General features: G+C 33.3%; 15 protein-coding genes and 2 non-coding genes across 24 annotated transcripts; 6 read left to right on the top strand and 11 right to left on the bottom strand.

The window, feature by feature from the left end:
• Positions 1–12,359: 12,359 nt before the first annotated feature.
• LOC101212540 (EEF1A lysine methyltransferase 4) lies at positions 12,360–24,533 on the top strand. Of its 3 annotated transcripts, none has more exons than XM_031889014.1 (8): positions 12,362–12,540; positions 21,707–21,797; positions 21,873–21,969; positions 22,182–22,320; positions 22,853–22,935; positions 23,037–23,171; positions 23,255–23,359; positions 24,209–24,533. In XM_031889014.1, the coding sequence occupies exons 2-8, from the start codon at positions 21,712–21,714 to the stop codon at positions 24,218–24,220; spliced, it is 657 nt and encodes a 218-aa protein (XP_031744874.1). In that variant the 5' UTR covers positions 12,362–12,540; positions 21,707–21,711; the 3' UTR covers positions 24,221–24,533. The 3 variants fall into 3 exon arrangements, with proteins under 3 accessions (XP_031744873.1, XP_031744874.1, XP_031744871.1); XM_031889011.1 differs by having other exon boundaries at positions 12,367–12,540; positions 24,204–24,533; XM_031889013.1 differs by lacking the exon at positions 22,853–22,935 and having other exon boundaries at positions 12,360–12,540; positions 22,975–23,171; positions 24,204–24,533.
• Positions 13,960–17,013, top strand: LOC105435109. The gene is made up of 8 exons (XM_031889010.1): positions 13,960–14,026; positions 14,663–14,671; positions 14,759–14,905; positions 14,991–15,302; positions 15,376–15,519; positions 15,603–16,061; positions 16,172–16,267; positions 16,366–17,013. The coding sequence occupies exons 1-8, from the start codon at positions 13,961–13,963 to the stop codon at positions 16,909–16,911; spliced, it is 1,779 nt and encodes a 592-aa protein (XP_031744870.1). The 5' UTR covers position 13,960; the 3' UTR covers positions 16,912–17,013.
• Positions 17,945–21,523, bottom strand: LOC116405185. The gene is made up of 3 exons (XM_031889009.1): positions 21,243–21,523; positions 18,330–20,789; positions 17,945–18,240 (listed from the first exon to the last, which is right to left on the bottom strand). The coding sequence occupies exon 2, from the start codon at positions 20,759–20,761 to the stop codon at positions 18,341–18,343; it is 2,421 nt and encodes an 806-aa protein (XP_031744869.1). The 5' UTR covers positions 20,762–20,789; positions 21,243–21,523; the 3' UTR covers positions 17,945–18,240; positions 18,330–18,340.
• Positions 24,534–27,789: 3,256 nt separating the features above from the next.
• Positions 27,790–31,692, top strand: LOC116405111 (protein DA1-like). The gene is made up of 4 exons (XM_031888808.1): positions 27,790–27,945; positions 29,063–29,157; positions 29,786–29,844; positions 31,343–31,692. Exons 1-4 carry the CDS (start codon positions 27,790–27,792, stop codon positions 31,624–31,626), a joined length of 594 nt encoding a protein of 197 aa, XP_031744668.1. The 3' UTR covers positions 31,627–31,692.
• Positions 31,693–36,089: 4,397 nt separating this feature from the next.
• LOC101212295 (4-hydroxy-3-methylbut-2-enyl diphosphate reductase, chloroplastic) lies at positions 36,090–40,487 on the top strand. The gene is made up of 10 exons (XM_004136960.3): positions 36,090–36,470; positions 36,745–36,941; positions 38,289–38,468; positions 38,608–38,739; positions 38,847–38,921; positions 39,008–39,113; positions 39,193–39,287; positions 39,541–39,726; positions 39,871–39,957; positions 40,049–40,487. The coding sequence occupies exons 1-10, from the start codon at positions 36,188–36,190 to the stop codon at positions 40,112–40,114; spliced, it is 1,407 nt and encodes a 468-aa protein (XP_004137008.2). The 5' UTR covers positions 36,090–36,187; the 3' UTR covers positions 40,115–40,487.
• A 595-nt stretch (positions 40,488–41,082) lies between these two features.
• Positions 41,083–45,422, bottom strand: LOC101203863 (cytochrome c biogenesis protein CCS1, chloroplastic). The gene is made up of 8 exons (XM_011660628.2): positions 44,791–45,422; positions 43,883–44,102; positions 43,672–43,783; positions 42,995–43,267; positions 42,445–42,710; positions 42,016–42,172; positions 41,844–41,927; positions 41,083–41,508 (listed from the first exon to the last, which is right to left on the bottom strand). Exons 1-8 carry the CDS (start codon positions 45,206–45,208, stop codon positions 41,356–41,358), a joined length of 1,683 nt encoding a protein of 560 aa, XP_011658930.1. The 5' UTR covers positions 45,209–45,422; the 3' UTR covers positions 41,083–41,355.
• A 2,631-nt stretch (positions 45,423–48,053) lies between these two features.
• LOC101203623 (transcription termination factor MTEF1, chloroplastic) lies at positions 48,054–49,163 on the top strand. Its single transcript, XM_011660627.2, has one exon. It carries the CDS (start codon positions 48,253–48,255, stop codon positions 49,099–49,101), a length of 849 nt encoding a protein of 282 aa, XP_011658929.1. The 5' UTR covers positions 48,054–48,252; the 3' UTR covers positions 49,102–49,163.
• A 6-nt stretch (positions 49,164–49,169) lies between these two features.
• Positions 49,170–68,702, bottom strand: LOC101203376 (phospholipase A-2-activating protein). 2 transcript variants are annotated; one of them, XM_031888393.1, is made up of 22 exons: positions 68,542–68,702; positions 68,043–68,365; positions 67,035–67,138; positions 66,081–66,149; positions 65,200–65,260; positions 60,810–60,949; positions 59,650–59,839; positions 59,264–59,325; positions 58,658–58,746; positions 57,680–57,752; positions 56,955–57,014; positions 55,501–55,647; positions 55,358–55,396; positions 55,156–55,193; positions 53,675–53,761; positions 52,246–52,411; positions 52,044–52,118; positions 51,182–51,318; positions 50,833–50,909; positions 49,996–50,065; positions 49,793–49,858; positions 49,170–49,573 (listed from the first exon to the last, which is right to left on the bottom strand). In XM_031888393.1, exons 1-22 carry the CDS (start codon positions 68,599–68,601, stop codon positions 49,433–49,435), a joined length of 2,274 nt encoding a protein of 757 aa, XP_031744253.1. In that variant the 5' UTR covers positions 68,602–68,702; the 3' UTR covers positions 49,170–49,432. The 2 variants fall into 2 exon arrangements, with proteins under 2 accessions (XP_031744253.1, XP_031744254.1); XM_031888394.1 differs by having other exon boundaries at positions 49,996–50,037.
• A 621-nt stretch (positions 68,703–69,323) lies between these two features.
• On the bottom strand, positions 69,324–83,017 carry LOC101212052 (protein TIC 62, chloroplastic). Its single transcript, XM_004136959.3, has 15 exons — positions 82,881–83,017; positions 80,607–80,747; positions 80,273–80,473; positions 78,952–79,069; positions 78,788–78,860; positions 78,669–78,696; positions 78,334–78,510; positions 77,705–77,786; positions 77,488–77,560; positions 76,998–77,108; positions 72,300–72,452; positions 71,217–71,410; positions 70,678–70,878; positions 70,193–70,393; positions 69,324–69,751 (listed from the first exon to the last, which is right to left on the bottom strand). Exons 2-15 carry the CDS (start codon positions 80,686–80,688, stop codon positions 69,706–69,708), a joined length of 1,740 nt encoding a protein of 579 aa, XP_004137007.1. The 5' UTR covers positions 80,689–80,747; positions 82,881–83,017; the 3' UTR covers positions 69,324–69,705.
• On the bottom strand, positions 82,781–85,995 carry LOC101211812 (plastid division protein PDV2). Its single transcript, XM_004136958.3, has 2 exons — positions 85,499–85,995; positions 82,781–83,512 (listed from the first exon to the last, which is right to left on the bottom strand). Exons 1-2 carry the CDS (start codon positions 85,766–85,768, stop codon positions 82,877–82,879), a joined length of 906 nt encoding a protein of 301 aa, XP_004137006.1. The 5' UTR covers positions 85,769–85,995; the 3' UTR covers positions 82,781–82,876.
• A 539-nt stretch (positions 85,996–86,534) lies between these two features.
• Positions 86,535–91,062, bottom strand: LOC101203131. 2 transcript variants are annotated; one of them, XM_031888369.1, is made up of 10 exons: positions 90,584–91,062; positions 90,348–90,413; positions 89,286–89,402; positions 88,720–89,118; positions 88,250–88,632; positions 88,072–88,171; positions 87,921–87,980; positions 87,735–87,839; positions 87,531–87,659; positions 86,535–87,425 (listed from the first exon to the last, which is right to left on the bottom strand). In XM_031888369.1, exons 1-10 carry the CDS (start codon positions 90,584–90,586, stop codon positions 87,108–87,110), a joined length of 1,680 nt encoding a protein of 559 aa, XP_031744229.1. In that variant the 5' UTR covers positions 90,587–91,062; the 3' UTR covers positions 86,535–87,107. The 2 variants fall into 2 exon arrangements, with proteins under 2 accessions (XP_031744229.1, XP_011658927.1); XM_011660625.2 differs by having other exon boundaries at positions 87,753–87,839; positions 90,584–91,056.
• Positions 91,063–96,740: 5,678 nt separating this feature from the next.
• On the bottom strand, positions 96,741–96,813 carry TRNAR-UCU. The gene has a single exon. It is a non-coding gene; the product is annotated as a tRNA-Arg (tRNA).
• Positions 96,814–96,895: 82 nt separating this feature from the next.
• On the bottom strand, positions 96,896–96,969 carry TRNAI-AAU. The gene has a single exon. It is a non-coding gene; the product is annotated as a tRNA-Ile (tRNA).
• Positions 96,970–98,718: 1,749 nt separating this feature from the next.
• LOC101211574 (allene oxide synthase 3) lies at positions 98,719–100,508 on the bottom strand. Its single transcript, XM_004136957.3, has 2 exons — positions 99,634–100,508; positions 98,719–99,541 (listed from the first exon to the last, which is right to left on the bottom strand). Exons 1-2 carry the CDS (start codon positions 100,368–100,370, stop codon positions 98,842–98,844), a joined length of 1,437 nt encoding a protein of 478 aa, XP_004137005.1. The 5' UTR covers positions 100,371–100,508; the 3' UTR covers positions 98,719–98,841.
• Positions 100,509–104,745: 4,237 nt separating this feature from the next.
• On the bottom strand, positions 104,746–107,191 carry HPL (allene oxide synthase, chloroplastic-like). 3 transcript variants are annotated; one of them, XM_031888324.1, is made up of 3 exons: positions 106,357–107,191; positions 105,525–106,273; positions 104,746–104,955 (listed from the first exon to the last, which is right to left on the bottom strand). In XM_031888324.1, exons 1-2 carry the CDS (start codon positions 107,079–107,081, stop codon positions 105,562–105,564), a joined length of 1,437 nt encoding a protein of 478 aa, XP_031744184.1. In that variant the 5' UTR covers positions 107,082–107,191; the 3' UTR covers positions 104,746–104,955; positions 105,525–105,561. The 3 variants fall into 3 exon arrangements, with proteins under 3 accessions (XP_031744184.1, XP_011658536.1, NP_001274399.1); XM_011660234.2 differs by having other exon boundaries at positions 104,746–104,990; positions 106,357–107,180; NM_001287470.1 differs by lacking the exon at positions 104,746–104,955 and having other exon boundaries at positions 105,562–106,273; positions 106,357–107,081.
• Positions 107,192–109,981: 2,790 nt separating this feature from the next.
• Positions 109,982–116,168, bottom strand: LOC101211074 (proteasome assembly chaperone 2). Of its 2 annotated transcripts, none has more exons than XM_004136955.3 (7): positions 116,012–116,168; positions 113,133–113,298; positions 112,904–112,962; positions 112,344–112,462; positions 111,286–111,523; positions 111,087–111,198; positions 109,982–110,380 (listed from the first exon to the last, which is right to left on the bottom strand). In XM_004136955.3, the coding sequence occupies exons 1-7, from the start codon at positions 116,069–116,071 to the stop codon at positions 110,301–110,303; spliced, it is 834 nt and encodes a 277-aa protein (XP_004137003.1). In that variant the 5' UTR covers positions 116,072–116,168; the 3' UTR covers positions 109,982–110,300. The 2 variants fall into 2 exon arrangements, with proteins under 2 accessions (XP_004137003.1, XP_031745257.1); XM_031889397.1 differs by lacking the exon at positions 116,012–116,168 and adding an exon at positions 113,401–113,730.
• A 17,530-nt stretch (positions 116,169–133,698) lies between these two features.
• On the top strand, positions 133,699–135,793 carry LOC101202896 (protein JINGUBANG). The gene has a single exon (XM_004137081.3). It carries the CDS (start codon positions 133,806–133,808, stop codon positions 135,207–135,209), a length of 1,404 nt encoding a protein of 467 aa, XP_004137129.1. The 5' UTR covers positions 133,699–133,805; the 3' UTR covers positions 135,210–135,793.
• Positions 135,794–142,248: the final 6,455 nt, after the last annotated feature.

Genomic DNA, 142,248 nt, shown 5'->3' with positions numbered 1-142,248 from the left:
AGGCCAGCTGCCGCTTGATCTTCTCCAAACTGTCCCCGGCATCTTCCGCTCTCTCTCCACCAACAACAATCATAAATTAAAAACATGTCGAGCCAACAAAGATACACACCAGCAAACTTTTGAACATAGGACCCTCCTAAACCATCTACTCACTTTTGAACATTGAACCTCCTCAACTATCTACTCACTTTTGAACATACAACCTTGATAGAACACTGATGTACTGTTTCCTATTATATTGATATTTGAAACTCAAAGTTACAATAATAAGAAAATTACAGAGAAATTACAAACAACAAGCAAAGAAACCCTCCTAATCCAAAACACAAATAAACACAATTCAAAATACTACAATTAAAACCAGAACAAGATCGTGAGCCCTCTGCTTCCCCTATCTCTCATGGAGTATTGCAGGCCCTTCCTTTTACTAAAAACTGCCTGCCCTTTCCCACCTCCCTCTCATCCATTTAACTTCCAGTTTTAGATAACTGTCATCTTTTTTAAGTAACTGTTGTTGGTTCCTAACGTGCCTTATTTTTCTTTCTTCTATTATAGGTAAACAACAATGGTGGCCTAACAGCCTCCTAAACTATCCACTCTAGACCATGTTAAATCACCAATTCATCCAAAAACTTACGAGGTAAATGTAATATTATATCTTCAACTTAAATATGCTTTTGACCATAACCAGTGGGTTTGCTGAAATTGAATGATCAATCCATAAAATAAAAATGAAGTTGGAAGTAGAAGAAATGGGAGGAAGAAAAATACCCCAAAAGTTCTAAAAGCGATATGATCTCAACAAATTGTATCATGATGAACAGATCGAACAAGCCCCAAAACAGATTTTGCAGTGGGATTCCGACTCGGATAAACTGACTCCATGCTCACCAAAACATTCCTAATAAAGGATTCAGCTTGCTATCAACATGCATCACAACCCATAACGTTAAATTCTTCAAAACCAATGCAATTAAATCAAAGCAGAAAAAAACAGAACAAGAACTCAAACCAACGATAACAAAAGAATAAACCTTAACCGTTGATCCTTGCAGTCCATTGGGAGGTTCAGCACCGGGGACATGATCGACAACAATCGATTCCCAGCTGCAGGTTTCGGTATCGACAAAGAATTTCCAAGGAAATGAAAATTTTGGAAATGGGTAGTCAAGAAAAATAAGGTTGAGAGGATTTTGTGTGGAGAGTGGGAAAAACTCCGGCCAGTGGGGAGAAAAGGGAAGACATGGGGTTCGGTTTACAAGGATTTTTCTTAATGATTGTTGGAAGAACAAAGAGGTTGTGAGGAGATTTAAGGGCAACCAAAAGAATGGCTGAATGTTTGATCTGGCTTGCTTCTTTATGGAAATGTCGTAGAAACAGTAGAACGATGACATAGTTCCCTTTGTTTTTCTATTCACCAAAAAACCAATGACTTAAAAGAAAGACATTGCACCACATATGAGCAGTTAGAAAACAATATACATAAGAAAGAATAAAAAATATGCAGAAATTGAAAATGAAATTGGAAGTAGAAAAAAAAATGGAACGAAGAACAAATACCCCAAAATTTCCAAATGCATTATGATCATAAAAAATTTGTATCAACATGAACTGATCGAATAAGCTCCAAAATGGATATTGCAGTGGGATTCCGACTCAGATAGGCAGTGTACAGTCTTGCCAAAACGTTCCTAAGAAAGGATCATCAAAACCCATAACTTTAAATTCTTCAAAAATAATGGAATTAAGTCAAGGCAGTACAATACGAAACAAAAACTCTAACAAACGATAAGAAAGAAATAAACCTTCACCCGTGATCCTTGCAGTCCATTCGGGGAGTTCAGCACTGGACTTGATCGAGAACAATCAGTTCCAAGATGCAGGTTTCGGCATAGACGATGATTTTCCAAAAAGCGAAATGAATTTTTTGGAAATGGGTTGTAAAGAAAAATAAGGTTGGAAAGATTTTGTTTCGAGAGTGGGCAAAATTCTGGCCGGCGTGGAGAAAAGGAAAGACATGGGGCTCCGATTCTAGGGATCTTTCTCAATGATTGTTGGAAGAACAAAGAGTTTGTGAGGAGATTTAAGGGCAACGACAAGAATGGCACAATGTTAAATCCCAAAAGACTAAATGGCCAATTGAATGTTTAAGCAAATTGATATGCCTGTTAGGTGTTTTCTTGCTTCTTTAAAGAAATGGGGTAGAAAGAGTAGAACGATAACATAGTTCACTTTGTTCTTCTCTTTACAAAGTAGCCAACGACTTAAAAGAAAGACATTGCACAACAAGTGACCATTAAAAAAATAATATACATACGAAAGAATAAAAAATAAGCAGAAATTGGAAGTAGAAAAGAAATGGAAGAAAAAATACCCAAAACTTCAAAATGCAATATGATCATAACAAATTTGTATCATCATGGACAGATCGAACAAACTCCAAAACAGATTTTGCAGTGGGCTTCCGACTCAAATAAACAGCCTCCATGCTCCCCAAAACGTTCCTAAGAAGTGACACCATTTCATAACAAGTAGCCAATGACTTAAAAGAAAGATATTGCACAACAAGTGACCATTAGAAAATAATAAACAGAAGAAAGAATAAAAAGATAAGCGGAAATTGGAAGAAGAAAAGAAAGGGAAGAAAAATACCCCAAAACTTCAAAATGCAGTATGATCATAACAAATTTGTATCATCATGGACAGATCGAACAAACTCCAAAACAGATTTTGCAGCGGGCTTCCGACTCAAATAAACAGCCTCCATGCTCCCCAAAACGTTCCTAAGAAAGGATTCAGCTCCCTACCAACCAACATGCATCACATCCCATAACTTTCATTTCTTCATAAACAATGTAACTAACTCAAGGTAAAAAAAAAAAAAAATAGAACAAGAACACTAACCAACTTCTAAGGAATCAGCTCCCTGCCAACATGCATCACATCCCATAACTTTAATTTCTTGAAATACAAAGGATTTAACTCAAAGTAACAAAAAAAAAACAGAACACGAACTCTAACCAACAAAAATAGAAAAACCAACCTTAACCCTTGATCCTTGCAGTCCATCGAGAGGTTCAGCACTGGACATGATCGAGAACATTCGGTTCCCAGCCACAGGTTTGGCCATCGACAAAGATTTTCAGAGGGAAATGAAATTTTTGGAAATGGGTAGTGAACAAAAATAAGGCTGAAATGATTTTGTTTGGAGAGTGGGGAAAATTCTGGCGAGTGAGGAGAAAAGGGAATACATGGGGTTCGGTTTACAGGAATTTTTCTTAACGATTGTTGGAAGAACAAAGAGATGTGAGGAGATTTAAGGGTAACGACACAAATGCAGAATGTTAAATCCAAAATGGCGAAATGGCCAATTGAATATTTAAGGAAGTTTGATCTGCCTGCTAGCTGTTTTCTTGCTTCTTTATGGAAATGTTGCAGAAAGAGTAGAACGATGACATAGTGCATAATGTGTTTCTCTTTACAAAGTAACCAATGACTTACAAGAAAGACACCACACAACAAATGACCATTGGAAAACAATATACATATGAAAAACTAAAAAATTTGCAGAAATTGAAAATGAAATTGGAAGTAGAAAAGAAATGGAAGAAAAATACCCTAAAAGTTGCAAGTGCAATAGGATCATAACAGATTGGTATCATCACGAACAGATCGAACAAACTCCAAAACAGATTTTGCAGTGGGCGTCCAACTAAAATAAACAGCATCCATGCTCGCCAAAACGTTCCTAAGAAGTGACACCATTTCACAACAAGTAGCCAATGACTTAAAAGAAAGCTATTGCACAACAAGTGACCATTAGAAAATAATATACAGAAGAAAGAATAAAAAGATAAGCAGAAATTGGAAGAAGAAAAGAAATGGAAGAAAAATACCCCAAAACTTCAAAATGCAGTATGATCATAACAAATTTGTATCATCATGGACAGATCGAACAAACTCCAAAACAGGTTTCCACACCTATCTGCCGCCTATCATCTGTCTAAATAGGTTCCACAAGATCAAAGAAGCACAACTAAACCATTGGAAGAAAAGTATTGGGACGAAAATAAAAACTGAGTCTCGGCATCTCCGAGCGGTTTCTGTGGGCAAAAACTTTAATATTACTCAAAGTGAGGCCGCCTAGTAGTTGTCTGTGAATTTTCGGGACTTTTTTCACATGCTTAAAAATCGGCCGATTTTTGGTAGGCTAAAGCCTCGGCCAACTTTGGACCGTTTTTGGCGCAACCGTTGTGCACCACGAACGAGCCCCACCCGACCCCTAGGCCCTGGACTTTTTTTCTGTGTCATACAGGGTGCAATGTAGATGGGTTTCCACACCTATCCGCCGCCTATCATTGGTCTAAATAGGTTCCACAAGACCAAAGAAGCACAACTAAACCATTTTTAGAAAAGTATTGGGACGAAAATAAAAACTGAGTCTGGGGCATCTCCGAGCGGTTTCTGTGGGCAAAAAGTTTAATATTACTCAAAGTGAGGCCGCCTGGTAGTTGTATGTGAATTTTCGGGACTTTTTTCACATGGTTAAAAATCGGCCGATTTTTGGTAGGCTAAAGCCTTGGCCAACTTTGGATCGTTTTTGGCGCAACCGTTATGCACCACGAACAACCCCACCCGACCCCTAGGCCCTAGACTTTTTTTCTGTGTCATACAGGGTGCAATGTAGATGGGTTTCCACACCTATCCGCCGCCTATCATCGGTCTAAATAGGTTCCACAAGACCAAAGAAGCACAACTAAACCATTTTTAGAAAAGTATTGGGACGAAAATAAAAACTGAGTCTGGGGCATCTCCGAGCGGTTTCTGTGGGCAAAAACTTTAATATTACTCAAAGTGAGGCCGCCTAGTAGTTGTCTGTGAATTTTCGGGACTTTTTTCACATGGTTAAAAATCGGCCGATTTTTGGTAGGCTAAAGCCTTGGCCAACTTTGGACCGTTTTTGGTGCAACCGTTGTGCACCACGAACGAGCCCCACCCGACCCCTAGGCCCTGGACTTTTTTTCTGTGTCATACAGGGTGCAATGTAGATGGGTTTCCACACCTATCCGCCGCCTATCATCGGTCCAAATAGGTTCCACAAGATCAAAGAAGCACAACTAAACCATTGGAAGAGAAGTATTGGGACGAAAATAAAAACTGAGTCTGGGGCATCTCCGAGCGGTTTCTGTGGGCAAAAACTTTAATATTACTCAAAGTGAGGCCGCCTAGTAGTTATCTGTGAATTTTCGGGACTTTTTTCACATGGTTAAAAATCGGCCGATTTTTCGTAGGCTAAAGCCTTGGCCAACTTTGGACCGTTTTTGGCGCAACCGTTGTGCACCACGAACGAGCCCCACCCGACCCCTAGGCCCTGGACTTTTTTTCTGTGTCATACAGGGTGCAATGTAGATGGGTTTCCACACGTATTCGCCGCCTATCATCGATCTAAATAGGTTCCACAAGACCAAAGAAGCACAACTAAACCATTGGAAGAAAAGTATTGGGACGAAAATAAAAACTGAGTCTGGGGCATCTCCGAGCGGTTTCTGTGGACAAAAACTTTAATATGACTCAAAGTGAGGCCACCTAGTAGTTGTCTGTGAATTTTTGGGACTTTTTTCACATGGTTAAAAATCGGCCGATTTTTGGTAGGCTAAAGCCTTGGCCAACTTTGGACCGTTTTTGGCGCAACCGTTGTGCACCACGAACGAGCCCCACCCGACCCCTAGGCCCTAGACTTTTTTTCTGTGTCATACAGGGTGCAATGTAGATGGGTTTCCACACCTATCCGCCGTCTATCATCGGTCTAAATAGGTTCTACAAGACCAAAGAAGCACAACTAAACCATTTTTAGAAAAGTATTGGGACGAAAATAAAAACTGAGTCTGGGGCATCTCCGAGCGGTTTCTGTGGGCAAAAACTTTAATATGACTCAAAGTGAGGCCACCTAGTAGTTGTCTGTGAATTTTCGGGACTTTTTTCACATGGTTAAAAATCGGCCGATTTTTGGTAGGCTAAAGCCTTGGCCAATTTTGGACCGTTTTTGGCGCAACCGTTGTGCACCACGAACGAGCCCCACCCGACCCCTAGGCCCTGGGCTTTTTTTCTGTGTCATACAGGGTGCAATGTAGATGGGTTTCCACACCTATCCGCCGCCTATCATCGATCTAAATAGGTTCCACAAGACCAAAGAAGCACAACTAAACCATTGGAAGAAAAGTATTGGGACGAAAATAAAAACGGAGTCTGGGGCATCTCCGAGCGGTTTCTGTGGGCAAAAACTTTAATATTACTCAAAGTGAGGCCACCTAGTAGTTGTCTGTGAATTTTCGGGACTTTTTTCACACGGTTAAAAATCGGCCGATTTTTGGTAGGCTAACGCCTTGGCCAATTTTTGACCGTTTTTGGCGCAACCGTTGTGCACCACGAACGAGCCCCACCCGACCCCTAGGCCCTGAGCTTTTTTTCTGTGTCATACAGGGTGCAATGTAGGTGGATTTCCACACCTATCCGCCGCCTATCATCGGTCTAAATAGGTTCCACAAGATCAAAGAAGCACAACTAAACCATTGGAAGAAAAGTATTGGGAGAAAAATAAAAACTGAGTCTGGGCATCTCAGAACGGTTTCTGTGGGAAAAAGCTTTAATATTAATTAAAGTGAGGCCACCTAGTCATTTTCTGTGAATTTTCAGGGCTTTTTTCGCATGGTTAAAAATCGGTCGATTTTTCGTAGGCTAAAGCCTTGGCTATTTTTTGACCGTTTTTGGCGCTACCGTTGTGCACCACGAACGATCCCCACCCGACCCTTAGGCCCTAGAATTTTTTTCTGTGTCATACAGGGTGCAATATAGATCGGTTTCCTCACTTATCTGACGACTATCATCGGTCTAAACAGGTTCCACAAGATCAAAGAAACACAACTACACCATTGGAAGAAAAGTATTGGGACAAAAATAAAAACTGAGTATGGGGCATCTCCGAGCGGTTTCTGTGGGAAAAAACTTTAATATTACTCAAAGTGAGGTCAACTAGTAGTTTTCTGTGAATTTTTGGGACTCTTTTCGCATGGTTAAAAATCGGTCCATTTTTCGTAGTCTAAAGCCTTGGCCATTTTTGGACCGTTTTTGTCGCTACGGTTGTGCACAACGAACGAGCCCCACCCGACCCCTAGGCCCTGGACTTTTTTCCGTGTCATACACGGTGCAATATAGATGGGTTTCCACACTTATCCGCCGACTATCATCGGTCAATATAGGTTCCACAATATCAAAGAAACATATCTAAACCATTGGAAGAAAAGTATTGGGAGAAAAATAAAAACTGAGTCTGGGGCATCTCCGAGCGGTTTCTGTGGGAAAAAACTTTAATATTACTCAAAGTGAGGTCAACTAGTAGTTTTCTGTGAATTTTTTGGACTCTTTTCACATGGTTAAAAATCGGTCCATTTTTCGTAGTCTAAAGCCTTGGCCATTTTTGGACCGTTTTTGTCGTTACGGTTGTGCACAACGAACGAGCCCCACCCGACCCCTAGGCCTTGGGCTTTTTTACGTGTCGTACACGGTGCAATATAGATGGGTTTCCACACTTATCTGCCGACTATCATCGGTCTATATAGGTTCCACAATATCAAAGAAACACAACTAAACCATTGGAAGAAAAGTATTGGGAGAAAAATAAAAACTGAGTCTGGGGCATCTTGCGGTTTCTGTGGGAAAAAAATTTAATATTACTCAAAGTGAGGCAACATAGTAGTTTTCTGTGAATTTTTGAGACTTTTTTCGCATGGTTACTGTAGATACCGTATTTTGTCCTATATTTATTTATTATAAAGGAAAAAGAAAAAGAAAAAGAAATTAAATTTGAATTTGAATTTTAAATTTATATTTTAAAAACAAAAATAATAATAAAAAATAAAAAATAATAATAAAAGGGTTGTTTCCTTCCTATTTTTTCTCAACCATCCATTTTTTTTCGTCATCACTCTCCCACTTTCTCCCACTTTCTCCCACTTTCTCCCACTCTATCACTTTCTCCCTCTCTCCCACTTTCTCCCACTCTATCACTTTCTCCCTCTCTCCCACTTTCTTCCTATTTCTCTGTAGTCTGCACTCCATCTCATGATCTAAAAAAACAATGGACCTTGTCTTATAAAAAGGGAAGGGAAAAAAGAAAGGGAGAATTTTTTTTTTATTATTTGAGGATTTAGAAAGAGGTGAAGAGCGAAAGAAGATTAAAAGGAATAACCTTTGGCATTTAAGGGCAGACCTGCTGGTAAGTTTTTTTTTTTCTCTTTTTATTCTTGCTTGATGATACTGCTTTTAATTATGAACTTTCGTGTTCATCATTTTACAGTGATTTGAAATGTTAATTTAATTATTTGTATTTTTTTAATATTGAGCATTCTACCTTCCATTCTATATTAAATTTTTATTTTTTTATTTTTTAAATATTGAACATTCTGTTCTATGTTAATTTCTTTTTAATTGTTGGGTATCCACTGTGTTAATTTCCTTTTATTATTGGGCATCCATTCTATGTTAATTTCCTTTTATTATTGGGCATCCATTCTGTGTTAATTTCTTTTTAATTAATTAGCATCATGTATTTGTATTTGGATACTCATTCTTCATTGGCATCCATTTTACCGTTAATTACTTATATCCATATGACATGCTTTAATAATTATGCATAATTAATCAATTAGCATCCTGTATTTGGTAATACTCATTCGTCATTGGCATCCATTTTACCGTCTTTGTTAATTACTTTATCCATATATCCATATGGCATAATGCGTTAATAATTACTGCTATCCATATATTATCCATGTTAATAATTATCCATGATATAATTAATATTTGGCAACACCCATTTTTCAATTGGCCTATTAATTAATTAGAACTTGTATGTGACATTTTCACTCACTCATTCTAATTATTTGCATGATGTATTAATTAATCAGTATGCATCTGGCTATAATTATTTGATATTCATTTTGGTGTGATTATTTATTTGCAATATTATTTATTTGCATATTGGGTCAAACCTACTTTGACATTCAACCGTTAATTATTATTTGATATCCATTTGGTATCCTCGTTTAATTATGCATTAATCAATTATTTTGCATTCTGCATTAATCAATTATTTTGCATCCTGCATTAATCAATTATTTTGCATCATTTTGAATTAATTAATTATCTTGCATTTGTTGTATTAATTAATTATCTTGCATCCTACATTAATATCTTTTACATTTTGCATATATTATTAATGTATTTATTTTATCTCAGCATATTACACTTAAGTATTTTTCAAATTTCATAATGTTTTGTCATTGTTATTATTCATTTTTTAATTTAAATATAATAATGTAAATTAGAGAAAAAGTATTGTTTTTTTATGGATTTTATAATTTAAAATCCATGAATACATGAAATTTTTCCGTTTGAAATTTAATTAATAGATTGTTTTTAAATAAACACATTTCATATTTTAAATGAGACTGAGTAGTATTTTCTATGAATTTATTAATTTTAGATATATGAAATTTTTCATTAAACACCTATGATAGATATTAAAATATCAAGTTTTGGTATCTTAATATTCTTAAGGTGAATAAAAATATTTTAAAACAAAAATAAAGTTCATTTTTCTAATGGCTCCTGTGCCACCCATAATTATCAATTCATGCTTAGGTTTTACTTTCTTCGATATGAATTGATAAACATTGGACATTTAAACAAAACCTAAATAAAAACTTTGTTTTGTGAACCCCTATATTTAATTTAAAAGATAAAATTGGGTAACCATTTTGTGGGTGTTGTAGGGTGCTAACACCTTCCCTACACACAACTGACTCCCGAGCTTAAATCTCTGAATTTACGTAGACCCTTTTTTCTTTTTTTTTTCTTTTTTGGTGACCAATCACACCTTAATATGATTGGTGGTGACTCCAAAATTATTTATTAAAATAAAATAAACGGGAAGGTCGGCAGCTCCGCGTAGCGATCACGTCGCGACAGTTACAAATCGGTCGATTTTTCGTATGCTAAAGCCTTGGCCATTTTTGGACCGTTTTTGGCGCTACCGTTGTGCACCACGAACGAGCCCCACCCGACCCCTAGGCCCTGGGCTTTTTTTCTGTGTCATACAGGGTACAATATAGATGGGCTTCCACACTTATCCGCCAACTATCATCGGTCTAAATAGGTTCCACCAGATCAAAGAAACACAATCAAACCATTGGAAGAAAAGTATTGGGAGAAAAATAAAAATTGAGTCTGGGGCATCTCCGAGCGGTTTCTATGGGAAAAAACTTTAATATTACTCAAATTGAGGCCACCTAGTAGTTATCTGTGAATTTTTTGGACTATTTTCGCATGGTTAAAAATGGGCCGATTTTTCGTAGGCTAAACCTTTTGCCATTTTTGGACTGTTTTTGTCGCTGCGGTTGTGCACCACGAACGAGCCCCACCCGACCCCTAGGCCATGGGCTTTTTTTCTGTGTCATACAGTGTGCAATATAGATGGGTTTCCACACTTACCCGCCGACTATCATTGGTCTAAATAGGTTCCACAAAATCAAAGAAGATAACTAATCCATTCGAAGAAAAGTATTGAGAGAAAAATAAAAACTGAGTCTGGGGCATCTCCGAGCGGTTTTTGTGGGAAAAAAACTTTCATATTACTAAAAGTGAGGCCACCTAGTAGGTATATGTGAATTTTTGGGACTTTTTTCACATGGTTAAAAATCGGCAGATTTTTGGACCGTTTTTGGCGCTACTATTGGACACCATGAACGAGGCCCACCCGACCCCTAGGCCCTGGCCTTTTTTTTTTTTTTTTGTGTCATACAGTGTGAAAAGTAGATGGGATTGCACACTTATCCGCCGACTATCATCGGTCTAAATAGGTTCCACAAAATCAAAGAAAATAACTAAACCATTCGAAGAAAAGTATTGGGAGAAAAATAAAAACTGAGTCTAGGGCATCTCCGAGCGGTTTTTGTGGGAAAAAACTTTCATATTACTCAAAGTGAGACCACCTAATAGTTATACGTGAATTTTTGGGACTTTTTTCACATGGTTAAAAATCTGCCGATTTTTCGTAGGCTAAAGCATTGGCCATTTTTGGACCATTTTTGGCGCCACCGATGTGTACCACGAACGGGCCCCACCCGACCCGTAGGTCCTGGGCTTTTTTTTCTGTCATACAGGGTGCAATATAGATGGGTTTCCAGGACTCAATTTAGAACGATGTCGAGGGTCTCGAAAATTCACATTGAACTACTGCGTGTCCTCATTTTGAGTGGCATTAAAGTTTTTTGCCCATAAAGGCCGAGAGAAATATGCCCGGGAGTCGGTTTTTATTTTTGCCCCAAAACGTTGAAAAATTTGTCAATGCATTAGGCTACGAAGAGAGGACCCAATTTAGAACGATGTCGAGGGTCTCGAAAATTCACATCTAATTACTTGGTGACCTCATTTTGAGTGGCATTAAAGTTTTTAGCCATAAAGGCCGAAAAAAATATTCCCAGGAGTCGGTCTTTATTTTCACCCCAAAACGTTGAGAAAAGGGCCAATGCATTAGCCTACGAAGAGAGGACCCAATTTAGAGCGATGTCGAGAGTCTCGAAAATTCAGACCTAACTACTGGGTAGCCTCATTTTTAGTGGCATTAATGTTTTTTTCCCATAAAGGCCGAAGAAAATATGCCCGGGAGTCGGTTTTTATTTTGGCACGAAAACGTTGAAAAAAAGACCAATGCATTAGCCTACGAAGAGATGACCCAATTTAGAACCATTGGTTCACCAGTTCTACCAAAACTTCCAGCTATCATTGGTTCATCAGTCACCGGATTTTAGTGACTTTGTGATTGTTGGGGTTTTGTTGTACTTTTTCTTAATAGCCCCTTGAAGTTAATAAAATCTTTTGATTTGCATTGAATGTATGATAGCTTTGAAGGTTTTGAGGAGGACGAAGCTTGGAACTCCAATATTTTATGCAACTAATCGAAGACTTTGAAGATTTTGTGGAATCTAGAAAAGTGGAAGATAGTGAAGCTGGATTTTTTTCGACTTTGAATACATAAACGTACACAATTTCAACAATGATGTGTTATTTAATTATAGTGTATTTTGGTTTTAGGTGAACAACTGTATTTAGGATTGTTTTTTAATTGTTTTTTAATTTGCTCAAATATTTGAGATCATTCCATTTATTTATTTATTTTATTTTTTAATTTTTTCTATTCTAATGATTTAAAAATAAATTTTCTATTTTTAAAAAGAAGAAGTTCTTTATTTTTGTTGACACCCCTACATAAACCCCAAGTAAAATTGGTCAATCTCTCCCGAGACTGAAAGCCCATTAGACGTCACTGGGCACCCCTTTGAACTGGTCTGACATCCAACAACCCAAGGCCTAATTGAAGATCAGTGGTTTAGGGTTTCTCTATATCCAATTCCACTTTATTGCAATTTGCAAACGAAGAAGGGAGTGGATTGATCATCCGTCTTCAATATTCATTTGAGAAAGTTGGGGAATTGACAAAAATAGGCCAAAAATGGGGTAGAAATAGAGTTTTAGGATTGATTGTAGAAAAGTTGAGATTTAGGATAAATTGGAGGTGAAATGACGAAAATACCCTCTTTTATTTTCCTTCCTCTTTTCTTCTTTTTCCTTTTCTTCAACCGCGAAGACAGAAGGCCGTTCAAAAGAAAAACGTAAACTCGCATTTGAACTCTCCCGCGTCTGCAGTTACCCTCTTCAACTCTCTCCCGCCTCCGGTGAACGTTTTTCTCTTCCGTCCATTTCTTCTCCACTTCCATCCATTTCTTCTTCACGACTCTCCGCTATATTTTCCGATTTCAACTTGTTCACCGAACGTCTCCATTTCTTCTGCACGGGTCTCCATTTCGACTTCATCTCCGGCGGACGCTTCTCCACTTCCATCCATTTCGATTTCAGGTTTGTTTTCACCGGACCTCTCCATTTCTTATCCACTCCTCTACATTGGCAGTGCCGTATCCATCATCTTTGAAGTCAAGTGAGTAATAAAATCTCAGTTTTTTTTTTAGAGTTAGTCTGTTGTAGCTTATTTATTATTACAGTATTCCATCTTGTTTGTTTAAGTTGTCTGTTAAGATGTGAGTTTTTTGTTTTTGGCACATTTTGGAGAAGAAATGCATGTCATATGCACACAGACATAGAGAACCGTGGGAGCCATTCTGTTTTTAGGAAGAAAAACCATTTCCTTTGCAATGTACTGTAATAATAGAAAAACCATACCTTGGAGTTTAGAACTTGAATTCGAACATATATTTGGTATCCCATATAAACTCTGCAAAGTTACCAGTACAATAGATATGTGCTAAACATGCATTCTAAATATTGTATTCTAAAGACATTATCATAAGCTGCATTGTTGAAAGACCATTTCCTTTGCCTTGAAGTTTTCCATCATCTCTCACCTATCAGCACCTATCTCTCACCTTCCAAAATTTTGAGTAGAAGTCCCAATATAAGAGTGTTAACTTCCTAAACCGTTTAGAATGCATGTTTAGCTAGTCTACTAGGTGTTAAGGCTATAGGGTTAGCAATTGTATTAGACTTAGCAACTTTGCCTTGAAGTTTTCCATCATCTCTCACCTATCAGCACCTATCTCTCACCTTCCAAAATTTTGAGTAGAAGTCCCAATATAAGAGTGTAAACTTCCTAAACGGTTTAGAATGCATGTTTAGCTAGTCTACTAGGTGTTAAGGCTATAGGGTTAGCAATTCTATTAGACTTAGCAACTTTGCCTTGAAGTTTTTCATCATCTCTCACCTATCAGCACCTATCTCTCACCTTCCAAAATTTTGAGTAGAAGTCCCAAGATGCTAGTGCATCCATGTTAAGTAAGTCTCTTATGCAATTATATTTAATTAGTTTTTTTTTTTTATGCAGGTTCTCAGTATGGCTTCGACATCAACTAACGGTCCCATGTACAAGATTGACCCTGCTCATCATTTTCAGTCTATAGTAAGTAGTTTAGCACATTTAGAAAACAGTACACGTACAATAAAGGCTAAATTGAAACCGGATCAATTAACCTTATTTAGAAATACAAAGTTCGGCCACTTTTTGGATCTGAATATAATCTTTAATGGGCCGCTCATCCACTACTTATTGTTAAGAGAGGTGGAAGATGAAAGGGTTGATCACATAAGTTTCAAGATAGGAGAAGTCGTGTGCAGTTTTGGAAGGAGAGAATTTAATATGATGACGGGTCTATGGAGTTCTCAACCAGAGCCTATTGATTTGGTTGGGAATAGTAGGTTGTTGGAGAAGTTCTTCGAACAAAAAAAGTGTATTTATATAAGTGACTTAGAGGACACATTTGTGGAATACGAGGGGGATGACGATGACGATGACATAGTTAAATTAGCTCTAGTTTACTTTATAGAGATGTCATTGTTAGGAAAAGATAGGCGGACGAAAGTGGACCGAACTTTATTTAGGATTGCAGATGATTGGACCACATTTAACAATTACGATTGGGGAGGGTTGGTTTTTGGACGTACACTTTCTGCCTTAAAACGAGCCTTGGACATGCAACATGCGAAGGGAAAGAATAAATCAACTAAGACAAAATATACTGTCATGGGATTTCCGCAGGCGTTACAGGTATGTTACTTTACTTCCTATGCACATATTTATATATACATATATCTTGGGACACTTGCTAAACTTGTTTTGTTGAACATGGAATAGGTTTGGGCATATGAGTCTATACCAACCATCACTGAATGTGGTGTACATAAAGTAAGCAACGATGCAATACCACGAATGCTGAGGTGGGTGTGCGAACTATCGCCGAAGTCTCATGTCCTACAGAGGCAGGTGTTTGACTCACCAATGGTAAGTATCAACAAACAGTAACTTACCGAATGCATGACTTTGTTCCTTTATGTTTTGACTAACTAACTACATTTCCACTTTGTAGTTCTTAATTAACGTGGTAATTGAGATGATGCCTGAAGAGGAGGAGCATCTAAGAATGTCTTCAGGGGAACTTGTTGAGAAAACTCATCCATATAACACCGTTTCTGAGAAGAATGGTGATTCAAAACGACCAGGAGAAGCTAGTAATGATGACAATGACTGCAAAAAGAGTAAGAAAAAGAAGAAGTGGAAGTCTAAGATGAAAGAAGTTGTTCGAAAACTCAAATATCGAGTAGCGGTTCTCGAGAATGAACGTGAAAGCCTAAAATCAATGCTGTCGACTATATTGAAACACCTTGAAGTTCAAAAAAAGGTTAGGAATCAAAGTTTGTTTAACATTTTCAAAGTTTGTTTAACGTTACCAATACATTTTGACATTTCCAAAGGGTGAAGAAGGAGACTGCACGGGAGTTGAAGGTCATGATGCCCAGACCGAAGATGTTGACACACCCGGTACACCTTCTTGGTTGAGGATGCCCAAGGAGGATGACACAAGTGATGGGGTGAAACATGTTGAACGTCAAAAGCAGGTTAGGAATCAAAGTTCTGTAGTGGGGTGAAAATCATCCTTACTAATGCTTTATCCTTAGTAATGCATTTTGACCTTCCATAGGGTGTCGAAGCAAACCGCACGGAGGATGACACAATGGATGAGTTGGATAAGAAGGTTCATATTCATTCGGAGGAGCCAGTAGACGTCGTTGACGATTTGAACGAGGAAATTGGAGTAAAAAGTCTTACTTATTTTGATTCAGACGTCATGGAAATAGAACCATTATCCACTGAACGACCACATGTTCGGCCCGCACGTAGCAAGCGTGCAAGTGTATACTTGTCAACCCCCTTCACAGCTTTAGATAAACGGACTACAAAATCAATCACCACCACCTCTCAGTCTCAACCATCCGTCTATGATCCTATGCACAAAATACCTGACGCCCATTTAGATCGACTCAGAGCTTGGATCACAGACAAGCGTACGAAAGATGAGGTGCGTGAAACTTTTCACGGGAAAAAATCGAAGGAGTTTTTCAGAGACTTGTTCATGTGTCGTCGGTGGTTGGCGGATGAGGTTAGAACTTTTCTCATTATTTCTTATTTACAGTTTTAGAGCACTTAGTACCTTCAAGAAGTTGGTTTGATCGCATAACCGAATTAAATGCTTTATTTTGTTTCTATTAGCATTTGGATGCACTGTTTCTTCTCATTCGCTTCAACATTAAGACAGCCATGATACCTACTGCTCAAAACTTCACAACTGTAGACACACTATTCATGGTTTGTACTCGCAACCATACTTTATGTACTGAGTTTGCTTTTGATATTTGTCTTATTGTCTCATTGTATACATGCATGTGTGTTTTTTTTCCTTCCAGCGACTATTAGTTGCGAAGTGGCCTGAATACCAAGAATGTATTAAAGAGAATCGACCATTTCACTGGAAGGAGGAGTATCGGTTGGTTGACTATGTTGTCGGATCAAAACAAGACTGTCAAGATCCTTGGGTGAATGTTGATTACATTTACTCTCCATTCAATATCCATGGCAATCATTGGATTCTATTATGCTTGGACTTGGTACGTTGTCAAGTTAAGGTATGGGATTCGCTTCCGTCGCTGACGAGTGCCGAAGATATGAGAAGCATATTAGAGCCAATTCAAGAGATGGTGCCAAATTTGCTCGATGCTACTGGATTCTTTGTTAGGAGAGGCGGATCATCAACACACAAGGAACCTTGGCCACTTGTCATTGTCGACTCCATTCCACTTCAACGCAACAATAGTGATTGTGGTGTATTTACAATTAAGTATTTCGAATATGAAGCTTCTGGTTTAGATGTAGCTACATTATGTCAAGAAAACATGTCATATTTTAGAAAACAATTGGCATTTCAATTATGGACCAACAATCCCATGTATTGACTTTCAGTTTCAACTTTTGAAGGAATTGTATATGTTCCAAACTATGTACATAAATAGTTTTATATAATGGAATGAAGACCATTTTTGTTTTTTGGTATGCAATTTTTATTTCATTATCTTGGAAAATTGTAAAGTGTGCAGAACTTTTATATAATGTACAACAATGCAGGTGAAAAATTGTAAAGTGTGCAGAACTTTTATATAGACATTCTTGATGTGTTACCGGTGGTGGAGCAGAGGTTTATGGTGGCTGCGGAACTGATTTATATATAGCCTCACGTAGCAGGTTTTCATTATAAAAACATCTTATGTACGAACAATTGATCCTCATTACCAATAGCAGCATTTTGATCTGTGTCTTGTTCTGTACCTTTGCTGTTAACCAGCCGGCTTTATACATTACTTAAAATTAGCTCAGTCTTGCTACTACCTGAACTTTCAGAGTCAACTCATTACTACTGCATTGAGATTACTATGCTTGAGATTACTATGCTTGAAGAGGTGGTTCATATGCTTGAAGATTTGAATCATTACTACTGCAGTAGCAAAAGGAGAGCAGTTATTGAGTTCTAAAGCACACAATATTATTTACTTCTCATGGATTGTTCAAACATTATTCTTTGCAGCTTTGGAGTTGTTCTAATGGAAGTACCAACATAAAAGAAGCCCATTTTCTAAGACAACTGCCAGGAAAACAACAGGAAAGCAGAATGAGATATCTAAAAGGTAATCTGAAAGAGATGGTAGATCCCAGCATATCAAAGTGGAGAACGCAGTCAAAGTGGTAAGGATCGCACTTCGCTGCACGACTAAGATTCCATCTACAAGGCCCTTCATGCAAATGGTGGTTCATATGCTTGAAGAGGCTGAACCTTGTAAAAACTAAAAGTAGCAAAAGCTTTGCATTTATTACTACTGCACACTTTAAGTAATCAGCAAGAGGCTTCAAATGCAGCAAGGGCTGAACCTTTAAGTAATCAGCAAGGGCTGAACCTTGTAAAAACTAACAGAGGCTGAACCTTGAAGATGAATGTAAAAACTAAAAGTAATCAGCAAGATTTGCATCATTAATACTGCAGTAGCAAAAGGAGAGCATTTATTGAGTTCTAAAGCACACAATATTGTCATAATAGGATTTCAAGTCTTTCTCAAAAAGCTTGAAATGCCAAAGGAGTAAATATTCTATAAACAGTTCACTGTAGGATAAAAAAAAAAGAGAAGGAAAGTCTTGAAGTTGCAGAAGAAAAGTCTTCAACTTAGAATTGTCAGTGAGATGACTTTAGTGATCTTGCAAACAACACAGGACACAATTTTATAAGCATCTTCCACCTGCATTAAAAAAATGAACCTTTTTTACATCGTGATCATGCAAACAACGCAAGCACAAACCAAGCAAGTATAAAACTATTACTACGTACCAAGACGGGTACTAATCTTGTATGCTCGACTTCTGGATGTATGAAATTGGATTGGTACACGTTAATCTATTGTGGCCTGTTTCTTTACATCGACCACATTTATGCAATTTTGGTGCTTCACCGACACTTGGAATCCTCTTTTTCTTCGGTCGACCAACTCTTTTGACTACTTTCGGAGGTAAGACAGTCATATGTACATATTCTTCGGTTGTCTTCCATTCCGACTGATTCCCAACTGGGTAGACGGCCTCCGAATATGCTGCCAACAAACATTCATTAGTGTAATAGTTAGCACATAAGCTATAAACATTTATATTGCGATCCCGTGCAACAGCAATGGCATGTGCGCATGGTAGTTGCTCAGCTTGAAACTCCTTACAAGTGCACTCTTGAGTATGAAGATTTATGACCTCCTCTTTATCTAAATCTTTAACATGGAATTGGTAACAATCAATTGGGTTGACTTTCATTGTCAAAGCTCGTTCTTGTTTCTTTTGTAGAACTAACTCTGCCCATTTAGTCAATGTAGACGTCACTTTAATGCCTTCTTCTCGACGCTCCCAAAACCAACGTTGTAGCAAAGCTCGAACATGTTCAAGGAATGAAGCAATAGGCAAATCTCTAGGTTCTTTCAGTATAGAATTCATGGACTCTGCTATATTTGTTGTCATCATATTATATCGTCTTCCTGGACAGTGAAAACGAGACCAACGTGTTATTCCAACATCGTTTAAATATTTTCCTGAATCATTAGGAAATGCAAGAATACTTCTCCACGCTTCTGAGAACGTTGATTCACGGTATGTTCTAGATGCATTGTAAAACAAAGTAGCTATAGTGTCATTCTTGTATTTATCATTCAAATTTTGAGTCAAGTGTTGGACACAAAGTCCATGGAATGCGGAGGGAAAAACCGATGCAATACACTTAGAAAAACATGTTTTTCGATCTGTCACGAAGCCTAGATTAGGCACCTCTCCTATTGCACCTTTCAATTTCTCTAAGAACCACTGTATTGAAGCATCTGTTTCTCTGTCCACCACTCCAAAGGCAAGAGGATAAATTTGATTGTTACCATCCAAGCAAACAGCAACTATCAACTGACCCCGATATTTGTTCTTAAGGAATGTTCCATCCATGACTATAACCGGTCTAATGCAGTTTAAGAATCCTCGAACACATGGACCAACAGCCATAAAAAGATATTTGAAGAAACGATTATCTTCAAGTTCCATGTGAAATATTGTACCTACATTTGCAAGTTTGAGAGCTTCACCATATCTAAGCAATAGATTATATGACTCTTCAGGACACCCGCGCACTCGTTCATACGCATTTTCTCTAGCGCGCCATGCTTTTTCATAACTCATATTTATGCCATAGTCTTGCCTCATGTCTTCTATGATATCACGCGGTTTGTATAGACGACCGACTCCCTTGAACTTTGACTTTATTAATTCTCCAACAACCCAAGATTTTGCTTGCCTATGGTCACGATTCAAAACGTCAAGAGAACACGAATGAACTTTGACATACTTTTTAATCTTAAATATATTTGAATCCTTCAATCTCATCGCTCGCAGTCTCCAACCACACTTGTTGTCAATGCATCTAACAAAGAGAACCTCTTTTGTAGACTTTTTTACTACAAACTGAAAATTTTTTTTCATTGCCAAGACACTTAATCTCATTGACAAATCTTTTTTGGAAAAAAATATTTGTCCTACATCAAACTCCTCACTTGTAGAGCTTTCTTCGGACCAATCATTCATGTCTGTCTTCAACTTTTGGCTAGAAGAGCTGTAACGAACTTTAGATTTTCCTTTGCAATCTTTTGTAGGACCATCTCTATGTTGTGGGATGTCAAATGATTCACTATTCATCTCTACTGGCTCCCATGTAAAAGTCTCATCTTTCGAATCATATGACTCATATGATTCCCATATAGCCGAAGTGGTCCCTATCACGTTATCACACAAGCCAACTTCAACTTCACGAACATGGACTTCATTCTCATTTAATGTATCCATTACAATTGGAGGATGAGGGTTTAAGTTATGAGCTTGGTTGCTGCCAGATACTGAATTGTAATCTTTGCTTAACACTTTTTTGCTTTGATTACTTTTAGGCTCAAATGAGACGTATAAAGGGACCTTTAATGGATTTTCACTAAGAAGATAAAACTTCAAATCACGGTCATTGCTTAACTCAAATGTAGGAGCTTCGTGTTCCACTTTTATCTCATATATGCATCTTATCATTACGTCGAACTTTGAAGGGTCAACTTCTGCAAGGTCATATAATTCTGCCTGTAAATCTTTATGTGTTATTTCTTTACTGACAACGATGCCTTTTAACATGCCTCCTTCGTATTTTCTTCGCCTCTCATCCCACATACCACCGTAACGCACTAACATGGGAATATGTGACATCCTTAAACCACCTTATACTTTTCAATTGCTGCAAAAAATGATTTGAAGTTAGCATTTGACATATCACATAAACAAAGTTTATTAAAAAACAGTAGGTAAATACTAAATAAAACGTGCATAGTCACACCCTACATGTTTACGATCTTGACAGCTACAAAATGTTTAGGATATTGCGAGATACAAAAAACAATAGCTAAAAGTCACCCTAAATCAATTCATTTCAGATTAAACATTTCAATTTAAGAACCTGCAAGATGTCTGCGAGATGTTTGCGAGATGTCTACCAGATGTTTGCGAGATAAAATAATAATAATGATAAATTGCTAACATCATTTGAAACATCTATAAAGCAACCTTAAATCAACCCTAAATCAACTTGAAACAATAAAAAATAATATTTGATTTATACATTTAAGATGCAAAAATATATATACATATAACACAACACAATTCAGATTCGGATTTAAAAATTAAAACAAACCACAATGCGTGAGATGTTCGCCGGAGTAGATGATGAACGACACCGGAGTAAAGCGGAAAGTTGACAAACTTTTGAGAGAGGAGAAGAATCGCAAATGAGTTTTTCTTTTTTCTTTTTCCTTTACATAATCTATGAGAAGGAGGAGAAATGCTTCTTTTTTCTTTACGTAATCTATGAGACTGCAAGAGAAGGATTCTTCTTTTTTTTTCCCTTTACGTAATCTATGAGGAGAGGAGAAGAAGGCTGCGTTCGCAATTCTGTTTTTTTTCTTCACGTGAATGACATTGAAGAGAGAGAGAGAGGGGTTGGAAAAGAAGAGAAGAGCAAATGTGAATTAAAATTAAAAGAGGGTATTTTCGTCATTTCACCTCCAATTTATCCTAAATCTCAACTTTTCTACAATCAATCCTAAAACTCTATTTATACCCCATTTTTGGCCTATTTTTGTCAATTTCCCGAGAAAGTTCATATGGGTACGGACCAAAATCCCAAATCCGCACAGAATGAAAACGTTGCTCCTGCAACTGCTTTGGCTTACCTTGATCCTAAATACTGGTCATTGTTCTTCTCTTTCGTCTCTGCTTCTGATTTAATTTTCGCAAGTTTCTAATGATGATGTGTGTACTTCAGGGACGAGCGTTTTTCTAAGGAAGAGCATTATGAGTGGTTTAAGGATTATTCTCATTTTCGTCATCTTATACTTCCTCTTCTAAAACCTGATTCATCAGTACTCTCTCTTCCTTTCTCTCTCTGCTGCATAGTTTGATTAGATATTTTTACTAACCTGGCTGCCATTATCAGGTAGCTTGAAACGTCATCATCCATCGGTTTTCGAAACTTTTATGATTGTTTTGATTGCTTGAATGAACTTTCACTCTAATAATCTCGCTTTCTTGGTGATGGCATTGATTTTAAAAAAAAAAAAAAAAATCGTTTTAGGTATTGGAATTGGGTAGTGGAAATTCGAAACTTTCTGAGGAATTGTACAACGATGGAATCACTGATATAACATGCATTGATTTGTCTGCTGTTGCCGTCGAGAAAATGCAAAGACGTTTACGTTTGAAGGGTATGAAAGGTGAGCTCGTGGTCTTCATCAAAATATGCATTCGGTTCTGTCTTTCTTCTCATATTCTTTGTAGTGGGGGATGCTTTTTCTTGTGTTTGGCTTGATTGTCAGTCCCGGTGGGATGTGCACTTCTTTCTATCAATTCTCATTGGTTGAAATCAAATATGAACCGCAAGTCTAGACTAGAAGAACATTATTCTGCATTCATATATGTAAGTGTAACTAGATCTTATATAATGTAGTAGAATTACCTTGGACATGAACGGATGGTTGTGCCGTTGTGCAGATGAAACTACATTTTGCAAGCGCTTTAGCTTTGTAGCTATAGAACAATGTTTTTTAACGTTCAACAATATGTATGGTGGAAGATTTGATCGAAGATACATGTTTTTATGTCACTGGAGTTATGCTTAGGTTAACTAGCTATAGAACATTTGTGGTTTAGATGCAATGGTTGATCCTTGTTTCAACTTCTTTACATTAAAAACTGAGTGCTTTTTCTCACCTTATTCATTTTCTCTCTAATCACCTCTATTGTCAGAAATAAAGGTGCTAGAAGCTGACATGCTAGACATGCCTTTTGGCAATGAGTGTTTTGATGTCGTTGTCGAGAAAGGAACCATGGTAACTACTCAACTTGTTGCAGTTTTGTTTTACCTACAGATGTTGGAATTTGCATTTGCTGTATTAATTCATCATTTCTTCTGCTGTTCATAACTTGGAAGGATGTTCTGTTCGTGGATGGTGGTGACCCATGGAATCCTCAACCATCCACTCGGGCAAAGGTCACGGCAGTGCTGGAAGGTGTTCATAGGGTTTTGAAGAAAGATGGCATTTTTGTCTCAATTACATTTGGCCAGGTTTTAGAATGAAATTCTTGGAACTTATATTCCTTCTTGGCTTTTATATTACTCATATCTAATATGATCTGTATCCTCTCCAGCCGCATTTCAGGCGTCCCTTATTTAATGCTCCAGAATTTACATGGTCATTTGAGTGCAGTACTTTTGGCGATGGATTTCACTACTTCCTCTATACCTTGTGTAAGGTTAGAAACTTAGAACAGATGTTCTTGTTTTTGTGCAATAAATCAAATAGGTCATTTAGGGTTTATCCTAAGAACAATGGCCACGAAGCTGTTCGAGATCACTGAAACTTGTGCTAATGCGATCTAGGCCAAAATACATTATTAGTGGCCACCAAGCTCTTCGAGATCACTTGAACACACTTTCGTTACATTCTAGGCCAAAATACAACAATAATGGACATTGATACCTCTTCTAGTGCTCATGAACTCACTGACCTCACATTCTAGGCCAAAATAGAAAAGTACAGAACAAGAAATTTTGTATAGGACCAACACAAATGGCCAACATATGTTCCCTACACACTGATTTAACTAACAGCTAATTGCTGTTTGTAACCTTTTCTCCTCACAATGAAGAAATGCCGGAGGCCTAGCATTCTCATCAGTTTGGTGTTTGTGTTCCCAACACTCCGTATTTACCTTTTCAAGCAGTTTCAAAGTGTGACCCTATTACCTTATCAAGGATCTGGGAACCATCTGTTTGATAGACTTGTAAATTATGAACCGTACTTAGGTATCCCTTTTATAGAAGCCTAGCGCATAGTTTAGACAAGAAGGATTTGATTCCTCTTGTGAGCCATATATTGGATTTTCAACAACCTGAGTTTGGGTTTTTGTGTCGATCAAAAGTCTTTTCCAGAAAGAATTCATATGTAAACTCGTAGGGGAGACGGTTGTCTTTTTGAGTATGTTTGGTCATTCTTGACTTGATTATGTATGTTTCAGCAATTGGTAACAAAAGTTCATGTATATCGTTCGTTTCTGAAATGTTAAATGAAACCAATAATGAAATCAATGTTACCAGGGAAGGCGGTTGCCTAGTGATAAAGGTGAGGGTGAGAGGTTTGATGAGCCATCAGTCTGTTTACTTCAAGACGAGCTAGAGGGTGAAGATTACATGTTCAGAACCGACGTTGATGAGCTGAATTGCTAGAAAGTAGTATTATTGTATCCATTTTTGTTTGATGAATTGTACATTAAACTAACCATAGTTCCATTAAACTGTTCGTTCTCGTGACCATTAGTTTTTAACTCTGCGCATTAAATTGTTGCGGCTTTATACATTACAAGTCATATTTGATTATTTTTGCAGTTTTGTGTTTCAATGGTATCAATTTGACACAATTTACAGGAAGTTACTTTCATTGTTTTTTTTTTTTTTTTTTTCCTATTTTCGATTGTCGGTTACATGAAATTTAAATTTAAATCGTTCTAGTCATGCCTCCAAAAGATTTTTTTTTTTATATATAAAAAAAAATGAAGTAACCCTTAGGGTATTCAGTCTTAAACGTGTACGTATACCCTTTAAAACCAAATTAAATTTTGCACACATTCATTCCATTTGGGTTAAAGTACCGTTTTGGTTCAATGTAATTGAGACTTGTTCTATTTTAATCTATAAAATTCTAAATGTATTTCATATATTTTCACTAAAACATAAAATTAGTTTCTATTATTAGTTATTATATATATATATATAATTAAATTTAGCTTTGATTAGTATTTCAACTATAAATTTTTTAAACATTTTTTTTACGAAAATTATTATTAAGAGAATTATGAAAGATAGCAAATTTAACATTATTTATCAATTTTTTAAACATTTTTTTACGAAAATTATTATTAAGTGAATTATCGAAGATAGCAAATTTAACCGTATTTATCGTTTTGTTATACTTATCAATATTTTATAATTTCAATCTAACAATAGATACTAATTTAAAAGTTTATTTAAAGTACGGATTAAATTTGAATGTTAAAACAGAATTTGAAAAAAGTATATATATATTTTATGGTAGTTGAAAACAAGGAGTGAAATGTATTTCTTGTTTTCAAATATGTGTTTATTAACAAAATTCTTAAATTGGATTCTAATTTTAACCGTTGTTAACTAGGTGCAATTATCCAATAAATTATTATGAACTAATTTATGATCATGTTAATTGTTATGTAATATTATAGTATATAGTTTATAGGAACATTTAAAACATCTAAAATTGATTTATAAATAGTTGGCCTATTAGCTCAGTTGGTTAGAGCGTCGTGCTAATAATGCGACCAAGGCTGCAGCTTCGGAACCTTGATAGGCCAATTATTCACTTTTTTTCTAAAAGAGATATCTTTTCTTATCTTGAATAAGACATTTGTGTATCTACCTTTTTCAACCAAAAGATTGGTCTCATCTTCAAAGTAAATGCACTCCAATTGAGAGCATGCTGAAAATTCAAATTACTACCATACATAAATTTACTAAATGCTCCCTCCCTTTTTCTTTCTCTCTCTTTTTAATGATAATACTTAATTATCTTCCCAGCGTGCAAACAAGTTTTTAATTAATCAATTATATTAGGCCTTTCAATTTACCCACTTTTTTGCAATATAAAATACATATGATCATTATAAAGTCTCTTCTCTAAATATATTCCATCTATTTTTACAATTTCCCCAAATTTAGATAGTTTTTTTATATACTTAATTTTCACATTTGTGTGCTAAATCCATAAACACATGGTATGCTTTCTTTTTAGTTTTTGTGTATATATATTGATATTTTCTTTATATATATATATATATAAAAAAAAAAGTGAACGCAGGAAGAACATGTGGTTGAAGACGAAATTGATGATATAGCTTGTGCTGTAGAGCTCTCTCTTCTCCATCTCCACAAACAAAATTATCATTTTGTGGCCACAGGTTTTTTTTAATATTAATTTTTTTCCATTTTGGTATTCCCCTCTTTTATAAAGATTTTCTCTTACATATATTATGTATATAAGTTGATATTAAAGAGATGACAAATACTAAAACGTATATGCAATTATATGATTCAATAAAATTGGAAGTTTATGTTATAAACCACGTATGTTTAAAATAAAATTATATTTATTTTTCTCTACATAAGAGAGTAATTATTTTCTAATTCATCCAACTAATTACCATTTCTATTCCTCTTTTTTTAATTAATCCTAACAATTTAGATGAAGCTTCTTCTTCCTACCATTATTTAGAAGAAAACAATGACGAAGAGAGAGACATTATTAAAGCAATAAAAGAAAGTTTGAAACAATCAAACTTAACTTATGACAGGTCATTCCTTCTTTCATATAAATATCAAAATATTTAAATTGATCACTTTTGCTCCAACGTTATCCTGGATTAGAAAAAAAATACCACATTTAATCTTTTGTTTGGAAAGTTACACTTGAGCTAGTTTAGTTGAATGATATTGAGGCTGGTGATTCCTATCAAAACCAAATCAAGTCATATTTATTAATTTTGAACCTTTAATCTATTGGATTCGATAACAGAGGAATAAGTTTTTAATATAATGTAATCCATAGCTTATGTTAAATTGAACATTTTGAGTTATTTTATTTTCACAATTTTCAATCAAATCTTCAATTTTTCCATCTTTGTCGTGCTTTACAATTCCGTTTATGTTCAACAGTGGTCAGATTTTCATTCATATTGATTACATTCAAATCTGTAAAAGAAATGATTAAATGATTTTATGAAATAAGTTTTAATTAGTATATATTGAAGTCTGGAAGGTATTGTGTAGTTGCATGCAGGAGAGAGGTAAATTGATGGCCAAAGTTAAAAATAAAAGCAAACGAATGATGGAATATGTAATAAGAATATAAAAGTTTGTAAAGTTATTCATTATCTCTTTTAAAACTCGTTTATCTAAAAATGTAACTTTTGAAATCGAATTAAAAGCAGATTGTGGTCAAACAATTAAAAGATTTTTTATTTATGTTTTGTTAGGATGCGTATGGGAAATTACAGACAAATTTGTGATGCTTGTGAAGGACCAGTAAGCAAAATTACTTTACTTTTAAGTTATTTATGAAATATATATGACAAAGAATAAGATAGCAATAGGTAGAGATTGAATTTAATAAGATTTATAGCAAAATTGAATAAGCTTCAAAATGGGCAGATTGCCTAGTGATAAATTTTATTTTATATATTGATTTGTGTTTGTAATAGTTGAAAATTAAATGTTGATAATTGTGGGTGTGAAGTTGAGATCACGTAGGAAAGGAACGGAATTTTGGAATCAAAGCATTTGTGACTCTCATTGCTTCGACCGTACTCCTGTATGCTGCGGCTGTACACGTTTCAAGGTTTGAAAATTCAAATACTTATCTAATTAACCACATAAAATAGGTTAAATAATTTCTCCATCTTTCCACATTTGTCTAATAAATTTTTATAATTTTAATTTCCTATCAACTCAATCTGTTGTGAGATTGAGAATTGGACCATAATCCCAAAAATATATAGTTTTAATCAAATAAATTCTAATTTCTTTTGTTATGTAGACAAAAGAGATGGAATTCATAGAGCTTAATGACGGACGAAAGATATGCAGACAATGTTATTCAATGGCAATCTTAGAGGAGAAAAAATGTGGAGCGTTGATTAAACAATGTTATAAATTTTTCAAGAAGTTGGAGATGGATCTGAGACAAGACATTCACTTCTACTTGGTTGATAAACGAGTAATGGCCACCCTTACTTCTAATGGTACTTCTGCAGGGGTAAATATTTTTCTTTTCTTTCTATATATTTTCTTTTTTTGCATTTGAGATGTTCACTTTTAGTATCCAAAAATATCTTCTTCTTTTTTTAGAGGAGATGAGACGTTGATTTCAATTTATTTGTTAAGTAATCAACTCCACGCCGTCAGCATATAAATTGTTTAATTAGGAACGTCCTTTAAAATTGTTGTCTAAACGCAAAAATAACATTCCTTTCCAAAAACTCTAAACACTAAGTAGCCCTATAATTTTAAATTTTACATAAAAATTATATTTATTTTAATTCTTACTGCATATTTCAACTTTATATTTACAATTGGATTTAATAATTATCTTTATTTTTTTTATAAAAAATATTATATATATTAAACTTTTGGAAGTTTATAATGATTGGACAAAAATATTTTTCCAAACTAGATTAATAGTTAAAATGATAAAATATAGAGTGTTTGAGTCATGTTGTTAATAAATTAATTAAACTCAAACTTTCGATTGCTAATTATATCATTATTTTAAAATGATGTTGACATGTTTTATAATAAATGGAAAGTAACGTAAAATAGGAGAATTTCAACCTATATGCTAACTTGTCTGTATTGATATCAACCTAGCCCGTCCATCCAACTTCCACAATTTGGGGATTGACAAAAATGGATTCAAAACCTATTGAAGTTGTAAGTTTGTTTTTCATCCCATCTACTTTAATATTTTCATGTTTCATTATTACAAGTTTAGCATTTTAACTTTCACATTTATTTCAGATAGATCCTTAAAATTGAAAAAAAAAAAATGTATCAAATAATCTGTTCTCGAATTTCTAACTTGTGTCTAATAGGGTATCTAGCTAAACTTCAAAAAATGGCATATGTTAGGTTAACTAGGCCAATTTGTAATATATTTAACCCTTTTTAAAATTAACCAACAAAAATTGACATATTAACTTTGTGTTGAAATAAAAGAATATTTATCAGACAATATGTTTGTGAATTTCAATTTTTTTTTTTAAATGAATCAAATATCTATTCAAGTGAAATTTAAAGAGGGTGAAGATTAAATTAAGAACTTCCAATATTTTTTAAAGTTAGATAAGTGAGTTTGTGAAGTTTTGTGCTTATAGGAGGTAAGTGTTGGAAAAATAATGAAAGTGGAGCACTCAAAACACAAAGGACGTGGATGTGAAATCACAATTGCTGTTTTGTTTGGTTTGCCCATGTACCATAACATCTTTTTCTTGATTCCCTTTATAATAATTTCCCATTTTTGCATGAGAATGTTTTTCTTAGCACATTTTTTTACTCAACTTAATGTCCATTGTTTCCTTATAAATATTGATGTTGAAATTTTGTTTTAAATTTTAAATCTAATTTCAATTTGTTACTTTAAATTTCAAAGTTTTTAAGTTTTGAGTATAACTTTAATTTAGTTTTTCGATTTTAAAATACTTACAAATATTTTATCTTTTCAATCTCAATCTTGTCTCCGTGTTTGATCTTTAAATTTTAATTTAAAATAATCAAAAAATGATAATTAATTAATTAAGTTTTGCTACTTTTTATTACTATTAAAACTAAATTTAGAAGTTTACTCGATAATTAATTTAAATTAGCTAATAGACTTTTTCATCTTATAATGAGTATTTATTGTGAGAAAATTAGTAAACTTAAGAACAAAATTGAAGTAAAAAATAAAATTATAATATTTTAAAATTTTAAATAGAAACCAAAACCTAAAAGGATTTAAAGATTAAATAAATAATGTTTTGAAACTTAAAAAAACACACAAAACCTAACCCAAAACAGATCATGTTTTTCACTAAAATTTCTATTTCATTATTTTGAAGGGCTATGACGGGAGCAATTTTGGCTCATGAGATGATGCATGCATGGTTTCGACTACAAAGTATGTGATATACATTCTTCCTTTTGAACCTCCTCACCATTTATATTGATAATTTTATAACAGTTAGGATAATTGTAATCGACAATTATTCTAGAAATAATAGTTAAGTATATAACAACATTATTTTAAAAAAGAATTATAAATATAACAAACATTACAATAGAAATTGGGTTACTTGTTATTGATGCAATGTCAAATAATTGTATACTTGACGTTTAGTTCTCGACTGGTATACTCTAATCATTTGATACCAAAGCAATGTCAAGTTATATTTTGTGATATATTTTTCGTGTCAAGTAAGATAACCTACTTAATTTATTTTATATGGAAGTTTGTAGATTCTTGTCGTTGATTCTGTATCATATTTGGTTATTTTTGTCAAATATATGTTTACTTGACACCAAATAATGGACACGATTTAGTTTTATGTATGTCTTTTTTACCAAAATTTTCATTTCTCATTTTCTATGTTGCATACATTTCAATAAGACAAATTCATTAACAAAATAAAATTGCTGCAGGAGTTGCATACACATATGTACATTCATCAACCAAATAAACAACAAATATTTCTTCGACATTGACTATATATATATACACAAGGTTGTAAGTTATATATATAACTTACAACCTTGTGTAGGATTTCTAAAATAGAATGATACGGGACATCCCATGTGAACAAAAAATATTATATTGAACAATTCTAACATTACAATCAACTTAGTCAACACCACATATGAACAATTTCAAAAATATGTCTAACTATCAACCCCAATATAAACACATTTCCAAAACTAAAACCAATCCACACCCCACCTGAATAATTCCATAAATTGCATACCTATCAATCCCATGTGAACTAATCCTCTAGCAAAATCTTTTTCACTATGCTCCCATACCTTGAACTCGTCACTTTTAACACCTACATTGATTGAAATAAGATACACAAACACTGCAGCAAATTTCAAAACAACTTAAAAACTACTAAAGCTGTACATACCACAACCTACAAAGTCCTAAAAACACTAGAAAAAGGTAAATATGGCAGCCAACCTAAAAACTACTAAAGTTGCACCACAAACTACAAAAATCTTTAAAACACAAGGAAAAAGTAAAAGGCAGCATGATGGCCACACGTGAGATATTAACCAAAATCAGAATTCAAATTGACATAAAAAACAAACTCACTAAGTTATGTTTTAATTTTAGGTAAACCATAGGAGTTATGAAACTAATTCAACAATTAAATCAACTTACTTCCACTTCAAACATATATAACAGCATAAGCATATATATCTAGTATATTGAGTACTGACCAAGTAAACGAACGTACAATGATAAGTTGATAACAAATTTGTAGTTTTTTTTAGAAATAAAGCACTTTCTAAGACTTTATTATTATTATTATTATTTATTGAGTTTAGCAAGGGAGGATTCAAACATCATATATGTGTGTGTGTGATAGACTGCTAAACATTTATTTAATGATATTAAATAGACGTGGTAAATTTGGAGGCAAAGGTAGAGGAAGGTATTTGCCAAGTGATAGGTCGAAAATGGCTGGATTGGTACGAAGTCAAGAAAGGCAAGGATGACGATGGTGGCGAGGAAGCTCAGTTCGAAAAGAACCTTATGAAAGCTTTGAAGCATTTGGTTGAAATAGACTGTTCTGAAGCCTATGGAGAAGGATTTAGAGATGCTCAATGGGCTGTGGGTAGATATGGTCTTAAAAATACTATTAATCACATTATTACATATGATACTCTTCCTCAGAAGTCATAATATCTAATTATATTTATCATCATAAAACTTATTAAAGAAAGTTAATATATTTTATAATGATATACATGTTTGTACTGCTTATAAACCTTATTTAAAAATTGTTGAAGTTTACTCTATAACAATATATATTGCTTGATATTTATAATACACTTCATATACCTTATAACTATTAAACTTTCTTACAACTATTAAACTTTAATAATGTACTATTAATATACTTTACAATGATACACTCGTTTTATTCTTAATATATTATAGACATACTTTTAAATGATATATCCATTTATTGATCTATCTATCTCGTAGTTTGTTAAATTTTAGTTCAGGCATATTTAATTGTTTACTTCTGCTTCATAAATTTTAAATTTAATTATTGCTCCTTCTAGTTTATTATATCGTTAGTTCTTGAAAAATAATTTTGTTAATCTATTACTATAGATATGTATAACTCTCGGTAACCCAATTAATATATATATATATATATATATAACCACTTTTGGATATGTTAAAAAGAAAGAAAAAAAAGTATGGATCGCTCATTCATCCCACATGAAACACGTGTGAACATCTCATTTAAAATGTTGATTATTTTCAACCGGCATCTTATTGTTTAACGGTTATAAAGTGGTGGGCGACTAATCACAAATTAACGCATCATTATTTAAATTAATGATCGAAAAATATAAGAGTAAGTAACTTGTCCAATCTAAATATGCCACACCGAGTTGAAAGCTAAAGCTAAGTCATCTCATGTTGATTTAAACTAAATTAGATCAAACATAAATAAAAATTTATTTAAAGATAAATTAATTTAAGCTCAAACACACAAATTGGACCGTATGTCAACCAAGCTCAAACCCATAAGAGTCTTCCAAGAAAAATAGAGAAGGTTGCTCTTTCGTATGATTCATTAGACAATATCCAGAAACTAGAATACGGAGAATTCAACTTGTTGGACCCTAAGTCAACCAAGCTCAAGCTCATAAGAGCCTCCCAAAACGAATAGAGGATGTCACCATTCATTTGATTCATGTAGATAGTATCCAAAATTGAGAATTTAGATAATTCAACTTCTCTTCAACAAATCAAGCAATTCTTCTCCAACGAATAATTCTCATCTCGACAAATAATTTATCATATCATCATCATCTAGTTGAAGACTAATCTTCTCACACGTTCGAAGACTTCAAATATAACTTGATTGTAGCTTCTTAATCTTTGAAGATTGATTTTTTAAAAGATTTGAAGACTTCAACAAATTGAGTTTTTCAAAAATTTGAAAACTTCAACAAAATGATCGACTCTTTGTTGTCGACAAAATGAAGATTGATTTTCTTAAATATTTGGAAACAAGTTGGTCATTTCTTCATTAGCTACCCTAAAAAGAATAAACAAGCCCAAAGATTGATCCTCGACGAAAATCAATAAGTCCAAAGGTCGATCATCAATGAAAATCATCAAATCTAAAAGTCAATCATCCAAAAAAATCAAGCTTAGAGATTGAAATTTATGTATTCGAGAGAAAACATCATACGATAAAAATTAGAGAAGACAACACTACTTATATGATATATTAATAAAATCATTCATTTTTACCAACTAAACTTTTTTATCTAAATCTGATGTGAACAATAATACTCCAAATTGGATGAAATTGTGTTGTTATACTAGGCTCATACTAACCAAAATACTTTTTAAAATGTATTTACGATGAGTGAGCCTATTTGATAGGCAAATAATTGATATGAAACATCATAGTAAATAAACACAAAGCCGCGGTGGTAAATGTGAACCTCCTACTTTGTTACTAACACTTGTATACCAATTAAGTTATCTTGGTTCCATCAAATCTGGAAACAAATACAATGAAACGAAATAAACATGGATGGAAAATTCAAAATTGATTGGATGGATTTAGACTAGTAGGGTAATGTGCAAAGCAAAATAAACAAGAATTTAAAGGAAGTCGGGAAATTAACAAAAATAGGATAATTTTTAAGGGTTTAAAGAGTTTTAGGATGGATTTTAAAAAAGATGACATTTAGGACAAATTAACTAGGAAAAGTCTATATTACCCTTTAGTTATAAAAAAAACCTAAAAAACAATTTATGGAATTTCTTCTCTTCTTCTTCCTCCATTTTCTCACTTCCAAAAAGAATATTTCATTTTTCTCTCTTTCTATCCGTATTCCATTTTTCCTCATTTTCACAAAACCTTTGATTTCCTTTTTCTTCCTTTCTCATTTTTCATTCACAAAACTACAAAAACAATGGTAGTTCCGGTGATTTCATTGTGGAACATGACTTGGGACTCGTGATCTTGCTGCGAAAATTGGATTCCGACGAGGAGGGGTAACAATTTGATTTTGAAAATAATAGTAAAAGTTTTGAAATGTGCAAGATAGGTGCGAGATGTGTACGAGATAGGTGCGAGATGTGTACGAGATACGTGCAAGATGTGTACGAGATACGTGCATTCAACCATTCAATGAAAATGCACAACAACAAAAGCAATCCGATCAAAACAATCCCTAAACAAAAAGTGCGTGGTTATAAAAAAAAGACTGAGAAAGGAGAATCTTGCACGCCGCATCTTCGACGGAGAATCTTGCACGACCACGTACAAACTGACCACCAATGGATGCCTGAACGATTAACAACGGTAAATGAGATGCGACAGCGACTGAGAAAGGAGAAGAGTTGAAGTCGGGTTGCCCTTTGTCTTAGTAGAAGAGAAAGTGAGGGAGAAGAGAGAAAGCCGCAAGAAGAGAACGTGAGGGAGAAGGAAAAGGAGAAAATGACATAAAGTTAATTTTTAGGGTTTTTTTAAATTAAAGGGTAATATAGACTTTTCACACCTCATTTGTCCTAAAAGTCTTCTTTTTTAAAATCTCATCTCAAAACTCTCACTACCCATCCAAATAATCTCATTTTTGGCAATTTCCCAAGGAAGTCGTGGTCAAATTTTGTTATGCTATACGTGGAAAGGTCAAATATGCCCTTTCCATAAAAAAATGGCAAATGCCCATTCTGTCCTTCAAATCGTGCCATTAATTAAATTAGTAATTAACTTTTACTGAAATGGAATTAGTGTATAATCGCTGGAGATTTCCATATATTAAAAAGTGACAGATAATTCCTTAATTAGTCCATCAAGTTATTCATTGGAATTACTCCACATACCAAATACACACCAACATTTTGAACATGTGAAGTATCTTTTCCATAATATAAAGACACTAAGTTTGTTCTTCTATGTGTGTGTGTATATATATATTTTAATATAATATAATATAAATAATTACTAAGCTATGCTCACCTTGAAGTACATGTGTGGAAAAAGGCTATCTCAAATTACTATTCAAAATTTACTTCAATGGTTTTGTTATTTATTATATGTTTTAATTAATTTTGTTAGATAAAATATAAATATTAGATAACCATAAAGAAGAAATAAAATGTTACTTTTCAAAATACATAATTAAGAAATAAAATATTAATTTCTTTTTTTAGTTCAATTGGAGAAAACTCTTTTGATTTATTGAAAATTATTCCAACCTATTAGTCCTATCAAATTGTTGTAAATTCATAAATTTATATATATGTAAATTATAAATGGATTGAGCAATATTAAAATTGTGCAATAAGGATTAAGTTAAACTAAAGATTAGTCCTAAAACTTTCTAGTTGTAAGGAAGTGGAGCTTTTAGAAGCGATGGCGATGTAGAAAGTATTTCTTAATTTGGTATTTGTTAAAGTATGAATTTAAAATCTTAAGACAAAGCGAAACCTTTGATACACATGGATAAGAGAAGCGCGTGGAAAGCCCAAACCAAGAAGGCAAAAATGGTATGTGAGAAATGGCGTTACAAAGCCAACCACCAAAGAAAAAGAAAAAGAAAAACCATGTACTAAAATCGTAATTTTTAATATTATGGATTTTTTAAGAATTAGCCTTATAAATGATTTCATCTGTTTTTGAAGAGGGGCATCTCCAGCTTTGAAACTAAAATAAAATAGCTTTTCATAACTTGTTTCAATTTTTAGAATTTAAAATTTTCAAAATGATACGTGAAAAAAGGGTTAAAGAGACCAACCAAGTAAAATTTTAGAAAACTTGAAGTTCTTCAACAGGGATTAGAATGTGTGGCTTAAAATTTGTAAGGATGTAATCTCAATTATAAAAAAATACTAAAATTTTCATGAAGTTTTTTCTTTTAATATATAATTAGACATTAAAAGTGTTACCAATTTTACACGATTAAAATTTGAAAGTAAAGTTTGAAAAAGGTCTTACCAATTTAAATTGTACTCAGGCCATCTCTTTTAATGCAAAAGAAAAAAATACAACACAGATAATATTGTAATGATAATTTCTAATTCTAATGTAAATTTTAACAACTTAAGAAAAGAAAGGAAAAAAAATAAAAAAGGAAGAAGAAGACAAAAGGACATTGTTGAGTTTGTGATAAATGGAGCAAGAAGAAGAAGAAGAAGAAGAAAGGGGCCATTTTTGTCTGAGCTTGCGACTGGAAATTCAGCTCTCAAATTACTCTCTTCCATGGCGTTCTCTATGCAACTTTATCGTCTTCCCACTCGTACGGATGCAGCCATGCCTGAGAATTTCACCGCCGTTCGATCACTCCGCTACAGGAAGCCTATGTCTGTGAGATGCGATGGCGATTCTTCTTCTTCTTCTTCTTCTTCTTCTTCTTCCGCGGCTGTGGATTCCAATTTTGACGCCAAGGTGTTCCGGAGGAACTTGACGAAGAGTGACAACTACAACCGGAAAGGCTTTGGTTACAAGGACGAAACTCTGGCGCTCATGAATCGCGAGTATACAAGTAAGCCTCGATCGTCTTGAATCTTTTAGATTTCTGATTGAATTAGGAAAATGATTTATGAATTCTTTGTTTTCATTATTTTGCATGTCAGAGAATATTTTATCTCCTAAAGAATTTTAGTCTTTCGACTTGGCTTCTCAAGGCCTTAAACTAAATGAAAAAAAAAAAAAAAAAGGGGGGGTAGAGGCTTATCATTTGAATTTTCAACTTGTTTTTATAAAAATAAGTTTTTTTAAGGAAGCTTGTGTTTTCTAATTCTATGTTCGAATTTCAGGTGATATCATAAAGACTCTCAAAGAAAATGGATTTGAGTATACGTGGGGAGATGTTACTGTAAAACTGGCGGAAGCGTATGGATTTTGTTGGGGAGTCGAGCGAGCAGTTCAGATTGCTTATGAAGCGAGAAAACAATTTCCTGATGAGAAAATCTGGTTAACTAATGAGATTATTCACAATCCAACTGTTAACAAGGTCTTGATTTGTTTTTAGGGCTTGATTCTTCAGATTTTTTAAATCTACAAATGAATCTTACTCTGGTAAACTTGATGATGCTTATTGTGTTCTATTTGGTAGAGGGGAAAGAAAGTTAAAGCTTTGTGTAATATTTTATTGTCCAATGGCGAGTTGTTATGATCTGTTCTACTTTCAAACAGAGGTGTTTCTTTTATCCCTTTCTGGGATCTTCCCCTTTCTTTCTGACTGAACCTGTTAGGTATCAAGTTCCCTTAACACAGAAACTACCCAACAAGGACACTTACAGAGGCAATAAACTCTGTTTATGATACTCAGATAAAGGAAGCACCCAACAATTACAAGATAGTTAAAATATCCAAAAAGAAACAAGAACTCAGTGACAAGTAGAAGAACAAGGAAGAAATAAAACACAAGAAAAAGATATGACAGTATTCGAGAGCTGCCTCTTCTCCCAAAAGCTTCAAAAGCTTTCCAAATTCAGCACCCAAAATGATTCCCCAAACCCCTTCATAAACCTCTTGCCGATGGTTCCCACCTCATGTCACAATTCTTTCTGTGTCAACATTCTCTTTAATTCCCAACTTTCCTCTTCTACCCCTCCTCTGGTATGAGTGAATAATGGGAGGTCTAACAGAATCATGCATCTTATTTGTAGAGGAAGTTCAAATTTTCAATTACTGGTTTATTACTGACTAGTGTGTTTTGACATCTCTCTTTTATTCATCTAGTGATGACATGCTCCAGCCAGAAAAAGGCGATCTGTTTTTTATTTTGAATTTTCATTTCCATTCCCAACTATGCATTTTTTTATCAGTCTGAACTGTGATTTGAAAATTTGGCAAGATGGTATCTCAGTTGCTGTCCTGGTCCCGTGAGTGTGGTCTTCAGTCTGGTGAATTGACTATGAGGATTGAAGAGCTTTGACCTTCCAGTCTTTGGGAACAATGCAATTCTCACCCCTAATTTTTTGTGGAATTCTAAATTTTATCGTTTTGATCTTTTTATTTTCTAAATTCTAATCATGTTTCCATCTAGAATATGGAGTAGGATACACTTGTTGACCAACTTATTGTGTTTGGAAGCAGTAAAAGTCTTGCACCAATATCTGGATTTTTGTTAGATCTTTGAAAATTTAACTTTACTGCCATCCTTTTCCTAGAAACTTCGAAATATTCATTCTTTGGATTTTCTGCTGTCTTTTCCAACAAAAAAACATCTCGGTGTATGACTGGTGTTCAAAAGTTTATAAACTTGATTGTTTGTTACCATCCTTTCACATAACTCTTAGTTTTCTTGTTACACGAATGTAGAAATTTAATACATATTTTCGAATTCTACATGTAGCGTTTGGAGGAGATGGAAGTCCAAAACATTCCACTTGAGGACGGAAGGAAACAGTTTGAAGTGGTTGATAAGGGTGATGTGGTGATTTTGCCTGCATTTGGAGCAGCGGTGGATGAGATGTTGACATTGAGTGAAAAAAAGGTGCAAATCGTTGATACAACTTGCCCATGGGTTTCAAAGGTACTGTAGCAGTTTTTTCCCCTCTCCTTGCTGTACATTCTGATACTGACACTAACGCTGCACTGCAATCAATATTATGTTTGTTGCATCTGACAAAATTACTCTCTCGATCCATACATCGACTGCACAACATTTGAAGGTTTGGAATGTTGTTGACAAGCACAAAAAAGGCGATTATACTTCAATCATTCACGGTAAATATGCTCATGAAGAAACTGTAGCGACGGCATCATTTGCTGGGACATTTATAATTGTAAAGAACATGGCAGAGGTATATCCATTTCGTTTTTCTTTTTTATTGACCACAGCAATTCTGCAATTTGCTGGGCGAGGAATAATGTGAGTTTGTTGGGTAAGCTTTTGCCTTAATTTATTCAGGCAATTTACGTGTGTGACTATATTCTTGGAGGTGAACTTGATGGATCCAGTTCAACCAAAGAAGAGTTTATGAAGGTATTATTTACAATACTTTCTTAATCATTATATATTGGGATCATTCACATTTCAGAGCTTCATTGGTTACAATTCCTGGTCTGCAGAAATTCAAAAATGCAGTCTCAAAAGGTTTTGACCCAGATGTTGACCTGTTAAAGGTTGGGATAGCAAATCAAACCACAATGCTCAAGGGAGAAACAGAAGAGATTGGTAAATTATCTGCTGAAACACCATTCATTGCTGTTCCTAGAAATGTCAAGCATATATATTTAAATTTTACTTTTATCAGGTAAATTAGTTGAAAGAACTATGATGCGCAAGCATGGAGTTGAAAACGTCAATGAGCACTTCCTCAGTTTCAATACAATATGTGATGCTACTCAAGTAAGTCTAGTCGGATTTGCTGCGGTGTCTAGGATGTGGATTTTAGAGAGTAAAATGTGTTTAGTATTCTATGTTTTACTGCTTCAGTGCACCTGTCTCACTTGTGGTATTATCAACTAAACTCTTATCCTTTGTTACCATCTTTGTCCACTCCTGTCATGATTCTATTGACAAGTTTGCTAACCCGTGTATGTTTATCTCGTATACATTTAGTTGTCACTTATGTGTTCTCTAACCTGTCTTATTCTATCAGGAGCGTCAAGATGCAATGTACAAGCTAGTAGAGGGAAAACTGGATCTCATGTTAGTTGTTGGTGGATGGAATTCCAGTAACACTTCTCATCTTCAAGAGATAGCGGAGGAGCGAGGAATTCCATCTTACTGGATTGATAGTGAGCAGAGAATAGGTCCAGGAAACAGAATAGCTTACAAACTGAATGTAAGTTAACATACAGATTTCAGTTCTAATTCTCTTTAGTCTCAATTTCCAAACTCTTCGTTCACTTTTCAATTACAAAATAAACCCTACGTTTTCTTTCCTTGATTACTTACAATTTCACCATCCTTGAAAATTCATGTTTAGCATGGGGAGTTAGTTGAAAAGGAGAACTGGCTACCCAAGGGTCATATCACGATCGGTGTCACATCCGGGGCTTCAACCCCCGATAAGGTTAGTATCTCCAACTTGTATGCTTGTTAGTACAAACTCTTATCTGCAACAAATTTAAAGCCATACCATGTTTGTATGTGCTTTCAAACAGGTCGTAGAAGATGCTCTTATCAAAGTCTTCGACATTAAGCGCGAGGAAGCTTTGCAGTTTGCATAAATTTATAGGTTAGTTGTTCAAATTGACTTGTTAGAGGACAAGAGTTGTATGGTTGTAAATGTGTAACCGAATGGCGGTACCTTTCCTTTATCAATCATATAGTCTCTTGTATCTAAATAGTAATGTTGTGCAGCAGTAAAGATCCTAGTTCTCCACAGAAATGTATCACATTGTTCAAGTAGTTCAACGAGTAGGTCGGTCTTCAACGTGGTTGAATCGTATCTGTAATTTTATCGTCTGAACTCAGGAAGTACAGGTTGACACCCAAGTTACGTAGAAAATGTTCATTGAAACAGAGTTGGTCATGTGTTATTTAATGTGTGGCTTCAAGAATGAGATCCATATGGTTTGGGAAAAAGATGGTTTTGTGGAATCCTAGCGAAATTATTTTACGTTTATTTCGTGCAAAAGGAAATGGTGAAATGAACTGGTTTTTCGAATTATATTCCTTTACAAAATAATTTTCTACTTATTCTGATGCCTTTTCTTTAAAAGAAGTTCAACAGTTTAACCATGGAACGTACCTCCATACTTATGTTGTAAAAAGGTTTCGAGGATATTTGAAATATTTTTTTTCTCATAATTGAACTGGCTCATTAAAATTGTAAATTATGGGTGTAGTTTAATTAATTGATAAACCGGTTTCAGCATATGGAAGTTTCCAATTTTTCATTTCATATAATTTTAAAAAACTCATCACTGTATAGTTGAAAATTGTTTGGTGGCTCACATTACTACTCCACTAAACTTTCTATGATCTAAAGAGAGAGGGTCATGCCAAGTAACTTCTTAAAAGTTAAGGTACAAATTCAATTCCATAAATTTAGAATGAAATTGTGTGACATGTCAATGGTCAAGTAGGTTTTTAAACTTTCTATTCTGTGTTATTAGATATCTATTTTTTTAATTTTTTTTCATATATCTTAGTAACCTATTCAACATAATTTGAAAAAAAAAAATGATGTATATAAGATAAAAAATTGGATACAATTGTCTCATTAGACAGAAAGAAGAGTTCAAATTTATGTCACTGACCTTGTAATTTATCCTTGTGATGAAAGAATTAGTTGTTGGTAAAACCATCCTCTATTTATATACACACACATATAAATTGGAAGAAAATTAACAATGATTTTCTGAGGCCAAAATTTGAAGTACTAGGGGGCTCCATTCTGTGCTTTGTTGTTAAGTTGGACACTGATAGATTGTTGCTTTCTTAACCCATTTTTGAGTCTTAAGAACTAGGCATCATTGTTCTTCAACTTATTGTATGACGGTTCAATTATTTCTGGAACTTTATCAAGTAAACGGTCCATCTCCTCTGGAAATTCGACCTTCGCACGGTTTGTCTTTCCTCCTACGATCACTACCGTCCCATCTTGTATGGCCCATACCTTTTGGTAGAGAAAATAATATAGAGAAATGAGTGCTCATATCTCTTATGGATACTATTATCATTTATAAGATTGACTAGTACTATAAATCTTAGACGCCAATGTTCTAAAATCATCATAGTGGTAAAAGTAGTGATAGTTTAAATCATCACAACTCAAACTTTAATTTTATTTTAGAATAATGAAAACTAATACTATTTTTCTAATCATCACACGAGGCATAGGGACTTTAAAAATTAGGCATAAGCCTCTTATTTGTACCATAAGAGGTGACTTCGAGGCATAAGCTTCAATTACCCATCATCATAACAGTTCTAAGAGAGAAGCTCATTTACCTGTGAATGGGATAAATAACTGACACATGTTGTGAGCATTAGAGCACCAAATCCAGCATAAACAATGGGCACTCCTGGGTCAGTCTGGAAAAAAAGAAGAAGTAGAAGGTTTCGATCACTAAGAAATATGGAAATAATATCGTTGACAGATGGAACATTTGCAAGCTGTTACCTTTAGTTCCAGTCCAGTGCTGCCAATAGCATCAACTATTTCGATCTTTATACCGTTGATGTCAATCGGAAGCCTAGAGCTTGGACGTCGAACCCCGACAAACTTTCCTTCCTGATCATACAGGACAATGGATTGAAGATCACGAGCAAGCATTGATCTGAAAGAACATCAAGGAGAGAGGAAATGGGTGCAAGTAAATATGAAATATGAAAATACCATGCACGTTTGACAAGGATAGCCACTAAAAGATCTTCATGCCAAGTTGTACAAAGGAAACAAGAACCAAAATGTAACCGAACCACCCATGCCCTCCTAACGCATAAAAGACACTCAAAATTGGTACATTTGCTTCTAGTATTTTGCTTGGTTGATGATATAAGAAAGTAGAAACATTAAAAGACCAGAAGTGTACAAAAAGAAATGACATACATTCCCTTCACATCGGGTGAATTGACGTCGCCAACTGGTAAGAAAGTCCCGTAAAGCTTCTTGTCCCCATTGATCTTTAGAGGTGCCACAGCCAAGTTAAAAGGTCCTTCATCATTCTTAAGTATTTGCAGAGCTGAAAATCCCCAATCAGTTTGGTAGATTGTAAAACCTCCATACCGTAAAGGATTATTTACACTGATTGTCTTCCTCATAACCTCTTTCCCATTAAGATCAAATAAAGAAAGATCACTATAAAACTGTTTTATCTGCAAAATCAGATGTTGAAAACTCTGAACATTAATAGAGGTGACTGACTGCGAATCTGTGCGTGCAATAATTTTAAAAGCAAGACATTTTCTTTTTCTAGGAATTCAATCAATAAGGTTATAATATAAATAAGAGTTAACTAACATGTTCAGTATCAAAGCTGTCATTAACAAACAGCTAAATAAAGTCTTCATTTAGACCTCCTCCAGTTCATTTTCTTCAGAAATAGAACTTTATCTATATCACTTTTCTGAAAATTATTGATTTCGTCATCCAGACTTACCTCTCCACTGTCATAGTAGTTCATGTAGAACTTGTTGACGTGAACTTCAGTATTGAAAGCTTCAGTTGGCTTTGCGAGAAATCCGCTAGGGTTCAGAACATCTCCAACTACGAAATTTAATCCCTGTGGAACTGTAACCGAACCTCTGAAGCTCCCAGTTGCACTGAGAGTTGCACCGGCCATTATCAAAAGCATGGCCAAATGTACACCAATTGGTGCAAATCGTCCAGCTAATCCCTTGAAAGCATATAAAGTTGGTCCTTTAATAAACACCTGCGGAGTTGTTGAGTTATATCATTTTAGAGAAGTTCAATCTCAGTTTCTACCTTCTAGAACTATCGAATGAATTAAACTTTCAGCTACACACTTAGGGAGTTACAAACAGGAAGACAAGAAGCTTACTATAAGGAGTGGCATCTTGAGACCACATTTAGCTTCTATGGCATAAGGTATTTCTCATATAATAACACTCTGAATTATCATGAGCAAGATCTGAGTTTGATTCTAAGTGAGTTGTTTTCCATGATTTCAAGAAAAGTAAAAGCACCACAGTTCTTGCTGAGGCATTTCCTAGGGAAAAATTTTTAGTACTCTCAATCTCTGTTGTTCAAGCAAACGACTCTTATACTTCACTTGAACAATTCTATAAGAAACAAGAAAAAATATTGACGTATAACCTCATATCCTGCTCCCATTAAAACAACCCCCAAATCTTGGACTGATGCTCTGGGTAAAATATCAGAACACTCCAGCTTGCGAATGGTTTCACCAGATTGCAAAAAGTTCCATCTGCATACAAAAGTTGAATGTTCATAACAAAAAAAGCTAGGAATATGAACGTGTGTTTTAGAGACAGAAAAAGAAAAAAAAAAAAAAGTGTTTGGTAACCTTCTTGCAACCTTGACAAGAGGAATCTGGGTTGTGTAAGTACATGCCATGAGTGATATCCCAAGGAGAGCTAACATCCCTAGAAAAATGGTAGATGAGTACATGTGATCAAAACCAAGTGTAAGAATCCATCTCCAATTGAAGAATCCCCACAAAGGATTATCCTCAGGGTACTTTTGGAAGTAGAAATCAGGGGCTTCGCCTTGATCAATGACAGTACCTGCAAAACAGTGCCAAACATGATAAGTTCAGACTGATTTCATTAATATGGTATCATTTCAACATGTTTAACAGCTGATCAATGAAACATTTTAGTCTTACAATTACATTTGTTCCAATAAGTATTTAGTCCCTCAACTTTAGTATGTAACAATTTAGACCAAAAATTTCCTTACTTGCATATGTTGATCAATACATTGATTGGAGATCAAAATGTGTTTATGAGCTAAAAAGATTAATTTGTTACATAATAAATAAATGATTTTTCATGGTAGGATTACATTATTACAAATAAGTACATGAACTAATTACTGCATCTTATAGTTCAAGGACTAAATTGTTATAAGTTTGAAACTACAAAACTTACCTTTATAAACTGAAATTTTGAGACTACCGCAAATAGGTAGAAGCATTAGAATAACATTCGTTACCTATTATTGTTTTTCTTTTTCTATTTCTTTTTCGAAGAATCACATTCAATCCAGATACTAATCCAAATAGATAGAAGCATACAGAAACATTTGATCTAGCCAAAGGAAAGGGGTTTGGCGGTTTGCAAATGCTCTGGATAAACAAGAAAAACTAGTTCAATTCTCATGTTATCCAAAATTTCTGCAGAGGCATCATCCATTCACCAATCAAATAAGGAAGCACTTAAAAGAAAACAACAAAAAAGGGTGATACGATACCAAGAGCCATCAGGGCAGCGATGGTGAACATTTCTCCAATAGCCAAAGGCAAATTAGATAAAGCTCCCAAAATTCTTTTAGGCAATCTCTTCACCAGCTTCATCGACCTACTCCCATTTCCAGGCTTGACTTCAGCTTCAGCATTTCCACTCTTATCGCTCTCCTCCTCTGCAAGCGGCGGCGCTGCTTCCGAGAGCACAATCTTGTTGCTGGCGTTCTTCAGCTTCTTGTCCTGCGAGGCCTTATTCTTACAAGTGACACTGAAACTGCGAATTTGGGCGGTCCGGAGAGTGATTTGATGGCTGAAGACAGAGTGAAGAAAAGAGGTTTTGAGAAGAAAGGGTTTGGATAAAGATGGGTTTAGATTGTTAAGAATCAAACGCTCCATTGTTGAAGAAATTATGAAGTGGGTTTCCATTTTGTTGCCTCGTGAGCGTTAATAACGACCATAGCTGTTGGTTTATCCTCAGGAAGAGATCTTTTTTTGGTATATAGTCATTTCTCTATTTTTTTGTTCTGGCCTGTTCCTCCCTCTCTCATTTTCTCAATTCACTTTTTATAGTTCTCCTCACTCTTCTTGTTTCTCATTCTAAAAAAAAAATGGCATATTCAATCGAAGAAAAATCGATTCAAAAAGAAGAATTGATTGAAGAAAAATGTGCAAATTGAATAATTGATTTTAAGAAAAATGCAAAATGAAGGAAGAAGCATGTCCTTGGAGTTAAACTACTAAATTTATGTGGAGATTGCACACGTGACCCGTTTTGGAGGTCCATAACGAAACATTGACAACCTGACATATAATGGATGACTGAAGTTACAAAATTATCATCTCTTTTCTTCTTCTATGTGGGTTTGCTCAAAGTTTACTTTTTCTTTTTCTTTTTCCTCTTCTTCTTCAAGGAGTTTTTCCATTTTTTCTTCTTCTCTTCTTCTATGTGGGTTTGTGCAAAGTCACACTGATCTTGTACAACATTAAGACTCAACAATTCAAATATCTTTCATTTGAGCTCAAAGCCATATCCATGAAAGCTACAGTTTTTGTTAAGACCTTGTGTTGTCTATGAATGCAATCGAGGGCAACTTTTATTTGTCTCTGAAGTTTTTAGCTCGTCACTTAGCCTATATATATGTGTGTGTGTATGTAGATAGAAATGATGTAGCAGCAGCAAATGGGCTGGCAGACGTTTAAAGGCCATCATAAGCAACAGAAACAGAGCTATGGAGCTGATCATCAAACATTTTATGCTGTTAATTATTATAATTACTATTATTATATCACTTTTTTTAAGCATTGTACTGGGAACTGTAATGTGCATAAGAACGAGACAAAATTAGACAATTTTGAGTAGGGGTGATCATTCGTCCGTTAGAGTTATCAATCATAGTCGATTTTAGTAATTTTTAAACCGACCTTAACATTGACGAGTAAGGGTCGATCGGTTGGTTGGTCGGTCGAGTTTTGTTAGGATAGTATAACACTTAAGCATACTTTGGAAATTCTCAATTTGAAACCAACCCCGACCAACCCCTCATGTTTTCAGATCAACCAACTTCGGTTTGGTCAGTTCGCTCGGTTTTTCAGTCTATCATGCTTACCCCCTAATTTTTTAGGCGAATTGAGAATTCTATGATCAATTTTTTAGAAAGTAGTGTCTTGGGGTAAATGATTTATGAAATGTCAAAATTGTCCTCACTAACAACCCTAATTTTTATGAGTGTTGACCAATTTGTTAGATTGTGAACAGAAGAGTAACTTTTTCGAATTTGATGGATAGTGAACAAACATACCCTTTGCGTGCGACTACTTAGCGACAATGATGAAAAGTACTTCTATCGAATGACCGCAACATGATCGAACAACAAAGGTGTCTTAGACAGCAGTGGTACTAGTGCTTTTTAGACATTTGGGTTTTAATTTCTTACTCAAACTTGGATAGTGGCTACAACGGAAACCTTGATGGTAATTGGTAACGTTTTTTCTTAGAAATTAGAAATTTTTCTCAAACTACTCCAACCATTGTAATGAATCGTTCTTTGTTAGTCTTTTTTTTAAGAAAACTATTCTTTGATTTCTACTTTTTTTTTTTTAAGTTTCTGATCTTTTTAAATTAAATTTTCTGATATATAAATTGATTTTGGTTGCCAAATTTTGGTTTAAGAAAGAAAAGTTATATATCTTTTACAGTAAAATATTTATTGATTTTTGTTGTTTTCTTTTTCAAGATAGTGGACAAGTATGTTTGTTGCTTCTAATCTTGTTTTGAATTTTTAGGTGTTTTCGAGTGAGTAGTCATGTTTTAAATAGTCTTTTTAGATATATTTTATCTCATGATATCTCGCACCAAATTTCTAACTTTTATATATGAAGTGAAAAAAGAAACCACAATCGAACATGTTATTAAATCACCTAAAACAAGTAAAATTGATTTGGAATTGGATACTTCAAATTTGGGCGTTGCAAGATATTTGTAGGATGTGTGCAAAATGTTTAAGAGATTAAAAAATAGCTAAAGAAACATATCGAACATATTATAAAATCATCTTAACTCACATAAAACAAGTATATAATTGATTTGAGATTGAACATTTAAAATTTGGAAGTTACGAGATGTTTGCATGTTGTCTATAAGATATTTGCGATATACAAAAACAATAGCTAAAAACTTTATAAAACGTGTAGAATCTCCATAAATCACAAAAAACAAGTATATAATTGATTTGAGATTAAACATTTGAAGTGTAGAAGCAAGTAGAGATATAAAGTATTTTTGAAACATGTTTAAAACCATTCTAATTTTCCTATAAATCACCCTAAACACCTATAAAATTGATTTGGATTTGAAATTTAAATTCGGAAAGTAGCGAGATGCGTTCGTGATGAAAACAATTACCTATGAATAAAGCCTAAACCAATGTAAAACTACTCTAAACCACCTAAAACAATTATAAACTTGACTTGGAGTTGATTATGTTAAATTTTAAAGTTGCAAATATTTAGACATCTACAATATGTTTGCAAGATTAAAAACAGTAACTACCAAACTCCATAAAAATATGTATAAAATTGGTTTGATATTGGCTATTACAAGTTTGGAAATTATACGATGTTTGCTAAATACAAAAACAGAAGCTAAAAGCTTGAAAAAGCGTAAATTAAATTAGAATTTCAATTTTGAGAACTGCAAGATGAAAAATAAAATGACAGAAAACCGGCTAAAAGTAACCAAAAAAAATCTATCAAATTCACGTATAAAAACTTATAAAAAAATCATGAAAGTTCGTTTTCGACTTTTCATGTCTCTTTTGGTTCTAAAACTAACATTTTTTCAAATCCCAAATACCAATAACGGCCTATCTTTAATAATTCTCCTACTTTTTGTCACCTTTTTTCTTTTTTATCGGTGGCGATAAAAGCCGCACGGCAGCCATTGGCTCTGAAACCTTGAGAAAAACCCAGCCATGGCGGTCGGACCTCCGGTTCTCTCCCACTCATTCCTCGCCCTCTATTCTTTCTCTCACTTCACCACTCCCACTCCGACTACCAGATCTCGCCATCCTCATCTTCATCCTCCATCCATCAACTTCCGCACTTCACATCACCAAAACATCCGTTACCTCAAATCCCTGAACGTCATCGATCCCCAAACCAGGTTTCACTCTCCCGACGCCGTCCACCAAATCCTTACCACCGTCCATTTCCTCAAATCCAAGGGCTTCTCCGACTCCGATTTCCCCAGACTCGCCTTCCTCTGCCCTAACCTCTTCACTTCAAACTTCGATACCACCGACATTGCCCCCGTTTTCCAATTCCTCGCCACTGATATATCCGCTTCCCTTCAAGAATCGCGCGGATTGATCCTCCGATGCCCTAAGATTCTCTTCTCCGACGTCGAATTGTGTCTCAAGCCGACGCACAGGTTTTTGAAGCAGTTAGGGATCGAGAATCTGAAATCGCCGAGTAATTTGAATTCGCATCTTCTGAACACTCGGGTGGAGAAGCTAAGAAGCAAAATCAGATTCTTCCAGGAGATCGGATTCTCGCACGAGGAGGCGTCAAAGGTTTGTGGGAGAATGCCGGCGATGTTCGGGTACAGTGTGAAGGAGAATTTGAAGCCTAAGTACGAGTATTTCGTGAAGGAGATGGAGAGGGATTTGGAGGAATTGAAAGGGTTTCCTCAGTATTTCGGGTTTAGTTTGGAAGGAAGAATTATGCCTAGACATTTGCATTTGAAACAAAGGGGCCTTCATATTCCTCTCAATAGTATGTTGTTGTGGAGTCACAATAGGTTTTACTCTAAATGGAAATGAAATGTAACGTTATTTACAATGAAGATTTGTAATATAATGTGTATTTGTTAATTTACGTAGAATTCATCAGTCTCAAATGAACGAATAATTTACCATTTTAATAGCAAATGTCAAATACATAATGTGATAGTTATTTGATTGATTTAAAAGTATTAACATGCTTGCATCGTCTATGACTCATGAACAAAGGGGTGCCAGCACGCCTCTAAATGGGCATCGTTTTCTATCTAGTTCAGCTCCGACATTGGTATCTGTTGGACTCGATTGGTTTTAAACTACGGCAAAAAATGAAAAGCAGAACTAGTGATCTAATCAATTGAAGAGTACCAAGTCATCTTTCTTTTGTCAACAGTTCAATATCAGCTCCAACTTCAGCAATCTTGGCATCTTTCGAAATCTTTGCTTTTTGGGCAATGCTCTCTACGTCAAAGTCCAGTGCGGTTCTTTTGATATCATCGCCCCCTTCCACCATCTACGAAACAATATAGCAAAATTACATGGAATCCAACCACCAGTTCATAGGTGGCATCAGATAAATCAATCAGGCGATAGATTCAGGTGCAAAGTTTTCAGCAGATGCACGATTTCGAGTGAACAAATCAAAAGAAAAGTAATTGGATGCGATCCCTGGAAAAGGGTTTCCGAAAATATTGTAAAAGGAAATGTAAGTATCGTCGTAGTTAGAAAATACCAGAGATCCAATGGCAACCAAGGCCCTGAACTTTGAATCAGCTTCAAGATTTTCCTCTTCTGCAATCTGCCAAAAGAAATTATAGTATTCATAATGCAGGGAATCAGAAAGGTTCACAAAGAAACTCATTACACCAAAGTTATTTCAAATGGATCAAAATCTAAGAACTAAAGCAGAAAGAAATCAGAGACAGAAAAAAGTACCTCAAGTGCAGCTGAAAGAACTTGACCCTGACCATCAAGATCCTTTTCATCAATCAACAACACAGAGAAACTGAGAAGCTCACAAGAGAGAAGAAGAGTGAAGCACTCGATAGTAAGCAATCAACTTGTGCATTACTTAAGAGGAAAATATTACAGTATACTCAACCACGAAAACTGATAAATGAAGAAGATGAAGATGTAGATGAAAAACCTAGCTTTCATCACAAAAGTAAAAGAGAAGACAAAACATAGTGATTTAGAATCACTACACGCTAAGCCTCGTTTAATGATTAAAAATAAATAGTGATTTACCTAATTCTTCAAAAAAAAATATTAAGATTTGAGTTGAGACATTATGAACTAGGATTTCCTTTACAGTTGTGCTCTAAAGATATTGAAGACAATTTATAGAATAAATCAATCTTATTAACGATAATAATAGAATTAGTAATGAGGATATTAGATATCCTTGTAAAGCGAAAATTATGAGGTAAATCTTCGCGCTTTTATGTGTTATCATGTTTAATTGTCCTTTATCGTACCAATTTAGAATTTTAAAATGTTTTTAATTCACTATTTGAGGCTTACGTCTTGCCTCTTCAAGTCAAAATACCTCATGGCTGCCTTTGCTGAGTTATTTTCTATTGAATAATAGATTTTGTTTTCTTTTTTGGTCAAGAGACCAAAGTAGATTAGTTTCAATTAGAAACGAAAAGATGGATTTTGATTTCCCATGATAAACAATAAGAGTGGATCACCCAACAAGTCATAAACCTACTATTACTTAAGTTCCACTTCATCCAACATAACAAACAAAAATGAAAGGTTTAGACTTACTTGAGAATTAGTGTTGAAAAAGATAGTTGTACGGCCTTATTAGCAGATGAGTAACAACTTGAAAATGCATCAAGAATCTACAAAATTATTTAACATTAGTAGTTAAGATGCATAAAATAAGGAAACACCCCACGTCACTACAACGCATAATAAATCTATCACATAAGCACAAAGTATTTAACAAATCTATCACATAAGCACAAAGATAAATACTGAGAGTATTAGTCGAAACTTAACAAACACAAACAGAACAAACTATTATTTAACGTATTAGTTTAAATATATATCTAATCTAAAGTACACAAGTATTTCAAACAGGCAAAACTAAAATTAGGTTTAAAATTCAAACCTCACTACGATGTTTCTGCAACCAGTTGTAATACCCAGAATTCTTGAATAGATTAGCTATGAGTCGGATGCTTGTCAAAAGATTTGCAGCAATCACTGGAGCCATTGTAACCTTCTGAATCAGTTCCAGAAGAATACCTGCCAAAAATCAAGGCAAATATCAACATTAGGAAGGAATACTACAACAAAAAAAAAAACATGCATGGATCCTACTTGAAGTTTCTCATCAATTCTTCAAACTAAGGGTTTGTTTGGCAAACTAGTTTCTTGAAGTTGACCAAATAAGGGGAAAACACTTGAAAATTCTTTACAATCCAAAATGTATTTGTTTACAGGATCCTAAAATTGTTTTCAAAATGAGAAGTTCCAATAGTGTTTCTTTTTCTTTAACAAATCTAACCGTTTAGTTAAAGTTACTACTTTTAATCTTAAAATAATAATTTGTGTAGAACTTCTTATTCACGAAATGGGGTATACTCTTCATTAAAACTACAGTCCCTTGGCAATCGAAAAAGAAAAATAAGAAACATTAAGTAACAAGTGTTCGAAGTTATTGATTACTCTTCATTATCTTCATTATCTAATAATTGGTCCCCAAAATAGTTTCTACATTTTTTAAATTTAACAGAACCAAACACAATTCACGTACATAATTTTTTTTTCAGTTTTCACTCTTCCTGAATTAGTATCAAGCATTGGCCCAATTCATTCACTATTTTTTTAGTAAATAAGTTCAGAACAAGGATATGAATATTCATGACATAATTTTTATAATATAGTTCTATCTGAATCTGGATCTTGGCACTGGTACAAATTGTGAAAGGAAAGGAAAACGCAGAGCAGCCAAATCTGAATGTGATTACCATCAGAATCAATAAACTTCAAAAGCAGTATTGCTCCATCAGGGTGCAGAACAATCATCCGTAGCATGTCAATAACTGCAGAACAGCATAAGAAAAACAAGCATTTAAAATAAAAAGTTATGGGTTAAATATCAATCACTTTTTTAGCCACATGGACCAAGTTAAGGAAGGAGACATAGAAAGGGAAAAAAATTACAATTACCTGGAAACAAAGATTCACGAGGCCATGATCTGAGCAAATTCAACAACAATACAACATCAGCATCTGCAAATTTGGTAGAATGATAATGTGATGTATCCTTCAAAATTTTGACAATAGCACTAAGTCTCGAAACCTCAAGCTCTGGCAGGGCATAGTTCTTCTTTTCCTTCAAAAAGAAACAAATATAGTTAGAGAAGAAAGGTTCAATTAAATAAGTATGACAAATTTTTAAGTAACGAAATTCAAAGAAAGAATAGGTTTGCTTTCAAGTAATAAAATTGTGTTTGATCTGCCAGAATGTTGCAGAAAATGAGTGTAGAATGCTTGATACTTTTTTTTTTGGTAAAAGAAACATTCATTGATAAATGAAATCAAGGGAAAACCCAAACATCAAAAGGCAACTATGTCAGAGACTGTCAATTATTGACTAAAAAAGATAAGTTGTAATGAGCAAAAGGTGCTTTGTTTTGCACCAAGAAAATGTCATAGATAAAACTAATTTCATAAAACGATTAAAAATGGAAAACTAATTTCATAAAACGATTAAAAAAGGAAAAAAAATCACTAAGGAGCAGTATATTCCGCTCATCCCATAAACTCCAAAAGAAAAAGATAAGTTGTAATGAGCAAAAAGTACTTTGTTTTGCACCAAGAAATGTCATAGACAAAACTGTTTTCATAAAACAATTAAAAAAGGAAAACAAATCACCAGAGTGCTGTTCCATTCACCAATAAACTCCAAAAGAAAAAATATAAGTTGTAATGAGCGAAAGCTGCTTTGTTTTGCACCAAGAAAATGTTGTAGATAAAACAAATTTCATAAAACGATTAAAAGAGGAAAAAAAATCACTAAGGAGCAGTTTGTTCTGTTCACCCCATAAACTCCAAAAGAAAGTACCCATAATCAAAAGAAAGCATGCACAATACCCAACTAAACCATCTTCTTAGTTCCATCAAAAGGATAATCCAAGCCAAAGCATCCAACATAGAATTAGAGCAAATAAAAGACGAACCAAAAGAACGAAGAACAACGTTCCAAAAATTAGCAGCAAAAGGGCAATGCAGAAACAGATGAATAAGAGATTCAGATGTTGATGAGACATGCGACACCAAGAAGAAGAAGAAATATAAAGCATATGACGCTGCAAATGAATTTTTTTTTTAATCGTTTTAGGGTAAATATGAAGCTGCAAATGAAATGTTTTTTAATCTTTTGATGGTAAATATGACGCTGCAAATGAAATTTTTTTATCCTTTTAGGGTAACAATCTTTCCAAATGGCAGAATAAAGATCAGGAAAATAGTTATCCATTGCACCCACCAAATCATTCATAAGAGATTTAAGTTTAACAGTAAAGACCAGAGATGGATCAGACTGTTACACCATTGTTAAATGGAAGACAAGAAGGCCCATAGAAAAGGAACCTACCGAATCAGCAAGCAGTGCATTGTTGAACTCAACAATCTTTTTTAGTATCCCATCAAACTGAGCAACATCAAACACAAGGACCCCTTTCTGGAAAAGAATGATTTGCAGGGAAAAAAACACAGCAAAACAAATAAGTAAACCATACAAGAAAAATCGTTCAAACTACTTTAAAGATACAAGTATTAAACCAGCAACACGTTGTACAATTAACTTCAGAACTTTATAATTAATCAATATAAAGATAAATCACTATCTAAAAGATCTATTCCTTTTTTAAAAAAATGGGCGCCAATTAATAGTTAATCAAAGAGAAGATTTAAAAAAATAAGCAGATGTTACAAAAAGGGATCTCATTGCCATTGATTTGACTCAGATCGTAACTACAAGTTCGGCAAAATAGAACATCAAGAAGAAGCCAGCAATGTGTTTTGAACTGAGTTGAAATTTACAATCAAACAATGACTAGGAAATGTGAGAACAAATGATAGACCTAAAATAACCTCAATTAACTTGAATTAATAAACCAAAAAGAAAAATGTCAGCTAACAAGCCAGATGGATAAAAGCTAGGAAGCACAAATAGTGACATATGTGACATGCGAATTTAAAAAAAAAAGTAGCAAACAACATGTTGGGGACACGTTATTCTTTATTAAAAACATTAAATATATGTCGTACATATAAACATATTCTATTTTAAAACATCAAAATAACAAGTTAAACACCATAGAATTCTTGAATTTATGCATGAAGGTTTGGATGGGAATGTTTGGGTGTGAAGGTTTGGGTGTGGAGAAATGAGGGATGTCATGGCTATGGAAGGTCTATTTTTTAGGAAAAGTGTTAGAGTTAGTGGGCTTGTTGTATGTTGAAAACTCAAAGGTAGTTTTGTAATTTGTGTTACCCTACTTATTCTTTCCTTTTTCAATTGGGCTCTTGTTTCCTATTAAGTTTCCCCCGAAAACTCTCTCCCGTGGTTTTTCTCAATGTATTATGGTTTCCACGTAAATCTTGTGTTAGTTCTTTGTTGTTACTTTCAATAAAAAGAAAAGGACAGAGACAATAATAGTAACCCTAAAATGTGGGGTTGATGTTTTGTCTCCGGGCTGGGCATTTGTGTCTGGGCATGTCCGAAATTCAAAAAAAAAAATAATTGACATACCAGCGGCATGTCAGTGTCAGTGTCAGAAGTGTCTGTCAGTGCTTCTTAGGATAAAAGTGAAGGTGAAGAAAATAGACCGAGGGTTGCTACCATGGACCAACTAGCATGTAGTTCTACTAACTTATATCTGCTCTTTTAATCTCCGAGGCAAACTTTCTTAAACTAGGGTTTTGGGGGCATCCAAAGTCATACTAAAAGGGCACCCAATTGATGAAACCCTAATGGCAAAGACAGATGAGAAGGTTATCCAATCAAGTGAACATTTCTAGGAATGGTATACAAAGTAAACGATCATAATCCCCAATGACATTATACCATACCTTAGGAATGTGCTTGAAAATAGGTTTACGTGATTCAGCTGTTAAAGAAAAGGAGAATATGCAAAGATCAGAGGCTCAGAATTCATAAAGATTTACTACGAAAGACTGATTTAATGTAAACTTGAATTTGATTCTTCACACTATCCCTCCTCATCAAGAACAAAAAGAAAATGAAGCAATTGGCATCAGAAAAAGTGCATACCTGAAACATTTGAAGGCCCACCAGGCACATAAGCACTAGCTGGAAACCAAAGAAACAAAAAACAGAGAGAAAGAGATCAGTTTCAAATTCAAACAAAATAATGGTTCACATCCACACAAGTAATGTCATGGAAGGCTACTCACAGCCAGTATAAGGATCTCGAAATGATGGATCAGGGACAAAATTCTTTTTTCCAGAATTTTGAAGTATGAAGTCAACCACTTGTTGCCGATAGACAAGAGGAAGATCCTCTTTGAGAAGCCACTTGTCAGCAGCAGTATATGGATCCTCTGGAAAATTCTCACTGTTAGTTTTGTTCTAATAATCAAATATAACAGGTACATTTGCCTTCTTTTCTTAAGAAATACCATTCACTAATCACTATACTGCAACATATGAAATACTTAGATTTTCATGTGAGCGGGTGTCATGAAATCTCAAATGGAAGAAATAAATTCATCAAGGACTGGGCTGCCCCTACTGCTATTACAAAAATTCAGAGTTTCTTTGGGCCTGCAGATTTTTCTGGAAAATTCATTTGGAAGTTCAGTGGTGCTGCTCCAATTTCAGATTGCTCGACAAAGAGTAAATTAAAATGAGGCAACAGTTAACATTACAGCTTTGAAACTTGAAAAGAGAAACTGCACGCTCCCAGCTCTAGATCTACATCAGTTTTCTAAAGCATTATTGTTTAATTAAGTCATATATGCTTCCACAATTTGGATAGGAATTTAAGTCATTAGAAGGTGTCCTACAGAATTTCACAATTTGGACACGCATCTTAAACTTATCTCACAAGACAACCCGCTTGATCTAATAACATTTAGGTGCAAGAAAACTCGTAGGATATCAAATTCTAAGTAGATGACCACCATGGATTGAGGGACTGATGTAAGAAGGCTAAGGGTTAATTGGGTAATTAGGTAATATTCTAGGTTAATTCCCCTTTTACCCCAATTGTAATAGAAATCTACAAATAGGAGTCTTCTCCTCTTGTATGAAGGATATTATTCATTCTAGTAAAAAATCCATAATCTTGGCTCTTGGAGGATTTCTACTTGAGGTTACTTAGCTTACATCAGGGACTGAGCCTTTTATTAAACTCATAACCCTTATTCAATTTCAAAGCCTTCCAATTCCGTTATATAAGAATTCAACTTGAACAATATTAAGTATTGTGACAGCAGTCGGTTTGTTGGAAGCAGCTGATTTCTTCTTTTGGTTTGGGAATTTTGTAGACCCTTCTAAATTGGTTCTTCATAATTTCAAGTTCAATATTTGTGAGATGTCCTGCTGGAGGTGTTTCTTCTTTTATTTCGGGTCTGTTAGAGTTAAAGCCATTCAGAATGTGTGTTCATCTTGGGATATGTGTTAAATTGGAATGTTTTTTTTTCTTCAGAGTTTGTCTTTATGATGGAATTTGATTCTAGCCTTGTATTGGCGAGTTTGTAGTTTTTATTTTGTTTCCCCCCATGTACTTGGAGTCTCTTTCATTATATCAATGAATAGTCTTGTTTTCGTTTCAAAAAAGAAAAAAATATTGTGACAGAAGAATAAATTACTTCAAAATAAATGGAAAATGCAGTAAAAAAGTCACCTGCTAAATTGTAAGGCAGTTTGCGAATAGGCTCACCATCTCCAATGTCAACATCAAACACTGAGAAACAATTTGAAAGATCGGTTAAATGAGCATATCGAATAAGCAAATGTCATTGATGCATGACATTGAAGAAATAAAATGAAAAGGCAGGTTAAAGATGAATTCATCATTCTTTGGGCTTGACATCCTCATTTTGTTTTATATTTTTTTATTCACCAAGTCATTAAATTCAATAAAAATGCATTTAGCAATTTTTTAAAAAAAATTGTTTTAGATTTTGTAACAATAGTTTTATGTTTTTAGTATATCTACATTATTAATGTGAAGTTTTATAATGCAATATTGCATTAAAAAAGAAAACTTTCATTAATATAGTATTACATACTGAACTATGAACTAAATTCATTTTTGTTTAATTAAAATATGTATATTTGAATATATTATAATCTATATGATATTGTTAAATAATAATTATACAAAATTAAAAACATTAAGTTCGGTGACTATTTTTATGATTTTATAAATATACCATTAAACACATTTTGAACAACAGATTAAGTTGGCTCTAGTTACTAAATTTGCCAAAACACATCCGGCAACACTAAAAACATAAAATGTTTTTTTTTATTGAATCCCTTATTTTCAATTAATTTTTTCAGATCACTACCCAAACACACCCTTATAAAATGAAATTAATGTTACTAAATAAATAAAATGCTGACCATAATCATATTCAACTCCATCAAGAACAGGTTTCCTCCCACCATCGTCAGGTCCATCAACAACTTCACCAATCTACAAAAGAATATATATAAACCATGCTCCAATTTTTATAAAATAATTCAGTTGGTAGGAAAGCCCATATGCACCAAGTTCAAATATAGAACTTGCTTCTTACTGAAAAAATAATGATTATGGGATTTGCTAGAAGAGTATCCAACATTCGAAGTAAATGAATGATTACAAAATGATCGTTTCCTCAATTTGAAGAAAAACAACAAAAAAGAAAAGAAGGATAAAAGTAGAAAACAGAAGTAAATGAATAATTATAAAATGATCGTTTCTTACATTTGAAGAACAAAAAAGAAAAGGATAAAAATTAAAAAAAACAAACTTTCTTTTTGAAATTCTGAAAGAATCCAAAAAGAACTTTAAAATGTGCAGCCAAGAAAGGAGGACAAAGAAGGGCTCCCATAAAAAATTTTAAAAAAAAAGCATATTTTTTTTAAAATGAGGTTAAACTCAACACAGCCTCGAAGCAAAAGGAAAGGCGTTAAACATAACACAGGCCGGCAAATACTCCCGCTAACTCTCAAACCCTCTAAAAGTTCCCTCATTCCTCTCAACCATTGTGATATATTGAATAAAGAAAAAAGAAAACTGAAATCAAAAAGCAAAAGAATCAATGAATGGTCTTAATTGAGAACTTGGGTAAAGGGGGGTTTTATCGAATTTGAAAGTGGGAACTCCTTTATTTGATGCAACTACTTGAGCCGGATGAAAAGAAACTCTCATGTCCGATTTTGAAAGAGGAACATTGTATAGTATATAACATATATTCAATGAAAGAAAAGAACCTTGTCTATCATAAGACAACCAATCGAATATTTGCCAAAGACATGAAGAGGTGTGGACAACAAGTTTACAAAAGGAAACAGATGTACATTGCTCGTATAGAGACACTCCATAACCAAGTTTACCTTATCCCATTTGTAATCTTTTAAATTCCATGAATAAGCAACACCATTATCTCCCTCTCTGATAACTTTTGTCTGTCCATTGCTGGTTCCTGATGTCAGGATGAGTAGAATATGTTAATAATCCTATCAATGTCGCTGAACACAAAAACTACCCCAAATGGTTTAAGCTCAAGGGGAAAAGAATTTTTTCTATATTTTTTAACTACTATTAGCAAGACGTCCTAGTTTGTACAAACAATTCATTAGGCTATTGTATACTTTATGAAACAAAAAAATTATATAGCATTAAGAATCTACAATATATAATCCAAAATGCAATATTTGAACATTTCACTTGTGATGCAAAAGTAGAGTGAACTTCATGAATCCGACAGGTCATGGAGAGAGTAACTTAGCTATTATCCACATTTGCAATTATAAAATCGTCACCCATCCAACCATCATGGGTTGACCTAGTGGTAAAAAAGGAGACATGGTCTCAATAACCAACTATTGCCACCCGTCCACTTTGCAACAAAGATTCAAGAAATTAAGGGGTAAAAGGAAAAAGGTATAGAAGCGGACAGCATCTTGGCTTCTTATTAAAATGGAATAGTGTAACCAGACCTGGAATTTGTAAAGCATCCATCCCGGGTAATTCTTCCAATTTCAATCCTCCAACCCTCTTCCTAACACAAGTAAATTAGAGACAACTTATCAAATAGAAGACCAACAGTCAACATAGGAATAAAAGTGCACATTATCATGAGGTACAAACAAATAAATTAAAGATGCATATAAGTCGCTAAAATCATACTCAGAATCATATGGGAGGCAGACTTACAGAATATATTCTATACTGACATTATATTACATATGCTCAGAATCATGCTTCTGCCTCAAAAAGTCAAAATAAGCTAGAGAGAGAGAGAGAAAAGGAGAGATGAACAAAAGGATTTTGGAACTTCCTCTTTGTGTGTGTGTGTGTGTGTGTGGCAGCTGTTGAGGGGCACCTCTTCAACTTATACTGAGACAGTCTGGAAGCAAATGACTCCAATTCTTGGGGATCAGCAATTCTTTCCTGTTCTGCAGTCCAGACACGTACTACTCCATCTGAACAAGCTGTGACAATATCTCCATTTTCCAAAAACTTGGCATCCCAAACGCAACCAGGATGCTCAATGCTCTGGACACAAATTCCATCTGCAACAAAATAATCCAACTTCGTGATACTAAAATGCTATTAGGGTTTAAGGTTTATAAATAATTATAGTATAATAAACAGATTTCAAATTTAAAAATCAAGCTATAAAAAATAAACCCACTCTCTAAGCTTAAAGAAATTCAATTCAACACATAAAATTTAGCTAACTTCAACACCTTCAGGGCTTCACCATTCCTTCGCCTTTCCACTAAAAGTTAGTCATCTCTTCCCAACCAAATGCTCCATCGAACAGACTTCAAATATATAGAGAAACATTTCTTATCAATACATGAAAGGTTCAACTCACAAACTCGATTCGGCCACAGTGAAGGATCTTAAACGAAGCTCAGTATCTAAGGATTATGATAGAACACCACAGCAGTGTTCGTATATGTTGATATAATATGGAAACTTACACGAATGATTGAGACTCTTCGTGGATCAATAGAGTATTGATCATGATTACAGATTCAAAGCAAAAATTACTCAAACTAATAGCAACCAAATAAAAGACTCAAGAACAATTCAAAGATGAACCTGGACACTCTGCTTTCCCTCTCTCAAGGAGTAATGCAGATTTCCTTCCTCAAAAGTTCCATACCCCCGCCCTCCGTAACTTCCCTTCTTTTATCTCTTTCCTCTAACTAACTCCCGGCCCTACCAAAGTGGTCCCCCTCTCTATTATTTCCCACCTTCATCGTTACGTGGGTTATTAGTTTTACCTTCATCATCACGTGTGTTATTATTTTTATTTCTCCTACTATATTTAAATATCAGCGGGGGCCTAACGGATTATGAATTAGATTTTATTCTTTTAGATTGGAGTCCCGTTTTTGTAGCTTACTGCGATCCTTTTGGCGAAGTTCTTTAATCCTCTAGTAAATATTTAACTTTCTTTATTAAAAAAAAAAGGAAGAAGAAGAAAGGAATAACAAAAACTGACAAACTCCTATAGATAGAAGTATTAACCTTTCCATATCTTTGCTGAACAATCTTCACTCCCACTAACAATGAGTCCGGAAGCATGTGAATCCACTGAATACACAATGGAAGTGTGACCAACCATCTCCATCAATGTTTCACCACTTAGTGCCCATAACCTAATGGAACTGCCGGAATGGAAAAGAAAATCAAAGTCAACTTCCTAATTCATTCAATATTCTAATATAAAGAATATAACAAATAGTCCTCCCATGTGAAATGAAAAGAGGTTCTACAGATTCAGAGAAGGCAATAGAAATCACTCATTTTAATATCATTTAATATTTCATCAACAACCTATAGAGTTTATTACTTTATTTCTTTCCTACTAAAGAAGCTCTAATTTATTACTCTAGGAATGGTCCTTTCTAACTTATATACAGGTAACAGAAAATAAATTGAAGAAATACTCTGAGCTTTCCCATTTAGAAATCCGAATGAGCAAAGACTAAAGTCTTCCCGGGATTCTTAGGATGCCAAACTCCTCTCATTGGATAGACATCAATATATCTGTTGTATTCAGAAGCTACCTTGGATAACCTTGCTTCCTCAGTATATAAACATAAATATATTTGTTGTATTAAATCAAAAATAAAAGAATGAAACCAATTCCAAAAATTTCTTCAAAAATATGCTGGGAAGAGTTGTTGTTGTTTAAATACTTGGTCCTTTGAAGGTCGAAATTACAATGTAACTTTTCACATATTCATGAAAAGTTATGATTCTTATTCTGAAAGAATGAAACTTCAAACTAGTTCCTAAAGGCAGTATTTTTAGCTGATGTGGCAATTTGGGATTAGCCATGTACGGTTGCATTCCTCAATGTGAGTGATAATCAAAACCCAAACTCCCTCAAAGGAATTAGGAATTATTTTGTACAGTAACTCCATTTTTACCAACTTGCGACATAAAACTATCTAGGGGTTCATGGGTTGGGGTAAGTAAACTTTTGGACCCAACCCAACAAGTCTTTTTATCATTAAGTTTTCTTCATTTTTATGTCAATTGGTGTGTATTTTATAAGCTTTGAGAGAAGAAACTTAATATAAATGTATGCTTGGACAGAACCCCATCATTTAGCCTCAATTTTCACAATGTAGAGGTATAGAATTGAGAGAGGTTATTTTATTTCCTTAAAATTACTCCCCAATTGTTAATCTATGATTAACTTTTGCTATAAAAAATTAGTCCTTATATCTCTCCTCTAGAAATTTGATAAACATATTAATCAGGCGTCTTTTTCTGAAAAACAGTTGTTCATATTTTTTTTTTTTTGAATCAGAGACAACCCTCTTGATTAAAGATATAAGTAAATGAGGCTAATGCTCAAACTATAGGAGAATTATACTAAGAGTAAGAGCGAAAAGAATGACCAAAACAAAAGTACAGACAAATTGAACAAAACAATCAAAACCCTGAGCAAACAATAGAAAACTGAGAACAAAGCGAACTTAAAACCTTCCAACAAGAAGCCCAAAATCAGCTGGAAATTGCAGACAAAAAACTTCAGACTGGATGGAAGGAAACACCAAGGGAGAGCTAACAGCAATGCAGCTTTGTTGAAAAAATATCCCTCCCAAGTCGTCCTTCGATCTTGAGTGAGTGACTAGAACCAGAATATTTCATAAGAACTTTAGAGGGCCAAAACAATAAAAGCATCCGTCGAACCTCATGTGATCCACTAAGACAAACCTAAAAGATAATTGACTGAAAAACCAAGATCAAGTTATTCTGTACTCAAACCAAAATAGTTCCACATTTCTCAACAATTGACTTCAAGCGATCTGGAACTTCACATTGCTGAGCTTGTGAGGGAAATAAAGAGGCTTGTTTATCAGTAATTAAATCCTCCCTTGTCTGAAAGCGGTATTAAGAACAGATTCTAGAGGATCCTTAATCGACTGGTCATCCTTCTCCGTTGTTTTTGGCAAATGATCAGCTTCCTCGCTGCTCACGCTAAAAGGAGTCAAAATTTGATACTCTACTCTTCTTTTTTTATGAAGAGATTGGAGTTTGGGTAGGAGAACTTCTCACCGCCCTCCTTATATGGATCAAGAAATCATAATGGAATCAAATGAAGAAGTTGAAGAGATGCGATGCTTGAAAGTTGAAGAGTTATTTTGGCAATCCAAAAGTCATGATATTAAATGTTTAAGGAATAATGTATTTATGTGCTTTTCATTTATTATGGTAGTTGAAAAGGCATAGAATTAAATGTTGTGACATTCATTTCATATTTTAATTAGTATAAATAGGGTTGTAATATCCACATTTTAGATAATAGGAATTTGGATGAATGAAATCTGAAAATTCTAGAATGTAGAATTTTGGTCTTTGTGTGTTCTTGTGATAGAATGCACAAATATTTGGAGCATTCAAGTGAGGATTGATTTTCCTTGCTTGTGGAGTGCTTTGAAGATCAAGGGTTGATGGGAGTTTCAAAACTTTGTCTGATCCTTGGTTTCTTAGATCATCTAAGTAACTTGAATCTAGCCTTTCTTAGGGGTTGAAATCAAATCGGTTTCGGAGCTGTTGGGGTTGTGTTCTTCGAGTCTTGTTGTTTAACATGGTTCTCAAATAATTGCCTTTGACCACCTTCCTACATTGTACCCTACTAACACTGATTTTAGAAGTATTTGGGAAAACTGCTCTAACCATAAACCTTGTAAAGATTACCACATTGTTAATAATTTTCTCTTCAAGGTGATGTTTTGTGTGTTCCTCATACATCTTCAAGAGAAGCAATAATTAAAGAAGCACACTCCACTCTAGTGGATTAGTAGGACATTTTGGCCGAGACAAAACTTGGGCTGCGATCAGCTCTAAATTCTTTTGGCCACAACTCAATAGGGATTACTAACTTCATCAAAAGATGCTCTATTTGCCAAACAGCTAAAGGTAATTCTCAAAATACAGGTTTGTGCACTCCTTTACCTATTCCTTCTACTATTTGGGAGGACTTAGCTATGGATTTTGTTTTAGGCTTACCTAGAGCTCAAAGGGGTCATGATTCTGTCTTTGTAGTAGTAGATCGCTTAAGTAAAATGGTCCATTTCGTCCCTTGTAAAAAAACTTTTAATGCTTTGAATATATAGCTAACGTTTTTTCGAGAAATTGTTAGATTACATGGAATCCCTAAAACTATAATGTCAAATCGAGATGTAAAGTTCTTGAGTCATTTTTGGAGATCCCTATGGAAGAAATTCAACACCAACCTTCTCTTTAGTACCGCCAGCACTCACAAACTGACGGCCAAACAGAGGTGACCAACTGAACTCTTGGCAACCTCATCCGGTGTCTTAGTGGGATAAGCCTAATCAGTGGGACTTAGCTTTACCTCAAGCAGAATTCGCCTTCAACCACATGGCAAATCGCTCAACAGGGAAGTCCCCAGTTGAGGTTGTATATACTAGTCTCCCTCGGTTCACTTTTGATTTAGCTAATCTACCTTCTATTATTGATGTCAGTATGGAGGCTGAACGTATTTCCAAGCTACACCAAGAAGTCAAGAGTCATCTAGAGCTTGCTAATGACTCCTACAAAACAGCCGCCAACTCTCACAAACGCTTTAAGGAATATCAAGTAGGTGACCTAGTTATGGTTTACCTTCGAAAGTCAAGACTACCTGCTGGTCATCATTCCAAAATGACCAACAAGCGCATGGGTCCATTTCAAATATTGGAAAGACTCAGCCCCAATGCCGAGTAGATCCTCCAGCAAACATGAGAATCAGCCTTGTCGCCTTACTATGCACCAGATTCCTTCTCTTTAGCTCCCTAAACTTCACTCGAGGTCGAGTTTTATCCTAAGGGAGGGGTTTGATGTAGAACATCCTCCTTTCTTGATGTTTCTTAAAGTTCTGTAGCTAATCCTTGAGTATCTTGAATTACCATTCTTGTATTTTAGGATTAGTTATTCTTTAGTTAAAACTTGTGTATCTTGAATTACTAATCTTGTAACTTGAGTTAGTAACTAACTCAACTCCAAGTTAGTTCTACAATAACTAACTTTTAACAACTCTTGTAAACTTCTCCTCTCATTAATAAATCATCATCAAAGTATTATTCCTAAAAATTCCTAAGCTTTGCAATTACTGCATCATATCACCAACCAAATGAAATAAGTCCGACTGACGAACCAAAATGGATATTTAACTTAAATTCATTCATAACTTATGTGAATGAAAATACTATTTTGACAAAAGAAAAATAAGAGATATATTGTATCTTTGCAGTTATTTAGCATGTTTATTTGCATAATCTGATGGTTTTTGAATAATAATGGTATAATTCTTTTGAAGAATTATAACCTTCAAAGAAAAAGAATAAAAATCCAAAGAAGAATAAGAATATACACTGATAAATAGGTATAGGTTTACCCATCATGAGATGCAGACAGTACTCCCAGATCGGACATCACTGATAAACTTCGAACAGTATCTATAAAATGTAAACAAAACACATATGGTAATGTTGTTTGCATGATCAAGTTTTCTAGATAAAAGAAGTATGAATAAGATTGGTATAAATATATCAGTTGATGCAAATAAATCATGGGCCAAACAGGAAAACAAAATATACTCGATAGTCTTGTCTACTATCCTTTAAAACTCTTAAAATATTTTGAAAACTTCAGAGATCATAATGTGTAGTATATAACTTAAGAAAGGTAGGTTGTGACAGCTGGAATTCGTAGCCAGAAATTCCAGATTGAAATAGACACTTCTACAATTGATCTTTCAAGTTGAGTTCCATGTCCTAATACAAAAGCAGTGACTTAAAGATAGATTTACAAAATGCTGCTTCCATGAAATAAGAAGAAAGTTTATGTCAATTATAGGAGAAGGACGAATGAGTATAATTTATTAAAGTTATAACCGAAAGAGTGGTGGAGCTTTTAAAAATTTGATGTTAAAAAAATAGAAACGTTTAGAGCAAGCTTTGGTCATAAAAAACCTCAGAAATAAATATCAGATCAAATACCCATGGGCCATGGCAATCCTTATAACATTACTCCTGCAGTTAAACCTCAATCCAAAAGTCTGATGAGAAAGCATTCATCACAATTTATATGGAAAAAATCAAATTTCATCAATTTACTCGAGATAAGAACACCAAAAAATAATGCAGCATATGCAGAAAGACAAAACTGAAGGTACTATAGCTCCCAATGATATAAGATTAAAAAAAAATCCACCACTTGCAACTTAAAAGTCAAATACATACACATGCACTCATGAGGGGGATGGAAGAAGTAGACCTGTATGTCCTAAAAGTGTCTTCAAACATGTTTTCCCTCTCCAAAGCTTCAAACTTGCATCACTTGAACCTAGACACGAACAGACCCAATATCATATGTATTATGTCTGAGCCTAAGATGAAGTCAAATACTTTTGAAGCCATGCATAAGAATAACAAAGTAAATAACTTATACTAAAAGACTTTTCATGTGGACGAATGAAGAACAAATGACAAATGAAGAACTTCCCAATGGTTCTAATTTAAGTAAACATACGAAAGAGAGGTAAACAGACAAAAAGCCCTCTGGCATTAAAAAAATGTGTGTAACAGAACCAATGAAAAACATAGTTGAGGCAATGGGGAGTCTCCTCTTCTCTTCTCTTTTTGGTTAGAAAAAACTTGTCTTTCTAACCTTTGATTCACTTCAATATCCTCTTATAAACAAAAGAATAGAAGAAGATTTTCTCAGCTAATCTCAGAGTTCAAATACCCATCTACCAAGATCCTTACTGTTTAAGATGAAGTATTTGTCTCTATTCTTATCTTGGATGATCCCAGAAACAAAATGATCTAACACGAACCAATCAGATAGGAAAGGTGAGAATGGCCACCTCCTCGCTCCTCTATTGGATGGAGAATACTTACTCATTCCAATAATTCCATATTCAGATGTTCTCTCTTTAAAGGCCATAAAAATTGTCTTCATCGTGAATCTTTGTGACAAATTAAAATATCAAAATGGTTAAAAGAGACCAATTGTATACAAATAATAACTGCGATGAAAAGTGAAGAAAACGCGGTAGTCCAATAATATCAAATTGTAGATTGCACCAATATCATTTGGTGTGAAACATAACATAAATGTTGCTCAATCAACGCTCAATCATAATGAAAGCACTCACGAATTTGAAACAGCAGAGCTTATCTAAATTATAACTCAGACAAACTCCAGTCCCCCCATTTGAAGTAGTACCTGTGACCAGCACGCCTGATGGAAGCTTTATAACTGATTGAATTGCAGCATTGTGAGCACCCCAAAACTCCAACACTTGGCCATTTCTCCATCGCCTTAAAGTACTGGAGTAAAGAAGCAAATATCGCACGTTTATTCTTGTATAAAGTAAGTATAAGGCCAGAAGCACTAAGCAGAAAACCTAGTTCACCAAAAAGATGTGCACTAACGAAAAATCAGCTTCAGTTTTGGTCAAAATTAAAATTAGAACCTTCTTCATGCACAAATATTTTTTAAAAGAAAAAAAAGAAAACAAAAAATTCAGTGATAGATGAAAGTGCCATCAATCCCAAATGAAGTAAGATACAAAAATGCCTTCCAATGGGTAGAAGGGTACAAAGCATGGTACTGCTATAACTACAAAAGAATCTGTAAGGTCCTGCACAGAAATAAAAGTAACTTCTATTAAGTATGAATGAAAACACAAGAGAAACAGCCCAGCTGTAAAACGTAAATGGCCTGAGCAAGAGCTTGCAAAACAAAAACCAAAGTTGCAATGCAATCTTTTTTTCTCTTTTTTACAACTAACATTGTTTATTTTGAGCTAATGCTCAAGATTTCATCAAGCGTACTTATCTCGTATACGCTTGATTTGAAGGACTAAGCAGGAAAAGTAAAAGAAACCCAAACGAGGGTTGTCAAACAAGGTTAATAATCCTACAGCTTGCCAATGTTGAGAGTAAATTTGTGCATGGTCTAACATAATTACACGAATAGTCGGTGATGTCGCGAACTAGCTAATTGAGAGAGAACCCATATTAAAACCCCTTCGAAGTATAATAATAATAATAATAATAATAATTTTAACAAAAAAAATGGGTACTTACTATAGAACACCCTATCGTGCAAGAACATCGACATTTCAAACTGAGTATGTTGATATAAATCTTATAATGCATACATTTTGCAACACCTTGTAAATTCTACTCCTATACCCAGATGAAGATCACAACTAGGGAACTAAATTACCAGTCAACAGAGGATGACACGATATCACCATTATCCAACGTAATGCCAGTAACTTGCTGTTGATGGCCCTTAAGAGTCTGCACCTTCTCACCCGTCCTCAGGTCCCAAACAATGACGAGTGTATCCATTCCACCAGACACAATTCCCCCCTCCGGAAACTCCTCATCTGGCGAAATCCAAGCCAAAGGACCCACAAAACTCGTATGTCCCAGCAAGATTTTCGATTCTACATACTTCCGTCCATCCGAATTCCAAAACCGCACAGTTTTGTCCCTCGACGAAGTGGCAATTCCCTCATTTCCGCAAACGCAAATTCCACGAACCTAATCATACAAGTTCAGTAAGATTAAGGCCAGACTCAACATCCAACAAACGCCCAATTCAAATCAATTTGAAAATGTTAAGAGAAGATTGTGCAAACAAATGCTGGAGTTCGAAATTGTTGCAAACTACGAAAGCAACTAACAGGTTAGAGATAAATGAGTAATTCATCTCTTACGTCGTCCTCGTGGCCAGTGAGCTCGCACCGCAATTTGTAGCCACTGTGGCCCGTCTCCATAGCAGCCTGAGACGGACGCGGGAGGAATCAGAGTTGGCTTGATAGAGAAGAAGTCTCTTTTCCCCACTTATATAAATAGTTGAGGCTTTTTCGACCTACAAATAAGTTGTAGAGTTGGCGTATCATTCCTTTTCGGATGGTTTGATCTAAACAGAGTTTAATTTAGAGATAAATGTGATCAAGGGAAAAAAAATTGCATAACAAACTAAAAATAGCAAATTTATAGCAAACTATTAGACTTCTTTGACTTCTTTTTTTTTTTAACCGATTATACCTTCATATTTTTAACCATTTATACCTTGTATATTGAAAAATATTAAATAATAAAATTATCAATTTGAATTCTTTTATACCATTAGTATCTCTAACATAAATTCAATATTTTTTAATTTTTATATTTCAAAATATTTATAAAATTAAATTAAATTTAAATATATGCTTAATAACAATTTGAACACTTTTTATATTTTCAGTCTATTTTAAACTATAGGTACAGTTTTGTGGGTTAAAATGAATATAACCTAAAATGAAAATTTTGCTATTCTAATAATTTAAAAATAAATTTGCTATTTTTTCAAATGCTCGTTTTTTATGAATACGTGAATGGAGAAGACAAGAATTTGGACCTTCATCGTCATTGGATTATAACAGTAAAAACCCAAATCCAAAAGTTCATGAAAACCAACATAATTTCAACTGACTTTACATTCATCATTGGTCGATTTTCAAAAGAATTTCCCAATTGATTTCTTCCAATTTTTGTCGAACACCATTGATTGACTTCTCCTCAGAGAAAACATAGTTGTGTTTTGGAAAAACCCAGTATAGTTCAACGACCAGAATGAAGCTAATGCCATCAAAATTGTAACTTTGATAGAAATTACAGCCAAAACAATAAGCAACTTGGGGGTTGCAAAAGCACATTCAACGGTGTCATTATCTATGGAATCTGGACGGGAAAAATTAATAAATGTTCTTCAGACACGAAAGGTTGGTTTATTACATATAAAGATGTATATGCTCTGCAGTATCACCCCTCATCAATTGTTTGTCTCTGTCCAAATTGTAACTAGCAGAAAACTGAAAGCTCTTTCTTTAAGATTTTCAAAGAGATGGAGTCGGAGATGCTGGAGGCTTCAAATCCTCATACCTGGTTTGATCAAATATAAAATGAGAAAACATATTTGTTTACCTTTTACCCTTTCCAAATCAATAACATAGAATTCACTTAAATTTTTGGTGTTCAACCTCGATCTATACGCTAAACAAAAACTAACCCTATCAGCTGGTTGAAATTTTGTATAATATAGCATGCAACTTTTTCAGAGAAATCAACTAAGGCAGTGTTGTAAGGGCCTTTTGGGGTTTTCCTTAGTTTGAAGTATGCCTTCTAGCTGATGTTTTACTATTGCACATTTTGTCATTCAGCTGGTTTCTAATTATCCAGCTCTGTTCATTAGCTGGGCAGCATATATAAAAGGCTCCTCTTTTTTACTTCAGACTTGATGAGTTCATAATCATTTTTTCAAGAATTCTCCCAGACACCGACTCTCTTATATCAGGAACATAAAACAACTAGGAAGGAACTTACATGGTAAAAGGTGACAGTGGTTGTTTCTTCGGCTTGGGAAGATGTGCTTCACTCTTTGAGTCTTCTGCCTCTGGAATCGCCAATGTGCTGTTTATGGCATAGGTAGCAGGTTGAGGTGGACCGTTTGAGGTAGATGCTGAAGAAAATGATAGGGAAGGTACACTAGGAGATGGTGATGTAGGAGGCTTTAAATCTTCATATCTGGAAGAAATAATATGAAGTGCAAGATCAGAAAGATGATACAAAGTAATGAAATTGGAATGATAAAAAATATTGTCAACCAGTGAACAGATGTAAGAATATTGGAGAACAGATGTAAGAATATTGGACAGATGTAAGAATATTGGAAGTGGAACTCTATATCCCCTCAGGATTTTGCATGTGGTCGTTGATTTTAATGCAAGCAGTGGAAACGAACTGGCAATGATGTTCTTTCTTTGGACCATAGAGTTTCACTATAAAGTTAATTAATATAAGACACTTACGCTGTATAAGGGGAGAGAGGTTTCGATGTCACTGCTTTTTCAGGAGCAGGTGCAGGTGGGGGATTTGCCTCAGCAATCTCAGAAGACGCCTCTACTGAACTAGTTTGAGCACTAGATGCGACTCCTTCGACAACATTTGAATCTTTTTTCCCAACAGGTGCAGCTGGAGTAGGAGATGTTGGAGGTTTTAAATCCTCATACCTGGCAGAAGACACAATGAAAGGTAACTATTAACTGCCAAGGATAATATACCATTTTCACAGAACCTACGGTCGTGGAAAATTCATGGACAGAAATAACAATCTTTCTTCAGTGTTTATCATCTTTGGTGTGGAAAATCAGTCATAAGACGACAAGATAATCATATATATACTGGAGAAATAACCTACCAATTCAGACTTCATTTATCATTCTTACTATCTTATTAGCTGTTAACCTAGGCATTTGAGCATGATGACTTGAACATTTGCTCTGCATATGGAGAAAAAGAAAAGTTCAAGAAATATAGACCAGCCTCTTCCGCTTCCCTATTGTCTTACGCAATGTAGGGTGATGATGACTGTTTTGTAGCATTTGCTACTGCTGATTCTTTTTCCTTTGTGATGCTCAACTGTTCTGATATAACACTTTGAGATGGTGGCTGTTCTGTCACATTTTCTTCGGCTGACTCCTTTTCTTTGGCAATACTCGACTGTTTTGGAGATGAGTCGACAGTTTGTGCAGCACCATATTCCTAGCACAGATCCAGCAAGTATCTAATTTCATGAACTATTTGGAAGATCGTTTGTGAATAGAAACACATTTTAGATTTCCCATCTAGTTAATTATAAAATATACAAACAAATAAGGGTGGATCGATTGGAAAAAACTGACAAGAAGAGCAGTCAATTAGACTAGACTTAGTTAGTGTTGCTCTTTTTAAAGGAAAATAAATATTGGTTTTAGATTTTTAATCAGCAAGAAACTTGATTGGTTTTTTTTTTTTTTTCTCTCTTTTACTTAAAAAAAATCGTTTAGGTAAGGTTGTTGATTCAGGGTTTTGAATAATAAGTTTGATAAGAATGCTATTAGGATAAAATTACGGACATTATTAGGGGATTAAGGAGATGTTAGAAATTAGTTAGAAAATTTGTTAGGGAGATTTGTTAAACACAGTATGAGCGGGAAAGGATAGAAGTAGATAATTGTTTGGTGGCTTTAAGCTTAAATAAGAATACTCAAGAGAGGGAGAGTCAATACTAGTTTAGATCTCTTAGGTTTTCTCCTGGTTCTTGTAAATTTCATATTTCAATATTATTTCAGTTCTCTGATTCTGTCACAGTTTCCCAATCAGTCTGGTGATAAACTAAATGCAGCAGGACGAAAACATACACATAACCTCCAAGATATATGAAGTAATCAAAAGGCAACTTTTAATAACTTCGGTGCCGAGTTCAAATGCAAGCAAATCTAAATGATATACTTAAGTACATATGAAGCTGTTCTGACAAAATTATTCTCTGCAGGTTATCATGAATTGTTAAAACTAAGAACATAAAATGAGCCTATGTTTTAGAAAAATGAAACATTGTATGAACTCTTACGAGGATTTTTTTCCCCTTCTACATACAGAAACAACTGACCTTCTCTGGGAAAACATTTGCAACTTTAGATGGTATTTTTTTAAGAAGATCCTCCAGGGAAATCAATGGTGCAGTTGTCTCAGCAATTACTTCTAGCACTTTATAGTATGAAAGACCAGGATTTTTTGCAATGCATGCCAATAGCTCTGCAACCTGAAATGAAAATATAAAATTATATTTTCTTTCTCTTTATTATCATTTTTTTCATTTTTCCATTAAGAACAAGCACAAGGTTCTGAAACCTACAGTAGTTCCATAAAGAAAAGGCAAAGTACACGCACCAATGTGAGTGCCAAACCACATATAGCTATGTTGAGTGCTGACTTTATATATCGGTAAAAGTCATGTGACAGCACTCAAAGGGCCCATAGTAAATTAAAGATCCACAAAAATTGTTTTTCTTCATTGGTTAGTTTCTGAGTAGGTCGTAAGGTTGAGTTTTGAGAAAAAAATTATACATAAAGGTGTGCATCTGCTATACACTAACAGTAAAATTGTTTGATCCATCTTATAGAGATTTTCTTAACGATCCTCCCTACTACAATTGTTTTTCATGCTTAGTGCAGGACATGGTACCCTTCCTTAGTGCAATAGGCAGATCAAGAGACGGATCATACTTGCTGATATTTTCTTAACGATCCTCCCCGTTACTGCCCTTTCCATCAAAATTAACCTCAGTAACCCTGTTCACCTATATTTTCAAGAATAGTTGTCTCAGACCTATTCACTTTCACTCATTTTACTGTCAATATGTGAATCAACCTTGATCTCTTAAAGGTTCAGAATCTTGGACCGGAGTCAGCTGATTAGCAGGAAACCCAACTTCCTTTCTAAGACTCTGCAAGGTTACCAACCTCAAATATCAAATAAGACACCCTTACCAACCATAAATATCAAATAACAAACACCCAATGGCAAACAGAGACGGTACTCTGAAGTATTATTTATATATAAATGCCAAAATGTTCACAGATCACGATACAAAGCTAATAAAGATAGAGGAAAAACACAAAGAACATACGAACCTCCCTTTTACAGGAAAAAGAGACTCCTAGCGGCTACAGTAGCCTAGCCCCGTAACTTTCATAAAAGAAAACCTAGCTACCCCCTCCCTCTCTTTCACTATTTAAAGACTTTCCCAAAATTCTACTTCCGTTGGCCCTACTCTGTACGGATTTTTCACTTTTTTACTCTACCTCTTTTCCTTGCTCATTAATAATAATTGCATTCCCCTTTTTACCCTTTCTCACGTATGTATGAATGATGGGAGGCCTTACAGACTCCTCCTGTAGTGGTTTTCCAAGGATTTTGTTTCGTAGGTAGGACTGTGTTGTGAGGATCTAGGTTTTGTATGGTAACGAGAGTAGGACTGGTAGACTCTAAGGATATCATCTAGTTAGAATTAGACTCTTCACTCTCACTCTCCCCCTGAAGTAGGCTAACAAGAAGAAAGAACGATTCTCGAGAAAGGTAACATCCATGGAGACAAAGTACTTACGAGAAGACGGATGAAAGCATTTATAGTCTCATTGATGTAGAGAGTAACCAACAAAAACACATGCATGAGCCCGAGGGGTAAACTTAGATGGGTCAGGGTCATAGTTATGAACATAGGCAGTGCATCTGAATACCCAAAGAGGAACATCAGAAATGAGGCAAGTAGAGGGATATGAATCTTTAAGACACTCTAACGGGGTCTAGAGATGTAGGACACGAGAAGGCATTCGATTGATAGGATGGGTTGCAGTGAGAACAACATCGCCCCAGAGATAGGAAGGTAAGGAAGAAGACAACATAAGAGAACAAGCGACTTCCAAAACGTGACGATTTTTCCGCTCGGCTACCCCATTTTGTTGGGGGGTAGGCACAAGAACTTTTGTGGACAATGCCTTTGAAGGACAAAAACTCTTTGAGGGTGTTGTTTTGAAACTCACGATCATTGTCACTTTGCAGAATAGCAATCTTGGAACTGCATTTCTATGGTGTTATAGAAGTCCCTGAAGATAGAGGTGACCTCAGATTTGTTAGAGACGAGAAAGACCCAGGTAAGACGGGTATGGTCATCAAAATAAATGAACCACCGTTTCCTAGATGAGGTAGTTATCTTGAATGGTCCACAAACATTACTATGAACAAGTGTGAAAGGGTGGGTTGGTTTGTATGGTTGTGAAGGAAAAGAAACCTGATGTTGTTTAGTCCGAATACATACGTCACAAGATAAGGTAGACACATCAAGTTTAGAGAAAAGATGAGGAAATAAATGTTTCAAGTATTTGAAATTAGGGTAGCCTAAACGAAAATGTCACAGCATATAATCTTGTTCAGAAGTAGTAAAATAGGAAGATAAAAGACTAGTCCTAGAAATGCTACTTGAAGAGGTATCGTCATCAAGGAGGTAGAGTCCCCTACTATGCCAGGCAGTGCCAATCATCTTCCACAAGCTCAAGTCCTGAAAAGAGACAAAATCTGATAAGAATATTGCTTTGCAGTTTAACTCATGAGTAATCTTGCTTATAGATAGCAGATTATGAGCAATTTTAGGCACATGCAAAACTTTATGTAAGGAGAGCCCTACACTGGGAGAAATTTTTCCCTTCTCAGCAATGGGGACCAAGGAGTCATCTGCAATTCTAATTGTTTTGTTGTCAGCACATAGAATATAGAACACAAAGTGTTCAGAGGAACCAATAAAATGATTTGTGGCGCCAAAATCCAGAATCCAAAAGTTCTTCCCATCAACACTAATAAAACTAAAAGATACCTAATTGGACAATGGCACCTAAAGTAGCAGGAATGGGATCGGTCTAGTTCTCATGTGGATCAAGTCGCTAGTAGACTCACTAAGATACGCCCGCTCTGTGTTCTGTTTGTCATTGGAAGAGTGTTTCTTACCTACTGGGGGGCAACCATGTAACTTCCAACGTTGTTCCTTGGTATGTCATTGCTTTTGCAATGCTCATAGACAAGAATTGGTTTTCCATTGTGCTTGTCATTGCCACTAGCAGAGGACCACACACTAAAAGCAAGAAATCAATAGTAGGAGTTGTCGAAATGCTCTTAGCACTTGTGCAATTCTCCTCGAGGCGGATTTTATAACAAACTTCCATCAGGGAGGGAATTGGTCTCTAGCCTAGTATACGCCCTTGAACTACATCAAACTTAGGATTAAGACCACCAAAAAAGTCATAAATCCTGTCAATCTCTTCAAATCTAAAGTATTGCAACCATCACTGAGACTGCTAAGGTGAGAGGTATTATGATGTTTGTAATATAGTTTCTTGACTGAGTCCTAAATATCCTCAACAGTTGCAGCGTACAGTTAGGGTTTTGCCGATCTGTGGCACCATACTGTTGATCAATGTGGATCGAAGAAAAAAAGTCCTATCCCTTCTTCCTATGGGTCTCCAGGTGGAGGATGAGGTATTTCTCCTGTCAGAAAACTAAATTTATGGCGTCCTTCGAGAACCATTTTCACTGATTGAGATCATGAGAAATAGCTATTGTCGTTCAATTTTTCCCCTGAAAAATATCATGTACACTACACTGTGTCATTGTATTAGTCACATAAGAAGAGGATAAAGTGGGGAACGAAGTTATCAGATTCTGAGAATACATCGGTATAGGTGTATGAAGGCCATAACCCGAAGTGTTGGATGTCACCCCTAAGGTATCCTCCATTGCTGCAATATGTTGTCAAAGCCCTTCCAGTTGTTGGTGAGTTGTACCCGAAGAAGAAGCAGAAGCTTGCACGGAACGTGTCGAAGATTCACCAACCTCAAATGTTGGGATCCTAACATCGGGATGATAACTAAGTTCAGTGGGTGGAAGGGCATACGGATTTGACTATAGTAGTGGTGGCCGGTCGAAATTAGGTGACAGCACATGAATTGACACGTGGGGGACACTACAGGCCGCGAATGAAGACAAAGGTGGCATAGCTAGGTCAGCCGGCGGCGTCTGAATAGGATGGGTCGGGGTGTGTAACTCCAGTAGCAGCGCATGGGTGGTTTCTAGCAACACAGACAATGAAACAAGTTGCGGAATTAAGTTTCCCGACGTTGTCTAAAGACGGCGGAACCATTCATCCATGGCGGCACTAATTCGAGTATCGACGTCGGCGCTAATACCAGCGGGTGTCTCCTCTGTTTGGTTTCCATCATGGGTTGTGTTATCTAGGGTTTGATCACTATCTTATACCATATTGAAAAAAGGGACGAAAAGCAAACACAATTTTTACGTGGAAACCCAAGTTTAGGGAAAAACCACGGTGCAAAACTCTATTTTTATTATTTTCTGATAATAACAAACGATACAAGGGGGAAAATAAATAGGCTACAGTAAGGAATAAAAAAGAAAAAAATATTAGGTCAAATCTTCCCTTGGGCCAACCCACTAAATCTAACAAGTCTCAATAGTAAAGCAAAAACGGTTCAGAGATTGAGATTTGAGAGTTTACCAGATGCAGAAATTGTTTTAAAAATTCATTTGAGTTTTGTGAGAATACATATCTTTAGACAATTACCGGCGTGTATCCAAATCTAGCTAATAAAGAGAACAAAAACGCTTATAGTGGCATATAAAATTGGTCTTTCATAATTCCGCATCATTTGTAGCTTCACTGATGCTGATAACAATGTTATTAGAATTACAGCCATTCAGGATTGAGATCATCTGGCACATCAAAATTTATAAATATACCTGAAGGTTTGACACTAGACCACCAAATAAGGTATCTTCTGGCGAAAGAGTAGTATTATGAGTTTCCTTGAACGCATCTGTAGGTCTCTCCATGCCTCCAGGTCTCACTATCTGAAAAACATATTTTAAATAAATCAAACACTGAACGCTCATTTGATAACTATTTTGCTTTTGATGAAATCGACTTTTTAAGGTTATACCAATTGGCAACTACTTAGACCCATTATTTTCCTAGATCACTTTATAACTTTCTGAAAACACTTCTGGAATCTTATTAAAGTTCAAAAAAACAAAATTTTGTTAAAAACAAAGTTAGACTTTTGAAAACTTTTTTAAGTTTCTAAAATGGGTCTAGGAATTCAAAAACATTTTTTTTTAATATTAATAAATAAGCATGGTTTTCGAAAAAGGAAACAACATTCAAAAATACTATCAAACTGTCTCTAAGACACCACAAATATATACTGAACAGGTACTAGTATTTTCTTACTGTATAAGGAAGACCACTTGCAATCAATGCTTCTTCTGCCTTCCTTTTCCACAATAGGACTCCCCAAAACAAACTTTAGAAGCAAGTTACCAAAATTATTATTTAACATTAAAATTATGGAACGAAAAAAATTCATCATTTGTGAAAGCTGAACTACAATAAACAACAAAGTAAAAATTATCAATCATTAAAGAAAAACTAATCCATGGACACTTACTTAAGAATGGCAGCAGGAAATCCAATCTTGTTGGTTCCCAGGGACGTAAGCAGAACAAAGTGCTTCACTTTTACAACAGTTGCTACATGCAGAAATTTTGTCAATCTCATTTCCTCTTAACCTCAAGAACTTTAAGGAGGTTAAATATGAGAGCTTTACAGCTGATGCATTAAAAGCTAGTAAGCTCCACCAAAAGAACAATACATCTTTATTAAAAACGGTAGTATAATAGAATCAAATACTAGAATCATTTACACCAACATATGTGATTGACTGATTGGCGTTGAATAGCTAGAAATATTGTTGTTAGTCATGACAATAGTAGATATTTCAGACTACTGTCATCTTTGGATATTTGTCTACTATCTTTAAGATTGTAAACTTAAATATTTAACTGATTACTGAATTGCTGTGTTTCTCCTTTCAGTTTCCCAAATTCCACTCATATTCTCTTCTATCTTTCCCTTTCTTCATTTCTATAATTTTGTTTCTCCTCTCTTATCCATCTCTTATGTGATTAAAATATCTTGCATCTTGGAAGGTATGGTTCTAATGAAGAGAACCATAGTATTCCTATTTCACATATGTTTTAAAATTAAAAATAAAGCACCCAAAAAGCATCTTCTTACCTGCTTCAACCAAATTTTTGGTAGCCAGATAGTCAATTCGATAAGGTCCAGTAATATCAAAAATCTCCTTCTCACTTGCACCAATGCAGCAAATAACTATTGATGCATTCCCTATCGCAGCTCCAATCTGATTTGGTTTCTCCAAGTCACATACCACAGTTTCAAGCTTTTCTACAGCTGGGCTAAAGACCAAAAACTATCTGTTATTTTCTTGGAATTTTTTTTGTTCAAGAATATCCAGTATTCCCTTTACATTTTTGACAAGTAGATACAAGAGAAAATAGATGCTATGGGTATAAGGGTGGGGTTTGGGGGACTTTTCGAACTTGCATTACCTTCATCAAGATTAATCTTTTTGACACTCTGCATATAAATAAAGTTTTTTATCAAAAACAAGCTGTTACTAAAAAAATGGTAGTGAAATGTTTTTATCAATACTCAAATGTTTTTTTACCTCAATAAGAGTTTCTGCTTTCTGAGAACTCCTTACACCGGCTCTTACCCGAAATCCAAGTTTCAAAAGCTCCCTGGTTAGAATTCACAGCTCTTTAGCATATAGCATCCAGAGATCAACTGAAAGATGAATTGCTCCAATATGAAGAAGGAGATCGAACTTACCTCACCGTTCTTGAACCAACTTTTCCTGTAGCACCAGCAACAAATACAAGATCCTCGTTTTTTGAATCTTCCTTCTTTGAAATTGTGGGAGCTGCCCCTGAGCTAAAATTGCTTGTGCCTTGTCAAAATCAAGAAATGTGAGCTACAAACGGCAAGGAAGTAGTAAGAACCATCTGCTTGGATGATAATTGCGAAATACAACTTTTGTCATTTGCAGACCTGAACTTTGAGAAAAGCTAAAACACCTCCATGATAGGTGAAATCTACCAACCATAATTTTACATTAAAAGGTTGCAAAAATAGACTAAGTCATGTTTGTCAATTGCACTAAACTAACTATAAAATTTAAATTAAAAAGTACTACTTGCAATTTCCAAAAACCAGGAGGATGTTTAAAAACAATGTTTAAAACATGGATACGATTGTCATAAGATCACAAACCATACAAATATAATTTATCATTCTATTAGAAAAAAACAATTACAAAACTGTCATCTTGAAAATTAACAATGAAACACGGACCGAGTTTTCTTCTATCCTTTTCAATATTTATATCCATTTCTCCCAAAGTAAGACAAAAAATCATGCTTGAAAGGCTATTGGAGGTTACAAGAACATTTTGTAGATGGTGAATTATTCTGTTAATACCATATAGCAGTGAACAAAAAACAACCAGCAAGCTTATTAAAGATTTTATACACTCCAAATGCCTCCCAGAAGAATTCAGAACACGAGCAAATATGAGCAATTTGAAGAAACCTTTTAGGAGACTTTCGAACTGGAATGAGATATGGACAAATTGAAATATGCCTATGAAGAAATACGAGATAATCCAAGCTTAAGGCACTTTGAACCGCAGTCTTGAGTTTGCTAACTCAAGCCCTAGATCACTAAAAAATTCCTTGTCTTCACTCAATCACCCTCCTATTCATAACAATATTCAATATAAACTTTCTATTTAATCACCCCCCCTCCGGACTGAGACAGTACTAATAAATTCTTATCTAGGTACCTTACTTTATGCATAGTTCCATTATCCTTTCTCAGAAATGGGATACCCAAATCGTTTCTGTATCTCTCGTTTCTTTTCTAAATAGATAACATTCGTATCTTCACATATATAAAAACTACTCTACCTTGATCCAACTCAACCATTATCCAGAAAACATATTTGTACTCCTACTTCTACCTAAGAATTCCAGCAACAAACGCTCAAATCAAGCTTATAATGAGTTCAAAATAATCAAGAAATCAAATGTACCAGTCAACAAAAACACAGAAGAATCAATAAACCAAAACCAATAAGAACAATGATCCGTACTGGAAGAAGCTTGAGCTCTGGTGTGAAGAAATTTGAGCCTTCCAGGAAGTGGGAATGTCTTCTTATTCGATAACTTCAAGGGCTGAGCATTCAACACAGACTTCTCTAAGAACGCAGTTCTAACTAAAGAGGAAGGCACTGTGGTTAAAGCCGGTGACCCCAGAGAACTGCAGGTACACTCCATTGAAGAGAATTTAAGTCCTGTTTAGTGCACCCCCAGAAAATTTTGAAATGCTCAAATTATAAACTAATTTGAAGAAGCACAGATTTAGCAATTGAAAAAGGCACTAAACTAAAATTATAAATTGTTTGGTAAGAAAGGATGAGAAGTTACTAGTTCCTGAGCTTGGCACCAATGGCATCGTCCACAATCCACATACCATGTGGATAATGATGGGTCCCAAAGAAAGTTCCATTTTTGGTCCGTGAAGAACTGTAAGCACCCATTTGGATTTTCATCTATCCCCATACACCCCTACTCCATAAACCACAACCGGCAATTAATTATAATATCCAATAAATCTTTCAACTTTTTTCAGCTAATTCAAAGATTACCAACTTAACTTCACTTCACTTATATATTTCGCCTTAAACATAAATTACCAATTTCACCCTCTAAACTTTAAATAATAATATACAAGTTTTTCTCTATAACTTATTTACCCTATATTTCAAATTTCTCACTTTTACTTCTTATACCTTAACTTTGATTGCTTCAAAAGTGGAGGATCATTAATGTCAACCTTCATTCCTTTCTCTCTATCTTTTTCTTTTACTTTTACGTGATTGAGGTTTTATGTTAATAAGTTTATGACAATTCGCTTGAACTTGCATTGATTTGTGACTAAACATATCTTTTCATAATTAACTCAAAGAGGAGTCATAATTATTTAAGTTGTTACCGGATTAAATGCTTAAATAATGATGATTGCTTCTAAATTTATTCATTATCCAAAAATTAGTATAACGACTTCAATCAATTCAAACATAACTAAAGAGGATGAAAAGAGAAAAAAAAAAAAAAGTGATTAACGTAGATAAATTTTCTACTTTTCGAAAGTTCTCCATACTAGAGACGGGTGCACCAAGATCTTGACTCAATACTAGCATATCAATCTATCAAATTATACTTCAATAACCAAACAAATCGTGCACATGCTTGATCATTCGTAGTATCAAATAACATATTCAAGACATTTTAACTATGTTCGTTCACTTAGGAAAAGTAACATAAATTTTGAGTGTATCATGTATGATAAGTTTCAATTTGATAAATAGCCATTTTCATCTTTTCTATTAGCTCAATTTATAGTAATGTCAATTATATATCTTGATACATCAATGTCATTTCCAACCAATGGTGAAAATATAACCAAGATATCTGTGAAATCAAGAATCCGCTGAGTAGTAGATGTGATGTCGTATTTCTCAAAAACCCATGATTTATTATTGATATCATAGGTGATATATTGTTTTGTGGACATAATTCAACAGCTCAACAAAAGAGTGAATATACTTTCAAAATATTCCCAATGTGTCATATTATTTTGTCTCTATATGTAGCTCTTTTTTCAATATCAACCTTTTCATTTAAATAACTATCTTCAAAATGTTCCATATAGGATGATTTCATCTTTGGCATGCTTGATACTGGATGATTTTATCTTCTAACGTGTTTGAAATAAGATGTCTTGGAAACAAAATATCGTAATTTATATCCAAATTATTAAGATTATAAATTAGATGCTCGAAGAGATAATCTTCTTGGCATTACACATGTACATTATGTTACAAACTATTTGAACTAAAGTTTGAACACACGTGACTCTTAAACTATCAATTAACCCACGGATTTAAGTTGAAGAATGAAGATGAATTTAATTATATCACCTAATAACTACTCTATAAATAGTCGTGGGTGGATAAAGCATGATAAAATTAGATTGAAAATAGGCCACACTTGTGGTTGAATAAAATAGTAACAGAAAGAAAGTAGAGTGTAGGTTGATTGAGTCGAAACGCCTTCAAAATACTGGTGGGATGAACCAATGATAAACATAAAGTTTAACGTTCAAGTATGCTGATTAAAAATTTAGACAACAAATAAGCATCATCTTTAAATAATTAGACCAACATGAGCTCGCCCATGTCATTAGCTTTCAAATTACTAGAGTTGGGGAAAGATGAAAATCTAAATGGGTTCTCTCAGATTTTCACTGAACCAAATGGAACCTTAATTACAAGGACAGTATTTGAGAGTGATTTTAAAATTTTTCATTCTATTCAAAATTACTCCAAAACACACTTTTATTTAATTAACCGTATCAAAATCTCTCACTAATTGTTAGATGTTGTCAATTGTTCTTTCAGTTCCAACTACAGGTTAAGAAGCGGATTCTTTAGCTACTTTTGAAGAATGAAGAGTGAAGCTTTCGTATGATCTTTGAAATGTCAGTACTTTCTTCCAAAAGATGAATGCCAGATAATTAGAGCATCTATTATTGCATATAACCAGGTGAACCAAAACTTTTCTTTTTTATTATTGAAGAAAGTAAAAGTTAGCATAGTTGAAGAGAAAACACACAAGAGCATGGGATTGAACTGTTACCCGCTTCCATAGTTTACATCTGGTTTAGCCACGACTGAAGAAAATGGAACTTCAATTCTCTCTTTCACTACGCATCGAGCTTCCCCATCTTCCATCACAAGGAATTTACCAGGAGGACATTCATTGTGCAATCCGTTATTTTCACTTGCAGACCTTCGAAAAATGTCAAAAACCTTCAAAGCAGCAACTTTCTTTGCAAACTTGGGTCTAAAGCCAGTCAAGTGGAGTATGGATACTATGCCAACAATAGTAACAACTGATTTTGCAGCTACCCTAATGAAAGATCCCATTCCATTCTTCGACTTCCAGGAATCTGATTTCGGTTGTTTCCTTTCTGATTCATTAAGTTCATTTGTAGCTTTATTTGCCGTGGCGTCAATTAGCCCATTACTCACAGACTTGTGTCCAGAAGGGATGGGATATAAGTAGCCATTACCAAGATGGGTTGGATATGGAGGAAGCATGAGATCTTGGTTGTGCTGCACTGTCTCACCAACAAAAGCTGAAGTCTCATGTATCACTTCCAAGTCCCCTCCTTTGTATTTCTTCAGTTTATCTAGTAAAATCTTGCGGCTATGTTCGATTTCGGAAAGGGCTACTTCTTTCTCATACCTTTGCCGTTGTTGTAAATCCTGCAAATTAGAAGATAGAAAGAAGTATTAGAAGGATGTTCTATGGAACAATATTCCATCTAAATTATGCTACAAATGAAACGTTGTTGCACCAACACGGTAACTAGCCTCTCTCTCAAGGTCCATTATATTGGACATACAAACATCATTGTTGTCGAATTTCAGATTCATGTTGAAAATGGCTTCAAAAACTACAAAATGAAGGAAGATACGGCATGAAAAGTCAAAATTAAGAAATAATTTAGCAGCTTCTTTTGTAGGTGTTTTAATTGAAATTTAACATCTTTTAGCCAAGAATCACGATTGATGGATGTATAAGACAAGAAGTGATTCCTATCATTAATTAAAGAACTTTTAAAATCAGCATAAACAGATTTTAACATTCATAAGTACATTATTTTAGCTCACAAATGGAGATCTCAAGTTAATTTTATAAATTACTATTTTCCTCTTCTTTTTTATAATTTTATCCCTTCCGTGCAACCAATTGGGGATCTTTCCTATTGGTTCCCATAGGTTCTTTGATGGAGGGAAACCTATCCTCACTCTCCTTGTCCTTTTTAGAATATTAATATATAGAATCTTTTCAATATCTATGCATGGACAAACTCACCTATAAGTTAAAAATTTATACCAGATTTAATTGTCAGTAAAGGACCAGGATCCTGAGAATTGGATACACTTGCGAACTAAATTAACACAACTCAAAGAGAAAAAAGATGAAATCCACCATCTTTGGATGATTCACACCATAACAAGAATCAATGAGCAGGAGAAATCCACCAACAGTCAAACAAGCTAACAGAGCCACGGGGATAAGTGCATAGCACACCAGAACGAATAACAGTTTGGTAAACAACTGATACATACTCATTGAAACTAGAAAAAGCAATATCAATAAACATGCCAGTGAAGTGGGGCATTGAAGGTTTTAAGTTTCGTCAACCCTACACATATCCTGAAGCACTAAAACCATCAGCCATATTTAAGAATCACCAAATACACAAATATAGAAAGCACTGGTTTGATATTGATAATCAGAAATATTACAACTCCACCTTCCGAGAGGGCAGTACTCTCCAAGTTTACACAAACATTCACTTTTAAGATGCCCAAAATAATACCCTACACGTACATATATATATGACCCCACACCACCTCACACAAAATAATAAAAGAACACATAAACTGAAGTCAAACATTAACCAGACAGTGAATTCTCATTTTTGCTCCTCCGAGTAGAAGTGTGTATAACCGGTGGTCTAACACCATACAACTGTCCAATACTAATTTTTGTAAATATATAAAATAAGATGTTTGAATTGAGGGAGATCATGCTCCCCAGTCCCCGTTCATATTTTTGCTCTACTACCACAGAATGGCAGTGAGCGTGACGAGGCACCGACGATAGAAACACAAGCTTTCAGACTATAGCATATGTTTAGGAACATTTCAAATAAAAGAAAAATAGTTCCATATCTAAAAAGATGGTATGATGATTCCTAGTTTTTTGGGAAAAATCATACCAAATATTAAATCAAATTTTATATTGTGAGTAGAATTGTAATTGCATACCCTTAAACTGTTTCAAAACAAATTTTATATTCTGACTACTTGGCCGAGGTTATCTTTGAGCAATCAAGTATTAAACCAAACTACATTTGGTTGTCAGAAAACTTGTAAGATTTTAAGTTCTAAATATGTGACTATCATGGACATCGAAATCGTACCTCAAAGTATACTTTTTCTCTTCACATGCTACAAAAATAATAGACTAACTGCATATCATGGATTCTTCTATAGGATTGAGAGTCCAAACATAATTATTAACCAACAGAATCAAGCAGGTCTATATCAATCAAACAAGCCACAGAAATTCTCAACATTATCGACGCAATAACAAAAATGCGAAAGGAAACCAAACCAAATCGAAGCATAATCTTCATTCAGAAAACAAGAAAACAAGAAAAGCAACAATAATCAAACCTGCAATGAAGAGAGCTGATTCTCGAGAGATTCAAGTGCATCGCAGATATTCAAAAGCCTCACCGCTTCCTCATCTTCCTCCGCCTCTCCGCTCGCATCAGCCTCACTCCGGCGCGAACCAACAACGCCATTATTTTCATCCACAGAAAAGCGATCATCCCGGGAAGTAACCGCGGAAGTGGTGGTGGTGGTTGTGTTAACAGAGCTTCTAATCTTTAGCCTCAACTCCGTGGCTCTAGCTAAGATTATAGCGGTGCTTTGTTGTTCCATCTTTCGCCAAATGGAACCACCGTTGGAGGGATTTTAAGGAACAAAAATGAGGGATTAGGGTTTGCTGTAAAAGAGAAAATGGGATATGGAAAATCGATGACAATGGAGAAAAGGGGTCACACAGAACCGCCAAGCTATGAGAAGACTCTGTGGCGGGTGGTTCTTTGTTGGGATTCGAGTTTCCAGGACTTTTTTCTTTTTTTCCTTCTCTCTCTTCACTTTCTTCACATATATTTTTATATTATAATCACACTTTCTTAAGAAAAACAGTTACGGTAGTTTTGTTTATACTTCATAACTATACACGCACACTTCAAATTTGGACATTGTTCCCCATGGATATTGCTTCAATCAATTGCTATGCTTCTCATCTTTCCTTCTCTCACACACCATTCCAAGAAATCAATAATACTTCCCAATCTTAACATTTATCATAATTTCACACGTAACAATGTTACTAGATGTAAAATTAGGTTTAGTTTCTAGTAGTTCGAATAACGATATCTTTGTTGTTATAAGACTTTTTAATGAGTTTAAACAAAAAGCTAGGTGAGATTAAATGAGCTACAAAAAATGTCTTCTAATTTAAAGGCAAAGATCAATTTTTAGATTTTTTAACACATTATTTATCGCTGTAATCAAATAGGTCGACATGTTGATGTGACATTTTAAATTCAAATTGTAAATTATGAAAATGACCTCATATGCAAATATAATAGCTTTTCGATTGATGTTAAAAAACGAAAAAAGTTATTTCAAAGTGTAATAGCTGATAAAAAATATATACATGATATTATTGGCTAAATCTAATAGTTTAATTGTAGGGGTAAAGGGAAATCCATCCTCAATTGTCACAAATGGGAAACAACCATGTGGCAAACTTCCTTAGAGCAGACTGTCAAAATCAAAGGATGTCTAAAAAACTTAAAGTATTTTGATACATTACATCAACAAACAATAGACATCTTAGGATGACAGTTGAATCATAACCTGCTACACCTATTTTGACCAACCAAATAGCTCAACTTTTTTGTCCAAATACCACCATTATCTTTTCCTCTTGAATTCAACATCATTAGCCTTTTCTCGGTAGGCCTTTCCTTTTCTTTATCAAAACTCAAAGGCTTTGGTCATGATTCATCCGTCATTCCAAGCTGCAATCAAATCATTGTACATAAAAATGGGTCTGTACCCCTCTCAAACCTTGGCATCCTTGAACGCCAAACAATTCGTTGATGTAGTAGCTCCAAGATCGAATCTCTCCCGAAAAGAATACTTTGGGATTCCCACTATCCGATTTGATACCGTTGAGGAAAAACAAACTAAATTGATGATGAAACTATCGAGACAAGGATTGGCATGACAATTCGTTGGGCAGCAGAAAGCTGAAGGTGAAGTTATGAGGTATCCATCCAATACTCTTCCATAACTTCTTTCGTTGCCGCTGCTGAATGTCATTTATCCGCCTCTTGGACCTTAGACATTCCACAGTGTTCTCCAAATCTTCCAGGCATAGGCCAGAATCCTTAGCAAAAGACTCCACGATCTTTGGGAGAAGAATTTTCTGCCCTTTGTGTACCCTCAAATTTGAAAGGATGTACTCTTCTTTTGCAACCTCCAGCTCCTCATTCACCCTCTTCGCCGTATAGATACGTACCTGCATAAAACGTCAAGTAGCGAGTTCAAAATCGGGTTTGTTTGGATATACCTTAATACTAAAATGTTTTAACACATTTCATAGCATTATCAGATGGTATCATACCGCAGGATCAGAATGACTCCCACAACATAGAGCAAAGTATAACCGAGGTTCAGGGTGGTTGATTGGAAAGGACTTTTGTACATCGTTGACCTTAAATTTCGTTTTTGACGAGAGGAACAGGTGCAACCACTAGTCAAGCAACAAATGAGTCAAACACCGAATGTACTGATATATATACTAGTAACACAAATTTTGAGGACATACATAATTTTGAGATGATACCTGTCCTGAACGAGGCAAACGACACCCAAGAATTGAGCTTTGTATCTTATCTACACTTATTATGTGGCCCCCAATATTGTATGCAGCCTGGAAAGCACAACAGATAAATGAAAGAAGAAATTATAGAATTTTATTTTGGTTGATTGAAGAAATAGAAGCTATCCTCACCTTGAGTATCAAAGATATTCTCTTCAAACAATGTTTGGAGATCCCATATTGCAGATAAGCCTGTGGAACAAAGAATAACAAACATATACTAGTAGGCTTTATGATGTTATCAAAGGAAAAACACACAGTTGTTGCTAAGTTTAGAACTTACATGCATTACAAGTGTGTTGTGTACATTAATCCAAAACGCAAGCTTTTCGTCATGTTTCATCGCTTTGAGTTTGACTTCTTTAAGCCGAAAAATAAGTGATCTGCCAACAGCATAAACAAATGAAATATATGAAAGTCAAGGCATAAGAAACAGATAGTTTCTTTTAATGAGGAGTCACCTGAAACCTTGTAGCATGTGGTTGATATCTGAGTCATTTTTTCTCTCTCTCGAAATCCATTGCACTTTCAACATTGTGTCATATGGTGCAATAAATTCTTCAGTGTGAAAAGGGTTCTCAAAATGCGAGTTGAGTGACTTCTCGTAGTTCCTCATACTGCCAAAGTCTTGTGAAGAAAGTTCATACATGGATGACAAAGGTGAGATCGGAGAAGGATTGTTGTGATTCATCAAAGGAGGTTCGGCAAGTTCACGATATATTGCAGAGATGGACTTGATCATCTCCTCGGAAAGCCAGTTAGGGGACTCGTCAACTCGAATGGATAAACAGGCACCGAGATGCTCCCCAAGGCTTGTAGAACTCGGAACATCAATTCGAGATTGCTGAAAAAACAATGTGAAATTCCCAAATGAGAAAGAGATGCATATTTAAAGTTCTATCATGTCCAAGATGTATCAACATCAAGTTACCTCCAGCATTGATAATGGAAAGGAATGGTATGAATCTACTGCTTTAGCCATAGACTTTGACAGAGAGTAGTTTCTAGATGAACCGAGCGATCTCTGTGACAGAGATGAATTGCTGCGATGCAAGTGCGACAGATTCTCTGGTTCCTCAACTACGTTTCTTCCTTTTGATTGATTATCAAATAAAGTTTCTGGTGACCCGATATGGTCAGAATGAATACAAGAATGTTCTCCTTCTATCACGTTATTAGGCTCAATATATGATTCAAGCCTATCATCCATGGTAGAAAAAGAGGACACTTGTTGATTGAAAGTTCGACGGTATAGAGAGAGAAGATATTTTTCCAAATAAACGACTTCTAACTCCAAGACCGCTATCTGTTTAATCAGTTCCATCTCAGCCTGACAATGATGAGAACTGGTAAGACTATGGACATTTCATCTCAAGAATTTGATGAAACAACAAACAAGGATGGATTCCCCAAACATATGGCATTCTCAAGGATATTCACATACAACAATACAACCAGATAAAACTACATGTATGGAAAGTTTAGCCATGAACTTACCTCTGGTATCGCGTCTTCGGTGGCGGAGTAAAGCGATAGAGGCTGAAAATTGATTGCTTTCTCCAAGGCATGGCGAGTGGCGAACTGGCTTTGTAATTGTTCTTCAAGCTGTAGAATCTGTAGGGGAAAAAAAAGCACACAGTATGCTAAGGAGAACGTCCAAGAATATCACAAACAAGCTCGATCAGAACTAGAAGTTTGACTCACAAACTTAATTGGTTACATATCCAACAACTTACAAAGTTTCATAGATTTTAGTATCAAATAAAAAAATATTCAAAAGAATTAATACATTTCCTCTGAACAAACACTAGGAATTAGGCATTTTTTAAATACATACTAATTATCAAAACATGTTCGAAAAAATTAGAGTGATTTGGTAATAGTTCAAAATAGCTTTTGAAGAGTAATTTAATAGTTTTTATCAAAAGAGATTAAATATAATTGAGTTTTTTTGGAAAACACGAACTTCTTAAAAACAATCCAAACGGCCTTAGCCTTTCTATCAAGTGTTAGCAAGAAAACTGTTTCATTTGAAAACATCACTCCTAACTCACGAACAATCTGGTTCAAACAACATGTTCTAAACACAGATTAAAAACCATAGGAATATAGAATAAATAACCCTTATATGATGAAGGTTCGATTGAGAATGGGTTCGGTTTATATATCACGATTCACAACAATACTTCTCAAAGATTTCATATTGCTAGGTTACATTACATATCAAAAAGTACTCCCCAAAAAACTTGTAAATGCTTAAAACCATTTCAAAAAGGCACTTGGAATTCATGGCCCATTTAGATTATTTTCTACGTGCTCATAGAAATTTTGTTTTTAGCCACAGATACGTATTTAAACATTTAAAAAGTCAATTCATATTCAGACTGGTTTCCTTTAAGAACACTGCACCAAAATAATCCACAACCCGGAAACCCCGCGAAACGCTCGGTGATTTTAGTGCCTGTTTTCTCATTGAACACAATGGAACTTCTACAAAAACAAACCCATTACAACTTTACAAGCTTCATATAATATCTACAACAAATGTTTTCACCATACCTCCTGCTTTAAGGAAATCTGAGCATCCCCATCAGAAATTTGCTGTTTATTCCCCTTTACCATTTCCTAAAACCAAAACAAAAATCCATAAAACACCTCTCCCTAGAACAGCAAAAATCATTACTATAGACTATAGAAACTCCATAACATCCTACTAAAAGTCAACCAACGCAGACAAGACATACAGAACAAATATGATATTCGATTCATTTCACAGAAACATCGAATGCTCTCACCATTTCTTGTCGACAAGAAGACTTTTTCAGATGAACATCAAAAAGAAGATTTCAGAAGAAGAAAATTAGAAGATGGGTTTTCGGTTCTCATTTCTCTTGAACCAAATAACTCTAAAAAGAAAATTTCGTGACAGAACAGAGAAATAGGAAGAAGAAGATGAATGGGAAATGGGATGATGGGGTTTTGTGAAAAAGTAGTAGTTTTTTTAAGGAGCGATTACAAAGACAAAAATGGGTACTGAATCAATGTCAAAAACAAGCAGTGAAACAGTCTTAAATGCAGGAGGACAGTGGCTGCAGATATGGACAAACGCCAAAACAGAGTAGGGGGGAAAATTCGTAGAAGAAAGAATACAAAGAAAATTAATGCAAGAGAATAAACACTGTTGGCAAAGAACCAGAAATGCACTGTGCTGGAGACACACTCGTCGTAGGACATTAGTCATTCAAATAGGTTTCCATCGTTTGTATAATTCAGATCAAAAAATATATATTTAAGAAAAAAACCCCTAGGTTACACTTTCCCTGAATCTCTTCCAGTTGTAAAAGAAAATTCAGCATGTGTAATCTAGGATTGAACATTTGAGTGTGATATACAAACATGTTGCATATCTCATATATATTATTTGAAAGATAAGTCAGTTCACATCCAACATCACTTTTATGTATTTTATTTAATTGTTCAATTATAGTTTATGTGAAAAAATTTCTTCTTTTTTCTTTAGAATTGTTTTTTATTGTACAAGTGGCAAGAAGAATGCACAAAATCAATCTAAGTTACTCCTATTCTTTAAAAGGTTGCACATTTAACCTTTCAATAAATGTTTTCAAATTATTGTGGAAGTGAAAATAAGTTAAACTTTTAGATAGAAATTGAGAAACAAAATAGGTGTGATAGTGATCTACAACAATTTCGAGGTGTTAGAGTCTTCGTTTCCATTCTCAGTTTATTACGGTGCATTGTAGCTTCCATTTTTTTGTCCAAGGTGTTGAGTTTATGCTATTTGAAATGTTAACAATCATATAAAGTCCTTTTTTTCCATTTTGTTGATATGATATCTTTGTAATGATGCAAAACTCAAACTCAAATCTTTTAAGACAAATTTGATCTATAAACTTATATGAAACTAATAGTTGTGTGCTTTAAAATTTATAACAATCTATTCTCCCTTTCGTAACAAATTTATCAACGCTTAGTCCACTTTCTTTTTGTTCATATGTATATATTAGGGTCTAAATATGTTTATAAAATACAAAGAACAAGTTGCTACACAATAAGTTTGAAGTTAATTATGAAGAGACTTTTTATGATATGGAATGAATTGTTGCGAGGTAATCTGATCGTCCCTTGTTCTCGCAATTCCAATCCTAAAAAAACTTAGCTTACAAAGAGAAGTGGCATTTTCTTCCACTCTATAGTTGGAGGTTTGATCTTATTTGATCTCTTGTACATTTAAAAAACAAAGTCAGACTATTCAATAATCACTTCATTTTTTGTATTTTTACAAATAGACTATATTTTCTCCTAGTTTTTTCAATACAAATTTTTACCATTATTTTTTGTCAAATTTTTAAAAAAATGAAAAGTATACTTTTCTCGTAATTTTAAAATTTTAGATTGATTTAAAAAAAAAAAAACACTAATAGAAAATATAGATAACACAGCCTATTGGATAAAAATAATATCTATAAATTTTATTTTAAAAAACAACATATCAAATTATTACAAATTTAATAATAAAGGAATTAAATTGTTGTTTTTAATAAAGTTAAAAACAATAAGTATAGAATTGTATTTCTTTGAAAATAATGTTATATTTGAGCTAAATGTAAAGGGTAAGAAATATGAACAATAGTATTAATATATGAAATGGCGTAACAAAAAAGGGTAGTGAAGAAGCAGAAGAGATCAAAAAATAGTACAAAATACATAAAAGGTATAAAGGATTTGGTTATATGTATGAATGGTCCCTTGTCTTAGAAAGGCACATTGGGTTTGATGCTTTTTGCATATTTGCATTAAAAGAAGCAAAATAGTTGGTGGGGTTTTTCTTTTTCTTTTTTTCCTTTCATATTTTTGGATGAAGTTGAAAGGAAAATCTCACAAGCAGCAAAATGACAGTATAAAAAAGAAAGAGCAAGATGAGTTGGACAAATCATTCATTCAAATTGTTGTGCATATATATAATCAATTTTTTGTTAGTAATGTAAAATACAAAACCAAAAATGGACCTAGATTCAGCTGCTTTTCTTTCTCAATTATTATTATTATTATTCATAACTTTGTGTCTCTAACAACTCTTCATTCCATCAAAAATTACCCTAATTTTTAGTTTATAATCCTTCCAATTTAAAATAGTATCATGTCAAATTGCCAATTGTGTGTGTGTGGATGGTATAATATTTTGAAAATGTGTATATATTTGCAATTAGGATTGAAAAAGAAAAGAAGGAAAATTGCCTAAACCCCATGGGCAGGGCAGGGCTAAAAGGGGTCTGCACATTGGAAAAAGTTGAGAAAGTATTGAAAGTAAAACACAGAACATGATTGAGATGAAAAAATAGGCCATTTTCATTTCCTTAGCTGTAAAATTTCTCTATTTTTCTTTTAAAAATCAAAACACACACACACACACATATGTATGTATAGTAGGAAAGAAGGACAGTATAGAAGGATTTGTTGGCAATATTTATTCCTCCAATTTACTTAATTGGTTTTAATAAACAATAACCCCTCCTTTGTTATTTCTTTTTTGTTAAATAAGAAAGAAAGAAGAAACCACATTGACATTTTATTTTTTCCAAATCAGCAAATCAAACATATAACTTTAGATTTAATTGTACCAAACATTATGCCACATCACCGCTTTCCAAAGATGAAACATGTCTCCAAACTTTCTTTCATAATTTCTTTTATTCTCTCAAATTTTATATTAAAATGTACAAATTTCACTTCGAAATTAGTTCTTCCAAAATTTTTTAAAAAAAATATATTCATAAAATATAACCAAATTTCAAATCTAACGTTTTTTAAAAAGAACTGTATTGTATCTATATGGTAGATGATTTAGTGTGCATCTTACAAACGGTTACTTTTTATTTATGTTTTGGAAAGAATCTAGAAAAAAAATCGTGCTAAAAATTACTCTTTTTTTACTTTGAATTTAAATTTGGTATAATGATTTAATAAAGAAAAAAAAGGTTAATTGTGAATAGGATTAATGTTATAAAGCAAAAACTAAAACTAAAATAGTTGGGAAATAGAGTGAAAATAAATTTATTTGTTTTTCAAAAGGTTCCCTAACAATTAGAAATAAGGGAATGAAAACAAAAACATAAAACAGATATGAGACCTTTCATCTTTCTAAACAAAATTACAATCAATAGAATAAAGGCTTTTTCAATGAGAAAAAGAAAAGCATAAATGTTAGTTCAAATGTACCACTCCCATTTACTATATAATCATTTACATTAAATGTGAAATCTAGTATTATAAAAAAAAAAACATTATATTTATAAAACTGAATTTATACAATGGGATACAAATAGAGTATTGATATGGAAGGTTAAAAAATACTTTTAATTTATAAACTTTTACATATTTGAGTGAATATTCTTACTTGTATAAATTGATAAGATGATTGAGAATCAAATATATTTGTAAACTATAAAAATCAACCCATTATGTAATAGAAGTTAAAACACTCAATCATTTTGATGAAATTTTTTAAGATAAAAACTAAATATTAGTGGTTAAAAGTTTAAAGTATTAGAATTAAATTATGTTTATGATGGTTGATAAATGAAAGTTGAAATGTCAATTGTTTTTTAAGAGAAATACAAATTAATTTTCTTTTTTGTTTTCTTTACTTTTTCTGGGAAAGTTTTAGTTTGACCCTTTCAAGAATTGGGATTCGTTTCAATTTGTAGGGAAAGTCAGACAGATTCACAGGATTTTGTTGGAGTTTGTGGTCTAATGGTACACAATAAACAAATCCAAAATAGGGTTATACTCGTAACTAAGATATCAATCAATTAAAGTCAATATAATTTAGCAATAATTTACATCTGAATCCAGGTTTCAATGTCTCTACTCTCATTTGTTATTTAAAAAGAAATGTTAATAAATATAATAGATTGACATTCAATCAACTTAAAATTTATGTGAAAATGTTGCATTTCGATACAAATTCAAAACTCCACCAAAGACCGTAGAGAACAAAAATCAAAAAAATATATGAATTTGATTCAATAATTACATTTTGAAAAGGATATTCCAAGGTTTAATTAATTATTTGCACTTATATGATTAAATTAAATATAAATGCATTCTCTATTATCCAAGTATTAAAAATTATACTGTTACTTGGTACAATAATTAGAAAATGAATTATCAAATTTACAACTTTATTGTATGTCATTTACTGCTAAATTAAATTTATATTCTAAAATTATAGCATATAGTCCATATAAATAGTTAATAGAACAATAATAGTATTAGATAATGGATGAAGCACGCTAGGGTTTGAATGATGTAATACAAATTTGAGAGTTTAAAAATAACAAGTTCAATATAAAATTATAATGATAAAAATTACAATTTTTATAACTATAAATCTTAGTTTTAACAAAACAAATGGTTTTCTATTGGAACCAAAGAGTCAAGCACCATTATTTATTTCACCCAAGAAACTGAGAAACATACTTGAAAACCTAAAACTTTGATTTTTTTGGTTCTTTTCTTCCCCCCAAAATAAGCATTGAGATACGTTTTTGCTTTCTGTTTGATAGCATATACTTAAAACAAAACACCTTCTCATTACACAATTATATTTATTTAGAATAAGTCCAATGCAAAATATTATAAATAAATATATGCTTTTAACTAGAAGATTTAACTTTTATGATCATCGATCAAATAAAATTATTGGCAAAATGAAGGAAGAAGAACCAATTAATTATCTTTCCAATAAACAAACAAACAAACATACTTCGTTTTGTTATAGGACATAACGTAAAGTCATTAGAAAATTAGTGCAATGTGAGAGTTAAGCTTAACAAAGCTTAACTTTTCATTAGTTTAAACTAAGATGCTTTTTTAATATAATAATTAATATCTATTAAATTAGTAAACTTATAAGTTGGTGATTAATATATTAACACTTTAGAATAGAGGTCCTGGTTGTATATTATATCTAAATCTTTTGAATTAATTATTTTATTAAGTTTTCTTAGGTTAAATCTATTATAAAAAAAAATCCTAATTTAAATAATTAAATTAAGAAGAGTAGAGGATAAAATAGATGGACTATGCTTTTGCTTACTAATTAATTGTATGGATTAATTAGCTCACACTTACATACACCCAATTACCTATAATGAATACAACCATGTAATTGGAAATACACAACCATACACCCAATTTTTGTCTTTGTTGAATATTGATTTGAATGGGTTGTTGTATGAAGAAGGTTCTGATTTTAGTGAGAGGTTGAAGTTCTAATTTTATTTAGTTTTGTCTTTTTATATATAGTCAGTGTTTGGATCACTTAAATCGATGAGATTATTATCCATAATTGAATATTAAGATTCCAAGAAGCAAAAACTTCTACTTATCAACAAAAAAAAGAAACCTATCCATCTCATTCTTGAAAACGCTGTTATTGAATTTTATTAAGGTAAAAGATTGAGTTGTCCAATTTCGAAATATAACAAAGTTGGTTGAATAGTGTCTTTCTTTTCTTCTATCTCCAACTCCTTGGGTTTGATGCTTTTATTGATTGTTGTGATTTTTCCACACTAAAAATATTTTCTCTGTCTTTTCAAATTGGATATGAATGTTATTTCTTCCTAATTTCGTTGTCACTTTGCAGATTTTATGTGAGTTACTTAAAGTGAATTTTTAATATTATTATAAAATATCATTATTTTACTTTCTAAATTTTTAAAAGATTTGTCATAGATACTTATATATATAAAAGTACTTGAACCCAATTGGTTCAAACTAAAATCAAATTATAATACACATATATTTTTTATGTGATGACTATATATACGGTAACACAAGTCATTCACTTAGTCTCTACAATAATGATATAATATGGTCATATTGTTTCTTAAAAAAAAACTTACAAACATTAAAATATTAAAAGGAGCACACGCCCGGTGGGACTCGAACCCACAATCGCCTGATTAGAAGTCAGGCGCCTTATCCATTAGGCCACGAGCGCTTCATGTCAAACAAATTGATCTAAATATTATATATAGGACTAATTCTTATAAAAGGAACAAAAAGAAATATAAAATAAAAAATGGCCCATGCAGGTTTCGAACCTGCGACCTTCGCGTTATTAGCACGACGCTCTAACCAACTGAGCTAATAGGCCTCTTGATTAAAGACTTAACATTATAGATAATCACTTTTAATCTTTTCCCCAATGGAACTTCCTCCAGCACATTAATCAATTTCGATTTTGGGAAAACGTTTTCGAAATCTTACTATTTTTAAATGTTATGATTCAATCATTTTTTCTTATTAGTATAATAATTTTGTGTGCTTAGTAATTGATTTTTTTTAAAAAAAAAAATTGTACTTGATCTCCACGGACCAGTATCAATGAATATGTATCTTAGAGAAATAGAGCTAGTTTGGTAGTAGAGAGAAAGGTAGTGAGAAGATTGGAAGATGATGAGAGAATTTGATATTAGTTTAGAACTTACATCTTCTATGCAAACCATGTCTTATTGATAAAGCCTTTTCACCTCACTCCTATTCTCTTTTTATTTGGATTTACAATAGTACTGGTTGTGGCCATTATTCTTACTATGTGTTTGTGTATTCAATCCCTTCTTAACCTATTCTATGTTGGGCTTCTAACCTTTTAGATCTCTCTTCGGACTCGGCCTTGGGCCAATGTTTCCATTTTTGGGTTCGTTCTTTTAGTCTTATTTGAGAATATACAGGTACGATCCAATTCAAACAACAGATCAAGCTCATTTATTCATTTTGCTGGCTTGTTTATTCATTTTGAAGTAACTATACTACGTGTGTGTATATGTATTTATTTAGTTTAACATAACATCCTAAAGTTCTAAAATACCATCCAAGAGTAGACTCAATAATAGGAAAAAAAAAGAAACAAATAAATGAAGTGTATGAACTCAAATTTTAGAATGAACAAATGAATTGTTGTTTCTTAAATACAAAAATTGTTCCCAAATTTTACAATATTTTTTAATCACAATCTTAACATAAGGGCAATTTCATCAATTTTACCCCTTCCACTCTCACTTTAAATTTTAATTGGTTTTGTCTTAATTAATTGCTTCCAACGAAAATACTCTTTCAACCGTACTTACCGATACAATCAAATATTAAAAATATATTATTAGTTATATTTTGAAACTTTTTTTTAAGAGTAACGTGATTTTTTAAACTAACATGAAAAATAAGGTAGGGATAAAACTATCGACAAAAATAGATGATTTTTTATGAAAGTGTGAATTTTAATCACATCAATTAATTAATTAAGTGTACTGGGGAGTTATATATATTTAGATGTATATATATATATGTACAGATGTATACACATATATATCATATAAACAAATAAATAAAATTTGTTAGTTTAGTAAGGTATACTAGTCCTAATCATAATAAAGAGAATAATAGAAGTAGCAAGGGAATCTAAGAGGAAGTTGTAGGTTAATAGTTTAGTGAGATTTCAAACAACTTGAATTGTGTTTATAAATTTATTATGAATTGAACCCAACCAATTTTTTTGAAAACGGAAGAATTGGATAGAAATGTAAAAATTTCAACCTCCCTTCCCCACTAAACAGCTCAATCCCCAAATAATCCACTTCTATAATTACATTAAAAGAAAAAATGAAAAGAGAGAACGTGACATTTAATTATTCATTACGAAAATTAAAATAATAAAAAGCAAGGATTATAAATTAATATCCTCCACCTCCCACAAAACACCAATCACCAATGATTCTAATTTAAAACATGATCAACTTAGCTTAATAAATAATTATCAATATATATTTATGTATGATATATTACTAAAATTTATTCTCACAATGCAATATAGAGTGTTCAAAAAAAAAAAAAAAAAAAAAAGAAGAGAAATTGGAAATAAGGTCATAATTTAAAAATTGAAGAGAGTAATTAGGACTAAAAATGAATTTCAGTCTTTATTTGTTTGAAAGGCGTAGAGCTTAGAGGAAGCTGGCGCAACCGTTGATAGCGATTAGGCTTTAGTCAACGATTTCACCTTCACAGACCAACCCAACGACGACCGGGTTCCCTCGACGGTGAACGTATCATAACGGAGGAAAAGTTCCACCAACACTACTCTGCACATCAGCACCACCAGATCCCTCGCCGGACACTGCTTGTTCTCCGCCGTTGGCTCCTCCGTCTCCCGACCATTTGACCAATAAACATACTTCAAAAGCTTCTCCCCTTTCTCGCCCACGAACCTTTCGCCCACAAACTCCTCCGCATTCTCAAACACTTTCGGATCTTTTGTCGCAATCGGCTGATACCCAAAAATCATTTCCCCTTTCTTGATCTCGAAAGCAGAATCATGGCTCTCTATCACAATGTCTTGTTTCGCCTTTGCGTATTGGTACGGCACCGGCGGGTCGATCCTCAGAACCTCGTACACCACGGATTTCAGCAGACTCATCTTCTCTAAAGCCCCGAATGTTATTCCCCCGTCTATCTTCACGGCGGCTCTGATTTCGCCCACTAGTTTCCGATGAAGCTCCTCGCCGGCAGATCCAACCCAGTTCAGCAGAATCGGCAACAACACTTTCATTCCGGCGTATGCGTTGAATCCAGCTAAAAACACTAAATTATGACATGCTTTCTCTCTGTTTATTCCCTGTTTCTCGGCTTCGTCTAGAAATGAACCTGACGACTCGTAAAACGATTCGTAGAGCTTCCTGTAATACAACATTAATCAGTTTGTGGTTCTGATTCTAGATAGTTTTTAGTAATTTAAGAAAGAAGTTGATTTCAGTTTTCATTCATTTACCTGTAAGCGCTTTTAACGAGTGCGAACGGTAAACGGAAAGTATGGATGATGAGATCTTCAAAGCAGCTGAAAATTTTGGGCAAACCAAGTGTAGCTAATGGAGCGAGCTGCATAGTAAGCCATCGGTCGACTAAACCCGGTCCCTCGGAGCTGAAATTCTTATCGGGGCTGCGATCGGAAAGCAATCGGAAAATGAAATCAAAGGATGCGTAATCACTGATAGGATTAAAATTGGCGACGTTATTGTTTTGTAATTCCTTTTCAAGTTTATCAAACATCTCGGAGATGGAGGTTCGAAAGAGAGGAATGAATTGGTGGTGACGAGAGGCAAGAAATTTGAGGAAATGGCGTTTGAGAACAGAGTGCTCTGTTTCAGATGGGTCTAAGAAAGCACAAGTACGAATGCCTCCAGTGAAGGCAAGGGAGGGCATGTAAGTTCCATCGAGAACGTTGCGTTTCTCAACTTTAGTGGTGTCGAAGAGGATCGGAAAAGTGAGGGCGTCGAGAAGGACGATTACTTTGGAATTGGAAGAGATGAAGGGACCTGGCGGCATGTTGGTACGGAACACAGTGGAATTGTACTTGGCCATTCGGGATCGGAAGAAGGTTTCTCTGCCTTGGATGTAGAAGTAATGGTAGCGATCTATGATGGGTCCAAAGATGGGGAAGCCATAGCTGCCGGGGATGGGTTTCAGAGGGAGGGGAATTTGTGGGTGTTCTGAAGAAGATGAAGTCATTTTTTTCTTAAAAAAAGTTATTGGAGAACGGAGAAGATGGGGAGAGGAATAGGATTTTAATGAATGATATTTAGGAAGCACATGTTTAATCTAATGTTGTGTGTGTGTGTGTGTGTGTCCCTCTGTCTTTGTATTCATTTTATTCCAAATGCGTTCATTGGAATTTGCAACACAATTTTTAATATAAGTAGCCCCAACCACCTGTGCCTATTTCATAAAATTTAAATTCAAATCAATTTTGTAACGTGGAGTTTAAATTTTAGACTATTAAATCTAAATCTTAATTTCATTCCAAGATTAAAAAGAAAAACACAATTTCAAAAATAAAATAGAGAATATAACTTACTTTAAACAAATAGTATATTACATAATCAACAAAAGAAAAATTACATTTTATATGTGTACTTAGTTTGTTTTTTCTTAAATATCATAATGAAGAGGAGTTGTCCCATCCACGAAACAATGCTACAAATAAAATTTGAAATGAATAAATCAAATTGAGTATAATGCGACGACAAAATTATAGTAAAAGAAGATGAGAGAGCACAAGAAAATTGAGAAGGGAGGAGAGTTACAATGTTTAGTTTAGATATTTATATACAAAAAAAAATGTACTATCAGTTATTATTTCTAAGTTTTGTTTTTTAAATCTATACTATTTTATGCAAAATAAATATGAAAAGTTTTTTGAATTTATATCTACCTATCAGGGTCTCATTCTAAGAAATGTTTAAGTATTTATTTAAAAAAATGATTAACGATGTTCATACTTACATTTTAGTTTTGCATCAAAATTAGTCTTGCCACATTTTTCCACTTGTTTTTGTCCTGAAGTATAATTTTATCAGTAGCATTTTAAAGTACAAAATAAATGCATTCTAAAATGTTATATATTAAAATTTTAGCAATTTTTTTAATTATTTGTCCATGAAAATAAAGTGTTTTCAATTATACAAGTTCATTAGTTGTTATATATATATATATTTATATTTATTTGGAAATAATGTATAGCATATAAAAATTTCTTTTATGATTGACAATAGTCATATTAGTTTTATTGAGATATTAAATGCTAGCTATATCACATTGGTAACCTAGTTCAACAAACACGACTTATATCTAGAGAGCTTATTTGCTCATATAATATATATTATTATTGAGATTCAAAAGTTTGTAACTTAACTCTAAAATTAAACTCAACTTTCCTTGACGGTAAACTTGAATCTCCTTGAAGACGAATCCAAACTCCACTGAATTCATTGATCGCAGTACAATTATCTCAGCCTTCATTTATATTTTTCTTATCCATTGTTACTCTGTTAAATCCTTTGACAATCTTCAATAATTTGTCATAATGCAGAAGCTAACCGGTTTACTTTCGTACATATTATTCACCAAAAATATAAACGATTGAACACTGTTGTGAAGAATAATTTTACATTCATAAAACTTCTTCTTTTTAAAGAGTCAAAAAAGAAGAACTTACAATAAAATATTTATAAATATGAGGAATATCCTATTGTTTAAATGAGATAGTTAAGGAAGATCGTTTGACTCATTGTTAAAAGATATCGAAAAATGATCTTAAACATAAAAAGAAAATATTTAACTTTTTTTTAAAAAAAAAACTAATTTCATATTTGTTAAAAAAAAATCTAAAAGCATATATACATAGGTAAATGTAGCTAAGGGAAAAATAAATGATAGAAAAACTAAATGATCTACAACAAAATTTTAAAAAAAGTTTTCCTCCAACTTAAAACTACTCATCACCAAAATAATGAAATCATTTTACTTAATTGTGAATATAAAATTTCACCATTTAAATAAATAAATAAATAAATAAACCTCTCCATCACATAAAATAATGAAAATTTTTAAACATTTAATATTTGAATTAGTTTTTTTCTCCACGTGGGGGAAATCATTTTTTAATGAATCATTTAACTAATTCATTGAAAATGGAATCACGTTAATATTTAATACTCAATTATTTAAATATAATAATCACAATTAATTATGGTAGAAAAATAAAATTGAATACAAAATTATGACAAATTAAAAAGGAGAATTGAAAAACAAAATTGAAAGCAATGACACACTGAAAACAAAAAAAAATTATCCTCTTCTAAGCTTTTGTGTATACAATAGATTATATGTTCTGTAGATATAAAAGAATAGGTGAAGCGTTGAAAGGGCACATTGGAGATAAACATGAGGAAGCCCCCAATTATTGTGAATACAATGACTTAATTTTGTTAAAGCAATGGTGGGTCACACTGGGTGGATGTATTCAACTCTCATGACTCTATACAAAATTACAAGATTAATACTTATTTTGGTTCCCATCTTCTTCTTTTTCTTCCACATCAAAATAAATGTCAAACTATTTGTTTCTCAATTCATTGGTGACCTTTTGATGGCAAATGTATTTTTCTTCTACAATTTTACCCTCAAATTTTTTAATGTTAAAATATTGGAGTGAGATAATTGTAAAAATTATATAGTTTAAAAGTTGAATTTATTATTTGAAATGAAAGGTTCAATTTCAAGATCTATATAATTTAGAAGCGTTAAAGGTTAAATAATCCATTTAACCTAATCCTAACAAAAGCTGAATTGGGGAAATAATTAGCCTCAGTTAGGGGCCGCTTTAATAAAAGTTGGGCCTACGTACGAGTTACAGGCCCAAAACCAAATAAACGTGGGAGTGCTTACCTCTTAATTCATTTGAATTGAACCTCCCACCTTTCTCACCTTCTATTTTTCACTTTAAATATGAACGTATAAGCGCAGTTGAGTCGTATCTAGATTGAGTTAAAACTCTATGTCACTCATTCTAAATTGCTTTATTTTTCAACGTTAATTACACTCTCTTTCTTCTCCAACCATCAAATCTCTAATTTTTCATCTTCATTATATTAGCATTATGTCACTTGAGTTATTAGCATTATGTCACTTGAGTCATGTTGTCGTGTATATCTACCTAATTGTTCAAGCAATAGTATAATTATGTGACATGATAAGCTCTTTTAAAATGGATGCTAATCATTGAAAATCAACACCAACACGTTGAAAAATATTTATTTGTTTAAATTCACGTGAAAAACGAAAAATATCAATTTGTACTTGGTTCCTTGAAAAGATGGGGCATTACAAATTTGTGGGACCTTTTTACTTCTCCAACCTTATCCCTTTCTAAAATTGAAAATTAATGAATAATTTTGATTTTACAAAAAGTTGGGTATGTTTTTAAAATATAAGAGTATCCTTGAGCAAGAAATTTTGGCCAATTAAATTTTGCCATGTCATCACAACAAAATGATGGTGATTATAATTTGATTGGATTTTGGATAATAAGTTTTCTCTTAGTCAACCTAATGCAAGTCCCTGATGAAAAATCGAGCCAAACAATGGTGCCCGAACCCGCTAAGAAAATGAGCTCAAGTCCAAGCCCACCTAAAGTCCACAAATTTTCTCTATAAATAAAGACCCTTGTCATTCATTTTGAGGGGTCTTTGGTAGGAGAGAGAATTGAAGCTCTGAAGTGCAAGTTCGTACCAACAATTTCTGAAAGATTAAAATCTTGCAAGATTTAACTTTTTCTGAAAGATTGAAGACAACTTATGAAAGATTAAAAACTTGCAAGATTAAACTTTTTCTGAAAGATTGAAGACAACTTATGAAAGATCAAAGACTTGCAAGATTATACTTTTTCTGAAAGATTAAACATTTGGAAGATAAAACTTTCATTGGATTCCAGAAGATCGAAATTCAAATCAACTTGCAACTATAACATCTTGAAGAACGAAGATAAAAAAGTTATAAGTTTTTACTTGTATTCTAGAGAAAGCGAAAATAAAAAAGTTATAAGTTTTAACTTGTATTCGAGAGAAAACATCAAAAGAGTAAATATTATAGATTGTATAAACAATATTTATTAATATATACACAGTTCAATTCCAATTATTAAAGAAAAAAAAGTAGTTGTTGAATAATGGGAAGGATTAAAATATAGAATGAAGTTGTAGATAAGGAATAAAATACATATCACGTGTTATGTCAATCTTAGTGCAACACAATATATATTATAGTTAATTACATTCTACTCATACTTTTTTACTTATTTATTTTCGGTTTCCCCTTTAAAATGTATTTACTTTATGATCATCATATACATTTTTACATTAATTATCCATTTATAACTTTAAACTTTTTATGAATTAAAATAAAAAACCATTCTTTCTGTTTTTAAACCTCAAACTATTCTTTAAGTAAATTAATTTGTATCATTAGTTATGTTTTTGTTTATAAATGAATGAATTGAGGCAAGATGAGTCCTAAATTGTAATTGATAAAAGTTCAAAATTTAGGGTTATAGACTATGAAGTTGATATTTGGTATTTATTTAATTTAAAAATTGGAGCATAGTTGAGAAAAAAGAAACTATAAAAATAAGATCACCCGCGGGTTACAACACACAATGAGATCTCAAATTAAAAACGACGCGGATCACGAGGAAATTACTTTATAACCCCAACAAATCAATGATGTGTCATGTGTGCTCAAGTCCACCACAGCTTCCCTGCATCAACCAATCACGAACACCCTTCCTTTATTCTGCCAATCAGCAACAAACATTTATATATATATATATATATATATATATATATATTTGAATTTTGAACTTCAAAAAATAAAACCTTCAATTTCTTTGTATATATTTAGACGCATAAATAAACTAAATAAAAATAACAGATGCCTTCAGTATGGAATTATAAATTACAACAATATCTTCAATTTTGTCGTTTATTTAGTAAAATAATCTCATCTCATTCTTCTTTTAAAAGTCGTATATACAAAAATGAAAGACATATAAGCATAGACGATTGAACAAATGCTACGCCTGTTCTATCTCAGTTGTCATCAAATATACTAATAATATAATTAAGTGGTATGTAACACTTTTGGAAACTACTTTAGAAATTATAAAAGCTTTTGGAAACTACTTTAGAATTTATAAAAGCTTTTGGAAACTACTTTAGAAATTATAAAAAGCTTTTGGAAACTACTTTAGAAATTATAAAAGTTGATACACTAATTGGTATGACCTTAAAGAAAAAGGTAAATTTTGAAATACATAATTAAAAATACCTGTAAAATGATTAAAAACTAATTTTGTCATTAGCTTCTAAACCGAAGCGGTGGCTCTGGTCAAGGACTTGAACTTCACCGCCGGACCCAGCGCCAAATCTGCGACGTCCACAGTGAACGTATCATAACGGAGGAAGAATTCCACCACAATAATCCTGCCCATCATCACCACCAGATTCTTCCCCGGACACTGCTTGTTCTCCGCCGTCGGCTCCACCGTCTCCCGCTCATTTGACCAGTAAACATACTTCAAAAGCTTCTCCCCTTCTTCTCCCACGAACCTATCGCCCACGAACTTCTCCGAGTCCTTAAAAATCTTCGGATCTTTAGTAGCAAACGGCTGATAACCAAAAATCGTCTCCCCTTTTTTGATCTTGAAACAAGAATCGTGGCTCTGAATCACGATATCCTCCTTCGCTTTCCCGTACTGGAACGGCACCGGCGGTTCGATCCTCAGAGCTTCGTACACGACCGACTTCAGCAGACTCATTTTCTCCAAGGCGGAGAAAGTCAGTCCCCCTTCTTCCTTCACGGTTGTCCTCACTTCCTCCGCCAGTTTACGGTGGAGATCCTCGCCACCGGTGCCGACCCATTTCAGTATAGTGGGAAAAAGGACTTTCATTCCCCCGTATGCGTTGAATCCAGCAAGAAACACTAAATTGTGACATGCTTTCTCTCTGTCTATCCCCTGTTTCTCTGCTTCGTCTAGAAATGAGCCAGAGGAGGAGTAAAACGCTTTATAAAGCTTCCTGTCAAACCAAACTCAACAAATGAAATTAAAAAATTCACAAACATTTCAGGATCTAAAAGAAGTTTCTGAATCTCGCTCTACCTGTAACGACTCTTGACTGGGAAGAAAGGCAGGGGAATGGTGTGAATAATGAGATCTTCAAAAACAGAGAAAATTTTGGGAAGGCCAATGGAAGCCAATGGGGCAAGTTGAAGCCCAAGCCATAAATCGAACATTCCAGGTCCATCAGCAGCTAATGTCGAATCAGGGGTTCCATCGGAGAATAAACGGAAAACATAATCAAACGACATGGCATCACTAATCGAGTTGAAATCAGCGATCTTATTTTTGTCGGCGAGTTTATCTTCAAGCTTAACAAACATCTCAGACAAGGAGCTTCGAAACAGAGGGATGAACCTGTCATGGCGAGAAGCGAGAAAGGAGAGAAAGAGGCGTTTGAGAACAGTGTGCTCTGTTTCCGATGGGTCCAAATAAGCACAGGTGCGAATGCCGCCGGTGAAGGACAAGGAGGGCATGTAAGTTCCGTCGAGAATGTTGCGTTTCTCGACTTTGGTGGTGTCGAAGAGGATGGGAAAACTGAGGGCATCGAGGAGGACAACGACTCTGGAATCGGAGGAGATGAAGGGGCCCGGTGGCATGTTGGCGTGGAAGACGGTGGAGTTGTATTTGGTAATTCGGGAACGGAAGAATTCGTCTCTACCTTGGAAATAGAAGTAATCGTAACGGTCTTTGATGGGACCGAGGAAGGGGAAGCCATAGCCACCGGGAATGGGTTTGAGAGGAAGTTCAGGGGAGGAAGAAGCCATTGCTGTGACCTGTGATCGTACAAAAAGTAAACAAAAGGTTTCTTATCTTCACGTTGGAAGAGAATGGTGACAGGACAAATTTATATTTTGGTTCGACTCTTTTATTTAAAATATGTATACTATATTGGTATGTAATAATGCAATCTATGATAACACTTACAAAAAATACACTAAAATTTACTGTAATGGGAACGATACAAACTCAATCCATCACTCTGCATACCTTCATAAATATTTTTTAACCTTTTCTCATTTATGATGCTTTTCTATGCATAATCTTTTTTTTCTTAAATATTAAGTCAATTTGAAAGACTCTTCAAAGAGTGTGCTACTTTGTTTTATAAGGTAAAACCTCAACTATTTTTCACAATTTCTTCAAATATTAGGTTCTCAATCAAAAACAGCATCCAACAAAACCCAAAAGAAAAACCTAAAATAAAAATGTTGAAAATTTTGGTATGTACGCGTTTGAATTGATAAAATTATTATTTATAGCACGTTTTAAAGATTTAACTTTAAGTTCAAGTAGTTTTACTTGTTAGGTTGGCTCCTAGTAATCACTAAAATTTGAATGATATCAATTATTGGGACACGTAAGACTGTACTATATAGATATAGGTCACAATCAAACTTAAATACTTATTTATTTTTACCAATAATTTTTTAATACAACTTTAGCTGTTATTAACATTTTTTAATTTGTTATATTTTAATCCACAAAATTTTAAAATACCTACATTAGTTGTCTGATATAATTTTAATATTATATTTATATACATATATAATGTATGTATGTATATATATTAATGTGTATGAATACTCAATAAGCTGATTGATATGTGACAATGCATGAAAGCCCAGTGGGATGAGGCGCACCACGCCGGACCAGTAATGATGGGTAACACAGCTATCTTCTACGTTGATGTATTATTTGATCTTCTGGGTTTCAATGATTGTTGGTGTTCAACTATATGAAATTAGTTCATCAATTGTAAGGGAGATGAGTATTAAGAAGATGTATTATTGATATTTACACTCATAAGATTTACATCACTAATGAAGATTGGATTGGAGTATTGAATAATTATTTAGATAGCATCCAAATGGGAGTATAATATTTAAAATTACACTGATTTGATAATATCACATCATATCGTAATAATGGACTACAAGACATGTATTTTTTTTCCAATAAAGAACGAGACACGTGGGGAATGATACATGTAGTTAATTACTAGATTTAAATTTTGATTTTTTTTAGATTGTTCTATTTATTTTTATATTCAAAACAATAATGCACTTGCTTATAAAAATAAATGTCAATACACATCTCTACAATTATTGTTAAGAGAATATGATCGTAAATCAAGATATTTGATGAAAGTAATTTGAGTATTGGTAGATATGTCTTTCAAAGAAAGTAATTGACCACACATATGTCTAATTGGATCGACTCCTCTTTACTATTTGCTATTTTATGGGTCCGTTTTTTTCCTTTTAATTCTAAGATATGATGTAGAAATTTATATATAATTTAATTTTGATATTTAGTTTATAATGTAAGTATAAATTTGACATTAGAAATGGAAACCCACACAACAACAAATACATAGAGTCTCTCATTTAAATAGGCTACCACGTGTTCTGCACACACCAATTTTATACTTTTAATTTCAAATTTTAAGCAATGGTTTTTTATTATTTCGAAAGTTGAAGCTAAAAAAAATCAACGAAGTTATTATTAATGATGTAATAACTAACTAGATATATAAATGTTACAACTATCTAAAGGTATACAACGGAAACATGGTTATGTAAAAATGAATATTACAAAAGCAAGTAAAAGATGTGATGATACAAAGATTGATAACTTAGTTCGGTGTAAAATCACATCCACACATAGTAGTATGCTTGATAAAATGAAACTTCACTATACAAAGAGTTTAACAATAGCAATTACAAGGAAGACTCTATTTTACGTGAATTTTTTCTCAATTCTTTTTTTTTTTGTTTGTTTAATATAATAGAGATAGAGATATTTGGGTTGAGAGTATTTCCTATTCATAAGCATATCTAATTAATTATTAATATCATGCTTGGCATAAAGGGTGAGTATGAGCATTGGAGATCTCTGACCCTCTCATTTACAATATTTAAACAAAATAATTGGAAATGTGACTTGCCTGAAAAATAATAATAATAAAGTCCTACAGAAAGGTGATAGAATTAATTTTGTAGTCTGAATTATTTGACTAAAATAGGTAAATAAAAGTAATGAGTTTCTCAACCTTTATGGGTCAACCAGACCTTGAACAAGTTGCCTTCATCACATCATAATGATATATACATAAATATGCCATCTCAGCGAATAGAGGACATGACATTCTCCAAATCTATTGCTTCTTCACTGCTCCTCTTTTATCTCTTACCAATTTACAAATATTACTTATAGGTATTAAAAAGTTAAAAAGTGTTATAAAATACTTACAAATATACCAAAATTTTACATTTTACTTCCTATTTCACTCTACTGCAATTACATATTTTCAAACAGTTTTGCTACATTTTGAAACATCCCTATATCTAAACAATAACAAGTTGGTATTAAATCCCAAAAGACTGAAACCTATTTTTTTTTAGTTTGAAGTTAAAATTTGCCAAACACCAATTATTCGTATCACTAATGCTTGGCAATCTTAAACGTCCATATTTAAGAGTGATTCCAAATGGTTAATTACCATCAAACGCGTCTTTAACAATTTTAAAGATTTCTTTCCCCTTTTATTTTCCATTTATCATTCCCAAAACACCTTTGGACTTGACAATTTTAAAAACAAAACACTTTTAGGACTGTATTACATGAAAAAAACCTTGACTTCATTCTTAGAACAGAGGAGGAGGAGGAAGAAGAAGGAATCTTACAAATACATCTATTTCTAGCAAATAAATATAGCTAAGAGTACAATTTTAATCAATAAAACTTTAGATAAGCAATTACCATTTGAATACACAACTCCGAAACAGAAAATTTTAAATTCCAAATGGATTAAAGTAGAATAGATTAACTAAAAAGAGGGGAAGCATTCACCTGTTACAGAAAGGATTGAGAGGCTTTTCATTTCTACTTTACTATACAAGATCAATTTTCTTGAACTGCTTCTTCTTGTATCATCATTTCAGCAAAACTGACAAGGAGTCCCATCCTCAACCCATCTTTGCCTAGAAGATGGACAGATCTGGTGGTGGTCCATAAACAGACTTCCAAGAATAGGGGACTACCCATTTGATGCCTTCATCACCTGAAGAGAAAATCAAAAGAGATGGGACACACACACACGGGTTTTCAGTGCCACCTTTAAAAAGCTTTATACCAAACATCACTATTAAGATTTCAGAAAACCTTTGATGATGAAACTTCTGTTTGAAAGATAGAAAGAATGCTTCCACTTTTTAGGAATGTGTGCACTCAATGGATTAAGAGGGATAGCAAAGGTTCAAACAGTCTCCACTTTTTGGTTTAGGCTTGGTGGCATATATCTAAACTGATTGAGCTATGTACCCAAGTTCACAAGTGTACATCATAGTTTTTAAGAGGACGTTTGGCTCACCAAGTAGAGTTAATATGTTAGAGTTAGTAAGTTTGTGTACGAAGTGTAAAGTAGCAAGATAAAGTTTTTCGATAAATGTGAAAAATAAAAAATGAGAAAAAGATGAAGTTGCTTTATAGATGTGAAAAGTAGAGCAAGAGGAAAAGATGAAGTTATTTGATAAATGTACAAACTTCAATAGTATTTACTATTTAATTTGGTGGGCCAAATGGTGCCTAAAATGATAAAATGGTTGTTTGTGGTGTAATGAGCAGGTAAAAAAGATAATGTTACCGCATCATTTAAGATAACATGAAAACCTAAGAAATGGACTTAAAAATATTGAAGTAAGATGAATTTAAGCCGACAAATGATATATTTGTTTTGGAAAAAATGGCAGGTGAAGCCATGAGATTACCAGGACGCAGACCCAGAAGTTTGCCTGTTGCCTCAGCCAAATTGAAAGCATCGGGAATGTTGTCTCCTTCTGAACAATAGCATAATAAGCAGGTGACCTTTACACCTTTGGCCTTGACACCACCACAAACATGAGTGCTATTAGAAAATCTTGAAAAATTTAGTGTCTGACGTCTGATGATGATGTTTCAAGGTTGTACCTTCAAAAAAGTGAAAAGAGAGGCAAATGGTAGACTTGGAAGATAGTCTCCCTCCTCCAACTCTTCATCAAAAGGTGGGCCGTGCTCCTGTGTAGTCTTGGCTTCGGTTAGAGTGCTAAGATATTTCCATCGTGACTGCTCTGAATCATATTCATGCAGGCGTCTCCATCCCATTTGTTCACAGTAGTCATCAGTTCCGTCGTCCTTGGTGCTAGAAAGATAGTGTATCTGCGAACCACTGATATGCATCAAAAGGCCAAATTAACAACTATGAAATAACATTTAATGGTCAGCCAGTCAGGCTTGCTATGTGGAAAGAACAGACAATGAAATTCAAGTATTTTACAAGTAACTTCTGGAAAATAATCATCCACCCGATATAATTTGCACCCTATAATTATATGCAATGTGCCCTGTTTCAATGTGAGAAAGAGCCAAGATCCGCAAATTTGCCTTCTACTACTCGTTCCTGTCCCCAATCTTGCGAAATACCAGATCATTTAAATTCAATAGTTGCTGATTGTGGAATTATACTAATCTGATTCTTTAGCAGTTTAATGTACTCCTCCTCAATGCTGAAATAGTGGAAGACTTTTTCGAGCTTCCTCTAGATTCTGGAACAATTTGGCAAGGCAGTTTCGAGGCAGCCTGTTGCATCTTCTTGCGAGTTTTTAGTTCCAAATTAGTTCTTTATGAGAGAATTTTGCGTCATGCTTTGTATTTAGATTTCTACGGTTATGGTTTCGTTTAGCTTGATCTCTTTCTGTTTGGAATTTGTACTTTAGCTTTTGTTGTAGCTGTGGACTGAATTTTTCTCTTTTCTCTTGCTCTTAGTATAATACTCTTGTCCTTTGAGCTTAAGACTCTTTTATTAATAATAATTTAAGAGACTTGTCTCCGTTTAAAAAACATGGCATAGATATTTAATGGTGGGAAATATTTCAGTTTTTATAGCAATTGCTTCATTGTACGTGTGACAAAATAAGATTTGTGACTGAAAATGAACCTTAAAAATGTGTGGGTCAAACTTATGTTAAAGAAGGTACCAAATAAAATACCTTGATGTGTCAATTTGTTGCCACCTTCCAAAATCTAAGCTAGATAGCAGAACAACATGCTTCTTCCCACAAGTTGCAATAAAATCAGCCAGGTTCTTTGCAAAATCAACCATTTTCCCCTGTCGAACAAAACAATTTCTGATTTAAACATACTTATAATTGACAATTCCAAAGCAAAGAAAAGGAATCAACAAACCAAAGAAAAGTAGTATCATCTCCTCGATATAACAAAAAAAGGGATAACACTGAGACTAGGAAATCTCCCTTGCTAAAGTCATTCTCTGAAGTCTATATTGGGTTGGCGAAACTTGAATTACATTCTAAAAGTAAATTTATACTCCGAGATATACAAACATTATTCAAGACAGAGGTTTTCTTTTATGATTTTCAGAAGAAATCAACCCCATTTTTACTCTTGTTGAAAGGGATTGTATACCTTTTCTTTACATGAGATAAGGTATCATATACCTTTTACACACAATTAGTGGGAAGAATGAATAAGCAAAAATACATAGCCAATTTTGATAAAAATGTGATTTGACTGGGATGTTAAAACTTGCCTTGATCACAGGTGACCTTTGCTGAACAAGGGTCAATGCATTCGGTGTTGATTCATAAACTGAAAACAAATTTAAGAGAAGAAATTAATGCATAAACTCACTGAGGTCCTGTTGGAAAGGAGTTACTGGAAGACAGAAGAAGTTGATATAACAAAGTTAGAGTTGATATTATAAATTTCAACGCCACTTGAACAATTTTAATAAAAAATTACCATCAATCAAGACACACCTTCAAGAGGGAGGGCAAGCTCCCCAATAGGAAGTGGCTCATAAGCATTGTTACCAATACAAGGCAGAACACAAGGGTCGTCCAAATAACCAATTCTTGCAGCTCTCATTGAGGAAACCAACAGATCTACTGCTAACTGCCCCACATTGCCTATTGACAGTGCTGGCTGAATTCAAAAACCAAAATAATATATACAATTTAGTTTTAAGACAAACTGATAGCTACTTTCTTAGATTTAGAAAAAACATTAAAGCTGATGTCTCCATACTGAATTCAGAGCACTTCTGGACTTTTTATATCATATAAACAAAGAGAATAGGGACCCAAGCAATGCACGTTCCTTTTAGTGTCCGAATGAGCAAGCACAACAAGTTTTACTGACATCTGAACAAAGAGCTCTTCAGTATATTAACTCAAAGTTTGATTACTTATAATGAACGTCCTGGGTGTCTTTGCACAAGTTTACATAAAAGAACTTCACTAGGTATGCAATATGATGAGGTCCACGAGGTCATGGTCAGGAAACACTTGATTTCATATTGGTGGTGGAGTTAGCTGGTAAACAGGTCATGGTCAAGCTTCTCTTAGTGAAACATCCCTAACAAAGAAGATGGAAAGTTGGAATTCATCATATGTTCTATTGTCAGGGCACGGTTTGGTTAACACTAACACTGGAAGTTCTAAAAATTTCAGTAAACTGCCAAATGAGTTTGAAAGATTAAAGTGTTAAAGGAAGTTGAAATGTGAGCTACCAACTATACAAAAATACGGTTTCCAACCTCAACCTTGTTCTCGCCACGATGGGGGAGACTTGAGAGGAGTATCTACTACCCAGTTTTTTGTCTTGATGAAATAAGGAGAATGCAGATGCAGCAAGTTTGCTGCCAAAGGGTCAATAATATACATACAATCTCCAGTGCATATTACTTAAAATGGGTAAAATGAGCATGAACAATATGATTCTGAGGCTAATATTAAGAAAAACGTGATTGCAGTCAAATAGTACTAACTGGCCTAGTTTTCTAAAAATCGTATCTAACAGCACTTTGTGTTTCTAAACTGCAAATTGAACATTTCCATTTTCGCTAGTTCCATTATCCTGGATCCCACTAGGCCAGTTGTCTGACACCAGGTTTGAATGCAATTAATGAAATGTGGAAAAACTGGTATTGAATATATTATCGATAAGTTGGAAGGTCCACCATCTTCATGCATCTATTTCCTGGAGGATGTTCAATTGAACTTTCTCGAACTTTCTATTTGCTAGAAGGCCTATCAGGCTCACTTCAGCAAGCTGTAACTTAACTGCAAGACCAAATAAGAACTAATAAGCAGGCTACTTGTATATCTAATAGGGTGCTTATCGATTATATGGGTACGGAACCATGGCAATAATAATATACACAGATTCTGCCAAAACTTTCTAAATATCTAGATGGCCTGCTTTAAGGAAAGTTCCACCAATGGCCTTCCAACTTATTTTCTATGTATTTGCAAGCCTAGATATGCTTGCCATGCCGTTCTTCAAAAAGTATGTAGCTGTTCCTCTGTTCAGTACTTGAAAGGTAGTAGCTAATTCATATTTTCTCAACAATGCATCTGTCCAGAAGAAATCTCCAATCCTCAAATGTCTCAAACATTTTGTCATCAATTAGGCTTCCCACCTCCTATTGTAAGTGTTTATGCAAGATAAAGCAAAGGAGGAACGTGTTTCATTAGTAGTTAGTTACCTGGGTCAGGAAGTAAATGGACTATTCTGCATTTTTTAGAGGAGAGGCTAGCCCTCTAAAATAGGCTACAAGGTCTTGTCTGGTGCTTGGTACCTCCTTTTATCTTCTCTGTACATAAATCATAGACCTGACACCTATCATTTCTCAGACTGCCTCTTCATAAACTGCTCAGGTGATGGTTATAATTTTAAAAACTGCTCATGATTTTGTATAGTTGGGGTCCTTTGTTGTAGTGGAAGCCCCTTTTTTTGAGGGCTTAATTTTTGTGTGCCCATGTATTCTTCCATTATTTTCTCAATGAAAGTCGTTTTCATAAAAAATAAATAAACTGCTTAGGTGAGTTCTGCTTATCACATTTTCAAGAGTCAAGACCACGACTTGCTTATTCCAGACCATGTAAATCTTCTGGTTAAGCTCTACAGGAAAGGGCTAGGCTAAAGGGATGGTCAGACTGAATTCTAAAGAGACAATTCATTAGGTGTTGTTTTGGATGCATTTATTTGAACTTTGAGCTAGATGCAACCCCTAATTTTCATGAATCATGGTTGAGAATCCATTAACCTCAACGCTGGAGCTGGGGCTCTCTATTTGAACCGCCTTTGAAACTTCAGCCTAATGCTAAAACTAACTTATAGTCCTTGGTATCCCAGTAAGAAAAAAAAAACAGATATGGAGGCAAATGAAAGGAATAATTAGCGAATGAAATCAGATTATCAAGCTGACATAGATGCTGTTATCAGTTTATACGACAACAACGCTAACACATGCCCTTGCACCATTTGGAATTTACTACAGAAACATAACAAACTTTCTCGTAGTAACACATAGGAATTCAAAGTAAATAACACATCAAATGACAATATGGCACATGAGCAGTAGATTTACTAATTGGCATAACTCAATCAGCCACATAAACCATCGCTTTCCTTTCAAGCCTCTATGAACAGAAGGCATGGAAGTGGCCAATTGAACAAACAATAGAAAATGTGAAAAATAGAATTTCGTTTTCTCTTCAATCTTCAATGAACTTGATAGACATTCAAACCACTCGGAACTAATACGATGCAAAAAGCGTCTACTAGATTGATTTAATTGATAAAAGGAAAAAGGATGAGAAGTAGAAGCTCAGACAAAATTGAACGAACAAACCAGAACGAGAGTGGAGCATTGATCATGAAGTTGCTTTCCTTCTTCGAGAAAAAATTCCATCGTCGGAGAAAAAAACCACGAAATCCAGTGACGCCGAACACTCAAATTTTGAGAATTTAACGGTGGCTCCGTTGTGGAGGTTTTCTTGAGCTTGAAGAAGAAGAAAATGGAGCTGAATTTTGGGCCGTGATTTCCCAATCCTCCGCCCATGAAGATAAATGGGCTTCATTGGTCATAAGCTAACGGCCAAATTCTTCTAATGTGGGCTTTAATATAAACAAAAAAACGAAAATTAGAATGGATAACCATTTCGTCAATAATAATTAAGGATATAGCAAAATTTTAAAAAAATTGCAAATATAGCAAAACTATCACCGATAGATTTGTATCGCTGATACACTTCGTATAGTCTATCGGTGATAGACCAATATTTGCAACATGATCTATCGTTAATAGACTCATATCATTGATAGAATTTTGACAAATTTAGCTATATTTACAAATTTTTTAAAATGTTGCTATATACTTAATTATTTTGAATCTAATTGCTGAATTTACAACTACCCAACAAAGAAACTGTACAAATTAAACAAAATAGATGATAATTTCATACAAATAATTTTAGTTGATAGCCTTCCTTAGGGATCTTAAAAAATTCAAATATGGCCAAGTCCATGAATAGTGATTTAAGAGTCTATCAATATTAAAAAGTTATGTTTATAGATTTGTAATACATAATCTTTTAAAAAATATTAGTTATATTTACTATGATTTCTTTCACACAAGTTCAAACATTTGATTTTTTTTACCTAAATAGATTTCATATACTATATAGTATTATTTTCTTCTTCTTATTTTGATAACAGTGCATATTAAATTATATGAATTTTATGGTTCTTTTTTGTATTATGAGTACGCTTTTACCTGTTTTGTTAACGAGTAAATAAAATATATATTATATGAAGGTGAGTTTAAAAAGATTTTTGTTTATGTATTTGGTAAGAGTTTGTGAGTTTAACCATAATCCGTTTACATTTTATTTTTTAATCACTTTTACTCTAATATAATTTTGTTTTCTTACTATTATAGATATTGTTATTGTTACATTATAAGAATTATGAATATGTCATAGATGTTGTTACTATCAGTAATGTATAGGTATGTCAATCAGTAACAGTAACATATCATAATTGCTCTATTGGAGCAATAACAATATCTCTAAAATAGTCGATGTCAAAATTGAAAATCATTCAAAATAATCTTTAAAAAGAGTAGTGAGTCTCACGTAATTTTCAACTACAATTGAAGTCTTTATTACAAGTTAGACTCTTCGTAGTTTATTAAAATCACTTATCATAGGTAAGCAATACAAAAAAAAAAAAAAACATGCATGTAATGATCAAAAGAGGACACTTTTTATATTACCATTCATAGATAATGAATTAAATTTTAAGAAAACAACGAGGCGACCTAAATTTCTACTGCATGTAATTTGTATTAATTAAAATTTTAAAAACAGTAACTTTATAAAAGTACACATAGAAAAGTGTTAAAATAGGACATTAAAATGAAGGTTTTACGAGTACAAGCATGAAAATAAACTACAATATTGTAAAAGATTATATGAGAAAAGTTAAAAAGTAAATCAAAATCTAATATATGATCATACAGTGTTTCCATGATATTCTTTGTTAGCCCACTAGCCTTTGAAGACAATGACATTGAGGTTAGAAGATGTAGAATCTTGATTGGGTAACATCTTATTAAAGGAATACAAAGGTCTTTTGCCATGACACCTTTTGAATAGTCATTCATATTCCAGAAGTTACTTGAGAAAGCAACCACAGTAGAGTTTACATTTTTGCAGTGCTGGCCGATACGATGTATGTGACATAACTATAAATGCAACTCAGTCTTATATTTGGTGGTTAATTGATTACTACTGATTATTATGAGATTTTTAGGATATTAATGTAATTAGTTAGTTTATAATTATGAGATTTTGGTGGTTATATAATATATATTATTGTAATTAGGATGTTAAACGGCAGGTGCAATTAATTCGTTTCTGTAAGAAGATTCGAAATAAGAACCATGCTTGCGTTATCTGAATGGCAGAACATAATGCGTGGATTTGCGTAGTGCTCAAGAACTGATGGTGAAGGAAAAGGTTAACTGAATCGCCAAACAAGAAGAAGAAGAAGAAGAATCATGTGGAAGTGTTTCTTTAGGTGGTGCCATAGGAGCTGAGCAGGAGTAAACTTTTAGAGACAAAAATGAAGAAACATAGTTTATCATATCGTAATACATGAAAATAAAATAAACTGTTGAATATATAGCCCACAAAATTACACATGATTTACACGTAATTACGACAGCAGAGAAGGATTTTTGGGTTTCAGATCTGAAGAGGGATTTTAAAAGAGAGAACTCTCGACGTAGCACGACTTATTAATTCCGATGGCCTAACTACTCACAGAGAGTTATCCACTATCTCCCGAAGGATAAATGTAAGATGTCGACAATTTTTCTCAATTTACAAGTTATATTTCCTAGTTGCCAAAGCCTTTATATGGTGTTGGAAGTTAGACCCTACTCCCGATGCTAGCTATTTGTTGGACGACGTTGGGAGATTGAGTGTCTCCGGATGCCTTATATCTTAACTTTTTAAACGTCGAAAATTCTTAAATTCGTGTAGCATAACAATCCATAAGAAATTATAAACTAGCTAATTCGATAATATTAAAGAAAGAAAAAGAGAGAGATTTAAGTATAATCAATTATATATATTGGTCGATAACTTATGAATGTCCAAGAATTTAACATGGAGTAGGGTGGGAGGGAAATAGAAAGGAAGCTAGGTAAGAGAAATTGAGATTATCCTTTTAATGGATGAAGGTAGATCATAAAGTTGAGGCTCATGGTAATAAATAAGGGTAAAGTTGGACCTTCCTTTCCCTCTTAGGTTAAATAAGGTGGACATTGTTTATGATTCAAGCAAAGGGTAAGGTCTAGTTTTCTCTTCTTTTTTTTCTTTCTCAAGGAGTATTGTGAAGCAAGCCATATATTAGGAGCATGATCGTTTTTTGTCATTATTAAGATCTTCTTTTTTTTCAAAAGAAAAGTTGATAGTTTGACCATTTTTAGAAATTAATTTCTAAGATCTAAAATAATTTGGAATTCAATTCTTAAAAAACAGTATAATTAGTTCAAATAATTTACTTCCACATCTAATATTTGTTTCAGTTTTACATTCCTCTTATATTTTAAATATATAAAAATCATTTTTAAAGGTGTGAAGCAAAACATCACTTTAATTATATGAAAAGTTATTTTTATAAAACAATTCAAATCCTATTTCTTAAAATCTCACTACTTAACCATCCCTACCAATTAAAAATCATGTGCTTGTCCAATGCCTTTGGTTAATCATTCAAAATCAACACTTAATTAGAATTTGATTTTACACTTTATTGATTTAATCACTATTTTTATACAATTCATCTCTAAAATTTGAGCTTAATTAACCAAAACGAGGCATAACTTAGTCAACACTATCCACTTAATTCTTTAATTAAAGAAGAAAAAGAAAAGATTTTAGTAAGTCCTTATAAAGGTCATGGTTGTTTAGGGTTTAGAACATGTAAATCTATTTCTCCTTTAATAAAGTTCCAATTCCAAACATATATTTAGACACACCCATGTTCTTCCACCCATTATGCCCATACTCCACTAACAAAGAATCCCATTTCATCACCATCAAAAACTTTGGACACCCTACAAATTATTTCACCCAACCATAACATCCTACTTTCAAAAGAAAACAAACAAGCATATAAATAAATAAGCAACCAAATGCAAATACTGGGAAAAGTTATATTGGCACTTCCAAGTTCCATCGTTGATTCATGAATGAAAGAAAACCCTTATTTCATGTCTCATATACATTTCATCACTTTGACACTGTCCTTTTCTCCAAATATATATACATACAATTATACAAATTATGGAAAAAAAAAAAAACAGTAGCCCTAAAATTTAATTTACTTCCCCTAGTTGTCTTCTTCCTCTTGGTGTTTACTCATTACAAACCCTAATCAAAGCCAAGTGTAAAGCACTAACAATGGCTGCCAATCCTCAACCTTTCACAACCCTAACTATACTCTCTCTTCTCACTCTCAATTCTTCAAATATCTCTTTTAGTTCAACCCCATTTCTTTTTTCAAAATCCCAACCAAGTGTTTCTCAATGAATGGGCCATTTTCAAGGAAAATTCCAGAGTGTTTTCTCTAGAAAGTGAAGTATCAAATGCTTTCCACAAAGAACAAAAACTAAAGCTTGGAAAATGATTTCACCTATACCAAGTGCACATTGTTTTCAAGTACAAGTTTTGTGGGTTAAATTTTTTGGATATATATATGTATTATTTGTTTATATCAAATGGTGGGACAAGAGATTTTTTTTTCTTTTTTTGCCTTTTTGTGTATGTGAAACATTTTCACCATCTCTTTTATGTTTCCCCTTCTTCTTGATCATCTTTTACTTCTTTTAAGGTTTTTTGTTTGTTTGTTTGAATTAAGGAAAGGGAGAGTTATAGGGAAAAAAAAAGTAACAATGTATATATTTGTGTTGGTATCCAATGTAGTTCAATAATTTAGGGATCATTCATGCATTATTGTTTTTTTTTTTTAGTGTAAAATATGTTAATTAGTTCTATAAAGATATAGATGGATAAAATTCTATGATAATATGCCAAGGAAAAGTATAAGTGAATTTAATTATAAAGCTAAAAGAATTGAAATTTGAAGTTAGATGGATGTAGAACTTTGTTCCTCGTCCAAGATTCAAATCGATTGAGAAAATAAATTGAACTTCGTTTTACTTTAGAGTCTAGAGTTTTGAGGATGAAAATGAAACACACGAGCTTATGAAAATAAGGACTCTAATTACTTTGAGAGAGTGAAAATAAGTTTGTGTATCGTCATTTTCATCTTCGTTATGATGTTAATATTTATTTTCATGTATGTCTGCCACATTGTGTGTAATGATACGAGACAAATTTAAAGATATATATATTTTTATGACGTTTTTATCAATAAGTTATTTCAAATAAATATATTGAAAAATGAATGGTTGGTAGTGAGTTTTCTTTTTCAAAAGTTAATACTTTAAAAGGAGATGAAAATATAGCAAATAGTTTTAAAAGTTAGATCTAAAAAGAAAAGACATCCAACAAAACAATAAAAGACTACGAATTAGTGCAATACTAAAAATGACAACATACATAAGATGGGGTCATTATTAATGGTACGTTTTCATATATAAATTTGATCGCTACTTTAAATTGTATTCTTCTTCAAAGATCCACGATCTCAATCATCTACTATTGTGTATTTAGGAATGTTTAATGGGTCTCTTCTAAGTAAATTTGTTGTGTTCTCTTTTCCTTTTGACTACCTATTACTATTATACTACAACAAATTTTTTCTTCCCAACATGTTTGAAAGACTACGTAAAAGAACGTGCGTTCAAACAAAAACATTATGTACGTAAATGTAAGGTGTTAGTATGTACACATAATAATCCTTACAAAATAACTAAAACGTTAGCATGTACACATAATAATCCTTACAAAATAAATATAGTTTTAGTTTTTCAATATATATTTTTAGGTATCCTTACAAATATGAACATATATTTGTTAGTTTGGATATACTATTGGAAAAAGATACGAGGTGTATAATTGGAAGTGTTTTAAGTACATTTAGCAAAAGTACATCTATTAGAAGTAAAATTCAATGAAAAGAATTTTTTTTTATAAGAAACAGCACTTTGTTTTTTCTGGTTCCAAGTGTTTTTATAATGTTCAATGGTCAAAGATTTGGATCAAAAGCACTACTACCTTATATGAATGCTTTCTTCATCTACTTTCTCATTAAACACTTTGGTGTTACTCTCAAACACACATGAAGAAATATACATTTGTCAAAATTGAACCACTCTCCTATGTTCATATAAATTAGTTTAAAATAATTTTAAAAGACGTACACACATTCATAGATGACGTGTTTGAATTAGCATCAAACAAGATTTAGTAGTTAAAAAAAATAAAAACTCACCATTAAATTCAAATTTGTAAGGATGAAATTGGAACACATGAGTTATGATAACAAATGTATTTTAATCATGAGTTGTGGCAACGATGAACATTAGTTTGTGTAACATCATTTTCATAACGTAATTGATGTTAACATTTATTTATCATGTCTACCACATTATGTGTGTAACATTGCAAGTCAAGCTCAACATGTATTTTTTATGTCAATCTATCAATGACTTTATAAATCTATTGATGAAAAGAGCGGTGGTACGAATTCATTTTTTAAAAAAATGATACGTTTACGTCCATAGAAAATAGCAACTTGTTATATGAAAAAATATCAAAAAAATATCAAAAGCTTTTAAAGTTTAACTAGGAAAATAAACACAAACCCCTTGTAATAACATTAATAATTAAGATATATATATGTGAGGCTAACAAATAATGTACCACATTACTAAAAATGTCATATCATCTTATATGGGTCACTTGCATCTTTTGACAATATATGTGTACTACTTTTGTACCTTGTTCAAAGCTTCTTCTCTCTTTTAAATCATCTTTACATATGTATGTTGAAATGTGATGCTTTTTTCATCAAATATAGTGTTCTTCTTTTAAGTGATTATAGCATACTTAAAAGTGGTTTGCAATATCTTTTATGACTTCTGGTTAGTCTACACATCACCAAGCTAAGTTTTAAAGAACCATTAAAATTCAGTTAAATGATGGTTCTTTTTAAGAAATGGCTTTAGAAATTATTAAATGATATATGTTTCTTAAGTGAAATTCTTATGTTACAACTTAAAATTAATTCTATTTAACTTCGTGAAGGGACTTTCATACAATAGTTGTCACCCCTCATGAACAAACATTTGTATTATTAGTTAAATTTTAAAAATAAAAGCAATCTTTTACAAACTCTTAGACTTTGTCCATTGTTACCCACATTCCATTTTGTTGTTTCTTTTACATTTTAAAAATTAAACTTATATAAACATTACTTTCATCTCTATTTTTTTAAAAAAATTATTTATCTTCTATCAATGGTTTTAAAACCAAGCCAATTTTGTAAAAAAAAAAAAAAAACTAAAACCAAATAACTTTTTCAATAATTTGAAAAAGATACTAAATTGCTTTAAAAAGTTTAAATTTAAAGTTGAAGAAAGGGTTGTTAAAAGAAAAAGAAATAGTGAACTTGTGCTTCAAATAAAAACATGGATTTTTAGAATGACGTGTTCCAATTATTCACCAAAAAAAATCTTAAATCAAAGAAATTGTTTTGAATATTATGAAATTAACATTTGGTTAATAATTTTGAGGAGGAGAATGTTGAAGAGAATGAATATAATGTAAGTTTGTGTACAATCGTTTTCATTCATGTGTATTCATGATGTTAACATTAGTTTTCTTTAATGTCTACCCCATTATGTTTTATTTTACAAATATCAAATATGCTTTTTTTTTTCTTTTTCTTTTTTTTTTTTTAATTTTTGAAAAGTTGATGGATGCTTCATCACATGTATGGCAATTAAAAAGCAATTCATAATAAATGATGTAAACTTATTAAGGTTTCTTTGATAATGAGTTTTTGGATTTTCAATTTGCCTTTGATTGTGTTTTTTCTTTTTTTTCAACTTTCTTATAATTAACGTTTTAATTTTTACCTAAATTATATTTTAAAAAATCAAAATCAAAATTATTTTTAGTTTTCAAAATTAGCTTAAATTTTTAGATTTTCAAACCTTAAAACATAGATAATAAAACAAAGAAATGAATAGGAGAAATTTTCCAAAACAAGTTCTCATAAAAATACTTTTTGTTTGAATTTTGAAAATATTTTTCAAAAGTAAAAAGCAAAAGAAAGAAAAACTCGTAACCATTTCTTTTACCACTAGTAAGTAAGCCATGTTCATAAGCTTATAATTAAATTTTAAAAAATTAAAATATTCAGTTAATTATTTGCATGTATTACATTTTTATTGATATAATTAACATTTTTCATGTTCTTAGGAATTCAACACTAACATGAAAACAAGTCGGTGTTTCTATTATTTTATATAGAAAAGATCCCTAAACATAAAAATTAAAAATAAAATGTCGTGATTTTAGTATAGATGATAGCTACGATGAATATCTTGTATTAAAAAGATATGAAACGACGAATTTGAACCATACATTTGGTAAAGCTAAACCCTAGTTGGCATATTAATATATAATAGTAGTTTGAAGATTTATTTATGTCACATCCCAAGTCAGATGTACAAAAGTGAAAGACACATGCACACTTGTCACCAAAATAAACCCTAATTAAACCAAGAATAGTTACATGTAATTAGAATAATAAGACTTCTTGCTTCACACACACATAACAAAAAGCAAACTTGTCATATTTCTTGGGGGTTTCAATTAAGTTAAAAATACTAAACGAACAAAAACAATTATATCTATTTTCTTTGCTCCCCATTTTCACAACTATTATTCTTTCCCCCATTTTTTAATTTAGAAAATATAAATTAAAAGACCAAATCTTCAAAAGAAAACTTAAAGTAAGAAATTTGATATTAATTATTTATCTTATGGGTTTGTTCAAAGACCACCAAAGGTAGGTTTTGTTTATAAGTTGTATTGTATTTGGAGACGTGTTTGCAAATTAGCAAATCAGAGTGTTATTGCATATTATTATTTTATTTCATTTCATTTTTAATTCATATCACTTTTTGACTCTTAAAATTAAATATAAGGTTATGTTTAAAATAATTAAACCAAATATTGTGTAATCAGCTTTGCCACTTGTTCAGATCTCAATTTTATCCATTACAATATATACATTATTTTTTCTACAACAAACTTTTTTCTTTTTCGTTTTTTTCTTCTGAATATTTGTTTAATATTTTCATCATTCTTTTTTATATATATATATATATATATATAGTTTTTTTTAATGAAAATATCTTCACATTATCCATTTTGATCTAAATTTTTGGTTTTAACAAGTTTTAGCTTATAAACATTATTATTTTATTTATATGCTTTTATCAACCTTTGTATCGGCGTTCTAAAGAAAATCAAATTCATGTTTTTAAAAACTAAATCAAAATCAAGTTTTTTAAAACTTATACCATTTTTTTTTATAATTGTTTAGTTTTTGTAAAGAAAATTTTCTTTCTAAAGTAAAAAAATAATAATTAGTTTTTCAATCTAATGCTTATCAAATAGGGTATTGGGATTTGACTGCCATTCAAAAAAATTATCTATGATTTCATCTTAACAGGAGAAGCATTTGAAATTACATTTAATTTTCTCCATGAAACTGTTTTTTTCGTCTTTAAATTTTTGTTTAGATTTTTAAAGTAAAACATAGTATAAAGATAGAGGGTTCAAACTAGGGTTGATAATTTTGTTTGAATTTAAACACCATTAAAAAGTTAATATTTTTCTAAAAACCAAAAAATCAAAATTGCCTAATCAAATAAGAGTTAGAGAGTTATTTAAAGAAAATTTACCCTCAAAATTATGATTTCGTACTGAGATGTTAAATTCTACCCTTTTTTCTTTAGATTTGTTTGTACATTAAAGATGAATTGAATTAAAATAATAAAAGAGAACTATATATTTTTCACTTTTCTAAAAATATCTTATTTTGAACTAAAACCCTAAATAAATTACTATAAATTAAAGGCTCTTTATTGGTAAGAAATCACTTTTGATTTTTTAAAATTAATTTTTAATGATACTTTGATCCACAATCTATTATTTAAACAAACGTTATCTTTTTAATGATTATTTTAAGAAAAATATAGTTTACTTAAGATTCTAAAAGTAATTTAAAAAAGCTATACAAAGATATGGTTAGTAAACCATCTTAATATTTCAAATAAAAATATTATCCAACAAAGACTAAATTAATGAACCCCTAGGTAGATGGTATTTTGTTGATTCATTCAAACCCAAATTGAAAAAGAGAAATTTCAAACGATCTTAAATTGCATATTTGAACTTTTTTTTTTTTTTTTCTTAGAATGAATTTGAAAACCTCAATACAAATATGCCACGTTTGCCATAAAGAAGAGGAAGGAGAATTGAGTCTATATTTACCCATCTCGAAGGACTTTCTACAATAATGACTCCTCATCTAATTTAGGCTTCTTATCAACCAATTCCCAACTTCCACCTCAGCTACTCATAAAGTCCTGTTTTTTCTTCTTAATCACATATCAATTGCTTAATTACTTTAGACAAATATATAATATTGATAGGCTGTTTATTTAAATCATGTACATGATTCTAAAATCAATCATCCTATAAACAAAAATTCAACTCTATACAAAAATACCTTGTCTTATTTAATTTATATAACTTGATTTCAATTTATGAGGTTACAAAAGATGTTTGTATATGATCAAATTGGTTACTTATCAATTTTGTTGATATGTGATAAGAAGTTAACTTTTAGTAAAAGATAGGTTTCATAAAGATGAAGTATCTATTCTTTTTACTAATTAAAAACGTAGAGCAAACGTATACGACACTCCAAGTAAATCAAATAAGTTGTTGACTTCTACTTTAAGCTTCTTTAAACTATTTGGTTCATTTAACAAAGATGAATTAAATTTTGTATAATGATGATGCCTAACATACCTATTGTATTTTCTATCATTTTTTTTTTAACTTAAGCAAATTTTGATTCCTTGACATAATCTCAAATTAATCCTATACTTTGGTAATTAATTCACTCCATAAATATATGGTAAAAAAAAGTCATTCTAATAATTATAACAAACGAGACAATTAGTATTTTTAAAAAGGGAATTAATTAGTAGATGTCATTTGATTTGACAATAATTTGGCAAGATTAAAACATCTATGAATTTGATCATATGAATCCATTTTTATCCTAAACTTTCAACATTATCATGTTTAATCCAAATTCTAATAATGTAGCAATATTTACTTTGATGTAAAATCTCAATGATTATGTATAATATTATTTCATTTGAAGAATCAAGAATGTATATATATATATTGTGAACTCTTTTTAAATATAAATCTATAAACCAAAACAACAAAAGAACGAACCAAAAGAATAAGCAAAAGAAAACATGGAGTCCTACACTTTGTTTGCCTCCTTATGAGTTTTACATAAAATAACAACATTACTAGAAGACATGAGGCTAATATTCTCTTTCACGAAATAAATAGATAAATCATCATCAAATAAATTAAAGTGAATTGTAGACATATATGCATCATATATACAAATTGGACAGAATTTAAACAAAACCAACACTGAATTGGATTTTTGTTGAAATTTAGAAATTTTGAAAATACTATTCCATTATCAATTTCATGTTTTGATCTAGAGTTTTTATTTTCATTTAAAATTTGTAACTTTATTAGTAAAAGTTTCAACCCTTGTTGTACGATCAAAATGAGTGTGTTTCCTTGAAATTATACAACTTTGATTGAATAGGTAGTTTTTTTTATTATTTTGGAAGATGGATGGTTTGGTTGAATATGTTGCCATTTATCGTCACAAAGGGTTAAATTAATTGCATCAACACATTGTACAAATTAACTACATGATTCTTATTATAAAAGAATATATATATATTATGCCAAATTACCAACTTTTTTATTTCCATACACAACAGCTGTACCTCATTTTAAATTGAACATATAATATAATCTTTATATTTAATGCATGTGACAAGTGTGTGACAGTTTGGGCAATGCTTTCATCACCTAATATTTTTAGGGCACTTTAGCCAGCAATTCAATTCAACACACAAGTGTTCAAATTTATTATTAATACCCATAACATCTTTCTTTAAAAAAAAAAAAATCGAAAAGTTGTCAATTATTGCTCTATTTAATTTATTATTTTCCCACAAAAAGTGTATATTTGTAAACATGTATAATTTTCCTATTTATAGTTTATTGGGATTGTTTTTTTTTTCTTTTTCTTTTTCCAAGTCTTTGATGCTATCATATGTTACTTGTATCATAAATTAATTTTCATTTAAATATTCTAACATAATATACACAATTTTTTCCATCACCCTAGGTAGCTCTAGCATATTATTAATATATCACCATATTTGAAAGAAATTAGGGTTTAGGATTTAAGATTTCGGAAAAAAACGAAGACTAGTTTTAAAAAATTAAAAGGAGAACTTTTCGCATTTTTATTAAAATATACCAAATATAGTTTGAAGTATGAATTAACGATTCACTAATTAATTAAAGATTTTATGAAACAATCTAATCTACGGTACTTTGATAAATATTTTTTAATATAGATAATGGTATTGGATATAACAAATAAGAAAACAAAAAAACAAAAGTTATTTACTTTTGCTGTTGAATCCATGAACAAATAAGAAAGAAAAGATGAACTTGTTTAGTAAGAGGAACTTCGAAAATAAAATAGCAAACAAAAAAATGGATATAAGTGTGTGCAATAATGTTTAAACTTTAGTTTCAATTTTATAAATTTATTAATGTAAAGTCGCAAAAATTCAAATATTTATTAATGAAATATATTTAATAACTTATTTTTCATTAATATTATATTATTTCATAAATATATGTAATCAACAAATGGTGGGAATGTAGATTGAGCCTCCAAATGTCAGAATATTAATAAATGCCTATACAATAACCTCTTCTTTAGGTAACTATTTTGTTTCTTCTTTCTTTCATTTCCGAATGTTAGAACTAAGGAGTTTTCCATGTTTGTTTTACCAGAGAAAAGAAACGAAGAGGCTGCAAAGATTAGGGTGAAATATTCCCATACAATTACTTTTCTATTTCCTATTTTTTGAACCGTATTGGAAATTTGCTTGTTATGGAAAATGTATTTATTCTTTTTTAATAATATGCAACCAAATGCTATAAGAAAAACCAGCTCTTTCCAAGAAAATACGTTAGTTCGTGAAAATGTTCATGTATATAAATGTTGACAGTGTCAAAACTTTGTATTATATTGCTTTTTTGTTACCTCCACTTTAGAGTTTTATTAGACTTGTGAGTTCTTCATTAATTTATTTTATCAATAGTCACAATTCTTGATCTTCCATGGTTCTTTATCCATATTTTCTTTGATTCAATGCTCTTGAGGCTTCTTTAAACTTGATATGACTTTTATACTTTCCATGAAAATAGGGTAGGAAAAGTTTTCATTGAATGACTTTGTCTATATCTTCAAGGCTACATTGAAGGTTTTCTAATGTCTATTAATTAACTTTGGAAGAATATGGTAAATGGCTCCATCTTGTATAGTTGATTTTTTGGTTGGTGAATTATTGTAGGTGGCCAAGAGAATGAAGTTTTGCATATGGATGGAGATGACAACTCATTCTTGGTCCATGCAAATTATACTCATTATTCTAATCCTCAAATTAGAAGTTGAGAGAATCTAGTATATTGTTTACTCCCTCAAAAAAAAATTACTTTCCAACTTTTTTCATTGTATTACACATAAACAAACGTGTTAGATAATGAATCAGGTGGCGTCCACAATATCTATCGATGTCGTATGTACGCATTAGGTGGCGTTCAGAGTTATCCTTAACTCTTGACGGTTGATATTTGAGCATTGAGAGATAGTTCCTCGAGAGAGATATCCCATCTAAAGTTCCAATGACGGTTTCCGTGTTGTCGTAGGAAGAGTAAATAATTTGTTGTTTTTTTAATAGGAAAACTGGTTGATCTAAAATGATTGAAAGAGAAAGAAAGGAAAGAAGAAAGGAGAAAGAAATGGTAAGAGGAGGAGGGTGAAAAGTGGGAGCCGTAGAAGAAGGCAGGTGTCAGATACAAATATATATGGCCCCCCAATTATGTTCAATCATTTATAAATCTTTGTCCCTAACATTGAACCTCTCCACAAACTTCTCAAGTCATGCTGACGCACCTTAACACAACCATAGTCACCCGCCACGTGGGCCTCCCTCATTCGCTACGCAGATTATAAAAACGCCACCTGGCCGTTTTCAAAATCGTTTAAAATGCGAATCCCTTTTAAATCATAGGAAGATAAATTTTTGTAAGCCTAAACCGGAGATGATGATGGTCACGTGGGGGACCTTGACGTTGGAACAAGTGAACCGGCGTTTTGATCAAACATAAATAGATAAGAGTGGTTTGTAGTGTGTGGCTCCGTGGGAGTGGTGGGGGATAAAAGTGAAACCTTATGGGTCACCAAACACCATGACTTTTCTTTTCCTTTTTATTTCCTCTTTCTAAACCCCCATTTATGGGAGCGTTTGACAATTTAACAAGTACCAGTACCCTTTACCCTATTTTTTTTCAATATAACTATGTATTATATTAAATTCTAACCTATTAGATTCATCCATTAATAGTCCAAAAATTCAAAACAATAATCGTACAAATTTTAAAGTACACGCTTCAAATAAGATATCAATCATTAATAGTGCCACAATCAAAGTTGAAAATAGTGGCTTCATATCATTCTTTAGTTTTTGGTCCTTGTGTTGATATTTGTGGATATGACTTCACATTCATCTAGTTACTACAATTATTTGTTTCTTATATACTTCAATGTCCTTCCTGTCCAAAAATTGAAAAGAAAATGGTGAAAGGGATCTAGAAGAGCAATTACATTCTAACACATCATAATGAATAGCTTGAGTATAGGCAGATAGATCCTCTATCTAAAACTAGAAAGGGAGTTTCTTACACATGCATGCTGTGATCAAATTCATTCTTCACCATTTCTATTACATACATGTTTGAGACATAAAGTACACATAAAATTAAAAGTCAGCACATTCATAATAATTTGTTTCTTTAAAATTGTGTTTGCATTTTTTACATATATTTTCATATATGTATATATATATTTTTTTAAAAAAATAAAATTTGGCTTTCATTTTGAAATCACTCGTGGAATCCTAAAAAAAAGTGTATATATATATATATATATACAAAAGCAACGGATACAATGTGTGTTTATAGACTTAGTTTTTAAAAGCAATAAAATTAAAATGGTAATTAATTTAGTGTAATTTAATAAATTAACATTCAATTGTGTTGGGTGAGAGTGAAAGAAAAAAACTATTTCATCTACCACAATCCACTCTCTCTCTTTTCTTAAGAAAAGAAAAACGTATTCATGTCTTTAATTAATAATTAATACATGGGATGACAAAACCCTCTAAATAGGAGACTCTCTTTTTAAAGTCATTTCCTCATTTATTTAACCATAGAGTGTGTATAGTTGAAGGAAAAAAGATATTGTAGAGATCTTAATTAGATTTTTTTTTTCTTTTTTTGAACTTTAGATCTTACATAGACTTAAAAATATATATACCCTTTTTAGAAATTATTTACAAAACTCAAAGTCAAAATTTCAAAATATAGTACATAATATTCATTTATATAAAAATAATCTACCAAAATTTCAAGTTTTATAAGAGGTTGTTGAAATAAATGGAAAAACAATGTAGAAGCTAAACTTCTTTCTTTTTTTTTTTTTCAGCAAAAATAAGTTAGATATGTTATTAGGTTGAAATAAATTGAATGTAGAGATGTTAGTGCAAAGTAATTTCATTTATTTTATATATAGTTTTTTTGTAATTAAAAGAATAATTGTTGAGAAATGGGATTGGTAAATGGAAGATGAGTTCTAGTTTGTAGAGGAAAAAAGCATTATTACTACATTCAATTTGTTGTTTAATGGATTGTTGAATTTATGGCAGCCTAATATTTTCTTCAAACACAGTCCAAGAAAATAAAAATTAATAAACAAAGAATGTCACGGATTTGATAATAAAGTAAAAGGTGTGGTTATAAAGATATCAATTGTAGGGTTATAATCAAATATATCAAAATATTTTAAGAAAATTGATATTTATATGTCTATAATTGTTATTGTATAATTTGAATTGATCCCATTAATCTTGTTTTGGTTTTTGTTTTGAATATTAGAATTTAATGTGGTAGTCGGCATTATTAGAAAATACATATAGATCCATTTTAGCAGTGAAATTAATTTGAATAAAAATTTTATCATTTGATGAGTTTTTCTTTAGTCAAACAATTTGACTTTTAAGAATGTGTAAAAAGCTCGAATTTGATTTTATTCGCTAAAGAGTTTATGATACTCCTCGTTTTTCAACTGCACATTTATTATTCCTTTATTATTATTATTATTATTATTATTTATTTATTTTTACCATGAGTTAAATGTAAAAGGAATAATAGTTTGTATTCACAAAGCACATCATTTACTTCATTTATTAAAAAAAAAAAAAAAATTATTTCTTTTAAGAAAAAAAAATATTAATTAGTGTTTCATTCACTAAACTTGATTGGAATGAATTGATCGTTTTTAAGAAGCATTTTGGTTGAAGTCATATAATTAATTTTGTATTATTTTCATTTTTGAAATGTGAACATACCCATTTCTTCCAATTAAAATTAAGATTTTTTTTTAAACTCAAATTTTAAATTTATTTTTATTGGAGACTAAATGGGAAAATGGTCTAAAGCTTTCTAAAAATAAAAATAAAAAATTCCTAATTTAAAACCTCATGTAATTATTTAAAATGATTTAAAAAAAATTACATTAAAGACCCTTTTAAAAACACATTTAAAGTACTTAACTTTCACTAATGACCTCATTTGTGTTTCATTGATTGAGCGATTAGATTTTTTTTTAAAAAAAATATAACTAGCTCATCTAATTTATTATTCTAATATTTATACACATATTTACAATATGGGAAAATTATTTAGGAAAAGTCATATAATTTGGTTCGTGACCTTGACCATTTCATTCAATTAGAAATAAGAGAACCTTGTGTTAAAATTTCAAAAAGTATTTTTTGATTAGAGACTAAATGCAAAAAGAGTGTAGAGTTTGTTTAAGTTAATTACACAAATTACCTTACATATCTCTAGATTATTTTTGTAATTTAAAATGTGATGCATTTTTTGAAAATGAAAAGAGTAGACATATACCTTTATTTTAAAAAAAGAAAGAAAGAAAGAAAGAAAGCTAATAAACTTTGAACAACATAATTATTGATTAAACATTATTAGGGTTTCTTGAAAGTCAATTTTAGTATTCTAAAACTGAATCACGTTCAAACAAAGCCGCCTGATGAGAGAGTTAAAAAGAATTAAAAAGCCAAAATTGAGGATTTGAAAGAAAAAGAAAAGAAAGACCGAAGGGGACTATCCTTAAAGAGAAAGGTGGAGAACGACACCGTATTGGTATCTCCGGAAATGTAAAAGTGTGAAGGGTCAAAGCCCAATCTGAAAACGTTAGTTCCTCTTTACCTTCCAAACTCCCCCTGAAATAGCGTGTGAAGTTTAAACGCCGCATTTATAATTTCTTTTATATAATATCAAAATAGATAGTAATTAAAATCGTGGTCCTTTTCCGTCTCACCAAATTCATCTACCATGTTACCGGTACACCCGGTTTTCCGGTTCTTTCAGATCGTTTTTTTCTCTCTACCACGTGTCAATCAACCACCTTCTTCTCTCTCCAATAATTTCTTCCTATATATATATATACACACCCTCCTACCTCCCTTCCTTAATTTGAGAAAAACATTCAAAATTCAATCAAAAAAATTTATTCTTATTCATATCATTACATTTTTGTTCATTTCTCTGGAGATTTTTCAAACGATTTGAGAGGAACGAAGTGGAGGAGCCATGGTGATGGAACCACGGAATAATCATGGATTGCATCGGAAGCGATTTGGAGCTTATTTGCAGTCCGACCCCGCGATTTTTGCCGGCGATGACAACGATTTCTCTCCTCGCCACAGCAATGCCTCTGCTGCCACTAGTCCGGTGTATAACTACGACAAATCGCCCGCCAGTGGTGATGCTTCGCCGTATTTGATGTCGCCCTGGAATCAGTCTACTTCACCGTATTCGAAATCTCCCTGGACCCTTCGCTCGGGGATGAATTTGTACGACGATGAATTTTATGCTCAGAGTGGTCTCATCGGCTCTCTGGTGCGCGAGGAAGGTCATGTGTATTCGTTGGCGGTAGCAGGGGATTTGTTATACACTGGATCGGATAGCAAGAACATTCGTGTGTGGAAGAATTTGAAGGAGTATACTGGATTTAAATCAAACAGTGGATTGGTGAAGTCGATAATTTTGTGTGGAGATAGAATTTTCACGGGACATCAAGATGGAAAGATTCGTATCTGGAAAGTTTCGTCCAAGAATCCGAAATCTCATAGCCGAATCGGAAGTTTACCGACGTTGAAGGAATTCGTCAAAAGCTCGATGAACCCAAAAAATTACGTCAAAGTCCGGCGCAATCGCAACGTCCTCCGTATAAAGCATTTCGACGCCATTTCCTCGATGAGCCTAAACGAGGAGTTAGGGCTTTTATACTCCGGATCTTGGGACAAAACAATGAAAGTCTGGCGAATCGCAGATTCAAAATGCCTCGAATCAATCACCGCTCACGATGACGCCGTGAACGCCGTTGCATCGGGATTAGAAAGCCTCGTGTTCACCGGATCCGCTGACGGGACGGTGAAGGTGTGGAGGAGAGAGCTACAGGGGAAAGGTACGAAGCATTTTCTGGTTCAGGTGTTGCTGAAGCAAGAAACTGCGATAACGGCGTTGGTTGTGAACAAATCATCGGCAGTTTTGTACTGCGGCTCATCAGAGGGAGTGGTGAATTATTGGGAGAGCGAGAAGCATTTATCACACGGCGGCGTCCTCCGGGGCCATAAACTAGCTGTGCTGTGTTTAGCGACGGCCGGAAACTTGGTGTTCAGTGGATCGGCAGACAAAAACATCTGCGTGTGGAGGAGGGAGGAGAACACAGGATCTCACACGTGTCTTTCGGTGTTAACAGGCCACTCAGGACCGGTCAAATGCTTAGCCGTTAAGGAAGACGAAGAAGAATCGGCATCGTCACCGGAAGAAGAAAGCGAAGTGAAAAAGGTGTACGGAAGCTACAAGAAGCGGCGGTGGATTGTGTACAGTGGTAGCCTAGATCGGTCGGTGAAGGTGTGGCGCGTGGCGGAGAACGCGCCGGAGCTGTTGAAAATTCGGGAGGCGGATAAGGCATACTTGAACAAGAAGTAGTAAATGCAGAAAAAGGTGAAGAAGTAATAGGCGTTTGATTTTGCATGGCGTTTGGGATTTCCTACGGAAGGCTGTACGCAACTGAATACAACAAAGCCAACGAAACCACGCCACGTGCGAAAGCACGAAATGGGGTGGGGAATTGAAAGGAAAACGAAAATAATGTGGTTGGATTGCAAATAGACAGTTTCTTTGGGGGGGCGGGGGTGGCGGTTTGTGAATACCGAAATTTTCAGGTATGAAAATGAAAGTCCTCTTGTTTTTTTCTTTTGGGTAAAGTGTTTTTGTGGTTTGAAGAAGTTTGTAATTTGGAAAATTTCAAGCCGACATGAACATTTATTTTCTTTGAGTCGTGTCGTTTTGATGTTTTGGGAATGAGAAGAGGGGAGGTTGAAGGGAGGTGAAGGGAGGTGAAGGGTTTGCTTCCTTGCACCTTTCCATTCAAGATTCTATGTTTGCTCTATCTTCCTTTCCTTTTTCTTTTTGTACATATAAATTTTACGCTACATATATCATTTCAATACATAATATATTTTGTACCTTATCCTCAAAGTAATAATATAAAGCTCTAATATTCTCTACCACTTTCTTTTTCTTTTCCTTTACCTTATTTTTCTTTTACTAATTCAATACATACCATTAGTATGTGTTTTATTTATCTTTTCGGTGGATCTTAACGTGAGGTTTACTTATACTTCAATGGGGGAAACGGATATTGACTCATTACTCATAACTTATTATTACCTCTCTGAAAAACCCATCACCTCTTATTAACGCCCACAAACGGTTTTTCTCTCTAACTTTATCACTCTTTTACTTTTTTATTTTCTGCCCACAAACGGTATTCTCTTCATCTTGTATGTTTGTGGAATTCTTGATCCCTACAAAATTAAATGAGCAAGTTTATGGATATAGAGAACGAAATGCATGGTAGAGTAAAGGACAATGGAAGCCCTGATCTAGTCTTCGTCCCACCCCATGAACATCTCTAAACTACAACAAAATAGACTAATTTTAATTGCAAAAAAGATTTAATAATAAAAAGTCTTTCATCATAACATAAAGTTGGCAATACATATATTTTATTTCTTTTGCCTTTCATTGTTTGTACGATCAAAATTCTCAATATCTCTCTCTCTCTCTCTCTCTCTCTTTCTTTGTCTATTAACCCCAAACATATTAACTCTCACACTATTAACGGATCGACAACGTCCTAAAGTCTCTCGGTGGTTTGATTAGTTCTTCTTCCTTTATATATATATATATATATATTGATTGTTTTAGAGATTGGTAAGTGGAGGAAACATGGGAGTAAGGGATAAAATGAGATGTTGGATTATTAATTACCAAAACCTTGAATTTTTTTGCATCTTTCCTTCCAGACGCATCATAATAAAGTTTTAGTGTCGCTAATTTGGTGTCATTGAAAACTAGCTATGGTTAGTAATTACATAATTGAAACCTAGTTTGATCCTTAAACTTTTAACTATTAGTTACATAGTTGTTAAAATGGGAGTTTTGAATAAAATATTTGTATCAGACTTTATGTTCTTTTTCATAGAACTAGAAAAGAATCTGAAAAACGTTCCCTTCCCCTACATTTATGGCAGTCGTTTATTACGGTTCATATCCAATTTTAACCATATTAAAGTCTAAGTTCGAAGATTTATTCAATTTCGTTGATTTTTTTCAAAAACTAAATTGCAAAAAAAAAAAAAGGGTAGGAAATTAAACGAAAGGAAAAAGTTTTTTTTTTCGCCTCAATGTTTCAAACTAATACACAAGTTAGTCTTAAAAAGGGTTACTATTAATGTCCAATTACTATTACACAAACCTGTGTGATTTTAGTAAATCGCGAATGGGAGCAATTTCAGGAAGGTCGTCTCTTTCCATGGCCATGGTAGAGAAAAAGAGAGATCCAGCATCATCAATTCCACACAAAAACAACATTTATAAAGAAAGAAAGAAAGAAAGAAAAGTGGAGATTTAGATTACAAAATGACTCTAAGTTAGTGTTGGCATCAACAGCAGGGTCGTCACCAAACAATAAACCGATCAATTAGCAAGAAAATGGTGGATTCCGAAAGAATCACCTCCTTGGGGCTGCTGGGTTCATCAATTGCAATTGCTTTGTTCTGTTTGGTAGGGTCCTGGATGGATATCTGGCGGCGATCTGTGGTTGTGATTGTGGGCAAGAAGCGGCTAGAAGAATTAGATAGAAATACATCTCGGAATTTGGCGAGCTGGTTCATGCACATCTCTACGGTGGGCGAAATCTTCATAAAAAGTGAGATTGGGAAAGAGAAGAAGAAGAAGGAAATAAAGTTATGAAGAATGGGGTTTGTTTTGTTTAGGGTTTATAAAGGAGAATTGATTTCGAGGGAAAAGTTAGAATTGAAGAAGTCTGTGTTCCGCACACGGGTTTGGTTACTGCGGTTAATTGAATATTGTGTGTGTGTGTGTGTATTTATATCCATTAATTCAATCCAATCATATACAAAACTTTGAACTACGCCTCTACGCCCATTGGAAGCCTTGATGTGCTGGATTCTTCTATCTGTATATATTTCTTTCATCAATCAACTAACATCATATATATCTATATTATACCTTTCAATCTAATCCATTTTATTTCAAATTATGCTTATATTATATGTATCATACATTACAATACATTGTAACCATCAAATCAAATTATGATACATTTTCAATTCTCATTATTATATTATTCATTTTTCTAATAAAAGATAATAATTCACTTAGAAAAAGAGTTTCCTTACCTTGAATAAGATATGAGAGCAGATAAATTTGAACTACAAATCCTTACTCTCTTCTCATATAATGTTATTTTTTATATACAATTTATAAATATTAGACCATCTTTTAAATTAAAAAAAATATAAAATTAATAAATCTCAACTGTAAAACTAAATTTTATTAGAAATTTTTTATGGTTTTAGTCGAATTTAAAAGCTATAGTTTTTTTTCTAACTTTTCTTTAAATTTAGAATTTGATTTTACTTCGAATATCATACTGAAAATACTCATTTTAATTTTAGATAAATATGGATTATAAACTAGACCAATTTTACTCTTCAACTAAATTGATCAAGATTAATTCTAAGTTGTGGATCATTCATTCATTGATTGTGAACTTTAGAACTTAAATATTGAGTTTATAATAAAATTTCAATTTTTACTATTATCTATTATTCAATTATATTGATCCTATTTTGCTTCTAATTATTCGCATAAATGCTTATATTACAGTGAGAATGAAACTCTCAGTCTTTTATCTCTTCATGAAATGACGAAGGTAAAGCTGCTGATTTCACGTCTCCTGTAGGTCTCACACCCAGTCTGCTTCTTCTTCTCTTTCGTCTTGCCCTTATCATTCTTCTTTGGCTGCTACGTGGGAGTCGATTAAGTCTTTCTTCCTTTTGCTCCCTGCCCTATTTTTGGTTTATAGATTAAGAAACTTTTTAAATGGTAATACAACTATTACGTAATTAATTATATCCAAAGAGGCGGAATAAGGTAAGCAAGCAAACTGTCTACTTATAAGATTCATATTCTCATACATGATATTATAACTATGATATATTTAAACTCTTTTGATAAAAAGACTATTTAAAATGAACTTCTTTTAAGAGTTGGTTTTGGTTGCAAAAAAAAAAAAATAATAATTAAAGAGAGAAATAATAAAAAGAGACAGAAAAATAAAAGTCCCTTTTATTATTTTAATTAATTATTGATATAGATTAAGGGAAATAAAGTAGAACATTAGTTAGAAGTATGGATGTTATATAGATTACACTCGAATATAATTTTGGTCATTACCTCTTCTTGTATTTGAGAACAGGTTAGAAAGATATGAATTCATAGCTTAGAGGGACGAATGTACGTAGAGAAAATTGAGGAGCTATCATCTTTGCATGCAATATATATATATGAACTATTATATATATCCATATTCTTCTTCAACCCCTACCATTGGTTCAAATAACAAGCCAGAGAAGGAGAGAAAAGAACACCCCACTAATACCACTTACCACACCTTTGGGCTTTTAACAACTTTATATTAATTATTTTTCCCTTTCCTCGTGTTGGTGCTATAATGATCCACTGCCAACCTTCCATTGTCTTGCACAAATGCTTCACTGATATCCTTATTTACATTGGCTTTAGACAATAATTGTGATCATGATCCAATCATCTTTTGCTACACAACTCATTTTATTATATACGTACAGTGTTCTAAAATAAATTTGTAAGGAGATGATATGACCTTGAAATATTGTTGTAATTGAACCCTAAACATTGATATAGTGAAATATATAATTTGTGCAAAAACTTGATGTACACCATAGAATTTTCTATAATTTAGAAGATAGATAGCTTCCAATCCAATTCATTTGAAATCACAATTATTTTAAAATTCCAACCCTAAATGGGTTCTTATAAACAAGACATAAATCTAAAGTCAAATATGAATAAATTAAACAATAAAATCACAAACTACATACATATATATATATATATATGACATATTTAACTAAAATATACTCATCATATAGCATTTAAAAATATTACAAATTTAGTTTTTAAGTTTGATTTTTTAAAAAAAGTATGGAAGCAATTAGGATCTAATAACACACAATTTTGAGGATTAATAATATATGCTTAAAAAAATTCAGAGTATTAGAACTCTTACCTTGATGCTCGAAATTTTCCTTGTAATGTTGTTGATTCTAATAATATACATTTAAATTAAGTTAATCTTAATGTTGAAGAATATACTGAAGAATATTCCTATTATTATTGACCAAAGAGTTGTGTATTTATACAAGGGTAATTACCCAAATTAACTAAGCCTAATTTACAGAATTTATTTACATTAATACCATCCCTCAAACTCAAGGTGGTAGAGTAGCGATCAACTTGAGTTTGGTAAGTAAGTGACAGAATCGATTAGATGGCAAGGCTTTGGTGAAGATATCCGCAGGTTGTTCAATAGTAGAAACAGAACGTAAGAGGAGGGTGTTGCTTAGGAGGTGGTGACGAACAAAGTGACAGTCATTTTCAATGTGTTTTGTACGTTCATGAAACACATCATTGTGAGCAATCTGAATGGCACTACGATTGTCACAATGGAGGAGGGTAGGACCCTGTTGAGGGACACCCATATCGGCAAGGAGCCACCGAAGCCATATAAGTTCAGCTGTAGCATCAGCCAGAGCACGATATTCAGATTCCGTACTGGAACGAGATATAACACTTTGTTTCTTACTACGCCATGAGATGAGAGAATCACCTAAGTAAAAACAGTATCCTGTAGTGGATCGTCGATCAGTAGGATCCCCCGTCCAATCAGCATCAGAATATCCCGACAACACAAGGGAAGACTGAGATGAGAATTGAAGACCATGTCCCAAGGTGCCTTTGACATAGCGAAGTATGCGTAGAACAGCAGTGAAATGAATTGTTCGAGGAGCAGCCATAAATTGACTGACAATATGAACAGCATATGCAATATCTGGGCGAGTTACTGTTAGGTATATAAGACTGCCAACAAGTTGCCGATACAAGCTTGCATCGTCAAGAGGAACACCATCAAACGGAGTTAGATGGACATGAGGATCTAACGGTGTTGAAGATGTGGTGGAGTCTGTAATTCCTGAGCGTGCTATTAGATCAGATGCATATTTCGCTTGAGATAACAGATAACCATATGAACGGTGAGAGACTTCAAGACCGAGAAAGTAATTGAGAGATCCAAGGTCTTTCATCTCAAAATGTTGACCAAGATATTGTTGTAGGTCGGATATGGCCTGTTGATCATTACCAGTAATAATCATATCATCAACATAAAGAAGGAGAAGAACAATACCATGAGTTGTCTGTCGTGTAAAAAGGGCATTGTCGTGAGAGCTGGAGGTAAATCCAAGTTGAGTAATGGTGGAGTTAGACCGTATAGAGCGCGACGAAGGAGACACACCTTGTTGGGAGGTGGAGAAGTTCCCTGAGGTGGCTTCATATACACTTCTTCAGATAGGTTGCCGTTAAGAAATGCATTTTTGACATCCATCTGAAGAAGAGACCACTGTTTGGCAGCAGCAACAGCTAACAAGCTGCGAACAGATGTCATCCGGGCAACAGGGGCAAATGTTTCTTCATAGTCAATCCCATATTCTTGTGAGTATCCTTTTGCAACAAGCCGAGCTTTATAACGTTCAATAGTTCCATCAGAGTGAGTTTTGATTTTGTAAATCCATTTGCAACCAATGGGTCTTTTACCGGGAGGTAAATCAACATAGTCCCAAGTGTGCGTCTTTTCAAGAGCCTGTAATTCTTCATCCATTGCTTTCTGCCATACTGGGTTAGTACTGGCCTCTTGATAAGAGGTGGGTTCAACAAGGGAAACAATGGTAGAAAAACAATGGTAATCAGTGAGATGAGGGGGAGGTTCTCTTACCCGGGTAGAGCGACGAAGAGGAGTAGCAGGTGGCGATTCAGGAACATCATCGGAGACAGACGGTGGATCCAGATTTGCAGTAGCAGGTGAAGATTGTGCAAGCTCAGTATCCAAGGTGGGTTCAGAGAGAGGAAAAAGGTCAACAGATGTATTTGAAAAGAAAGATTGAGGACTAGAGAAAGAGGTGTGGAAGGAGGACAAACGAGAGAACATAGTGTGTTCCCAAAAAGTGACATGCCGAGATATCCGGAGTCGGTTGGAAAGAGGGTCCCAACAACGAAATCCTTTGTGTTCGGTGCCATAGCCAAGGAAGCAACAGAGACGGGCACGTGGTTCAAGTTTATTGTGTTCATGAGGATGTAACAGAACGAAGCAGGCACTACCAAAAACTTTGAGTTTAGAATAGTCGGGAGAAATACCATATAGTTTTTCGAACGGAGAGGTGTTTTGAAGGACAGAGGAAGGGAGACGATTGATTGTATATACTGATGTAAGGGCAGCTTCACCCCAGAATTTTTCTGGACAAGAGGCAGAAAGAAGGAGGGCACGTACTGAGTCAAGAAT

This window comes from Cucumis sativus, chromosome 7 (assembly GCF_000004075.3).
Source record: "Cucumis sativus cultivar 9930 chromosome 7, Cucumber_9930_V3, whole genome shotgun sequence".
Taxonomy (NCBI): domain Eukaryota; kingdom Viridiplantae; phylum Streptophyta; class Magnoliopsida; order Cucurbitales; family Cucurbitaceae; genus Cucumis; species Cucumis sativus.
The sequence above is the reverse complement of the archived record's forward strand: the minus strand, read 5'-3'. Positions and strand labels throughout refer to the sequence as shown.

Coding starts and splice junctions, on each gene's coding strand:
- LOC116405111 (XM_031888808.1), top strand. CDS start 27,790: ATGGCAATCTTAGAGGAGAAAAAATGTGGAGCGTTGATTAAACAATGT. Junction 27,946..29,062: donor CTAATGGTACTTCTGCAGGG/GTAAATATTTTT, acceptor TTGTGCTTATAG/GAGGTAAGTGTTGGAAAAAT. Junction 29,158..29,785: donor GTTTTGTTTGGTTTGCCCAT/GTACCATAACAT, acceptor ATTATTTTGAAG/GGCTATGACGGGAGCAATTT.
- LOC101211074 (XM_004136955.3), bottom strand. CDS start 116,071: ATGGAATTTTTTCTCGAAGAAGGAAAGCAACTTCATGATCAATGCTCC. Junction 112,963..113,132: donor GCTTGCCCTCCCTCTTGAAG/GTGTGTCTTGAT, acceptor ATTTGTTTTCAG/TTTATGAATCAACACCGAAT. Junction 112,463..112,903: donor AAAGGTCACCTGTGATCAAG/GCAAGTTTTAAC, acceptor TTTGTTCGACAG/GGGAAAATGGTTGATTTTGC.
- LOC116405185 (XM_031889009.1), bottom strand. CDS start 20,761: ATGTCACATATTCCCATGTTAGTGCGTTACGGTGGTATGTGGGATGAG.
- LOC101212295 (XM_004136960.3), top strand. CDS start 36,188: ATGGCGTTCTCTATGCAACTTTATCGTCTTCCCACTCGTACGGATGCA. Junction 36,471..36,744: donor CATGAATCGCGAGTATACAA/GTAAGCCTCGAT, acceptor TTCGAATTTCAG/GTGATATCATAAAGACTCTC. Junction 36,942..38,288: donor ACAATCCAACTGTTAACAAG/GTCTTGATTTGT, acceptor TTCTACATGTAG/CGTTTGGAGGAGATGGAAGT.
- HPL (XM_031888324.1), bottom strand. CDS start 107,081: ATGGCTTCTTCCTCCCCTGAACTTCCTCTCAAACCCATTCCCGGTGGC. Junction 106,274..106,356: donor CCAGTCAAGAGTCGTTACAG/GTAGAGCGAGAT, acceptor TTGGTTTGACAG/GAAGCTTTATAAAGCGTTTT.
- LOC101203131 (XM_031888369.1), bottom strand. Junction 87,840..87,920: donor GAATATCTTTGATACTCAAG/GTGAGGATAGCT, acceptor TGTGCTTTCCAG/GCTGCATACAATATTGGGGG. Junction 87,660..87,734: donor AGGTATCATCTCAAAATTAT/GTATGTCCTCAA, acceptor TTGCTTGACTAG/TGGTTGCACCTGTTCCTCTC.
- LOC105435109 (XM_031889010.1), top strand. CDS start 13,961: ATGGCTTCGACATCAACTAACGGTCCCATGTACAAGATTGACCCTGCT. Junction 14,906..14,990: donor AGGTGTTTGACTCACCAATG/GTAAGTATCAAC, acceptor TCCACTTTGTAG/TTCTTAATTAACGTGGTAAT. Junction 15,303..15,375: donor ACCTTGAAGTTCAAAAAAAG/GTTAGGAATCAA, acceptor ACATTTCCAAAG/GGTGAAGAAGGAGACTGCAC.
- LOC101203863 (XM_011660628.2), bottom strand. CDS start 45,208: ATGGAAACCCACTTCATAATTTCTTCAACAATGGAGCGTTTGATTCTT. Junction 44,103..44,790: donor CGCTGCCCTGATGGCTCTTG/GTATCGTATCAC, acceptor ACTGTTTTGCAG/GTACTGTCATTGATCAAGGC. Junction 42,711..42,994: donor ACTACTATGACAGTGGAGAG/GTAAGTCTGGAT, acceptor CTGATTTTGCAG/ATAAAACAGTTTTATAGTGA.
- LOC101202896 (XM_004137081.3), top strand. CDS start 133,806: ATGGTGATGGAACCACGGAATAATCATGGATTGCATCGGAAGCGATTT.
- LOC101203376 (XM_031888393.1), bottom strand. CDS start 68,601: ATGGAGACGGGCCACAGTGGCTACAAATTGCGGTGCGAGCTCACTGGC. Junction 52,412..53,674: donor ATGCACTGCTTGCTGATTCG/GTAGGTTCCTTT, acceptor TTCTTTTTGAAG/GAAAAGAAGAACTATGCCCT. Junction 49,859..49,995: donor TTCTTTCAGCTGCACTTGAG/GTACTTTTTTCT, acceptor TTCTTTTGGCAG/ATTGCAGAAGAGGAAAATCT.
- LOC101203623 (XM_011660627.2), top strand. CDS start 48,253: ATGGCGGTCGGACCTCCGGTTCTCTCCCACTCATTCCTCGCCCTCTAT.
- LOC101211574 (XM_004136957.3), bottom strand. CDS start 100,370: ATGACTTCATCTTCTTCAGAACACCCACAAATTCCCCTCCCTCTGAAA. Junction 99,542..99,633: donor CTCGTTAAAAGCGCTTACAG/GTAAATGAATGA, acceptor GTTGTATTACAG/GAAGCTCTACGAATCGTTTT.
- LOC101212052 (XM_004136959.3), bottom strand. CDS start 80,688: ATGGAACTTTCTTTGGGACCCATCATTATCCACATGGTATGTGGATTG. Junction 77,109..77,487: donor CAAGTGGTCTTCCTTATACA/GTAAGAAAATAC, acceptor TATGTTTTTCAG/ATAGTGAGACCTGGAGGCAT. Junction 72,453..76,997: donor GTCTAGTGTCAAACCTTCAG/GTATATTTATAA, acceptor TTTTCATTTCAG/GTTGCAGAGCTATTGGCATG.
- LOC101212540 (XM_031889011.1), top strand. CDS start 21,712: ATGGGTACGGACCAAAATCCCAAATCCGCACAGAATGAAAACGTTGCT. Junction 22,936..23,036: donor TTGTCGAGAAAGGAACCATG/GTAACTACTCAA, acceptor ATAACTTGGAAG/GATGTTCTGTTCGTGGATGG. Junction 23,172..23,254: donor TCTCAATTACATTTGGCCAG/GTTTTAGAATGA, acceptor TATCCTCTCCAG/CCGCATTTCAGGCGTCCCTT.
- LOC101211812 (XM_004136958.3), bottom strand. CDS start 85,768: ATGGAACAACAAAGCACCGCTATAATCTTAGCTAGAGCCACGGAGTTG. Junction 83,513..85,498: donor ATCAGCTCTCTTCATTGCAG/GTTTGATTATTG, acceptor TCTAATTTGCAG/GATTTACAACAACGGCAAAG.